Source organism: Myiozetetes cayanensis, unplaced genomic scaffold (assembly GCF_022539395.1).
Source record: "Myiozetetes cayanensis isolate MyiCay16 unplaced genomic scaffold, myiCay2020 scf9, whole genome shotgun sequence".
Taxonomy (NCBI): domain Eukaryota; kingdom Metazoa; phylum Chordata; class Aves; order Passeriformes; family Tyrannidae; genus Myiozetetes; species Myiozetetes cayanensis.
The window spans coordinates 4,630,413-4,774,591 of record NW_026088185.1 but is presented as its reverse complement, the minus strand read 5'-3'; the positions used below and the strand labels follow the sequence as shown (position 1 = coordinate 4,774,591).

Genomic DNA, 144,179 nt, shown 5'->3' with positions numbered 1-144,179 from the left:
TAATTCTGAATATATTTCCCTATTACCCCATTACTTCCAAATTCACTATTTGAGTGATCTCAGCAGGCAGCCATCTTTTATAAGTCATTTCTATTACCTAGTCTGGTTCATTCTAATTCAAACATCTCAGTACATATTCCAAAATCTTTCAGCTTCTTCTGGACACATTCCCTGTGGATAAAGCCTGGAAACCTCTCGGAATAAACACAAGCAATGTGCAGGCAGGTATCGACATGGTTAGATGGACAAGAGGGAACAGAAAATATGGGAAATATTCAAGCAGAGGTGGGGAGGAGAGGGGGTTGAAACCATGTTTGAATATTCAGAATTTCACTGAGATTTGACACGCCTAAACATATAATTCCATAGCTCTTGGGAAAACCATAGCCTTTACAGAAGTACTTTTTCTCTCTGCAGTACAGTGATACAACTTACTCTTTATTTAAGCACCAGGACAGTAGACTGAGCACAGATGGAATCATAGTCTAGAAGATGGACAAAACCCGCTCTGCTTTACAAATATCATGTTACTCATGTCTTTAGGATAAGCAGGTGGGAAACTGGGTGGAAATACATGAAACCAGCCTGAAAAACATAACCTCAGGAACCTCTCTGGAAACATTTGCTCTCTCTGCTTGAACATGAGCAACACACCAAGAAACCATCAAGAAACAATGCTGGATTTAACTCTGCCTTCAGGTCAGCTCCAGAAATAGAGAAGCATCAAGGAGCTTCTGGACATGCAAATATGATGGAGGAGCATTAAAATCCCTAAACTTGAAAGGATATTTGGTTCACTGATTAATGGTAAACATACAAAAATTACTTTCTTCTAACCATGACTTGCAGTCCAGTAGTTTTCCTGGCCAAGAGCACCAGAGGAACACAAGAGCCCTGTGGTTGGAAGGCTTCACATGAGTGTTTTGCTGCAACTCACAGAACTAAGCAACATAGCAGCAAAGCCAGGGATAAGTTCTTCAGGATTTCATCACCCTTTACTTGAAACTTTTTAATGAAAAGCTGAAATATGAGAAAATCTTTACTGCTGAATTTGCTTAACCAGAGTCCCCTGCTATTTTCAATCATACCCACAGCTTTTTTTTTTTTTTCCTAGAAGAGGATAGCGTATTTGACATAAATGTTTAACAAAAAACATCCATGTAAATATGGAGACTGGTAATTTTGAGCCTCCTCTCTATTGAACCAACCAAAGTGCAACAAACTCCTGGATGGCTCACTGTTCTCTGCTGGAGAAGGAAGCACAGGAAAACCCTTCTACTCTGTAACTTTATGCCACCATTGCAGGTTGAAGCACTGCAGATTGAAGCACCCTGGGTGAAGAGTACAAAGTGGAGACAAAGCACTGTGTACATTTGGGATGATTTCCTCTCCTTCACCCAGAGAATAAAGGGTGACTGAGTCAGGACCATTATCCCACAGGGATCATATATGTTCTCTGATTTTCTTGTACCTTTTTCATGCTGTATCCTGCACAGAGAAAGCTAATTTTTTCTTTCCTGGATTTTGAGTTTCTCTTGCCCTGAGTTTGATTAGAGAACACAGCCAACGCTACTCAAGAACTGAAGAGTTCTTCCTCCCTTCCTTTAGTTTATTCCTTGTTTGTTTCTTTTCCAAATGTAACTGTTTAAAAAAATTTTTCACTTTCCTGTGGCAAACAAAAATCAGCCTTTTTGGTGAATCCCCATCTGGAGAAGGCTTGCTCATATACCATCTAGAGGCATGCAAGACACAGCAAGCCATAAAAGCTGTAGATTGTCATGGAATTTCAGTCAAGTTGACACCTTTTTTTGAGAATCCCCTCCCATTCCAATAAAAGTTCATATAATTTATTCAAGTTCACATGGAAAAGATTCTCTATCCCACATATAAATGGACTTGGCTGCAAGAGATGATTGCCAGCTTGCAGCCAGATCTGAACAGAGACACAAGGCTAAAACTTGAAGCTCAGTACATCTTCAGTACCATCTCTTATCTATATCACAGGGTGCATGATTAGATGACAGATCTTGATCTTCACATAACAGGAGTCAGGTGTATTTTTAATTTATTTCCCATACAGTGCATTGCTTTTCTAGTCTTCGTTACTTAAGTTTTAATTAATTTTGTCCATAATTCCCTTCTAAACAATCTATCTTGTAACTGATTTGCATATGGAAGAAGCCGAGGAGCAACTGAGAGATTTGTCACTCTCATTTTGCACCCACTTGCTTACACCTAACAGGGTGCTCCTTTCTCATGCACATGCTCTCGCATCTCTTTCAGTTATAGGCAGTCCCCTTCAAAATGTCATCTCTAAGTAGCCTTCCAGAGAGAAGTGAGCTGGGTTTTCTCCCCTGATATCTTTTCCAAAGCTCTATGTGTGCATGGAGTGAAAAGAGTGGCTCACCAATTGCACAGGAGAGATGGAGGGTAAGGGCTTTCTTTCCTGGGTGGAAATGCATTTGTTTGGTGTCAGAACCCCTGTGCTGGAATGGTCAGTCTGAGCCCCAGCATGGAATATGATTCAAGATTCCTCCCAGACTAAAGGTGCCAGCACAGGAAATTCTATGTGTGCATGGAGTACCAAAAGTGGCTCACCAATTGCCCAGGAGAGATGGAGGGTAAGGGCTTTCTTTCCTGGGTGGAACTGCATGTTTGGTATCAGAACCCCTGCGCTTTAAGTGTCCCTTCAGATACTGTAAGAATTCTTTAGGATGCTCTTCCCCCACTATTATCATCTATTTTCTGCATCCCTTATTCCCTGTGTTGGGTTTCAGTGGCATTCCCCAGAAAACATTTCTTTTCCGAATTATAATATTTACATAAAGCTGCATCTGTGGGAAAATTTACACAAATGGCAAAGATCACAAAAGAGGTGGTACTTACAAGATATATAGATCTTGAGATACTCCAGTAAAAAGGGACACATTTCACTGACAATTACATAATTTCTTACAGTTGTTGAGTTCAATTAGCTCACAGTCATGGCTATAAATGATGCACTGATCTCGGTTCTGGATCTGTGGACAGCTAATGAGTAGGAAGTCCTTAACTGAGGTTTTGGCTGCATCACAAAATATTCTTTTTTATAAATCAGAAATGGTAGCAAAGGTGTGAGAAATTTTTTGGCTGGTTTTGCTTAACCTGGTACTGCTCACACTCACAGTGACCATGATCCTGGACAGTGTAACCTCACGTAACATCTTGTTCCATCAGTCCCACCAGAAAATATGTTGATCCACTTCTTTACCAAATCATAGGCTCGGAGCATCACTTAGTATACAGTCAGAATTACTCAGTCCTCAAAAAAACAAACAAACAAACAAAAAACAATGAAAAGTCTTCAGGCAAGTAAAGAGCATTGAGTCCTATGACAAAGCAGGTTGTGTTTCTTAATCACTAACTGCTGCCTGCAAGAGCAGTATTTTTTTTTCCAGCCAGCAAATGTTCAGCTGACAGAATAGCAATGCTTTCTCATCACCTGCAGAGAGACAGGCACTACTCAAAGCAGTGAGAGCAAATCCTTTGCCCATGTCCTAAAGTACTGAGAAGAGAAAAGCAAGTCCCCAAAATCCCACTTGATTTTCAGATACGCGCAGCTCACCTTGTTCTGCAGTCTGGCCTTCTCCTCTCCACTTCTGCCTGATCTGCTGTGTAATTTGCTTCAGTGATAAAACAAACACTTGATAGATACAACTCCACATGATAGATGGCATTCAAGACACTCATTTACAAATGCTCACATTTTTAAAGATGAAATTTCCTGGTCCAAGATGGAAACCCAGGTGGAGCCTTATAATAAACATCAAACCAGTAACTCTGGAGTGTTCCCAATTAAGGTCAGTCCCCCACTGCTCTTCTGGGCTGCTCTGCCAACCTCATATCAACCAAACTATTGGTGTGAACAAGCTGGATTGGAGCATTTTGGAGAAGTACATCCTTCTCTCCCAGGCAGGGTTTAGAAATGTAAACCATGTAGGAGGATCTATGCTTCAGGCTGGCTCCTCTAAACAGAACAATTTCTAATTAATTTTTTTTAATACTGCCATGGGCTGCTCTTAAATTGAGTGCATTATTGGAGGTAAAACACCACCAAGATTCTCAGACTGTGGGTTTAAACAGATACTCCACTAACAGTGAAGAGACAGAGGCAAAATGGTAAAAAGGACAAATGACCAAATGACCTTTATTGCAGTGTAAGCTAGCTTATTATCAGTAAAGCATGGAATGTGTGGAATTTGGGGGGATTCTTAGGGAGTCTATCATGCAAGGGAATATCTAAACATGGGTATGGGAGATGAAAGGCAGGGAATAGCTCTAAATTCTACTAACAGGGCTAGTGAGCTTAGGGTTTACAATTGCAGATAAGGGCAGGGTCTAACAGTAATCGAAACTACACATTACATACAAAGTAGGGTATTTCTCCAACAACAATGATACTAAATTGAATAACACTTTTATAACATGAAAAGTTGTTTCTGAGGTAGGAAGTCATCTGTTGTTCAGTAGTGTAGCTGTATTCCAAAACTGTCTTTCCTCAGTTCTCTTTTTCTTCAGAGATTTTTCTCCGCCATGAATATGTTTCTTGTGGGGAACTTCCAACAGCTCCCTCTTCTTTGTTTTTTATGACCGAAAAAACTTGAGAGTTATTATTAGTAACACATTTCTGAATGTACCAGGAGATACAAGGGAAACATATAAGAATTGAGAATGCAGTAAGGAAAAAAACAACAACTCCAATAATCAGTTTGTTAGCCCAACTTGGTATGGATGGCAAGTGTAGCCAGTCAAAAAGACTCTCAATCCCTCTACCTCAGTTAACAGTTATATTGTTAACTAAATTTTTTATGGTATCTATGCTTTTGTGAATCTATTGGGATTGGTCAGAGAAATTTAGACAACAAAGGTCCTTGAATTCTTTGCATCCGTGGCCATGTGCCAGGAGCAAAAAGTCTATGGCAGCCCGGTTCTGGAGGCTCACCTGTTTGATGTTTTGTGAATCTTCCAGAAGGCCCTCTAGAGCTGTGGTCATGGCCTTTGCTTCTTTAGCGAGCCAGCAGGTGATATGGCCCAACTGTGTGAGAGCTCGAGCAGTTTCTACTCCTGCAAATGGAAAACTCATCCAGAATCTCTGTGTTCTGGCATTCAGATTAATGGTGGGATCACAATCAGGGGTGACATGAATTTTGAGGGTACCATCAGGGTTAAATTCTAATGGTTTCACGATTCTTGTATCTCTTTTAGTTCGAATTGAAGTCATTGGGATGTTAAGGGATTTGATTTTTGCTGGATTGAACAGAGACAACTTGACAATTGTGCAAGGACCTCCTACTGGGTAAACTGGAACACCTTGCCATGTTCTATCCCCACAAATGAGGAAGAATCCTTTTGGTAATGTATTGGTGTTGAAAACCGTTCTGTTTGCATTTTTTGGGGGGTGGTGTTTTGATACATTGCTGAATTTGGGGATACTACATTCTCTTTTACTTGCAGGGTAGTGAAATTTTTAAAATGAATGCAAGCTGAGGCAACAGCAGAACCTAAAAGATCAAGCTCTTGGGGATTTGATTCTAGAGGTGCAAAACGTGAAACTGATTGTGAAAGTGCTGTAGGAGAGAGAGGAATTTGTGTGGGTAGCCAAGAGGCTCTTAGGAATTCATTCCACAAAGTATCCTCTTGGACTGGAATACCCACCCGGCATGTTTTGAAAGGGTGACTTACGGAGCTGAGGGACAGACACATGGTGTCAGTGCCTGTGGCCTTGGCCAGCGTAACCTACACATTCTCTCTCGGTTGGTCGAACCATGGTGGAATAGGAAACTGTGAGGTGTTCACAAACACCTGGAGGAAGATGAGGATCAGTAGAGGATTCATTCTTGTTTCAGGTACGGTTTGATTCGACAAGCTGGAACCCACTTCAGACCAGTGTCTGCTAAAATACAAGCATGACCTCTCCCTCATGTTATTAGAGGAAAGGGTCCTGACCATCGGTCACTAAGTAAGCCTTTGTACAGGATTAAGGCCTTTCGAGATGGAACTGAACTCCCTTCTGCAAAATGGAAGGAGGCAGGTGGTTTTCCACCTTGTAGATTATTCAGAAGCTGAACACATACATGACTTTCTGAAGTCGCTTGCTTGGTGACAAGTTGGCACTCACTTTCTTTTGCCTCTCCAACATGGATTTGATAGTGCAGTGAGCCTGCTCCGCTATGTCCTGTCCAGTTGGAGAGTGAGGGATGCCAGTTCGATGTTCCACGCCCCACAATGCCAAGAACTCCTGTGTGCCCTTTGCCACATATGAGGGTCCATTATCAGCTATTATCTGTTTGGGAACTCCCATATAGGCAAAGGCAGCAAGAAGGTGTCTTTGGACATGACGACTTTTCTCTCCAGCATGTGCAGTGGCACAATGTAGCCCGAGAAGGTGTCAATGGACACAAGAATGCATTTGAGTTTCCCAAAGTAGCCAATGTGTGTTATATCCGTCTGCCAGATCTGCAATGGTAGCAAGCCCCTGGGGTTAGTCGCCTGTGGTGGCAACGGCGTAACAAGCTGACAGTCTGGACAGGCAGAGATTATATCTCTGGATTGTTTTTGAGTCAAATTATATTGCTTTTGCAGGGCTTTTGCACTCTGGTGGAAAAAATCATGAGACAATTTAGCTTGCTCTAGGCATTGTGGAACAACAACCGATCCTGCTAGGATGTCTGCCTGATGATTTCCCTCAATCACTGGGCCAGGGAGTGTGGTATGGGAGCGGATATGAATGATAAAGAAAGGAAAATCTTGGTGATTAACCACATAAAGTAATTTTTTAAATAATTAAAAGAGTTGCTCATTTTGAATACCTTTTAAATAAGAATTTTCACAGTGTTGGACAATCCCAACAATGAATGCCAAATCTGAAATTATATTCAGGTTTTCTGAAAACAAAGAAAGAGCTTTAACAACTGCTGATAGTTCTACCACATGAGGTGAACCTGGGACAAAATGAATGTCCTGCTTCCACTGCTCACCCTCTTTCCAGACCACCACAGCATTTCCTATGGTTCCTGAGCTGTTTGTAAAAACAGTTTGGACATTTAATAAAGCATTTGGAGACCAGTTTGATTTGTAACAAATGGGAATTGTGCCAATGTTTTGAATGAATTTGCATGGTGGGTAGTGAATTTGGATAATGTCCATGAAGTCTGCCACTGCGACTTGGAAATCTAGGCTGACTATCATCATCTGTTCTAGGAGCTGAGAAGTTACAGGCAAATAGATTTCTGAAGGATCGGCTCCTGAGAGTTCCCAGCACCTGGTCCTTCCTTTGAAACACAATTTGGCAAAGAGTTCAGGTAGAGAGGTTAGTGTTTTTGTGAACTGATGGGGAAGAAAAATCCACTCCCACAGACACAGCTTACTTTTGCTGGCATACAACTGGCTCAGCAGTGCAAAAGGTTGAGAGGGTCCTCTCACCATGACTAGAACTGGGTCCTCATGTTCCAGTCTCCTATTAACCTGTAAGGAAGAAATCTTATTAGTTAAAACTTGTAGTGCTGTTTGAGCTTCAGAAGTCAAACACCAGGCAGATGTCAATTCTGGTTCTCCTTTTAGTAGCTGGAAGAGAGGGTGCAAATCATCAGTTGAGAAACCCACCACAGGATGTAACCAATTCAGAGTACCCAGAATTTTCTGAAGCTCGTTTAAAGTGGAAACCTGTAGTGGAATAGTGACTTTCTGTGGAGTAATCTCGAGTGATCTGGAGATCTGCCACCCTAAGCATTTCCAGGGAGCAGATGTTTGAATTTTCTCTGGAGAGACTGTAAGGTTGTTTGCTTTCAAGGTGGAAAGAACTGCTGAGACTACATGCTGCAGGTCTTCTGAGGGTGCAGAAAGCAATATGTCATCCATATAGTGAAGACAGCTTGCCTGTGGAAACTGCTTCCTAATTGGAGACAGGATGGTTGATATTACAGCCTGGCAAATTGTTGGGCTGTTTTTCATCCCCTGCAGAAGATTTGCCCATTCATACGTTCTCAGAGGTTTCTCTAAATTGGGTGATGGTAAAGAGAAAAGCAAATTTCTCCCGGTCAGCAGGATGTAGGGGAATGTTGAAAAAACAGTCCTGAATATCTATGATGGTGATGGGCCAATGCTGTGGAACCATCATAGGACTTGGCATGCCTGGTTGTAGAGCTCCCATAGGCTTAATGACTTTATTAATTTTCCTCAGATCATGCAAAAGTCTCCATTTCCCTGAAGCTCTTTTAATGCAAAATATTGGTGAATTCCAGGGGCTATTTGATGGAACTATATGACCCATTTGTAACTGTTCTGCTACAAGATGTTCCAATGCAGCGAGTTTTTCCCCTCTGACTGGCCACTGATCAAACCAGTTCGGGGAGATGGAGACCCAATCTAGGCAGATTGTTGGTGAAGCTCTAGTGGCCATCATGACAAATTTGATGACAGAATAACACCCCACTGGTTGAGCATGTCCCTTCCCCAGAGGGTTGAAGGGACTTTTAGGATGGTAGGGTCTAATGGAGGCAACTTGATTGTCCGTGTTAGCAATTTGGACAAAGTGACTGCTTTGAGATGGAGTTCTATTGCCACCAACCCCTGTTACCTCTGTGTGGGAGGTTTCTGTGGGCCATGTATGTGGCCAATCCTTAGTAGCTGTGATCATCACATCAGCTCCTGTATCTATTAAGCCTTGTATTGCTGTCTGCTGTCCTGTCATGTGAGAAGAGACTTGGTAAGTTAGTAAGGGTGTCTCTGTAGAAATTAGCTGTGTCCAGTTCACCATGAGCTGAGTGTTTGTGTTGTTCTCTGGGAGATGGTTTTCCAGGTGTCTTACTGGTTGAAGTTGAGCAAGAGGATAGTCCTGTAACAATTCAACTGGAGGAGACAAAACTTGGACAGTTAACATTAAATCCCCTTTGTCAATTTTTGAAACAACATTGGGTTGTGTTAGGATTCCTCTATTTTTGTTCTCTAAATGTGAGGTTAATAGAAATGTTTCATTTTCTGTTATCTTTTGGTCAGGTACAACTAAGATTTGATGAGGTAAGTATTTGGTTACAATTTCATTTCTGAGGGAAATTATATTTTAGAAAAAAAAAATCACATAAATCTTTTCAAATAAGGAAAGATATACTGAGGAATCAGGATGGGATTATGTCTCCTGGCCATTCCTTCCATCCGGATGAATAACCTTCCCCACATGAGCAGTGAAAAGTCAATTCATTATTCTAAATGAATGGTCCCAGCTGACTCTGTTGAGCCTTGAAAAAACCCCTGAGGGCTGGACCTGATGGTGAAGGCTGCCCTGGATACAGTGTTTGGACAAAGCAAGGACCAGAACCTCAGCCTCAGTCTTTTTCCATTTTAATATATTGCACCTTTGTTTGCTAATGGAAAAAGGTGTGAACATAAAGACTGGCAATAATGAGAGGTGAAATTTTTAACCCAGCCTTGTAGTTCATTCCATGTAAACAAAACCAAACCTAACATTTAACTAATGACTCTGGTATGATCTTCTCCAAGAGGTCAACTCCAGAAGCATAAGGAGATGTTGAAGAGAAGGCTAAAGCTGACAAAAAGGTACAAGTGAACACGAGTATTCAGAAGAATCACACTATGTGACCAAGCTGTATGTGTCATAGCAGGGTTGAAACCAAAAAGACATAAATTGTAATTTGTGTTACATAATAAGCTTAAGTGATCAGTAAAGAACTGGAATAATTTTTTATAGGATTTACAGGCAAACAATAGAAGATGAAACACAAGTGTGTCATGCTGAGGTGAACCCTTCATTTTTGCAAACAGCTTGACAGTGGCATGCAGGAGTATTTTACCAGCTCTATCATTTGTTTCATGGTTACCTCTGTCACCTTATATTAAGAAAACCAAGGCAAGGTTATATTTTGTTTCTGCTTTTGTGATTTTCCTTTCCCATTAGCTTCTGAGCCAAAAGACCTAAGGTACTTGGGGGTATTTGGTGTCAGCTGGCGAACTCTTAAGATAACTGCTGCTGTTAAGTGCAGAAAATCGGAACCCTTTTCTACGCTCTCAGTCCTACCCAAGCTCTTACTGATTTCTTCAAAGTAAACTTAGCCCAAGACTAAAATCTAGACATAGCACATGTTTATTACCAGGGATGCCATCAGATTATCTTAAAAAGGATCATACCCGTCATTCACAAGATGTCCATATTGCTATCTACTTCATCCAGTGCAAAACTACTCATCAAACTGCATCATCTCTAGCCCAAAGACCAGCAGGAAATGAAGGTAACAAGCAGCAATAACAAAAGCTGACCTTCCTAGAAAAGCATGGCACTTCTTTCACACCAATCAGCATATGGTGCAGAAAACCTATCTGACCCTGCTCACTTGGTCAGATCTGCCCAGAGAACGACAGACCAAATCCTATCTCTTAGAAAAGGATATTGATCAACGCATTAAAAAAGCATCACACCTTCTAAAATCATGAAAATCTAGAACAGTTCGAACCTCCTCACTAATGATTATAGGAGTTTTAATCACTTTCATTTTGAAATTCAAATCCGATGTAGCACTTGAGCACCTGTAATTACCTTTATGAAAGTGAAAATTTCCATCGGGTTAGGGCACTTTCCATACATCAGACAGAAAAATTACAAGATTCAAGGACCAAAACTTAAAAATTAACCAACTCTGATTCAAAATAAGATTCACATTTCCAGTGATGAAGACAATTAATTACAGGAACATAGGAAGCTGAAGGATTCACCTCTTCTGTAAGTGAAGACTGAATGACTTTCCCGAGGGTTTACTGTAGCTCACACATAGGACAGGAGCAAAATAGAAGTTATGAAATGAAATTTTTCACTTTGTGTTATACATGATGACTGAACAATTGCAATGACATCCTGCCTTTACTGTTAACAAAATTCGCAGTTGTTGTCATAAACAGTCCACATTTGGATGCTTCATCATAGAATAAACTTTGAAGGAGGAAGTGATAGTGTTGAACTCTAGAGCTCAACTGAAATCATCAGTGCATGACATACAGCTGGTATTAAAATTAAGTTGTTAAATTGGTATGCAAATATCATACTATTCAAGATTCAAAAAGCAGCCAGGAGGACAGGAACCAAAATAACAAAAGGTATGAGCTCTAATTGTACCACTAGGCATCCTTTATGTCTCTAATAAAGTACTGGAGCTTAGTTACTGCTGAGAGGAGGAAAAGCTGATAGTACTCTGGCTGATGTTGCAGTACAAAGGGACAGAGAATTGTCATCTGCAGATAAAAGAGACATAAGCTCTAATAACACATGCTTAAAAAAAAAAAAAACCCCCTCCTAATAGCCTGAAGGCATCTTAAGTAAAATGTCTGAGAATGAAAGCTGATCTGTTTAATTAATGCTGAGCTCTAATCATTAACACCAATTACATAACAAGAACTATCCAGGATTCATGCACTAGGAAATTAGATACAGTAGACAAAACAATCATTTAAAGTGCTAAACATATTTGTTTCTGGAACGGGGTCTGGTACATTTCGGCTTTTGTAAATGCAGGATTATATCCTTCAACTGTGGCACAGATGAACCATCTGGGCTGGCAGTTTTTGTGATGTGGGACTTCCAATATGATCTGTGATGTTCACTGCTGTGGTTTGCTTCTATGCTTCTATGAAGCAGCAATGAGGAGGCATCACATGAAGACAGGAAGGAACAAGTCCAGAATACATGGAGACACACACTTCAAATATTGCAGAAGACTAAAGATACTATAATACACAGAGATTCCAAAAGTGATGAAATAGCAGCATCATGAATGCAAAAGGAGATGTAATACCTCTGAGTTGGAAATTGGAGCTGTAAATGACAGAAAACAGCATGAAGACTGAGGAAGTAGGGAATGATTGCCTTGTTCATCAGGTCTTACCCATTCCTATTGTCTCATGCTGGTTGTGGCTGTGACTCCTTTCAAGGTCATCCTTTCTCTTGGAGATTTTGAGATTGGACCTGTCTTTTTTTTCTTTTTCCTCTATTAAGAACATATGCTGACCTCCGTGTGTGTGTACTCTGTATATGGGCCATTAGTTGAACAAAAGAATCGGCCCCAGTCCACTAATGGCCAAGATTAGTTTCCTTGACAACGAAGGGGGAGGAGTTGGCTGGTGTGTGACTGGAAGGGGGTGGAGGCTGGGGGGAGAGCGCAGTCTCTCTACCCTGAGGGGAGCCTGCTGCGGGCTGCAGACACTGCCGGGTTTCTTTGTTTTTTTTCCTGTCAGAGGGGAGATTTTGCTGCTGCTCTTGGCTCAGCTGTGGCTGGCTGCAGGCCCTGTTTACAACGGACCCTAATCAGCTGAAGTTTGTGAGTTTTCTTCCATTGGGAGAACTTTCTGTTTTATTGCTGTTGTTTTTCCTTCCCCTTCTTTCCCTCCCCCCCCCCCCACCTGGTGGTAGCCAAGGATCCAACAGCGCCGCCTGGTGACGGGCACTGGACATTACAAGTTCTGCTCCTCCAGTGATCCAACAGCGCCACCTGGTGAATGGTACAGGACATTACAAATTTTGCATTTCCAGTGACCCGATGGCGTCCCCTGCTGACTGTGGTTGGAACTGCATCAAAGGGTGCAAAAATCGAACTGTTTAATCTTCCTTTTGCCGGTTTATCGGTTTTGTTCTTGAAGAGGATTATTGGTGGGTATAGGAGTATTGCTTAGTTATTTTACTTGTGTTTTTTTTCATATTCCTGTTAATACACACATACCTTTTAATAAAGGGCTGTTATTTTCCCTTTTCCATAATTTGTTTTCCTTCAATCAGAGCCTCTTAATTTTGGATTTATAATTGCTTAGAAAGAGAAGTTTGGGTCTTTTCCTCCTAATCCATCCTCAGCAAAAGACCCTTGTCTCACTTAAACTGGGACAGACCTCTATAGTGAACACTAATGGGGCTCACTATAAAACTTTCAAACAGCCAACATGGTTACTCCGTGGATTTATATAATTTTATGTCAAATGGCAAACACTGGGGCTATTTGCCTTGTCAGTGGCACTCTTCCACCTTAAGCACACCTTGGGCCCTTTGCACTCTGCTGATGCAAAGCTGACAGATGCTTTTCAGATGTAAAAGGCAACCCTTGCCTCAACAGCTGCAGCAGCTTTGCTCTCCTTGTAGGACTGGAACTGCTGACTACCTGCAGCTAAAATCACACCTCTCCCTTGCACAACATAATTTCTGGGGTCCTGCAATCTTGGCTTCTGTAGCTGCTCTTAAAAGGTTCCAAATATCTGCAGTGCACCCTTGCTGTCCCCTCTGCTCCAAACACCCTCTTCCCCATGTACTATTCTTCCTCCTGTAAGTCTGACAGAACAGACTCAGCCATCCAAAACCAAACAACCCAAATAGATCATTTTTTTTGGCTGACTCAGATCTCTGCACTGTGCAAAGCTATACCTCCTTCTGACTGGTGGTCCCCAGGCATCAAACTTCAGCAATGTTGTGATGGTTTGGACTTGGCTCCCTGCCAAATGCCAAAACTCACAATAACCTCTTCCCCCTCCCTTCTTCCCTTAAGGCAAAGGAAAAAACCCTATAAAAATTGCAGAACCCAAAATCAAGCTAATTATATAAAATTATATATATTTTTATGTATATGACAGTTATATACAATTAAGATGCTATGTACACAGAGAAGGGAATTCAAACACCCCCCAAAGGGAAAGGGGAAAAGGGACAAAAAGTGACACAGAATAGATATCCACAGTCAAACCTAAGAATTAGCAAAATAACTAGCAAAACAAATCCCACCACGTCCCTCAGAAAAGCAAGATTGGTAGACATGGTCAGCACTCTCCAATCTCCCACGTGTCAGGCCAGCGGTCACTGCAGGCCTCAGCCTGTAGATAAGTGAGACCAACGCAAGGACACACTGCCCTGAACCTCGCTGGAAGAGAAGAGAGCGAGGTCTCTAATCTCTAACTTATTTATAGTCTGGTTTATGTAAAATTGTATGGAATACTGGGTACATGGCCACTTCCTTGGTTACGAGCTGGTTACCAGGAAGGCCTAGACCAAAACCATCGCAAATGTCTTTGAGAGATACAATAGCTGATGTTATCAAGAAACTGCTAAGCTGCTGTGGCTGACACACTGTCCACAAAGCAGTCACTTTCACCAACCTAAAACACCACCCTGTATCAGCTTGCTCACTCCCTTCACAGCTGTTAAAGATGCTCACTCAGTTTAGGTCATTTTGCCAGAATTGTCTCAGCTCACTACGTAAGGTAGAAGCTCTTCGTCTCCCTCCCTCTCTGATTATATTTCCTCTACCTCCTCCCTTCCTCCAAAAACGATTTGAGCAGAATTTTGCTCAGTCCATCTCTTCCCTTCTGTTCCTGCTCCCTGTTTGCAGCACAAAAGCTTTCCTTTGTCAGATTTGTTGGCCTGTGACTGACAAGCAATTACAATAAGTAATTTCATTTCAGTAGAAGATAATAAAATGTGATACCACAACTACCCCCAAAGCCTTCAAAGTATTCATGTTCGCTCAAATAACCTGGTGAGATGCTGTTAATCTTGACAGAGGCTGCCCAGCAGGTGCTGTGTAGCTGAGTCTTCATATTCTTTCACTGATGATCCTTCCGCAGGGAAAACTCCAAGCTGTTAAAATGCAATGGCCTTGCTCTATTTTTTAATTATATTTAGTTTATCAGAGGCACAATCAGATGCATAACTAGTCCTGGAGCCTACCCTACCTTACCAAGAGGGAAACGGAGGTCTGACTCATTTAGGCTCTCACCATCTTGGAATTGTGGAGCAGTTTCTCCCCGGAAGACAGAGGCATTGAAGGAAACACGCAGCGGAGGGGAAGTTCTCTCATTTTCAAAAGCACATGATTTTTAACAGATTTTCCCTCCCCTGCCCAGGGACAAATTGCCTTTGCTTTCAGATATTCCTCCTAAAACCAAGATGTGCCAAGGGAAGTTTCCTGCCTATTTGCCATTTGAAATTCAGTCTGTCTGTCCCCTCAGAACCAAAGTACAAATGAGTTGTTTAAGGGTGAGGGGAGAGATACACTTGGTGACAAAGAATTATAGGCCTCCCCTTTAGACTGTAACTGCAGAATAACCCTTTACCAGCATTTCAGAAAAAAACATTAACTTCTCTTGAAACTCCTGAGTGTACAAGAGGAAGAGGAGGGAGATAGGAGATTACAGTAGAAAGCAGAATTTGCACCAAAAGCACATCCATTTCCCAACGGTAAAATGGTAATGCTCATTCCTCTTTGAATTCCTGGGTATTTCTCAGGACGTACATCAGCTCAGTGTAGATCCAACCTGTGGCCTCCTGCTCCTGAGCAATCCCACCCTGCTACAAGAGCAAAGACAAAATCATCCCCTCAGCCCTCATCCTGCCACTGCTGCACAGGGGATGATTAAACATATAGGACCTGCTGAGTCCAGAGAGGAGCTCGTAACTGGGGCATGGCAATCTGAACTGTGCCCTTCACACAGATGAGCCTGAACCCCCTGATCTATGCAGAGAGGGCAGCAGAGAGAGAGGAGCAGGGTCCAGTCAGACAGGTTTCCATGACATCAGTGGCACTTTTTGTGACAACCCTGTTTTCAAAACTTCTGTAACCACAAATACACAATAATGGAGGTGAGAGGGCAGAGACCTCTCTTGGAAAGGGCTAGTTCAGGAACTGAAGTGTGAGGATGCTCCTCTTAAAAAGATAAAGCAAGAGGAGCTGCTCCTAGCCAAGGGCAAAAGAATTAAAATAGTGCTGCTAGAATTTCCATGTCCACTTGAGAAGCCAGAGTCTAGCTACAAGATAAACTGGAGGGCCAAGAGGTTCTTCATTAAAATCCACCTGGCTGTTGTTCAGTGGCATCTCGTTCACGTTAAGAATCATAGAATCATAGACTGGGTTGGAAGAGACTCCAAGATCATCAAGTCCAACCCTTGATCCAACCCCACTGTGATTACTAGATCATGGCACTCATGTGCCACATCCAGCCTCATCTTAAAAACCTCCAGGGACGGTGAATCCACCACCTCTCTGGGCAGGCCATTCCAATGCCTGGTCACTCTCTCTGTAAAGAACTTCTTTCTAATATCCAACCTAAACCTCCCCTGGAAGAGCTTAAGCCCATGCCCTCTTGTCCTATTGCTGATTGCCTGGGAGAAGAGACTGACCCCCACCTGGCTACAACCTCCTCTCAGGTAGTTGTAGAGAGTGATGAGGTCACCCCTGAGCCTCCTCTTCTCCAGATTAAATAATCCCAGCTCCCTCAGCCTCTCCTCACAGGACTTGTGCTCAAGTCCCTTTACCAGTCTGCTTCCTCTTCTCTGGACCTGCTCCAGCACCTCAATATCTTTCCTGAACTGAGGGGCCCAGAACTGAACAATAATTCATCCCTTTCATCATCCTGGCTGGGTGGTCTATAAGAGACTCTCATTAGGATGTCAGCCTTGTTGGCCTTCCCTCTGATTCTGGTCCACAAACACTCAACCTTATCGTTGGTGACCTCAAGTTCTACAGAGTCAAGAGACTCTCTCACATATAGAGCCACCCCTCCACCTCTCCTACCCTGCCTATCCTTCCTGAAGAGCTTGTAGCCATCCATGGCAGCACTCCAGTCATGTGAGTCATCCCACCACATTTCTGGGATAGCAACTATGTCATAGCTTTCCTGTTGCACGATGGCTTCCGGCTCCTCCTGTTTGTTGCCCATACTGTGTGCATTAGTGTACATGCACTTCACCTGGGCTGCTGATTTTACTCTTAACTCAGGCTTTTCTTCCCTGGGCTTCTCTTTGGAGAGCCTGGATTCAATCCCTTCCCCCTTCAAACCTAGTTTTAAAGCCCTCCTGATGAGCCCCGCTAACTTATGGGCTACAGTCCTTTTGCCCACCCTAGATATATAAGGCCCATCTGATTTAAGAAGACTGAGTACTATGGAGTTTGCTCCATGGTCAAAAAACCCAAAATTTTGGTGGTGGCACCAATCCTTAAGCCACCTATTGATAAGGTAGGCTTTCCTACTCTTCTCCTCATTCATCTCCTCATTCATTCCAGCAAGTACAGGAACTGAGGCAAATACTACCTGTGTGCCTGTCCCATGAACTGATCTACCCAGTGCCTTGAAATCCTTTTGGATTGCCCTGGCACTTCTTCTATTAATATCATCACTGTTGGCCTGGATTACCAACAGTGGATAGTAATCTGAGGTCCGAATTAGCTCAGGAAGTCTCCTACCAATGTCCCTCACCCTGGCTCCAGGAAGGCAGCAAACCTCCCTGTGGGATGGGTCTGGTCTACATATAGGGCCCTCAGTTCCCTTCAAAAAGGAGTTACCTACTACAACTACCTTTCTTTTTCTTCTTATAGCTGTAGTTGTAACCCATCTGGTAGACAGGGTGCAACCTGCAGACAGATCTTCCTCTTGTCTGACCTCTACTTGACTTTCTGAGTCTAGGGCCTCGCATCTGTTCTTCAAGGGCACCCAGCGAGGTGATGGGGGTCGAGAGGGTGATCTTTTACACCTCCAAACAGGGACCTGTTTCCATTCCCCCCCATTCACTCCGTTTGCTCCATCTGCCTGACGGCAGGAGGGGCAGTGTGTCACTGTCTCCTGCTGGACTTCCTTGGGGGTCGAAAGGGTGCGACTCCACCAGTCTATTTCCCTTTCACTTGGCCTAATGCTTCTCAGCTTCTCTACCTCTTCCTTGAGCTCTGCTACCGTGCACAGCAAATCATTCACCTCCTCGCATTGCACACAAGTCCCTCTCACAATGTCCTCTGGCACTGCTGCCAGGGTCAAACAGTCTGCGCAGCCAGAGATCTGAACGGCTGCATCCTTGGAGGATTCTGTCTGTGTCAATACACTCCCAGTGGTAACAGTAGCGATGGCTTTCATTTTTTTAGAAACCATTACCGGCTTTAGTTGAAAAACAAAAAACAAACAACAAACAAACAACCTCCAAAACAAACAAAAATACAACAAACAAACAAACAAACAAACAAAGCTTACGTGAGAGACCTAGGAGGTAGCTGTGCTCTGCCTGTTCACCCTGTCTGTGTGAACTGCCATGCCACACCCCTGTTTGCCCACTCCTGTTCCCCACACTCCCTGGAGACGTTTATATAGCCCTCTCCAGCACCAGCTAACGAGCCTGTCCCACACCTCTCTCACCTGAGTTGGTTCCCGAGGAGTGGCCAAGCCTGGGCAGGAATCCACAGTTAAAACCACAACTGTAATTAAACTGTTTCCAAGCTCTTGAGAAGTAATTGAAATGCTTAGAAATGTTCTGAAGAAATTAAAGAAATAACTATGATGACTGTCTCTTATCTTGCAAAAATAATCTGCAAAACTCTATCCACCAACAGGTGGGTTCCAGGCTAAGACTTGTGATATGAGCTCCTCAGAGAGGAAGTTCTTCATGGCTCAGATCTCACAACGTTCCAAGCCAAGAGGTGGGAAAGGTATGAACATCATTTCAATCTTCTGTTCTTCAACCAATATACATCCAGACCCCACTGAATTTGAACTCAGTATTCATGGTGGAGAACAGTCCTCTGAAACACACTGTGTGCTTGTCTCAGAGAGTTAATTCCTCTGCCCTCCTGTCGGAGGTGGGCCAACAGAAGCCTACAGAGAATGGAGAAAGATGCAAAGGGGCTGCGAAGAAGTCTCAGAGGAAGAAGTTTATCTGGAAGTTCTTTAACAACTGCAGCTGCGAAAAGTTGCCTGAGACCCCGCTACAAGGCGCAGCCTCACAAACTTCTGTAGAACTCCCCTGTCTGTACCCCAGACCACTCCTTCCTTTCCTCCCCAACTCTCCCTTCCCCCTGTATGGCCGGACATATCCCCTGCGGCCAATCCCTCCATTTCTCTCATCACTGACCCTCAGGATTTGATGTTCCTAGCAAGAATCCCACCTTTGTTCCCGATCCTTCCATATTCCCCTGTATATAAACTGACATCTTGTTTTAATAAACGCCATTTTGGGTCATCCGTGTGTGACTGTCTCCTAACAAAGTGTGCCAGCGAGGGTCTCTTCTCGGGGCACAACCACCCCTTCCCCCCCCGCCCATGATACCCTCCTGTAATTTCTTTACAGCAAATGATGCCTTAGAAGAGAGAGTAATATAAATGCTCAAGGTAGCTGAGCTGTGTTCTTCCCCAAACATTGTTCAAATCAAAAGTACAAGATGTTCCTGGTATTGCCTGGAAATCTATTTATGTTACATCCTTAGATATACTTCCCTTTATTCCAGAGGATCTTCTTGAGTTTGCATAGTGAAAATGGAAAAAAATAAAAAGAAATTCTGTATGTCCTTAATATTGAGAAGATGAAAAATAAATAACCTTCAGCTTTCTGTCCTCCAAGAAGAGAGGTGATGTAAGAGCAAGCTAAGTGCAGCTGACTTACCTGGGTCCAAACCAATGAGAGAGCCTCTTGCATAAAATAAAAAGGTCAAGAGTATAAAGATGTGATCCCGATGGGGAAGAGAGCCAAGAAAACAGTTTGCTATTTATATAGCTGATTAAATAAAATATAATGAGGGCTAGCTTGGTCCCTTTCCCAGAGTTCATAAATCCACACAAGGAATCTCCTCTGGGAGCTGTGTAGCCTGATGCATGCCTTATTTAAATCAGGCCATTTAAACAGCTGACATTTTTAGTGTCAGCTTCTGTTTGTTCATACTCTCCCAGCTCTCTCTGAATTAACCTTTCCGGCTGCTGCCTGCCCACTTCCTTCATGTCTTCCCCACCTTTAGACTTAGCAGGAATCAAATTAGATAAACCAGAACTACAACAGAATGAGAAGTTCCGGGAAAGCCTTTTCTGTGATTTAATTCCCAGGTCCTGCCTGCAGAGCAGCAGCCTGCCTCACATGGTCTAGAAAGGTTGAGAGAGCCTAGCTCCCTAGAGTTTGGAAATCCCAAACTGCAGAGGACAAAGCTGCTTTAAGGGAAGCATTGCACAGAGCTAATCCAATCTAAGTATTTTCCCTGTTGTCATCAAGCTCTCCAGTACACCAAAGACTCATTTTGCATAACTCCAGCAGGCTGATGTGCTCTCTGCTAGGCTGGTACCAATAACCACTGCTCTGCTAAGACTGAAAAACAGATTTTTAGCAGCAAATTTAATCACTTAGGCACAACATCCCGCTAACCTGTTTCACACCTTTCAGACAGGTGGCTTATATTATATTAGTCCATTCCTCAGGAAGATTTGCCTTCCCATGTCAGCATCAGCCATATGGACATGTGGTCCACATGGTGTGGAGCACAGGGAATCCTTCATTTATAAAAAAAAAAAACAAAACACATCAGAAAAGAACCTGTAGACACATAACTACAAATGCCAAGAGGAAAAAGTTGGTGAAGAGAGGGATGGAGAAGCTGTAACTGTATTTCTCCCTGCTTAAAAAGGCTCACTAATGTCTGACTCAAAAAACCTAACGAGAGTCTTTGCACTGTCTATAGCAAGCTTTGAATCAGAATTTCTTTTGGGAAGAAGGGGGAGAATTGCAGTGATCAAGAGCTTTCTCTGAAGTGAAACAATGACTCAAACACAAGAGCTAGAGGTGATGATGAAAGGACAAATTATGATGCACTGCTCAGGGAGACATATACATGTACCCTGCGCAATGTGTTGTGAAGAAGGCACCTTCCTTCCAGGTTGTTTGGGTGTTTTTGTTTTATTCTGATTCCTTTTCAAAGGTTCATTTGCAGGAGAGTAATACAAATTCAGAAAACAACATCTTAGCTGTGTTTGTGGAAAATTTGTCCACCCAGTAAGTCCAAAAGCTAGTCAAACATCACCTCCTAGTTATTTACAATGTTGCAAATATTGACTAAAATATATATATTCATACTGATTTTAGTCTGAATTGATGCTCTGCATATTCTGCACACTGGTCTGCTTTTACACTTTTCAGAGGAACACGATGTCAATCACTTTGAGAGTGAGCACAGTCCTAAACAAACAAACCAATTCTAACAGTGTCAAATGAGGCTGATGGAGAGAAGTTTGTGAGTTCTGTATCAGAGACCCTGGGAAACGTCTCAGGAGTCTTTATTACCCCCATTACAACAGCACAGATGGATCTGTGAGATGGAAGGTCTTGAACAAAATGCACATAAATATTGTGGAGCTGTCCGAGGTCATGGAATAACTCACGGCAGCCTTACCAGACCTGCTGGGTTTACTGTATATTTCTCCATCCCTTCTATATGAAATTCCTTTGAATTGTATACATTGAAGGTCAGGACTAGAATGCCTACATAAAAACTGACCCTCCTGGCTCTAAGTTTTGCATTCACTTAAGTCTTCCTTTCAGACATTTATGGCCCCCACTGGAAAGACCAGAAGAAACTTCTTGAAGATTTCAGCCCATTAGTTTAAAGGTAAAGGGTAAGATGAATGGAAACTCCCTTTCAGTGTCTAACTAGGGGGCCTCATGATCTGTGAGCAGGCCACATCGTTTGCCAATATTATTTGCCACTCCATCCTTCTGCAACAAAAAGGTGGACTTCATCCTTCAACACCAAGAGCGTGGAGAATAGCAGGACTGCCTCTCATTTACAACCTTTTAGCTGCCTGCCCTACTTCTCACCCCACAAAGTTCTCTTCTACTACTGACCCGGCAAAGCCTGCCCTGAGCACTGCATAGTTATAATGCTGATCTCACAAGTCTCAGCACTCAGGGCTGCTAGAGGAAGACTGTGGGATTCAGAAGGAAATTCTGCTCAGAGAAAGAGATGGACTTACCTCTGCTTGAGGGCATGGAAGGCACATCGTCATGTCTGAGTAGCTCAACACACCATGCTGTGATATAAATCCTCTTACTCACCCCCACCCAGGATCAGAAACTCCAGACATGAGCACTGGCAGAAAAGGAATTAAGTAGTGCATAGAAGTTAACTGATCAACTATTTAGAAAGCTTAAACTCTTTAAAGGGATAAAAACACATGTACTTTCATTGCTATCATGATGCTGTTACTGTTTCATGTCTGCAACACTCCAAGTCCGCATGGGCCCATTTTGATATGTTTTTCAAATGTGTCACAATAAGCAACATTTTCTCTATGATTACCCTCCTCTATGCTCCTACTTCTCTTTTTGCTGTCTTCTCTGCCCTGTTATACTTTATAAGGGAAGGATTTTCCTGAAACCCTTATCCAGAGCCAATAACCTAGCGATTTGAATGTTCTTAAGAATACTTACCTCCTCCAGGGTTGCAGGAGATTCTGATTTTACTAAGGGACAGGGGCTATACTGAACATGCACAAAACAAAATAGTCTATTCAAGACCACACTGATTTTCCTCAATTTCCATGCTCCCCTTCTCCAGTATGTTTCATTTTTCCTGGCATCCTGTGGTACTAGAAGGAAGGAAGCTGGTATGAGAAGCATGAAAGCACAGTATTACCCACCTTAAGTTCAAGTGAAGCCTTTGCCAGGCTCTCACTCTCACTGCAGGGCAGTTACAACTCTGCAACTTGCCCATTTCAGAAAGGACTGGCAGGTTACAAACCCACTCAAAACACCTGACAACAGTCTGAGCCACTTTCCAGTGTCTGACAGAGAAAGAAATCAAGACATATTGCTTTCACCTTCCCTCCTTGAGATGGAGGTAACCCCATCTCTGTCTCTCTCCCTACCCCAAGAAATGACATTTCCAAACCCAGGCAATGACAGGCTATAAATGCAGATTCAGTACCTTTTGGGATATATCTTGACTTACACATCAGCATAATGGTATTCCTCCTCTCAGGAAAAAATTCTGATAGCCAGATCAATCTATTCACAAAGGTGAAGAGAACTTCCTTTTAAGCCCTTTAACAAAATTATCTCAGTCATCAGAAGATCGGCAGCAGAAATTGGTTTGTGCCTTGCAAATTTGCAGAGTCTGCTTTTTTTTTTGGCATATGTGGTTTGCTTTAAACCTCACTTATATAATGCTTATTTATCACAGCCACATGAGCAAATTCATGTATATGTATTTAGTATAAAAGCATTTGAATTAATGTTCCCAGCTTGTTTACTTTGAAGGACTGAATGCCCCCTCAGGAAGATATATTGATTTTAAAGGAGGTTCTTCTCTGATGAACACTGGTTCCTGCAATATTTATGGCATCTCAAGCCTTTTCTCTCTCTACTCTTGATCTTTTGAAAACAGATCCCAAAGGAGGGTGACAGAACTCAGCAAGTGGAGGAGGAAGAAGTACAAGAAGGGTTCCTTTGCTCTCAGTACAACATCAAAATGTAAACAGGAAGGTGATCAGGGACTACAGCCGTTTCTAAATTAAGTATTTAACATGTATATTAATGAACATAAGAGGAAAAAAAAAAACATTGAGCCAACTTTACAAAGAATGCTAGGAAGGAAAAAAACCTGCACCTTTGCTCAGTTTTGAAGCTCAATTCTGCTAATTTAGGGCATATCAGCTGTGATTTTGAGGCCAGCCAAAAGAACTGATGTAAATGGATACATCAGAAAGCAAACACTTCACAGTCTAGCACTTGCCATAATTTTAATTACTCCCCATGGCCAGATTTATTATTAAAAATAAAATATTAAATACTTTTCTGGTTTCTTCAGAACTGAGTTTGCACTAAGAGATTGAGGAGTGCACACTTGAGATCCATGTGATCTTCTCCCTCCTCCTCTACCCTGAAGGGAAATTGTTGATCCTGGTTTGTGTTTTTTTCCATGGCGTAGTAAGGAACAGAAAAGGCAAAACACAAGCTAAAGGGTCTAAGGACTAGACCCAGCACTCTGAGTCTGAGTCAAAATAGGTTACTGATACACTATTTTGTCCATATTCATTTATTCTCTATAGCATTCTGCTTCCTCACCATAAACTGAGGTAATTTCTTCTCCTTTCTATCCCTGGGCTAGTTGTAAATCACCAGGAGCAGGACTCTCGGCTCCACAAGAAGTAAAGGCCAAGGCAGAATGCAAACAGTTTTGCTGATGGGTGATCCCCACTGTCTGGGGAATGTGCCCTCCATGCATGAGGCCAGAAGCTGGAGTTACATTGTAAAAGACACACTTTTCAATCAGAGGGCTTTGTTGCACCCGGCTGAAAAAGAATTTGATGGTAGATTTGAACAAAACAAATTATTCATGGGTGTAATCTGATAGAAAAAGGAAATATTCAGGGAAAAAAAATATTAAAAAAGGATTTTAAAAGTATTAGCTTCAAAACATGTCTGGGAAGTTTGATTCCTCAAAAGTGACCTGCATCTGACTCTTCCTTGCAGGAACAGAAGATGCATCAAATGGGATGTCCAAAGAGGACAGTAAGGGGACAACGGAGGTTTTGAAGATCAAGTGCAGAATAAAGATGATGACGGCTCACAGGCTCTTGTTTGCCCCTTTCCCAACCAACACCAAGGAGATATACCTGCCTGCTACATGATGAGCTACCCAAAATAAAATTCTCCCAAAAAACTTACCTAAAGAAATTAATTGACTCAAGGTACTTTGGTGGCCAACAGCAAAAACTTTTTAAAAAGCTGTTACAAAACCCATTAGACCCATTAGTGTGTGACTGCAGCTTGTGAGCACTCATAGCAATATATATCCTCAGAGCTGTCAGTTGTCTCAAGCATCCTGTGCTTACCTGCAGCTCTGCATTTCTACAGCTCCCCCCAACAACACCCGCCAAGGGGGCTGTAATACACACATCCAAATCCTCTATCTGAAATGACCCTCTCAGCTGGGCAAAATGGTCCAAGTCTGCATGGTTGCAGATTAAGGAGGGGGTGAGAAAACCCAGAAGCTGCAGGGGCAAAGCCTGATGCTTGTCCAGTTCAGCACCAGCACTCTCCCTGATTTTGACAGAGCTGGGAAAAGCTGCATTCATTTTGTTTCGATGTCAAGATGAGGAGGAGTGTTGAGATGTGCTGTCAAGATTTCTACTTGAAGAATTAAAATAGCCAATTTCAGGTTAGCTTTTTGTTTAGCTACTTGTTGCTTCTTGTCAGCAAAAGACCTCTCTGGGCTAGAACAATGCACTTCCCTGGCATAGCCATGTAGAAGACAGATATCAGAGCATTTCTCTCATCAAAATATTTGCTTTAAAGGGAGATCAGAAAACTGAAACATGCCAGATGTTCAACAGGAGAGATGGGAAAAGCAGTGTTTACCAAGTACTTCAGCATTGGAGAGATAAACAGATATTTGAGCTCATTTCACTACATACTGTTATTAGTTATATGAAATTAGACTGTCAAATACAGTTTTATAAAATGCAAGGTGAACGCAAGAGGGCAAGAAGGAGAACGAACACACAGGGGACAAATCACTGTCACTCACAAAGGAGTGCCTGGCAGACTATGAATTAAGTTCACTCCTCAGGGCAAGCCATCCCCAGCTGTTATAAATACATTTTAATGCCCCTGTCAACGTATGGCAAGAAAGAGCCAGCGTTCCCCAACACAGTGTGTCAGGTGTTCTCTGTCATTCAGGGAGCCTGAAAGAGCCACATTTAGATTGCAGTTTTGTCACTTCTCCCTCTAGCAGTGCAAAGGCAGCTTCTCTGCTGGTTGGATGGAGCAGGCAGTGATTCTGGAGCACAGCCAGGTACAGGCTGCTGCCTACTCCAACCCTCAGGGAGCAGTGATAGCTGGTCAGTAGGGTTGGTGCCCGCTGCTGCCACGTTCACCTTGGTATCATTCCTGCAAACAGGGAAAAAATTGTCCTGCAAAAACTGGACTCCATCAATCCCCCTCTAGGTGGTATTGCAAAATTGTCAATTAACAGGCTGCTTGGCTTTTCTTCAGGGGACTGACGGGGCAGGAGGACTCTGGTCACGCTTGGGTATTAGGGGAGAGCAGCCCCTCCCATCTGGCTGACAAGAGACCTTGCTCAACCTCACACTGGGAGGTCTTGCCCCCGGTAGAGCCATCTCTGAGGGGTGAGATGAGATCACACTTCAAGTCCAGAGCAGAAAGCAACAACGGTCCCAGTCCCCAGAGTATGGAGTTACCTCAATTTTCCCATTAGTCCAGGTCCTACCACCTTCCCTAAGCTGTAGCTTTGCGACAAACAACTTTGGAAGGACTGTGAGCCTGACTGAAGCCAGTTTTCTGCTAAAGATCCTGCTTTATCTTTCATTTCTGAAAAGCCCTGCAGGACTTTCTTAGAAACAAAAGCCAAGAGGGTCTTTTCCCCTTGCTATCAGACAGCTGACAGTGCTACAGTTGTCAGCCCTAAACACCATCTCCAGTAAAATCAGAACCATTGCTGGGGCTTCTGCCAGGATCCCAAATTGTCTCTGTTTGAGATGAGCAGCTCCCAGATACAGTTCCATCAACCCAAGAGGACTGCAATCACATCCCACCTTGTAAATGCACTTTTGGCTTCCTGCTGCCTTTCAATTCCCTCTAAACATGAGTTTGGTGTCAGCTACTGTGATCTCTGAGCAGGTGGGAAATAAGTGGTATTTAGCACACAGGAAACCAAGCAGATACAGCCATGAATAAGCAACACAAAGGGAAGACTCTAAAAGAGGATCTCATTTCAAATGAAAGCATTCTAATGAGACAAGTGGGCTACTGCAAGGCAGCCCATGGCCACTGCCCACCAAAGGAGCCAGGCTTACAGAACGAGACAAGTTTTATGCTTTCCCTTTGGGCTCAAGTCAATAGTTTGCTCTCTTCCTGGCATCAGGCCAGTGGAGGACACTGCACACCCCACCCTGTACCCCCTAGCTGTATCAGTGCAACAGCTTGCAAACTTTGCTTTAGCCAGAACACTAAAACAAAATCACAAAATCACCAAGCATATGAAAGTCACCAAAACCCTTCTCCACCATAGTGACTGGAGAGCATGGTCCCACAGTTACTCAGATGACAACAAGCAGCAGGTGGGAAACACCATTTTTACTGCCAGACAGAGCAGTAAGCATCTGGCACAGTCTCAGAGCCACAGCCCATTCCTTGGCAGGCTGATGTTGCCAAGGTTCCACTATGTCCCTGCTGAGGATGGTAGAAGTGTGCTTGTGTGATGATTCAGACCTGGCTCCCTGCCAAATGCCAGAACTCACAGTAACAATCCCTTCCCTCTCCCTTCTTTTCTTAGGGCAAAGGAAAAAAAAAAAAACTATAAAAATTGAAGAACCCGAAATCAAGCTAACTATATAAAAATATATATTTTACACATATTACAGTTATATACAATTAAGATGCTATGTACACAGAGAAGGGAATTCAAACACCCCCCAAAGGGAAAGGAAAGGGGAAAAAAGGGACAAAAAGGGACACAGAACAGATATCCACAATCAAACCTAAGAACTAGCAAAATAACTAGCAAAACAAATCTTACCACATCCTTCAGAAAAGCAAGATTGGTAGACATGGTCAGCACTCTCCAATCTCCCACGTGTCAGGCCAGCGGTCGCTGCAGGCCTGAACCTGTAGATAAGTGAGACCAACGCAAGGACACACTGCCCTGAACCTCGCTGGAAGAGAAGAGAGCGAGGTCTCTAATCTCCAACTTATTTATAGTCTGGTTTACGTAAAAAATCATATGGAATACTGGGTACATGGTCACTTCCTTGGTTACAAGCTGGTTACCAGGAAGGCCTAGACCAAAACCATCACAGCTTGCTCCTCTTGCATTGCTACTCTCGTTGTTTTGCTGACGTGAATATCGGACCTGGTACAAAATTGGCATCACCTGCTTCAAGCCAACAGAGAAGATCGGCAGCTACTACCAGGTATTGACCTGATCCACAGCAATGCCAGGGCTGAGGGACAGAGTCATCCTTCTGAAAGAGAAAGGCTTTGTTTCTATGATTTGTTTCTTTCTCCTTTGTTTCTAAATGGTTCTTAGTTGCCTGCAATTGTCTCATCAATAGCTCATGTCCTCTAACATGCCAAGCTACTGCAAAACATCTTGGGGAGAGATATTTCACTCAGCAGCCCTTAAAGGGAAGTGTCTGCTGTCAGGCATTTGTGCTCATCACCTGTTGATGCATGGGCCTGTCTGAGTGCAGGCTACAGTTCAGCACACAGCCTCCACAAGAGGCAGATTTTATCAGCATTACTGGTTTTGTAAAAGCTACGGGATCTCATATTTCTGGAAGCACATGCATGCCATTTACAAACTTCCAGGTAGCAGCACCACAACACAGATTACTTAATCCATCATTTCCTGGGAGCTGCTATGGCAGTGGGAGGTTTCAGCTGGCTGAGACCTGGTCATTATCTATAACAGTAGTTGCTTCAGAGAACACACCCTGCTCTCTAAACTTCCATTAGAAGCAAACTTGTATCCCCAAAACCTGAGGCCTCATCCTGTCCCATCCTTACCTATACACAGCCAAAGACTTCCATCAGAAATGCCACACGAGTATTTCCACTTACAGATACTTGAGACACAGAGATCAGTCTCAACAGTTGGCCTTATCCTCCTACATTTGGGGACACAGGACTAGGACCAAAGTAACATTGTACAAAAGAGAGTCTTCCCTGTTTTCAACCATGTGCCATTTTACTGTCATAGAAACAGAGAAACATAGAAACAAATCATTCAGGTTGCAAAAAACTTCTAAGCCCATTGAGTCCAACCAGTAGCCCACCACTAAACCATGTCCCCAAGCGCCACATCTATAGCCTGTTAAATCTTTCCCTGGATGGTGACTCCACCACCGCCCTCCGCCGCGTGTTCCAAAGCTTGATAACCCTTTCAGCGAAGAAATTTTTCCCAATATCCAATCTAAAATAGCCACCACTGATGACAGCACAACAGCCTAAATAATTTCAAATTGCATCTCCATTTGGTATGAATATTAACTAGTAGCACAATGAGAGGAAGGAAAGTGTTTTCTAGAGATATATTTTCACTTGAGAGACCTGGCCACAAGGCTGTGGAAATGTAAGATGAAGGAAGAAAGGGAGAGAGATCATTACCAGCCTGGCTTTGTCCTTATCTTTCAGCATATCAATGCAGACTTTATTGGAGTCATAATGAACATGTTCTTGGATACATGTGGTTTTCCAGCAGGCTCTGCAGCTCTTGTGTAAGACGGACAGATTCATCTCCTGGGATATAGCTCAGTCCCTGGGACATTAACAGAGTCCTTGAAAGGACTCAATTCTTTCTATTCTATTTTTGCCCCAGTGTTGAAGAATCCCCTGTGAAAATATTCCATGATTGTGTGGGAGTGGGGGGGAGGAGATCACCTTGTTTTACTTTTTAGACTGCAGCCCTTTGGAGGTGTTTAACACAACCCAGAATACGGGAATAACAGAATCAATTAGATTGGAAAAGACCTCTGAGATCGAGACCAACCTATGACCCAACAGCACCTTGTCAACTAGACCATGGCACTGATGCCACATCCAGTCTTCTTGAATGCCTCCAGGGATGGTGAATCCACCCACTTCCCTGGGCAGTGATTAAAATGTTTCATTACTCTCCCTATAAAAAACTTCTTCCTAATATCCAGCCTAAAACTCCCCTGGCAGAGCTTAAGATTGCCCCCTCTTGTCCTATGGCTGATGGCTTGGCAGAAGAGATTGAACCTTACCTCGCTACAACCTCCTCTCAGGTAGTTGTAGAGAGTGATGAGGTCTCCCCTGAGCCTCCTCTTTTCCAGGCTTATCATCCCCATCTCCCTCAGCCTTTCCTCATAGGACTTGTGCTCCAGTCCCTTCAACAGCTTCACTGCCCTTCTCTGGACCTGCTCCAGCACCTCAGTATCCTTCCAGAACTGGACACAGTACTCCAGGTGTGGCCTCACCAGTGCTGAGTACAGGGTGAATCACTCCCTATTAATGTATTTATAAAAACACTTTTTGTTATCCTTAACAGAAGTGGCCAGATTAAATTCAAATTGTGCTTTTGCCTCTCTGATTTTCTTTCTACATGATCTTACTACATTCCTGAACATTTCATGAATTGTCTGCCTTTTTTTTCCAAACGCGACAAATTCTCTTTTTTTTTCCCCTAATTTTCTGCAAAATCTCCCTGTTCCTCCAGGTCAGTAGTCTTCCCTACTGGCTCACCTTTCAGCACATAGGGACAGCCTGCTCCTGTACCTTCAAGATTTCTTTCTTGAAGTATGCCTATCCTTCCTGGACCCCTTTGTTTATAAGGGCTGTTTCCCAAGGTATTCTCTCAACCAGCCTCCAGAACAGGCCAATGCCTGCCCTCCCAAAGTCCAGAGCAGGGTTTCTGCTGATGCCCTTCCTTACTTCACCAAGTATTGGAAACTCTATCATGGTCACTGTATCCCAGAGAGCCTCTGACCACCACATCTCCCACCAGCCCTTCTCTGTTTGTAAACAGCAAGTCTAACAGGGCCTCAGCCCTTGTAAGTTCATTTATCTGCTGCAACAGGAAATTATCCTCCATACACTCTAGAAATCTCCTAGACTGCCTCTTCTCCACTGTGTAGAGACATCCACCAGGTTAAAGTTACCCACAAGAACAAGGGCTGGTGATTTTGAAACCTCCGCCCACTGCTTGCAGAATAATCCATCACCCTCTTTGTCCTGGTTGGGTGGTCTGTAACTCACACCAGGATGTTGGCCTTCCCCCTGATTCTGACCCATAAGCACTCAACCTTATGGACACTGACCTCAATTCCTACAGTGTCAAGAGACTCTCTAACATACACCTCCACCTTTCCTACCTCACCTATCCCTTCTGAAGAGCATATAGCTGTGCATTGCAGTATTCCAGTCATGCAAGTCATCCCACCACGTTTCCGTGATGGCAGCTACATCACTGCTCTGTGATGGCTTCCAGCTCCTCTTGCTTGTTTCCCATACTGCATGCATTACTGTACGTGCCAACAACATGCAAGCTTGCAGGCTTGGGGCTCAGGAAGACCATAACCCACTGGTTCATTTCAATGGACTCCAGTGTTTGCCTCCAGATTTCCCACTCCCTGCAAACCCTGTCACTCGAGGGCACTCTTAGGCAGCCAAATCACTGTCAGTTCTCTGGAGCAAGTCATCCCAGCCCTCCCAGTGAGATGGTACTCAGAAAAAAGGAGCTGCCAACCTAGAAGCTTCTGAGGTTTTGGGGTTTTATCACTTGTGCTGCAACACTGAAAGTCAGTTGGCTCCTGAATCTGGACACTGATGCACAAGGCTCACAATAAAAACACAAGGTTTAGTTAAGAATTGTTAGCTGAAATCACAATATTAACTCAAATGTGTTGGGCATATAACTGTGAAGGGTGAAATAATCTAAGAAAATACATTACAAGAGTTAATAGCCAAAACTCATAACAAACTCATGAAAATAAAGGAGAGTATGGTCTAAAAATACTTGCTGCTAGTACCTATAATGAAATACTGACAAGATAAAACTGAAGCTATTTTTATTAGAAAATATTACTGAGTTCTTATGAGGACAGTGTCTAGCAGCTTTAGTTAGGGCAGGACTCAGTTCACAGAAAGCATGTTACACAGGGTATATAAATCCCCGCTCCAGTATATCTCTAGAGGTACACCCTGAAGGGTTTGCCAAATCAAGCCTGTTGTTTAGTGCTGCAGAGGACCTGCTGACCAGGGGCTGTACACATTCTCTCATGCACGTGTGACAGTTTATATCAGAGCTCCTGACTCCTGAAGCACTGGCTGGTATTGCCTCTCAGTATTAAGAGACCTGGGCTGCAGTGTGTCAGACCAGGCTGGGAGTTATTGGATTAGCAAAGGTACAAAGCTGGAGGATATTAAAAGGCAAATCATAAAAAAAAAAAAAAAAAAAAAAGGATCACTTTAAAGCTTTACAATGAAAATGGGCAAATAAAAGAGGTTCAGAAGAGACTGTTGCTTTGTTCTAAACCAAGCCTGAAATTCGTTAGAATTTGTCAGGCAACTTTTGGGTCAAAGATTCAATAAATGCTGATGTAGTTGTTACAGCAGGTCTCTCATCTATTGTTCAGAACAGAAAACATAAACTTATTTACAGTTTATCTTCTCCCTTGATTTGTTTGGTTTTTTTTTTTCATTGCTTTTCTCTTTGCTTTGAACAATTAACTGATGCTATAGGTAGTGCTCTCCTGATACAGGTACCTCACAGCCAGAGTGGTGGTACTCTGAACTCTGCAAAAACAAGCCATTGAATTATATGCCACAGAGTGCTCATCAGCTCATGCCAATAAGGGGCAGTGACATGCTCAGGGGACAGGAATTGCCCTTAAACAGTCTTAACCATCTGGGAAAGGAGGGCAGGAGGTAACAGGAATGGGTGAAAATTTGCAAGAAAATAAATTTATAGCTTTCACCAGCAAGTAACATCATATCTCTAACAGCTAATGATATGCTTGCTGTTTTCTTGTGCTGGAGTTACATCTTTAGTGGGATAGGAATCGATCTCTACCACTTAGTAAGCAATATTTTTAAATTGTGAGTTCCTCTTTCTCATTTCAGAGCCAAGGTAGGTAGAAAATAGAAGCTCCAGAGCGAGATTTTTCACTCTACTCTACTCTTAGTAGCAAAATGACAGCTGATCCCTGATCTATGCCCGGCTGCTTCTGAAATACTTCAGTGCCTAAACATCTGTGCAAGATGAGGATAGGAAGGAGCATATCCAACTGCACAGCAAAGTGAAGTGCTATCTGGAAGGAATATAAATTTGGCTAAGAAGACTATTTCAGCTAACAGGGATACCACAATGACTTTCAATGATCATACAGGAAGAGTCACCCTTTAATTTCAAGGACCTGTTCAAGATGCTTCCTGGCAGCAAAGTGTATGAAACTCACTCCAGGTCAGATAATCCCCTTGCCAGGACCCAGATTTCAGAGAACCCAGATCTGCTGAGACACCCAGACCTTTGCTCATGAAGTTTGGCACACTGGGACAGAGCACAGGTACTCACTGGTCCCTGTCAGCCCTAGTCTTCCTCATGAAGTGCACTGCTCCAGAACAAGGTGACATGGGCACCACACTGGCCCTTGGCATCTGTGCACAGCCACGCGTGCCTGGGAGAGTGGAGGTGGGGAGGGAATAAAGCCACTCAGACTTTGCTGCCAATCACCTCATATCCTCAAGTGTGAGGTTTAATTGCCCATGTCATTAGCTTAGCTTGCTTCAAAAGTAGTGTTTAACAGACACCATAAAAGATTATCATACAAGCTTATTCTCTTCTGGCTAGATGGAAAAAGAAAAGGTTCTAACTGGGTAGAAATTAATAAACAAAACAGAAAACAAAACACAATACAACCATGACCTAGAAGCAAGGAGGTAAATCCAAATGCAGTCCTATGTTGGAAAAGGTGGTTTTGGAACAAAACTAATTAGTTTAAACTAACACCTTCAAATTAATGTTTGGAATAAATGTTTAAATTAATACTCAAATTCTTTTACCCCATTCTTAAATAAATTGTAAGAGTTTCAAAACAAAATATTGGTAACATAGATGAACATGTTTGCAACAAGAAACCTCTGTGGGTGTGTTCATTCTGGACAGTGCGTTTTGTGGTACCTTTAAATATGAAGAGAGCAGCTCCTTTTACTCTCCTGACTTGCACAATCCATCAGTGTCTTTGCAGCCCCAGATCCCTGTGGGTTTCTATCACAGCTCATTTCCCATGACACCAGTTACTGCTTCAAATGCACCATCAAGAATGGAAAATGAAAAAAGAGATTGGATTAGCCAGGGCTCTCATGCCAGACAAAAGAATGGGAAAGAGAAAGGGAAAACTACTAGTAAACTTCGTCCATTGCCAGGACATTTGCTGGGGAAGAGAGTACCCAAGATGTCTCTTTTTATTTCCTTGGGAAGGAGGGAGTTAAGGGGGAAGCTGAGAGCTGGTGCCAGACACCGTGTGGAAGGGGATCCCTGCTACCATCAGACTGGACTTACTTCTGCATTGCATTTCCAATGCCCCTGACATTTCCTTCCTGTGGAGACAGAACCAAACCACATGAGAAGGAGTCAAACTAAATTATGGGGTGATTTCTGAAACATGAATGCTTCACAAGACTTCAGCAGAATATCTTGATGTCTCAACCATAGAATCACAGAATCATGGAATCACAGAATTGTAGAATGGCCTGGGTTGGAAGGGATCTTAAAGACCATCTCATTACTCCATCTTTCCATGGGCAAGGACACCTTCCACTAGATCAGGTTCATCAGAGCCCCATCCAGCCTGGCCTTGAACACTGCCAGGGATGAGGAATCCACAACTTCTCTGGGCAACGTATTCCAGTGCCTCATCACCCTCACAGGGAAGAATTTTTTTGTAATATCTAATCTAAACCTACTGTTTGTCAGTTTGAATCCATTCGTCCTTGTCCAATCACTCCATGTTTTATAAAAAGTCCCCCTCCATCTTTCTTGAAGCCCCTTCGAGTACTGGAAAGCTGCAATTAGGTCACCTTGGAGCCTTTTCTTTTCCAGGTTGAACAATCCCAATTCTTTTAGCTTTTCTTCCTAATGAGAGCAAAGACTGCCTCACAACTTGTGACAGAAAACAATGAAAACTGGATATTGATCAACCATGAAACTACCCAAAGGAAAACAGAGAGAGAAGGATTTGGAGAAGAGTCCTCAGCAGACAAATCTCAGCTGATTTATTAGAAGAAGGTGTCTCTGTCCACATGTTGAAGAGTTGCAGCAGTGCTGGAACTAGACAAGGTCCCTTCCAATCCAAACTACTCTATTACTCATGCCACGTGCTCAAAGGTGGCTTTGCTCTGAGCCACAAGCAAAAAGAAATGGAAAAACCCCCTTTAGCAGTACACAAGAGGAAAGTAAAAAAAGCAATCTGGTACATCAAGTCTGTCCCACATTATTTCAGGCAACTCCAGACATGATAGAGGTTTGGGCCTGCTTACCCATGGTCACATTAGATACCTAGAAAAGACTCCATCCCTTCCCAGCTCAGCCTTTCTAATAGGAATTTAAAGTCTACTCCCTCTGCACTATTCTTCTGTCCCTATACACAACTCCAAACTGTGAAGAAAGACATCACTTCTCTTAAACCTGTAGCCCTCAAGATGTACCAAATGATGTATCAAACAACAATAGTGACATCTTAAAATCACAACTGATTTCTGAAAGCATTGGCTCCTATGTCTGGAAGAGTTCTGAAAGTCTCCTGTTTAGAAAATTAACAGGTTTTCCTCCCTTCTGTTGATACTTGTGACAGAACAAACTCAAGATCTCAATTACTCTGTATATGGTTTGCTAATCCCCTCTGATACACCGGGTTATGGTCACTGTGAAACCAGGAACTAGATGATTGAAACTAGGAAACTGGCACTAGGTGAAACACGAACCTCTGGCTATTTGGGATTATGGACTCTAAAGCAGAACCTGAATTATTTTTCTATTGCATTTATCCACAAATCCATACAATCTTTTTATTCTTACTTCAAAAACACTTAAGCAATGTGCTTCAGAGAACTTACACTCACTGTTACAGCTGAGGCCACAGGTCACTGTGGCTGAAGCTGTAGATATCAAAACTCCAAGAGTGGAGTCAATAGACTGTGGACACGGACAACTCAGCAGATCTGTGCCTCCTAGTAGGAGACCTTCCCTTTCGTGAATTCCTCCTTTGCAGTCACTTTACATGGTGGTGGTGAGTTCACAGATGTTAGTGAACACAAGAGCAATATCTTTGTATTTTCCATGCTGATGTTTTCCACACTGATATTTTCCCTGGTGGGAGCAACTGTGCTACAACAGCAGCTACAGGGGAACAGTAGTTTCTCCACAGTCCCAGTATCCTGGTTTCATGTGGGCAGAAAGCACTTAATGTCCATCAGTAGAAGAGCTATTTGCAGATGGGAACAAAAGGGCAACAGCCCAGGTCCTGCAAGACAAGGACTCTCATCCAGAAACTTTCACAGCATGTCAGTGAGAAAGAAAGGGAACATCTAATGAAGAGACTCAAACTGTTCCACACAGGAGATGTCTCTGCTACCTCCTTACCATGAAATATATGGCTATAAGGGAGCACAAGTAAGAAACTACATGGTACCTAAGTCTTGACACGAAAAGACAAGAAGAGGAGTCTCCATCTCAAGCTGAGGGGAAGTGAAGAGTGAGAGGAAATGTTCTGGCTTAATGTTTTCATCTGTTTACATCTACCCCCATCAGTCAAGACCTTCTGAAGATGCTGTTTTTCTGGGAAGACTGTACTTTTCAGACTAAGACCACAATAAAAAGCCCATGCTGTAATTCTCACATCACCCATCCCCAATGCCTGTTCACAGTTAAGACATGTGCCACAGGTCCTGCACCTGAAGAGCCTTCCCCCTCCACAGTTTTAATTTTACAGAAGCAAGAACCAGCAACAGGTAGATAAGCACTTCATTTCATGGCATAGGTAAGAACTTAAAGTAACCAGACCAGTTTTCCCATTAAATGCATATTGCCCCTATGAGGCTAAAAGGAAGACCTGGGTCTGAATGTATTGTTGACAGGAATCCATTTGCAGAGGCATCAATTATTATGACTGCAATAAATCGTTTACAAAGTGCTGTAAATTCCAAAGTTGAACTAACACAAGGCTTCATCATTACCCATTTCTCTTATAGCTGGGCAGGGAAAAAGTGCCTATCTTAAAAAGGATTGATTGGAGTTTTGTACTCAGGGAACTGAACTCTAAAAAGGGCTAAACTTTGTAAAATGAAGGGTAAATCAAGGTTAAATTCAGGCAGTTCCAGGGCTGCAGTGTTAACTGGCAGCAACACCTGCAGTTGGCAATTTACAGCTGGCTTGGGAATGCCCCCCCACTGGAGGGGAGGTCAGACACACCTTTCTGTCATAGACATATGTGTACAGAAGAGGTTCTGACACCTCTGGAGATGATCAGGAAATGGTCCATGACATCTTCTGCCTGGCCCTGGAGTGTCACTGTGCTGACCAGTGCCTACACTCAAATCACCCGGGTAGGGACACCTCCAGCCAGTGGGAGTTCATCCACCAATATCAGGACTCAGAATTTCTCATTACATCTTTTCCGAAACAAAACTTGGGACAGATCCTGTGAATGATGCTGAGTGAAGGTTTCACAGGCACTCATTAAGTCACCTGCTAAACAGGGGTGAGCATCTACCCCAGGTGCTGTGAGCTATGCAGTGAAATGCTGCAGCCAGCTAACATGAGGGCAGATCCTGCTCAGACTATCTGAGTGTTCCTCAGCTGAAGTCTGATCCAACTGGTGGGATCCACTGCATTGAACAAGCTTTGCAGACTCTGAGAGCTTTTACAGCTCAGTCATTACTTTGTGGATCCCTTCTTTACAAATAAATAAAGTAATAAATAGATGGCACTGGCACAAGAGAGCAGCAAAATCAGTCCACCTGCTTAAATCATTTGCTGTTTGGGATTTATTTTCTCTGCTGGAATATTACTTTGAGTCCCATGGTTCACTTCCCTTCTTTTTCAGGACCAAAAACCTGTTACGGTTTTTTCTGAGAGTCTGAGCGCTGCTGAGTCCTTTGTCTGAGCCAGAAACTATTAGTCATTTGGGACTAATTTCTGTCAGAGTTTTATTCACTGCAAGACCCACAGAGGGATTTGGAGCTTTGCAGCAAGTCACAAAAAGCCTCACCGATTGTTTAGCCAAACCCAGGGCTCTCTGTCCCCCACTCACATCAGACTAGAATGACCCAAGTAAGATGAAAGGTGACGTGACTCTGCAGTGGATCCAGCCTCTGTCAGAGAGATTGGAGCCTGACCTCCAGGTTTGAGAGGCCATTTTGGCCCAAGAAGGAACCCTGGGCTTAATTTCTCTTCACAGGGGCATCACTGTCAATGATGCAAAAGAGCAGAATCAGGCCCTTTGGAAACAATGAAAGCTCTGATCCAAAGTCACAGGACTTGGAACTGACACTTGATCCCTGAGCCAGCAGTGATTTTCCCATACAGACACCTTGAAAACATCCCCAGTGTGCTGGCAGGGATCTGGAGAAACATGCCGATATATTCTGCAATATGCCACATATCGTGTTTCTGTGCAATTTAAATGGATCAGCCAACAAAAAAATAAAACATTTCACATCAAAATTCACTGTTAACAGTTTGCAAATGTCCTGACGTAGCATAATGCAGTCGATGGGTGATTCATTTTCCACAGTTTTGGGGTACATTTATCTAGCTGTTTTATTTCCCAAGTATTGTAGGCAGTAATGGTTTTCTTTGGGGTCCAGGCATGACATGTAGCCCAACACATTGCTGGCCCCCAACCCACCCATTAGGCTTAGTATGAGTTTATTACAGATAATGGACTGCTGGGAAAGAAATGTGAGGAAGAGTAATGGAAGGGCAGCCTCTCGTGATGAACAATGGCTTCTGAAGACATCAAGAGTTGATTCCCTTTCTCCCACTCATTGCATCATGAGAAACCTCTGCCATGGATTACTTCCATGTTGTACATATGGTCCCCTGGCAAAACTGTGATCCACCAGCCTGAGTCACAGAGCCCCAGTCTGTCGATGTGCTTCCAGCTAAAATGAGCAAGCTATGCTCTCCCAGCACAGACAACACACACTGCCTGCAAAGGGGCTGGAGTTTTCCCCACAAAGGACAACAAATAATGCTATTCCCACTAGGAAAACACAGAAGGATAACTAACTTTCTGTCTGATTCACATGAAGGCATTTGAAAGACATTTCGGTTTCCCCCATTTTCCTTCTGTTCTGCTTGCATCTGATAGCACGTCTTTGCATTTTGCCAGCAGGTTTCCTTACTAGGATATTTCTAAGCTGTGATACTTGATTATTTGTGAAAGGAAAAAACTGCACAAAATTTGCCTTGCTTCCCTTGGGTTGCAGCAGCAGCAGTTGTGGGAGTATTTCACCTCCCTTCTGAAGCCATAAAATCTGCAGCCTAATTCTGCCTAACTATCAATTTCAGACTCTCCGCTTCAAATGTATTAAAAGAAGCAATATTTTTATAAAACATTGTGAAAATATGTTCCCTGTACTGAGCCTTCTGGCAGATGCCTAAACATACAAGAACCTCAAAAGCTTGCTGAAAGCTTTTTAAAATCTGGCTCTGTTTTCCCAAACTGCACAGTTTTTCATCTACCCATAAGAAGTCCTCTTGCCAAATACCTACTCTTCCCTAGCCCCACCTGGCACAGGATGAGGAAATGGAGAGACAGAACATCAGCATCCTGGCTGGAGAAAAGGAGATCACTTAGCATCTCTGATCTTGTTCCCCTCTTCCTGAGATCACCCGGTGTCACAGAGCTCAGGGAAGCCTCTAGGAAAGCAGTAAACAAGGACATTCTTACCCCTTTCCCTGAGAGATTCAGGATAAACACAGAGTCACCCAAATTACTCACACAAAGACCTTGAGAAAGAGGTAGGCTTCACCCAGCACATACATTAACTTTGGGGTCCATACCTGTAGAAAGTAGCTGCCAGCTGCACCGTGCTCAGCACCACTCCTCACTCCAGCAGCCATGAAGGTACATTTTGGGAACCCAGCGCTTCCAAATACCTCAGAATTTAGCAGAATTTTGCCAATTCTTATAATGTAAACCACTGTCAGTGTGTTTGCCTACACAACTTGCTACTACCTGCCAGCTGGGGACAAAGCTCTTGGCTATCACTTGTGCAAACCTCTCCCCTGCCCTCCAGCACTCCCCTGCCCTGAATCCTCAGGCTGCCTGCATCTGGAGCAGCTTAAATGGACTACAATCATCTTACAAGTAAACAATGCACACCTATAGCAAGAGTGAGCCCATGGTCCATGTAATTATTTGCAGACAACACTCCACTGGGCAAGATTTGGGGTACATTTGCTGTTTGCAATCCTATCTAAACACAAACCTCATTTTCCACAAACTCTGAAAACATTTCAATTCAAGCTTGTGAAAAAGTCTAAGAGTACAGAAAAGTTCTTCTCTCCAGCTCAGTCAGTGGGAACCCCTACAGCAGAAAGAAGTAAGCCAAAGCTCTTTCCCATGGATTGAGAATTTTCCAATTCAAGCTATTGTGGCTCCCATCCACCTGCACTACTACAACAGCAGAGCCATGTTTGGCTGTGTGGCAAATTCAAATGGAGTTGGCAGAAACGGGGAAAGAGATATAATTGTGTTTCTCCAGGGAAAGTGGTCATTAGGAGGGTATTATCCGGACAGCAGTTACATAAACCGTGGCTGAATGGGCTCTATTTACAACAAGGGAAATTGCCAGAAAGTGATCAGAACATATGCGGTCTGATAAAGAGGATGCACTTGAGCAACATGAAAAGCCAATAATCTGTGAGTAAGTAGCTGTTTGATAGGTAGGAATTTTAAGCAGAGATAGTGCTGGGGGAGTGATTTCAAACCTAATCAAAACATCAGTTTCAAAATTTCTCAGCAGTCCCAAGCCTTGTTTAAATACACCCCATGAGCCAGGTTCAGACATGATGCAGACTTTCTGCAAACCCAGTGTTTACATCCCCTGCCCTTTGGCATGAAACCTCTTCACAGACACAAAGTCCTGTCCTCACACTTTTGCTATCGAGGAGGTCATACACAGGTAAAGAAGGAGTCAGTACAATTAATCCAATGTCAACTGTGACATCTCTATAACGACTTTTAATAGCCCTCAGACTCACTCTCTTAATATCCCTTCTACACTTGCAGACACAAAGCTCTGGATCAGCCATAGTCCAATCCCACTTTCACATCTTGCTGAAAAAGACTGTGTGAATTACACAGAGATAAGACACAGGAGGTTTTACCCTCGACACCTGCCTTCACTGCACATTGCCCAGCATACATCCAAGAGCAGCATTTTCCCCTGAGATAACACTTCCAAGAATAAGGCATGGTAATTTTTAGCATGATCTTTGTACATTTGTAGGCATAGGTTGGTACATAAAAATCCTGGTCTACCAGGGTGTTGGAAGTACCCTGCGAGAGGTGTATTTATGGTGGAGAAAAACTTCTGAAGAAAAGGAGAACTGAAAGAAGACAGCTTTGGAATGCAGCTAAACACCTGGACGACAGATAACTTCCTACCTCAGAGATTGCTTTTCATGTTATAAAAGTGTTATGTTTATTCAATTTCTTAACAATGTTGTTAGAAAAAATCTTACTCTATATGTAATCTGCAGTTTCAATTATTGTTAGCCCTGTCCCTATTCGTTGATTGTAAGCCCTCTGCTTATTGACCCCTGATAGTTAAAATTTATAGCTTTTCCCCTACTTTCTATCTCCTTTTACCCATATTTGGATATGTTTAGCTCAATTTCTCCATTTATATAAATTCTCTTGCATGAAACTCCCTTAATTCCTCCCAAATTCTACACATTCCATGCTCTACCACATAAAAGCTAGCTCACCCTGCAATAAAAGGTTTGTCTGTTTTGTCTTTGTGCATTCCTGTGCAAAGTGGACACAGGGTCTTAACATTTAGGAGGTGTCACAGCTTTTGCCTCTGATACCAGAGGAGCTTAATTTAGCTTAACAGGTTTAAGACTTCACAGGGAGAATTCTCTAAGGATCTCAATTAGCTCTGTGGAAAATACACAGGTTCCTGCTACTAGATTCTTCATGAACTATATAGCACCAAACCACCACAGCCATGTGTTCCTCATACCAGAGCACAACCTTCTCAAGTGAAAGAATCAGCTCCCAAAGAGTTTTTGCCATCATTTGTAACTAATGTAAGAACATAAAACGGCTGCATCTCCAATTGTTTTCAGCTCATCACAATCCAGCACTGCACAACTGTTGTGAATTTATAATGCAGTGGATTTCTGTTTCATAAACATGTTCCAAGTCTCCTTGAATATGTATGAACTTGTGGTTACCATCTGATTGACACTCCTTCTCTCTTTCCCATACAGGTCTTTACAGAGCTTTCTAACTTACTCCTCATATGAAAACTAACTCTTGATCAGCCTTGTTGCCTTTTCCTGAGCCTCTTTCCATTCTACTACATGCTTTATCAGATGTAGAAATGGAAAGAGCTGAGGGATTCAAGGTGTGGGCCATCCATGGATTTATTCAGCACTGAGAGATGTCCCTTACTGTTCTTCTACTCCCACCAGTATTTTGGGGTTTCTGCTAAGCATTGGGCTGAAATTTTCATGAGACTTTCCACTGCAGCCCTCATCTCTCTCTTCATCAGTAACAGCCAACTCAAAGCCCACTATTTTACATAAGATCTTGGGTTTCTTTTTTCTTAATGGCATTATGTTGCACTGTGTTGTAGCTACACTTTATGCTCACTCATCTGTCCTGGAGATGTTCACAGGCTTCAGCCTCTACTCTAAATAACTCTGTACCATCAGAATAGAGGCAGGCCCTTACAAAGATCTGTATCCTCCAGAGATGTACATTTCAGATAAGCAAGATGTGGAAGAGTTTCTTTCTCTCCACAAGATGTGTAAGTTCTAGACAGCAAAAATTAGGCAGGATGAATGCCACTGTGGAAGCCTAATCCCTGAGTCCATGAAAGTAGTCATAATAAAGCTCCTATGAGCCCTTCTATACAATCAGACAGAAAAGTGGGTCTGCAATTCCTGGCAGAACCAGATTAGCATTAGAATTAGTATTGAAGGAGGATTCCCTTGTTGGCAAGAGTGCTCAGAACCATCAAAAGCAGGACAGCATCCTCTGCAGACACAGCTATTTACCTGACACTGGCTCAATGACTACAGAACTTGCACTTCTGCACCAAAGGTATACACCTTCTGGAGGTTTAGTCTCAGTCTTTTCCTACCCTTAAATTTAAGCCTCACATATAAGGTCTAAGAAACCTCTTCCTTGAAGATCACTAGCCATATATCCCCTTTCCATGTTGCCCACCTGCAATACTACACATAGCATATGGAGCGAGATGGAGCTGTATTTGCATGTCTCGTTCCTTCATCCTGATTAGCCCTACATCTTCCAATGCAGCTACAGCTCTTTTAAATAATTTTGCAGCACTTGAAAGTTTCTCTTCTATTATCTTTGGGATGACAGCTCCAATTCGTCGCAGCTGGAACTGTTTCTCCTTCTCCCTCTCTTCTGTGTCGGCCTCAGGGCTGGGCCTACCCCTCCAGGGCTAAGACCAGAGGCTGGGGGTTACCCAGGCCCTATGGAGTCTTCCATGGACTGCAAGGGGACACTTGCCTACCATAGATCTTAATCACAGGATCACAGGCATAATGGTTTTGAGTCCACTCCTGTTTCTTGTGGGATCCTTCCTCACAAGAAACAGTCCTTGATGGACCTCTCTAGTGTGAGTCCACCTTCGGGCAACAGTTCTTCCATTCCCTGCTGTCCCTCAGGGTCACAAATTCAGCTGCACCAGCCTGGATCCCTCACTGGGATCACAAGATCCTACCCAGGCCAACTTGCTCAGCATAGGTCTCTCCTCTCCATGGGCCACAGGTCTCCATCAGAACTCTGTTTCATCTTAGGCCTCCCATGGACTCACATTTTCTTCATGCGCTCTGTTCAGCGTGGGCTCCTTCATGAGCTGCAGAGGGGGGTTTCCGCTCTCCAACGATCTTCTACAGGTGGCAAGGGTTTTTAGTTATTAGTCTCTTCCCTGATGAAGAAAGAGAAAGAGAGCGGGGGGAGAAGCAGCCCCCCTTTGAGCTTCTCCTCTCTCCTCCGGCTGCCAGCTTTGACCTTGGAGGCTGCGCTGTATCTGCTTGGAATTCCTTGTGCAGTATTTCTCGTACAGGCAGTCTTCCTTTAGAGGTTTTTTTGCCTCCACTCTTACATGTCTTGGTCAGGGGGCTTCAGTGCCACACCTGCCCCTGGCCCTGGGCCAGGGGAGGAGGGAGGTCTGGCCCCACTTAGGGCTTCTAATTTTATCTGTGCAACAACCTTCTCTTCTGTTTTCTTAAATATGTAATTGGCAGAGGCATTACTAAAACTTTTGATTGGCTTTTTCTCCGGAAATCCACCTGGAAGAACTCTTTTCAGCCCCAGGAGGGCTAGTTTGGCAAACCCACGACACAGACCTAACCCTAATTTCCCTGCTTGTTATTCTCCTTCTCTGTTCAGCTGGAAAAAATGAACACTCCACTCCCTGAACTGAAGAGAGTGCTCAACTGATTTCTGAGGAATGCTGAGAAGATAAGCCACAAATCTATTTGATCCTTTAATATCTGAGGAAATAATCCTCTAGGATCTCCATAACCCCAAAGAAATTAATGGAAAGTCTCCCAAGAGGATTAAGGCCTCAAGTTAAAAACTCCATCCCCATCATGGATATTCACAGATTTATTCATACAGCACTCTAAACAGAACAGGGCATACCTGCTTTTTCCTCTGGTCAGGGAGGGACTGAGATAACAGGCAAGGTTTGAATCTGAACAAGACCCCTGAAATGGCCACTGGTGCAAAGTATGATTTACAAAAACATGCAGCTACAGAACTTCCCCCAGTCTGCATCTTTATGTATTTAATTTCCTAAGAAATCCGGTCCTAGGTGACTACTGCTCTGAATGCTACGTGCTTTCCACAGTCCCTTTCCCTGTTTAGCTGTCAGGACCACAGGACCACCACAGCTAAGGCACCATACAGATGCCTGGGGCACACCAGAGCCCACGGCAAGCTCACAAGGATGGGGCTTGCCCACAGAACAATTATTAATAAAGATAAGGCATAAAAAGTAAAGAAAACCGTATGACCCTGACAACCTAGGTTGGATTTGCAGGATTTCCCATGAAGGTGGAGGGCAAAAAGAAAGCCCAGTGAAAAAAAAGAAGTCAGTTAAAAACCTCTCTGCTTGTAAGCAGAGCGCATTTTTCACTCTGTGACTGAAGGCCAATAAACAGAGAGCCAGAGACAATAAGCACAAAGCTGTTTTCACAGGGTCTCTTCTCAGGTTAAACCCAATTTCCCACTAGCTTGTCATTACTTTGATAAGTAACTAAGCAGCATTCCCAGGAAGCGCAGCATTATTACTGGAAGCATGCCAGAAAATAGCTCCAACCTGGAAGATGGCAGTTTCAGAGCAGTAAATTGCACCATAACTCCACACAAAGAAAACCATGTCAGAGCTTGGTGGTGCTAGAATGGGACTCAAACACCCCAAGTTTAAGTCTTGACTCTGCAAGGGGCTTGTTCTGTGAGAGGGGATGGGGAGGTTGTCCAGCCCTTTCCATCCTTTCCCTATACCTACCACAGACACGAGGAAGAAAAAGGAGAAGCTGTTTTCTTACTGGGCTGCTTTCATACCCCAATGGCCTGAGATGTTCCAAGGAGATCTGTGGAAACATCCACAAATCAGCACTATCAATCTGCTTTGAATAAGCCAGAAGGGACTCAGTGAGGCCAGTGCTGTAACAATTCAGAGAACCTGCTGCCAAGCTAGCTGCTCACTATTTGGCTATGAATCTGGACCTGCCATATGCATACACTATGTTTTCCAGCTTTCTACCCTTTATTTTGTAATTCCAGAATGATTGTAAACACTGGTAATAAGAATGGCTAATAAAGTACAGTTTATTAGTCAACCTTGTACAGTATTTTTACAACCTTTTCCACTCATCACTGAGAAAAATAAATCCTTTGCAGCTAGCTGTGCTGGAGCTGGCATTGCTGCCAGCCTCCCCTGGTCTCACCTGTAACGAGGTGAGTAATTAAAGTCCTTACAGGAACACCAGGGTTTCTTATTGCCTGCCACAATCACATCCTCTGCTCTCTGACTGACTCAGAGAGGAACTGCCACAAATATTGTTTCCAAAATAGATCAGCACTGAAACTTGCTTTTGCCACAGTAAATGATGGAAAAATTTAGGAGCTCAGCTGCTTGGCAGTCCTTGTTTCCTGTCCCAGGATGCCAAGGAAAAATCCAGTGGCCCCTCAGAAGTCTGGTGGATCTAAATCCCTGGTCAGGCCTGTGGAAAAGCTGCCTGTGAATCACTGTAGTTAAAATGGTAACAAGCAAATATCTGGAAGTAGGTAGCATTGGGGAAGCCTTCTTTCCATAAAGTTCTGAGGAATAAATTATTCTGGACTAAGCAAACTCTAAATATTTTGGTTTTATTTATGCCATGATCTTGCTTGTTCTCAGCCACTGACTGGGCTGAGCCACAAAATAGGAACATTGTAAAAAGCTTAAACCAGTGATTCAGAGGAGAGGATTTCCCTTAGTGGAAAACCCATGCATAGGCATCTTTAGAACAAGATGCTGTTTTGTAGCTGTCCTAGTTAGAGCAGCCTGGACCAGTTCATCACTGTATGGGTGTAACCCAACCTGTGTATTCTAAACTCTCTGTCATTTCCCAGAAACTGTTAACAACAGACCATTTGCAGCAGCTGCCCAGAGCACACCTGACCCCTCAGGCTATAAGCTGGGTCTTCAGAGGCCTGTGAGATAGGAGGATGTTCCTGTTCTCACATCCATGACTCACAATCACCCACTGTGGAACTCCCTGCCCTGGGGGAGGTGCTGGGCATTCCTGCCTGAACCTGAGTGTATAGAATCTTGGGGGCTTGGGACTTCTGGTACCACTTGTGGGATCCAGTGGAGGACCAGAACGTCGACCAGACTGCGACTACCACTGTCGACCGGACTGCAACCATCACTTGCACCAACAGGTTCTTCCTCTCCTTTTTTTTTGAACTCAGGGGGCCCACGTGGGGCTCAGCACAGGGGCCAACGAATACCATTCTGCTCATGCCCAAGGGTGCCGGGTTGTACATCTGGTTTTTTGTGGGTTAAAAACAATTGTTCATCTGTATAATTGTATTTATTGTATTATTTTTATTAAATTGTAATTCTGACTTATAATCTCTTTTGAGCTGGGTTAATTTCTCCTGCTGGTTTGCCTTTAAACCAGCACAATAGCAAAGTCTGTTTTATAAAGGTACTTGGTGAAGTCAATTATCATGACATATGGAGTTACTCTCCACGAGGTAAACATAAAAACAAATGCTTGGCAGTAAACATAAACCTCCCAAGTTTTCCTCCTCTTTCTGTCCTTTTATTCAGTTTTTTATTGTCACATTCAGAAGTATAAATTGGTAATTTATTGAAAAAAATAATGGTAACATTTACCAAAGTGGCACTATTCACTATCCACTTTACTGCGAAGAGTCTGGTTTTAGGAGCTTCTTTCTTTACGTTTTTTAACACAAGTATAAACAAATATAATCCTGAAAAGATGACTAAAATTATTTTCCCTCTTTACTCACTTTGCTTAAAAAAAGAAACACCTAAATAAAACCATGGAAAGGAATAAAGTTTCTCTGTGCAAATACTTTTCCCTATCAAGTTCCCAATGTGGCCAGCCAGCACTGCAGCCTGGAGGAGATACCACAGGCAAAGAGATGTGCCCAGGGCACCTCAGAACCAGCCAGCAAAAAACTCAACAGCTTCAGCCTGGGATCCTTATGCAGAGTAACAAAAATCCCTTTGACTCCAGGTACTAATTCAGACCATTGACCTGCTTGAGGCAGCTAAATCATACAAAAGATTACTCCTTGTACTGCCACGAAGATTACCAGGGGACCCTTAATGCTGGGTGCACAGACTCCGAACAGTTCATCACTCCTTCAGATAATGCCAGTAGTCCTTAGCACCCAGCGAGGTTTGCAGGGAAGGTGAAGCACTATCAGTGGCACAATTTACATACCTGAAAAAGAGAAACAATCCTTCCCCAGGGTGTAAAGTGACCCATGTGCTTACAGGCCATGTGAGAAAACCACTGAGCAGCAGCTCTGGTCAGACAGTCCAGGTGAGCTGGTTGTCCTGTTTCCCCCAAGTGTTGCCTTTCAGAGGAGTGTAACATGAGTCCTAGAGGAGGAGCTACAGGTTGTCATCCTCTCCAGCTTGGATCACAGAGATTTGTGGTGCTCCTAATTACAAAATGCTATAAATACAGATTCTACCACACAAGCTTTCAAGATTCACTACAAAGCAAAACCTCTTCACCTTCTTGAGTCTCTTCCTTATCCAAGTGCCTATAAAACAGACTAGCTGTTGAACTGAGCAACTGAGGGCACTCCTGATTCCACTAACACATTTTAATAAAACCCATTTTATTAATAATTTCACATATGTAAAGTAATTCAGCTGGACTGGAGACTCATCACATAAATAATTTGTGACTAAACTTCTTACAATGTAAGTCTTCCATTTGTACAGGGCAAATGATTCCTATCTTCTGTTATGTCCCGAAGCTGAATAGACAGTGATAACTTTCCATGGGACAGATAATTAATTAAATCCATTCAATTCCAGAAGCTATCATAACTCAGAGGGAGGAAGCCTTCGTCTGCTAAACTCTCAAGGTTTGTAATGAAGTGTCCAATACCCTATATAATTTATAGCGTGACAAGTGTATGAAAATTGTATCGTATTTTTTTCTGTAAGAGGAACATCCTGCATTGAGATAAAAATTTCCTTATTATAAATACATCCTCTGAAGCACTCTAACCCTCTAAAAATAAAGACTAAGACTGAAGTCACACTGTATTTAGCACTATTTTATACAGTTCTTACGCAATCCCATTCACCAGATGCTTTACACAGTACCTTTGAAGGACTCTGGCATCCTTAAAGTCATCCTCTCACCAGTGGACAACTACACACCAGTAATCGGGCTGGTTTGGATTATGTTCTCTGCATAAGAGGATTTTATAGAGCTGGCCATTGCTATGGGTTAATATCAGAGATGAAAGGCTAAATACCTCCACTGTGGATGGCATGGAAGGGCTGCGGGATTTGTGTCAGGCAAACATCATGAGGCAACGAGCCCTCCTCTTTAGCTGAGACCCAGGAGCACCGCTGCTGAGCACAGCATGCAGTTTCTGCAAGCTGTTATGATGGCAAGAAAGGCCCTTGGAGAACACAATTGTGAAAGGGGGGTATGATACTGCAGGTCCAAAGCAAGGGCTTTTTCTTGGGCAACAGCAAGAGATGTCTATAGACAGAGAATGAGATGTGGCTGGTCTTCAATAAGGTGTACTCTGGCTCTTTAGGAAGTCTGTAGGACTTCCAAGTGACACCCAGTGTCCAAATCAAGCTTAATCTAAGTCACAACTCTAATAACTGGAAGGTCAAACTCAAGCCAAGCAAATTGGTGAGGAAAGCATCTTCAGCCAGCATAATAGCACGTAGAGACAACTACCATTATTTCTTATAATACTTGAGTGAATCTTTAACACCTCCTCCTCTCTACACAGGATGAGGTTAGCCCCAGAAAACAAATTTTTCTAAAAATTATATGCAGCACTCAGCCTTAATGCATGTGTTTGAAAATCTATCCAGTGTGGAAGGGGTTTTCTCTAGCTTCACAATATTTCTGTTTTAACACTGGGAGAAGCCATTCTGTTGAGTTCATCCTATTCTGCTGAAGATGATATATTGAATCAACTCCTGTCACTTTTCAATAATTCCTTAGTGTGAACAGCCTTTGCAATGGACTTCCTCTGGCAAGGAATGTAACAGAAAGGAATTGTGGGAAACAAAGGAATTCTGCCAAAAAGCCACTCCATTTTAAAACAGCTAATGAGCACCAGAGCTCATTATGGAAGTCCACCACAGAAGTAATTAATCATGGAAGTCATCATGTCAGTAATTAATTCTAATCACTCCTGAAACAATAACATTTAATTATGGGTTCTTTGAAAACTAAAACCCCAACAATTATTGTCAATAGGCTTTTCTTGATGGCAGAGAGTGAACAGAGTTTGTTAAGGTTGGTTTTCCTGCAGTTAAGTTTTTAAAATACAACCAGCTTTTAGTTAAGGATGCCTAGGTTTGCATTAATACATAAACCAGAGCTATTGTGTAAAGTTTAGATTCCACAGGACAGAAATGCAATCTTTGAGGAACTCTTGGACATTTTTCTACATAAGTCCTCTCTGCTGAGATCTCAGATCTTTATTTCTGTTCAGAGGTACTTTCACCTCAGAACAGTTGGATGTCTCCAGCTTAATTTCAGGAACATTCTTGGTAGTAAGAACAGAAATTGCAAGCGGCCCTTTTGTCAGGCACTCATTTATGCTCTGCAGGTGAGCTCTAGTTGAGGAGTAACAGTGGTGGTAACCCAGACCCAAGCAGGTGACTCCTGCTCTGTGTCAACATGGCTGTGGCCTACTGTTGGAGGTGGGAATTACGAGAATTGTGAATATTGGAAAAAGAATGTTGAGCATGGACTGTCTCGTAAAGAAGAAGACATCTTTAAAGTGATCATGGACTGTTTGAGAGTGGGATTTGTGGATTTTATACTGTGTTTCTTGTTTTATTGTATTGTTGCTGGTTTATTGTTCCCCTGTCTTTTATGAAATCCCTTTTTTCCCTCATACCCGTGAACCCTGTTTTCTCATTGGTTGTTATTTGGTGCATTCCCTATAAGGTTATTCCATCCCCATAGTATGCATGTTCTGCCCATGCTCCTCCCCTATTTCTAGTCAGTTCTCTCCCTGCCCTTTATAAGGTGGGAGCCATGTTGAGTTAGTTAGCTGAATAAAGGCTCTTTTGAGTTAGTTAGCTGAATAAAGGCTCTCCTTCTCACCACCACTCTGAGTGTTTCTGGCCGCACTTTCCTCACCTCCAACAGCCTACGTTCACCCTCTTCCTCCCTCAGATGCTGCTGCAATTCCAAACCGAAACTGAACTACCCTGCCTCCAGTCCAGCAGCACTTCTCACCCAGCCTGAGCTGCATGAGGAGAGGATGAGGATGGAGAAGGACCATCAGGTAAATTCTGGTTTAAGCTACAGAACATGACTGCTCTTACACTTGAAATAGCTTCCAGCCCTTTCAAAATGTAACAAGCTCTGAGGCTCTCCTGTCTACCAGTAATTACTGAAAAGCATTTCCTGGCAAATATGAGCTAACAAATTTGGAATTTAGTGACTTAAATGTCAATCCATCTTTCCCTGTACTCTCTCTGTGTCCTTTGGGGCCTTGTGCCCAAGTGTCTCTGAGTCTGCATTTTCTCTGTGTTCAGATGGGGAACGGCACTGCTGTGCTTTATATTACTGATGTCCATCACAACACAGGCACATCCCTCCTCCCCTCCACCATCACAGGACTTTGCTTACCTGTGCAAAGCTCTAACAGCCACGTTTTGTTGTCCATTTGAAAACTGCAAAGGAGATACTCCTCAAGACGCACTACTGCTGAGGCACGAGGTGTTTGGACATCCAAATGAGCTATAAATGACAGAGTATTACCAAAACCTTCATTTCAGGATCAACAGCTCAGGCTAAGCTGCAAAATAGAGAAATACTGATACTTTTATAGGTGTTGGAAGAGCACTACAAAAGATTTCAATGCCCGTTTTAGGATATACGAAGGATATACTGCTGGCAGTAAGAACACTCTATTTATATGTTTTCAGATGGCCATATCAGTGCATTCAAAATTTGACTAAAGGCTCAAGTTTGACCCTCGACAAAGATCACATTTTGATGGCTTCACCTCCACTGTTCTGTCTCCCATGAATCCTGAAAGGCAGCAAACACTTCAGCAATGCTTAGTCAGAACACAGCCCACTTTTCTGAGTTGTTCCCAGTGCTTCTGTCAGAAGGGAATGGGTTGTAATACCTCTCAAAGACAGTGAACAGCAGAGGACTGCTTTAAGCTATAATGAGGTCTCATTACTACATGAGATCTTGAAGAGCTTGGCAGCATTTAGTAATGCCCAGGAAGTCAGAAAAAAAGAACAAGATTGTCTAGAGCTGGAAGAGCAAATGTTTTCCTGAAAAGGTACCTGATTTTCCATATCAATATCTTGGGCTATCATTTACAACAGAGACTAAAAGCAGTGTAAAATCAAGCACAACAGCATTATGCTGGCTTTGCTCTGGCATAAGCAGCTCCAAAGAAACTACCAAAAGCCCATATACAGCAGAAACTTTACGGTATAGGAGTAAAAAATTGACCATTAATAAGAAGAAACTTTCCCTGGGAAATTGAATTATGACAGAACTACAAACTCTGGACACTCTCTGAAGATCCTTGCAAAACAGCTGCACTTTGCTACTTTTGGACAGTATCTTAGACAAGATTATGGTAATCTCAAAGCACTAGCATTACTCCCTAGAAATTATTCATCTTTTCCCCAAAGTACATTATCATAAAGCTTGAACATAATTTGCAACAAATGCTTTTGTCTCTCAGTTTCATTTTTAAAAACTTCCATGAATTAAAAGGGTTTATCTTAACTGGTATTATTAACCTGCATAACTGAATATATTTTAATTAGAAGAATGAGTGAGATAGCCTATCGAGCTAATGACAAAATATCACATTCTCCATTTAATTAGGACACATTAAAAGGTTCATATTTAAATTCTCTTCAATGTAAGAGTGAAACAAATGTTACAGCATGACTAGATTATACAGTGTTAGACACTGAGATGCAGAAAGAATCAAAACAGAAGGTCTGGGAACTGTTTGGCAGTTAACTTGTAGCAGAGCAGATTTCAATGTCCTGCAGATGGCTAATGCAGCAGTGTTCACATGGCAGGGCAGCACCTCCTGTCCTTGCAGGGATGGCAGCAGCACTGGTTATGTGATGAAAGGTTCCCAAGTCCGGGCTGTTCTGACCATGGTTTGTAGTGTTATAAACACTATAAACAGAAGGAGCCAGGGGTCCTCTCTCACTTACCACCTCATTTTGGTTGTTGCATGAACCCACCCTCCTGCTGGTGGTTGTTGGCATCGCATTGGGATAGAGGCAGCAGGCATGCATCAAACTCTTGGTACTGCACATGTTGCAGTTGTGGGGTTTAGCACAGTGCTAACTTCCAATCCCTTCCCTACTTTTATGGATCACTCTATTACAAAGATATAGAGGTGCTGTCCTCCCGGATGCCTCTGATGCAAGCACAGAGAGCCAAAGCACAAATAAGCCTTTAAACCTTAAGAGTCCAAAATATATTTGGTATGTGAGGGAAGGAAAAAAAAAAAGATGCCTTACAGAGTGGTAGTGACATCCAGTTCAGGAAAACCCAGCACCCTGCAGGCCAAGCAAGACTCATTTCTCTGCTCACTGCCAAGAGCTCTTTCAGGTTATGGAGTCTTTCCTACTTGGCTACTTCCTAGGACTTTAACAAACGTGATTTTGATGGATTCAGATGGTCTTATAGAAAAGAGGTTTCTTAAAGCTTTTCCACTTACATAAAGTGTATGCTTTCATCTTGCTGTGTTCTAAGAGCTCTACCAGGAATGCAAAAACTGGTAGCACTAAGTTGTCCTTTCTCTTACATTCTTTTCTTCTTGCTTTCAACATGCCAAACTATCCCAGCTTTGCTACTAATCTCTGCAGGGGTTGGCTACCTGAGCAATCCCCAGGTGATACAAAAGGTGTTAACTCCAGAACAGTAAATCCAGGAAGGTAACCAACTGGAGAAAGTGCCTGACTTCGCTATTCAACAGCATCTCCTGGGAAATCACGTCTCCAGAGCTTCCCAGCATTCAGCACACTAGGAGAACTATAGCTCCAGAGAGTAGCTCAGCAGACTGGCTACTGAGAAAAAAAAAAAAAAAAAAAATCTCTGTTACTAAAAATTAGTTCCCTTCATATTTCATCATGGCTCTTTGTCACCATTTCTTGTGCTTATCTCAAAAGTTGCACTTTGTACTGTCTTTATTTATTTCTTTTATCAACCCTCTTTTAAGGCAGTAAAAAAGAGTAAAATTATTTGACTGCTCATAGATTAGCAAATTTCTTGTTCTGAACAGCCACCTCTTTCATCTGTCATTGTCACCTTCTCCAAGATAATTAAGACAAAGATTTATACATTTATAAAGCACAATCTGTTGAAAGCAGAGATGAGCTTGACACAAAAGATACTAACTGTAACTTTTTTTTAGCTCTGCATGGATCCCAATAGCTGTAGATACTTATAAATCTTTTCCTATAGTGCCAGCACAAAAAAGAAAAGCATATCAAGAAATAAATTCAACCAGCATCAGTGTATGCCCGAGGTAAGCTGGAGCATGATTTCTTGACTCCTTCTGACCATGACAGGAGTTGCAATTTCATCTTGTATCTGTCAGAGTAAAAAGAATTCTTTTTCTTCAGCAGGGAATGGGAGGAGACACCAAAAGAAGATGCAAGGCAAGGGATGGCATTTGTATAGATAGCTCTAAGTGCTGGAAGAACATTAGTGTCACCTGCTTCAGAGGAGGGGGAAAGGGGCCCAGGATTTAGCACCTGCAGCAAAACATTAACACTACTGCATAATTACAAAGTACTCAGTATGTATTCAGCCCTGGTGTGTTTTTCTACTGAATCGCACTCCAACTGTATGAGAGCCTGTGGACACCAAAGGAGCTGTGGATTAAGTTTCTGCAGGTGCTGCAGTAACTAGAATATATAGATACATTTTATAAATACATTCTATAGCTACACCCACACTAACTGGCAGAAGTACTGTTGAAGAAAGTTGAATTAAAAGAAGCAAACGTTTTTCCCATTTTTCCAAAACTGAGAGCCCCTTCTTTGAAGTTCCCATCTCTTCAATGTTTGTTAGTCTGCTGCTCTGTCACCTGGCTCCTCACATTTCACATGTCCCTCCTGGGGGATCAGGGCTTCTCCCTTCTCTTGAGTACAACAGCTGAAGAGAAAGAGCATTTCAACTGTCCTGCTGCTCTTTTTCCACCACCTCCTCGCCTCTGAGGTAGTCGGCAGCTCCGCACTAAGTGATGCAGTTACTGTCAGATATCAGAATGATGGTTTCCTAACAGACTAGTGTTCATTAATGCTTTAAAAAAAAAGAAGGGCAGAATCAAGGCTACGCAGAATTTAAGAAGGAGTAGCTGTCACAATCCAGGCATTTATTTCATTTTCAACTCATAAGAGAAGTGACAAAATAGAAACATAAGAACAAGAGAATGCAGATGTTTTAAGATGTCGCTTTGTGCACCAATAGAGGTAAAAGCAGGGTGGGTGGATGTAAATGACACCAGTTGCTAATGGGATTTTTGCCACTGAAAGAATATGGCAAGGTGCCTGTAGGGTGCTGCTTCATTAACCACCATTAGTTTTCCATTTCACAACTGAATGGGTGAACAGTTGATGCCTTTGGGCTCCTCCAAAGTTTTGGTTTGTTTGAGGGTTTTCTTTTGCTGTTGTGGGGTTTTTTAATAACATCTCTATTCTAAAGGTGCAAAGCTCTCCCTTCGTAGAGCAGGCACGTGTGTTCATCACAAAAGTTAGTATTGAAGAAATACTGTGACAAGAGCACTTGGGACGTCAACCAGATCAGAAATAAAATCTGTCTTAAAATCTGGTCTTGGCAGTTAGCACCAATGGTGCAGAGAGTCCCATGGTACCTAAAGGCATCACGGCCTCTGCCCACTCTTTTGCATGTACCAATAACAGCTCTCATGAAATTTTACATCCTTCCTGAAATCTTGCAGCATTAATTTAAGAAACACGAGACTATCATCTCTTCACCCTTATTCTGTTTCCACACTCTAAGCTTCTTGGGGCCCATGTGCCAAATGGGTGTCTGCTCCACAGACAGCATTTGCAGGTGCTGCCAGAGCTGAAAAAGCAGCAGAGAAGGTGGGAAGGAAAGTGAAGGGGTCACTTAACTGGGAGAGGTAAAGCACTGCAACACTTCATTTTAAAAGGATTTGATTTTAATGCCCACAGTTATGGCATAAAATGTTAGACAACGACACCCAAAAGTCTTTGGGGAGTTCTCCACTTTTGAAGCCAGACACAAAGCTGAGAGAGAGTCTTTATCATACAGGGACAGACACTTGAATTCACAGTGTTGACAAAGAATTTCGAAAATAATATTGATAGTACTCTGAAGGTCTGAGCAGAACTTGGAAGCAATTCCAGGGCACATACACGCAGCTTTCTTCTCCCATCAAATATGCATGCTGAAAAAGATGATTCTTCAGGGTTAAAAATCAAACAAAAAGCAGCTGCACCATGCTTGTCTGCTGTTGCAGGGAATTGTGAGGAATTTGTGTTTATCTGTCTTAAGGAGCTCTGGTCATACTCAACACCGTGACAGACAGCTATGGTGCCATCAGGTGGATCAAGGAGGATTTTATTTTTACAGTCACAAAATCCTCAATAAGCAGCAATGGAAAGAGAAAGCTCCATGTGTTCCTATGGGAGTTCAGGGCCAGATTCTAGTAGTCCAGCATGCAAATAGCTTGGAGTATGGATCCAAGGAAGGCATTTCTAAGGAGAAGGCTTGCTTATGAAAAGAAGGAACAACTCCTGTGTAGGATAAATTGTGTTTCTTTTCATCCTCTCTGCTATGGTGGTGTCTGGATCTACCCATCTAGGAAGAAACAGACTAGGGAGAGGATGGCTTTCCAGTGGGCAGGCAGAAGTATTGGCTAGAGAATTAATTTGTGTGAGCTGCAAAAGCAATTGGTGCAGATGCTACAAAATGCATGCAAAGATGGCTAGTTGGATGATCTGAGATCCCCTCTCTTTTGTGGTGCCAAAAGCAGTAAGCTTGCAGGTTGGAGAGAGTTCTTCTATGAAGTGTTTCCATTATCAAACTGTCTGTAGTGGAAGAGACTCCTGAAGTCCAACTTCCCAGAGTATTTGACAGCTTCAGCAAAAAGCTTTGTCACCTGCCAATACAAAGCAGAGGAGGACTGAGCATTGCAAAGCCTTCTGCAGAAGGGTTAGTGATAGAGCAGGCTCCACACTTCTACTCTGTCACCCTGAAATTACCCTGTGTAGGTCTAGTCCTTGAGTCCATCCAAATCCATACCAATTGTGCACAGGTGCTGCCTACAGCCCTCTGGAACCTGCCTGTCCAGCTGGAGAGACACAGATGTGCTGGGCTTCCTTGGCAAGACAGCTCTGTCCCATGAGAGCTGTTGTTTCTCCATACTGCCCAAACCTAAAGAGAACCAGGGTAGCTTTCCTCTCTCCAACTCAGAGACTATAACTCTGCCATCAAAACAGTTCAGTGAAATGCATCAAGCAGGTGCAGTAATAAATTTTGGATGGGGATCCCTGTTCTGGTCGTCAGAGTGTGTTTTGCTAGTAGGCAAAGAATGCATCTTCAATTCCCCATTCCTTCTAATGATGTCTGACATTATCCTGTCTATGAACTTACAGTCTAGCACTCTCTGCTCTCCACTCACTCCAATCACAGCAGAAGATTTTGCACAGCTGGACACCAGTTCAAGTCACTGGGTTTCATGTCAGCACCCACCAACACCAATGGGAGTTTGGCTGCTGTGTTTCATGAGAGCCAGATGAGGCTCTGTGACAGTGGAAGCCACTGGCAAAGAAAGGCAAGGTACTACGGGCAGCAGGAGTCCCACTTTGCATTACCAAATATCTCTTCCCCTGTCAGTATGTGAAAGAGGTTTGTCAGGAACTACAAACATGTAATGACCAGCAACTGGGGACCACAACAGGACAGGCAGCAATTCCACTTGGATGACACTTTGGAACTGGACTGTCCCAAGGATCATTTAAGAAAGCCCAGCAACATCTGCTGTAAGGTTTAAGGACCATACTGGAAAAACATCTCACTATAAAGCTGTTCCCATGCATAATTCAAACATGTTACAGGCAATCCTGTGGGAGAGGTTTGCTCTGAAGTGAAAATGATGCAGCAAAAAATTCAGTTGCAGTACAGGACTTTTTGTTTGTTTGTTTTGTTTTGTTTTTGTTTTACTTGGAGCAATGTTATTTTGTATAGTAGCAAAAAGAAAACCATTAAAACCAATGTGTTGTCATGATTTTCAGATACATTATTTGTCAGATAATGAGGGTACAGACATTCTGGAATCTATGGTCACAAGTGCTTGCAAGCTGTGAAGGCTCTTATGTCTAAGAGGAGAAAGAACAACATAGGAAGTACCTGGAAGTTAGTGAGAAGAGCAATCCCGCTGTCAATAGCCATCCTCCGAATCACATAATTATCATGGACAAACTTGGTGTTGCTGTTGGGCAGGTTAATCACCAGATCTATTTTCCCATCCCTCATCAGCCTAAAGAGACAATGCACAAGACAGTATCACAGTGTGTCCTGCCTAATACTCTGATGAATAGCACAGGCATGGAGATAAACAACACTGAAAAACTTCATTTCAGTTTAGTCTTCACCCCAAAAAACAAGGTGTTAAGGCACTAAGCTGTCACAAAGGAATTTCGGCTTTATTTCTGTTCTAATCAGCAATGCAAAGTAATATTCAGCCTTCATACAGCCCAACACAACTCTGTTACACAGCATGTTAAAGGCATGACTGACTGTTATTAAAGGCTAAATATTCATATTCCACATATCCTTGCATGAAAGTGTAACATGGAGCAATACCTCCAAGCCATATTAAATAGGACTATTCAATGAGATGTTCATTAATCAAGCTGAAACCTCCCTGCTGGGGCAATTCCAGACAGAATCAGGGAAACCAAAACTTTTGGATTCAATCTGAAGTCCCATTGATCTCAACAGGACCAGCAATTTGCCCCTTGTATTTGCTGTGCTGGCTCTTAACACAATTTTGATGAGGTGAGTCTTCCTCTTACCTCCTGACTGGAGGGAGGCTCGGGCTCTGGCTTTCCTGCGATGGCCACGCCACAGGGCTCGCTGGGATACCATTAACATTGAGCCAATATGAGGTTGCTTCTGTGGCATAAAGCTGTGAAGGAGAAAAAAAAAAAGATCATTTACTGTGTGCTTCTTCATACCAAATCTTTTCATTTAACTCCTGTGATCTGACCCAACACACAGCCTTGGCTGTCAGAGCTGATTTTGGAGGGAATTTTTCATAACAAAGGTGTCTCTCCATACAGTACAGAATGACTCTCCCAGATTTCTGTTACCTGGGATTTCCTGATGGATGATAGTCAATGAATGGGAGTAATACATCCAGAAGTAGTGAAGTGACTTAGGAAAAATTAAATCCCTCTGACTTTCAATAGGGTTTAAGTTCAATCACTTATGATTTTTTTTGCCACCTTTTTTTTTTTTTTTTATGCCTAGCACTAAGCTTTGAAATGCAGAACTGTAAAAGCTCTCACCAGTCTTCTGTGGCTGTGTTGGTAGTTGCCTTTCCATACAGACACGGATGCCAAAGGATGCAGAAGAGTTACAAGAGGGATATAAACACCACAGAGTTCGTATCTCTGCAGCTTGCGAATATCACTGAAAACTTTTTATAGTAGCACTATAAAAATCTTCTCCATACAAAAGGTTTTCCCTTCCTTATTTCCTGCCACACATGGCATCCTGTTACCATTTTTGTATCTTGGAGAACTTAGAGGAGTTTATAATGTCCATCCTGGCTGCATGCTGATAGCAGAGCCAGAGTTGTTCCTGCCCTCACAACAGTCCCATTATAATTAAGCAATCATGAGAACTTTTAGTTGGGTGATACCTGCTGACTTCATGGATCACTTAGCTTAAAATCCCTGTTTTACCTTGAAAATATCCTTTTTTCTCTGTATCCAAAGAAACTCCAACTTGTTCCTGCAGCAGGCTGAGGACATTTCAGATTTTGAAAGCTCTCTAGCTTTAAAAAACTGAAACCACCTACCTTGAAGCCCTCCTCATGCAGCAGTTCTGCTATGCTGAGAAACCTGGGGCGGAAGGACTTCTGAAAAAGGAAATTTTTTAGATGAAGCATCAAGACTAGGATTTAGAAACAGTGGTTTGCTGGGCAAATCAAAGATACTCGAGACTGTGCTAAGAGGCAAATACACCTTTCTGTGCTGAGAGAATGTGTGTGGGTGCACAGAAATTTCTGCATGTGCACATACAGAGCCATTCCCAAGACAAATGTCTGGATCCTGCAGCCCAGGTCACTCCCAGCTAAGATATATTTTGTTACAACACCAGGGTAAATTTTCTCATACTAAGTTTGACTGCAACTACAGAAGATTTACTATTGCATATTTAATATCTAGGCAACTGCCTTCTCAAATACACTAACTAGAGTCTCCTCTGCTCTTAATTAAATATCTTTTCAATCACTGCTCAAACATTTGGCTTTCTCTTCTGGCAGCTAACATATATGGATGGGCTTTGGTCTACTTTTGGATGCTCTGTTTGCACATTGACATGGATAGGAGTCTGTGTATGTGTGAGTTCACTTTTAATTGCCACAGGCATATGGAAATGGAAGACACAAAACCACTCGGGAGACTGGGACACTGTGTTCCCAAAAGGACCTGAATGCCCAGATACGTGGGGCACCTTTGAAAGGCTCTCTCACAATGCAGACCCACATCCAACACAATTTAGAAAGATAAGACAACCTCCTGTAGATACCTGCACTTGAACAAGCCGTTTTAGAGCAAAAGGTGAGGGAAAATTTGATGCTAGCATAAGTATCTTTGGGATGTTGAAGGTATGGCAATGCGAAGATCAGACGCAACACGTGCCCTTCTCACTGCCAAGGCAAGCCAAACCTTGCTTTTAACCTTAGCCTAGCCTGGCCATTTGCAAGTAATATTATTGCAAGCTCCCTTGTCCCTGCTGGAGCTACTGATAGCTTAACCTCTATGGGTGAGAGAGCAATAATCTGAAGGGTGAACAATTTTCTATGAAGAAAGGGAGTAAACAGGGTTTTTTTCCAAGCACTCTGGAAAGAACCTCATTCTGAAAGCCATCTCATTCTGTACATTAACTAGAAGATATAAATAGACAATGTGACAGGGTTGGCAGCTTCCCAGTTAGAAAGAAGGGTTCTGCCTTCTGGTGAGGAGAGTTGGCTTTCACAACAGTATTATAAACTTCTATCAAATATGTACTGAACACTTGTGATACATAAAACAGCCTCTCCATGAAAAGAAATTACAGCTGTCAGCTTGCATTGGAGCAGCCTTAGATTTACAAGCTAGCTGAAATAACCTGTGTAAGAAACCATTAGTTACTAAACGTGAAAAGCACAAGCAGATTTATTTAGTGGAAGATATTTATTGTAGGAGAATTGTATTCTTTTTCCTTTATCGAAAAAGTTCCATTTCTCATAACCCCTCTCATGTTTGAAAGGAAGCCTTGCTATTTTTAAAGGGCTACATCCTCACTTCAATCAGTACATCTACACCAGTTCTCACTGAGATCCAGCACAATATGAAGCCATCTCATCTCCTGTGATAATCTTGAATTCTGCATCCAAATCCACTGTGGAGGACACAAAAATTCTGGTACGTGAGGAATTAAGGCTGAAGGTTACCTTGAAACAACAGACTTTGAGGGCTGGGATTTAAAACTAAAATACTTTATCAATGCTTTCCGCATCTCATGGTCACCAGCACAGATGCAAGACAGATGCACTCCATCCCAGAGATATCACTGAATAGCCCAATCAGGAAGGAAAAAAAATTAGCTTTTCAACTCCTCTTGTATAAAACATAAATTATTTAATGACAGAGTCAGGTTTCAGCATCATAGATTTTTCCAGATTGTGAAGAGAAAAGAGGTCAGATTATCAGATTGCATAAACCAGCACAGATCCATTTGTCTAACAAGGAAGCCGTACTCAATCTACCCTGGAAGAACATCAGGCCTCTAAAATCCCAGGGATCTTCAACCTGGGCAGTGTCAGAGAGTGCTCACAGCTGAAGGACAACCCAGCAGGCTTGTGGTCCCACCTGACTGCACAACCTACCTTGTGCTGTCCCTCAGATATCAAGGAACACTCACCTGTCTGACCTTGAGAATGATTTCTGGGTTACCCACACCTTTGCATTGCCACTTGAACGGCAAGCTGTAAGCACACCAACTTGGAAGCCCCTCAGCAAGGCTGGGCTCATTACCTGGCCATACTGGGACCAGTTTGGACTGCAGGTCACAGCACAGCCATTTGACTCTTGATTTGCAAAACACCACAGAGAGAAACATTTGCAAGAAAATCAAGTACTCCCTTTCTACTCCTGTTAATTACGTCCATTTGACTTTTACCTTCAGGAAGGCAGCATCCTCTCACCTCACAATACTAATAGCAATGGCATAAAGGTGCAGCATACCAAATAACCAAAATATGAGCCTAGACACTTATGAAGGAAGAAGAACACAAGACAATGTGCCTTCTTATTTCTCTCTCTGCAAGAGCTAAAAGTTCAGTTTAAAAATCAGTGCAAGCTGCTAGTCACGAAAGCAATGAAGCCTCTGAAAGTGCTTTGAGTTAACCATCCACTGCAGAAGAACCACAGCACCTTCTCAGAGACAACCAAGGGGGCTTGTATATGTGCTCCTGACAAGCATCAACCCCAGAGCAGCAGAACAGCTGGGAGAAACCATCCTGTGACGTTCCGGCGTTCACAGCCCGCCCGATGCCTCCCTATTCCTTGTGTTTCTTGTTTCTCCAGTGAGGGACTCCCCTTTCCTCCAGCTAAATACACAGGGAAGACCGCTTACAGTCCATATGTCAGGTCTAGGTCAGCATGTCAACCTTCTCTTCTCACAGGGCTTTATTTCCCCTCAGTTTCAAAGCAGACCATTGAAAAGTAGGTAGGTGACAAACTATGGAGTGGGGAGTGACAAATACCTGGTTCTCAGCAGTAATTTTGCACTTTTTGATTTGGAGTTTGATTATATAAGAAATATGCTGAGATGCAGAGAGACCTTTAAGCGATTGATCTGTTATTTTCAAGTTTCTTTCACAAGAAAATGAATAGTAAACACTCATTAAAAAAAGACAGAATCCTGTTACTTTTAAAAGGTTTGTGGAGTTGAGCTTTTAGCTTTCTCTCTTCTTTTCCCTTCTCTTTTTTCTTAACATCTTTGTGTAAAGAACATTTGGCTCAGTTTAACAGCTACTGACACAAAACTTACATAAAGGCTTTCTATAGGTAAAATTACTTTTTGCTGCCTGTTCTCCTTTAGCTGCTATCAGGAAAATAGGCTTATATTTTAAACATTTTCTTCTCCTGGCTTTGCTTTTCTCCCTTTTAAAAATGCTGGGGTTTAAATCTGCAGGTGATTAGATATACAGTAGACACACAGTATCAACTGCCCAGAGTTTCATACCTAATTTTAAACTTTATCTAGGCAGCAAGCAAAGACTTTTCTGCTAATTAAAGGTAACAAAGCAACAGCTTCCATCCACAGATGCGTGTATATGTGACACTTATGGACTCAGTGGTAGTCTGTGTTACCAGAAATCGTGTTCCTTTCTGGCCACTTTTCACACACTTCCTTCATATTCTCTGCTTTCTCTGCTGGCACAAACAGCCAAAGACACTTTTCACTGTCTGACAGGAAAAGTCGTCTATTCTGTGTTTTTGTTTTATCAGTTTTATGCAATCACGTAGGGGATAAGCTTATTAGAAACACAACGTGGAAATGGCAGGAGGTGATCAGCTGGTTTTATGGGGCCCAAGAACTTTCTAGTTGCAGTGGAAGTGTCTGAATTCTTGAGGAACACACATACATCCCAAAGTTTGCAAGTGTTTCTGACTTCAGCCCCTCTTGCAGTTGATAGCTATTCCTTGATAAAGAGCCAAGGCTTTTTGCTTTTCTGCCTAGCCCCCTGTTTGTCCTGAAACACACACCCTCCTTACTGATCCAGGCCTGTGAATGGGGTAGTGCTGTTACCAATGCAAACCTACCAGGAACTCCCTCACGTAACAGCACTTTGTAAAAGCCATTGCACTGGACAACATTCCCGTAATGACATCATTTAAACTTTCTGTCACATAGAGCATCTTTCAGGGATGGTGACAGCAAGAGATGAAATGCTGAAGTCCAAGCTCTAGTCTGGCATGGAGTCACTGAACCTGCAGAGTATGTGTCTGAAAGGCAGTCCCTAAGAGGAGAGCTCTGGCAAGGTGTAGAAGCCAGAAACACCACTACACAAATATAGCGTTGGCTCTTCCTTCCTGAGCTACTCCTCGCTGACAGGAGCTGCAGGGTAGGGAACAAAATTGGCTGTGCAGCATCATCAAAAAGGGTGAGGAACAATGGCAGGAGAAGTGGGCTGCAGGGTGAAGACTGTTGTCCTTTAACCCCTGACCCCACTGTACTCGATTATATTCCCATCATGACTCCAACGAGGAGAGGAATGTGCCACACCTGTGGAGGCCTGATGGCCCGACAGCACTGAATTACTTCAGTAACTAGCCCACAACACCCCAAAAACATCACATTTTCTGCACTGTCAATGATGCTACAGCTCTGCCTGGAATGAAACATACACCCAAGAGGAAAGCTTAGCAGGTCCAGCTTTGCAGCATGGAAGCTGCCTCACTGTTTGGGAGATTGGAGGGGAACTGGCTTCAAAAGGGCAAGAGGCAATGCACAGATGTAGAGGGTTTATATGATTATATGGTGAAAGTACCATTGCCAGGACTCCCATCTGGGAGGGGGCATAGAGTGAGCTCTGTGAGATTCTGTGGGTTCCAGCTGGGATGTTTCTCTGAACTGCCTGTCTGTGGTTTTGTTCCATAGAAAGGTGGCTTCTAGCTCTCTGATCCTAGGTCTCTGCTTCCAGCAAACTTCTGCAGCTCCTAGTAGAAACTATTAGGAGACAGAGGGAAACCAATCAGGCCAGCTGTACTGAATCCAATAAAGATCTCTCCAGAGCGTTTGTTCCTCATTGTCTGGCTCTACTTCAGTATGAATTGGCAGAGAAACACATTTAAGCCATAAAGCCACATGAATGAAAACAAGGCAAGAGCTACCAAGTTTCTCTGTGTCAATCCTTTTTCAGCTTTGATTTTTAGGACTCACCTGGATTCCAATCAAAATCCCTTCCTTAGGAAATGTAAACCCTGTGGCAAGCATAGCCTTCTGGAAGGCAGAGTACACGTTCTCCCCGAAGCATGCAACCTGGGGAAAGGCACAAAGGCGGCAACATGAGGGGAAAACCCCAAAACAACCCAAAAACCATTGTTTTAACAAGAAACAGGAATGAAATCTTTAAACAGGCTTTTTTGGTTCTGCTTAAAGAAGTCAGACTGCATTTGCATGGACCCTGAAGGCATGGGGAGGGTGGGAATAAATCAGAAAATCATTGTAGACAAATCTCATCATTTTAATGAAGCAATAATGAAGGAATAAGCAACACTTTAGTTTCAAACAGCACACTGAGGAGTAACAACAACTGATTCTGCTGAGCTATTGGAATGCTGTACACAGCCTGTGCTCTAACGTTAGGGAGTGCACTGCAAATTGTTTATCATTATACAAAGCTTCAACACCAGCGAGGGTTCTGCACGCAGCAAGTTCCTCTGTCTGTGCTGCAAACCAAGGTAAGGCAGTGCTTGTGCTCTCCTGTGCTCCTGGCATTTCTTGGGAAGGAAAAACATGGTATATAAAGATGCTTATCCATTAAAAGTCCACAGATGTACAAAATTCAAGTAAACTTTTAGTATTTACTTAGGAAAAAAACCAAAGCAATCATGCCAATTCATAAGAATTTATTTTATATAAAAAAACTTGAGGGGAAAACCAGTAAGAATCATTTAGCAGTTCTCCAGCATTTGGAATTCTGGTGACAAAAAGAGGAATGCATGAGATTTTGTGAAAGTTAAAAAAAGCAGGAAAAACCCACAACAACAAACAAACAAACAAACAAACAAAATCAACCCTCACTTTTCCTGGCCAGCTCCACACTTTTTGAAAAACAGTCAGAAGCAGAAACTGTCCCAGATTTTTCTCTTTGAAACAACAAATCCATTGACATACACAGATGGGATAAAGGGGCTGACTGAGAACTGCTTTCCCATTTTCCTCTTATGGTCCTTCCCATTTCAGAGCTAGCCCTCAGATTCATGGCCTCACTGTTACCATGGTGAGCAGAAACCATTATTTCATGAAAGAAGAACAAATGATGATTTGCCAGATCTTCTGAAGTGAAAAAGAACAACTAAAATCCCGGAAGGAAAAGGATAAAAAAAAGTCATGATAACTAATATCCCAGCTTTCCTTTAAAACTCATCCTTGAATGTTCACACTATATCTATATGCTGTGTATATCCTGGACTTCTTAGGGTGACGGACAACTCCATGTCTTGTAGGCTTGGAACAGGGATTTCCAGCCTGCCAGGAGAGGCAGGTCATTATGGCATGGTCAAAACAGCCACAATACTCAAAGAGACAGGGATAACAAATTCAAGCCCAGATCAAGCTATGTGTGTGAGAAATGTCTTTGAGGAATAATTGAGCGTTTTACCCAAAGCAAGCTATTACACTTACTTCACTCATAAGAAAGACTTTCATAACTGTCACACTTTATGGCATTTGTGAATATGGATCTTTCCAATTCATAAAGGTTAATAATCCCTCCTTTATCCCCATGGTAATCTCTAACTCTGTATAGAGTTGGTTTTTTTGTGAGGGAGGGGGCAGGGGAGATTGTGCATTCAATTGTGTTCTGAAAATGAGGAAGTCACGGAAGCCACTTGACTTATTAACTTCATTGAAAGGAAATTTTCTGCAATACTGATTTCCCACACATTACAAAGAGTAAAATACAGTAATTCTGGAGAAATGTAGGAGACCTAAGGCTGTTCTCTGCTTGCATTTGGGTAGCATGCTTTTTTATATTACAGCAGTAAATATTTCCTAATGAAAACAGCTCCTATAGACACACCCAAGCCCACATCCAGTAAAGTAGCCCAGACTCTGCCACCTGCCTAGCTATGGTAGTGCAGTATTAAGCCTAATCTAATTGTCTCAGTATTTAATCACAGAATAAATTCTGGCCCAGAATAAGTTTCTGCTACTGCAACTCTTTCTAGAAGTAACAAAGTAAGTTTAGAGATCGCTTGAGTGTATCTAAAGAAGCCCTTGATAGCTCAGCAATAATTCATAAAGCAACCTCTTTGTTCTAAGCGAATAAACGTCTCTTCAGGTGATCTAGATGGAATCCTGTAGCCCCAGTGTGAGGGTGATGAGCCTAGGCAGAAAATGAACAGCCCTGTGCCCTTACAATGTGCCATGTGTACACTGAGAGAGGTTTCAGAAGTGCCTCGCAGCCTGGCTATAGCAAGAGTGGGTAAAGCTGCCCAGTCTCTTCATCCTACCAACAGTCATTACTGCAGCCAAAACATTTTATTCACTCTTTTTCGATTTTTGCACCTTGGGGCACGCCTTGATGGTTACTAGGCAACAAGAAAATACCACACATATTTTCTGCCCTTAATTAACTGTTCCAAGACCAACCACTCATGACCTGGAGTCTCAACATCACTATTCTAGCACATGTTCATGGGGGGATTGGAAGCTGTAAGGACTTGTCTGTCCAGAAGCAGATGATTCATAAAACAGACTGATGCAGGGAGAACCTCCTAGAACCCAACAGCTCTCAGATAAACTCATTGCAGGCTGTCACACCAACTAGGTCCAACTCAGGGAGCTGACATGCAGCTAAAGAGGGACATCCAGTGGCTGAATAAACTGAGTTTTCCAAGACGTTTTTCACAGCTAAGGAAGATGTTTTCAATTTTCTGAAGAAGCTACAGATGCTATACTGATTCAGGCAGAAATAAGATCACTTTCTAAGATTCATGATGTTTAAAGTTAACTTGGTTTAAGAAAAAAAAAGATACCTCCCCAGTAGAGGCCATTTCACATCGGAGAACAGGGTCAGCATCTCTCAGCCGGGACCATGAGAACACTGGGGCCTGAAGAAAGAAAGAGGAAGGAAAAAAACCCAAATCAACAGATCATTTAAAAAAATATAAAAATTCCAGCTACACTTGGAAGTGCCAGAAAGAGACATTAATTTATCCAAAAAAGCAGTCGTCAAGGCTGATAAGCAAAGGAGTACTTGGTAAATTAGTTCTCTCAGCACCCTAATGATGGACTGGAACAAACAAATATGTGTTTCACCAATAAATCAATTATCTAACTCTTGCAGTCATGCTCACATTCCAGTGGTAGATTTTCAGTCAGTGGTAACCCAATATCAGTTTCATTTTAAGGACACATTTTAAAACAGAAAGTCTAGGAAACATCTAATTCATGGAATAAGGAGAGATGGTATATAAATCCAATGGGTTTTTCTGAGAAAACTGTTCTTCATGAAATTTTTCATTCACAAAAATAAAACTATTCCACAAGAAAACATTCTTCTGGTGTAAACCAGATGAAAATTTGCAAATTATTCTCATGTTTTCCTTCTTCTCCCCAAAATACCCACTCATAATCTTTTGTATGAAAATATTAAATTATTATTATTATCTGAGGACTTAGGTCATTGCAGCCTCTGAGTTCTCTTGTCTAATTTGATCTTAAAATAACAAAAAAAGGAAGGAGGAAAAGAAACTGTTAATAAAAAATGACTACATGTGACAACCAAGGAACAAATTTCCTGCTACGGAATCATTTTCTATAGGTTTCTCCACATCTTAAACGCCATCTTCACGGCATTCTCATGAAGACAGGATTCTTGTTGCTTAAGAAAGAATCTATTTTTAAATCCACAGACATAATTCTGTTCCTAGAAGTCTCTGATGATAACACTGCAGACAGGACAGATTCTGTTTCATGGCACCTAACAATGACCAGCCAAAATGCAACAGCACAACTTCACAAGGTTTCTCAAAAAATGTCCTCTGTTTTTGTGACTTTTAAATCAGTTTTGTTTCTACTGTAAGTAAAGAGAAAATTTTTACAGGGGCCAACTCCAGAGTCTCAAGCTGGGATGTGGCAGTCGAGGTGGATTATTTTAATGCACATATTGTCTTGAATAGTAACAAACAGCTAAGTCTTCTACTATCTCCCTAACTTTTGTCTGCCATTAACATAAAAATGCATCCACAGGAACAGACTCTGACACTAAATTCCATTTAAAACTTAGTCAGTCATGCTCTATCCAGGATTTAATCTTGGTCAGGCCATGATACTTGCATCAGTCTACAAGCAAACATGTTAAGACAGTCTTGCAGTCACTAAAGCTGAAACAATGAGACTCAAATCCACAAAGGAGGATGTGGAAGAGGAAGAGAATTTCATACTCTCTTTTCAGAGCATTTAAGACCTGCTGGAAAAACAAGATCCTGTCTCTATGCAAATATTCCTAGCAATAAGTTGCGAGATGATAGAAAATATGACGCACGAATAACGACAAAGAGGTGAAACTGGAATATTTTTCAAAGTTTAGCATTTCCAAAGGTAAGTTCTTATATTTGACAAATCCACACAGAACACAAAGAGTATAAAAGGCTTTGTGGGAAGTTTTGAGGAATATAGTTGGTTTTTCCACTCTGTAGCCAGCACTCCCAGGAGAGAAAAAACTCTTGACAGTTTAGCTAACAACAGTGTAGAAGACCTAGGTCTAAATAACAGAAATTTAAAAAAATAAATAAGACTCACAAAAGCAAAACAAAAATCTCAAGTTCAAATTTCAGATCATGCCTATCTGTGGCATCAAAATAAAATGTAAAGCCACTTCTACACTGGTTTCAAATAACCTGGCCTGGCTTGGGTCACAGATTTGGCTTGCATGTTAATAAATCTGAACATTTTATTAGTAGGAAGATATTAGGTGTTTTCTGCTTCCTTGGTTTTCACTTGATATGGAAGCTATTAAAGCTTGAAAGTTTCAGTATAAACAATTCTCATTATTCTTTGGATTTTCTGCAATACTGTCCTGGATTTTTATGATCAGGAACTTCAATTAATTTTTTTTCTTCCACTAAGCATTCAAAAATACCAACAGTAAACTTTGGTATCTTGTGTGCTATATAAGCTTAGTAATTATGAAGAGTAAAACCTTGGCCTTACTGAAATAAAAGGATCCAAGATTTCCACATCTATTTTAACTGGTGCTGTATAAAAAGGGGATTACAAGTCCCAAATCCTCATGATGAAATCTGGGGGGCACTCACAACACAAGATTGTACATGTCCACACATATGTTAGATAGTTTTTTGGTGTTCTTTTAGAAAGCATACCTTAATCCCAACATACTGGGATGGAATAATGGGATGTTCCAGTGTGGGGAGCGATGATTCATCAACCTCTTTTCCAATCATCACTTTAGTGGCCACATCAATGAAGTCCACACCCAGAGTCTTCGATACAAAGGGGAAGGAACGTGAAGCCCTCAAATTGCACTCTATCACCTGATGGGATTAAAAAAAAGAGAAATAGCAGGGTCAGGCACTGTGCAGTGAAGAAACAGACTGATTCATATTTCCAGAAATCAGTCCTTAGTCCTCTTGGCAGTGATGAGCTTCAGATTGCCAAATACAAGACAGAGAAATTGTGTTCAATATTAAAAGACCAATGAGGGGTGGGGAGTGGCCAGCCTGAGATACAAGTAGCCTGATGTTGTTTAACTGAGGATCTTCTCTATTGACTGAATATTAGAACTGAGGGCAAGCTAGAGTTCACTCAGAAAACATGCTATGCTGTACCCTAAGTTAATGTGCAATAGGCATGGAAACTTATGCACAGGCATTAGGTACAACCTCTGGAAGCCCAACCTGTTCTTTTTCCATGGTAGTGGCACTTCCTGAAAGGCTGGACTATCTTATTGACTTCCCTTATCCACACCTGGAAGTCATTCAGTGACCCAAGAAAGTAACAAAGAAGTTCTGCATCCTGCTGAGAAGCTACCTTGGAGATGATTAGCAGAAGAGGAATCACTGTAATTGAGGGCTAAGGGGAGCGAAGGGGGGCAAGAATAGTAAGTTAAGGTAGAATTGAAAAGGGGGGGCTGTGCAGAGAAAAGACAAGCACAGATGAGAGAAAGCAAGGAACGAAAAACTCCAGTCTGTCCCTGTGGGGTGCTTAACTAGTAATAAGCACCATGAACAAACCATACTAATAGGCCTTAGCCTGTCTTAGCAAGAGGCCTGCTTGCAGGTTGCGGGAAAAGTACTGGCATTGATATCAGGCTGCAAGAATGTAAACTATTGAGATAATAAGGAGGAGTTTTTGGAGAAAGACAATAATGATTTCACAGCACGTGCACAGCTGCTCGTACCCAATGATAAGGGGATTAGGGATACACGTTTGCCTTGTGATTTACAACATTTAACCAATGGTTTGAAGGTGTTCATGCGCTGCAGGGCTCTGAGGGTATTTAAGAGCCCAGGTTACGTAAATAAAGTAGAACATTTGCTTAAACCATATTGGTTTGTGTGCGTTTGTTCACCGTGAGCTCTTCCACCCAGATGTCCCTCTGTGCAGTGTCTGAATAACCATGCATGATACAGAAAAAAAGGGAACAACAATAAGTACATTTTACTCAACTAATAGCCCAATACCAGTAATGCATCTCTTCTGTTCTACATCAGGTTTTCTTCCTAGTCACTATTTCCTCAGTCGTACTCTGCTCTCATTCCTCTGACCTCCTTCCATTAGCAACAGAAAGCCATCTGTTACCCACAAAGGGTTAAACATCCACTGTACTTCTGTTACTAATAGCTACTAGGACTATTCAGATAACCATCTTAATGGATTATATTAAAGGCTTAAACATTGTCTTGCTCTCTTTCCAATCCCTTGGAAGGCTTAATTTAACACCAAAATAGCTAAAGATGAGAGAGGATATCAGAGATCTAAAAGCCATGATATTCAGTTTATAGGATGAGGCACAGGTCTCAGTGCTGTCCATCCTATTCCAAACTGATAATTTTGGGAAGGAGCGCAGCCCACACCGAAACAAAGCTAGTGCTGGCAGACAGGCAACAAGACTCAGTGAACCCTGAATGAAAAGGCAGAGGAGGATGCTCTCTCCCACAGAGACAGGGAGAGCTGTGTGATTAGGGGTGGCACACGTGAGCCCACATGATCAGACAAGGCAGGTCAGTTGCCACAGCTACTACTGCCACAGAGTTTCCTCAGCAGGGATGCAGGAACCATGCACCTAAGGAGAGCCTGAATTCCTGCCACGGTCACAAGAGCTCTTACCAGCACCTCGTTGCCTCGCACCAAGAACTGGATGTTGAACGGACCAGAGATGGTAAAGGCATTTGCAATTTTTTTTGTAGCAGACTTTACCTATAAAACACAAATAAATAAAGTGTAAATGTCTGTATATAAAATAAGTAAGTCCCACAGAATAGACAGCATCATGGCAATTTGTCAGTACAAGTGTTGAATAACTTTGCTTCAGGAGACAACTATTTTCAGAAGCAAGGCCTTGGACATTCTTGGAAACAGAGCTGGAGCACAGATCAGTGCATGACAGACTTTGCTGGCTTCCAAGCAAACCCTTAACAGGATGACATCACAGGTGATGGCATATTTTATTTAAAAATTGCATTTTGACAACTAACTTTGTATCATCAGGTTTATTCTTGAAAGGGAAAAAAGTCAAGACTAGGTGAGGTTAATTCATCCTGATATTATGTTTGGAAAAGCAGGCAGCTAGAAAGTCTTACACCTGACAAAATCATTTAAGGATTGTGGGAGAGAAGGAAGTAGAAAGTGAGCCATGGCATATGTATGAATTAGACAATCCTCTACTGCTATGAAAACTGGTTCTAAACCAAGGAAACAAAACAATCCAGTGGGTCTAAGAGCATGTACACTTACTGCTAAAATCAATGAGATACAATTCAAATGATGCTATGCACAGCACAGCCAGTCACAGGGGCACTGTGACATCCTTCACTTGCATATATCACACTGGCCTTCAGAAAAAAACATTAATGATTTGATTGCTCCATTGCTGATTGAAGGAAAGCAGATTCAAACTCTTATTTCCTTTTCTCTTTTCAGTGCTAGTGCAACACCTACCTTCTCCAAGGCTCCCTGGCTAATGGTCTGTGCGGGCAACATGAGGGTGGCATCTCCAGAGTGAACACCTGCATCCTCCACATGCTCCGAAATAGCGTGTGAAATAACCTGCATACAGTAACAAGACAGCAGTTGGTCATCTCCCCTCTCTCATCGATTGTTCCTTCATCCTCACCACAGTCTACCTGAACAGCTGTATCCAAAAGAGGATATAGATGGGGAGGGGGGGGAAAAGTGAATTTTCCAAGATTTGGAGGAGAATAAGCCTGAAGCCAGACACAAAGCATATGAACAAGGAGAGCATGTCAGTGTGTTTCATAGCATGGTTAAACAAATCGTGAACATGACAAAACCCACCATAGCTTGGACATGCAAAGGCTTCCTCTCTCTAACACACAAGGACTCAGAAGGTAAAAGTTAATTACACTTTAAACCAGCTCTTTAAGTTCTGCTGGCCAGAGCACAAAAAAGCTGTCATTCCCCACCAGAAAGAAGAACAAACTAACATCATCGGTATATTATTTTTTGCCCACTCTCATGGTGTTTTTATCACAGAGAAAAGCAAATGGAAGAAATACAGGCCTAAGGACTTAAACTGAATGAACTGCATCAAAGCACACTACCCGATACCAAAAAAAGTGATTGTGTCTGCTGGTTAAAAATTAGCATTGAAAATAGAGTATTTCTGTTAATTGTTAAGTTTGTGGGTTTTTTTGTGAGAACTGTCTTTGCTGAGTAATGAAATGCAAGGTGAAGTTGTAATAATAAAATAACTATGGCAATTACATAACACACGCTGATACAGTTCTGATGAAAGTAATTCCTGAAGTCAGTGATTCGCAAATGCAGTAAAAATTATATTCTAAAGGTCTCATTTACATGGATAAGCAATGCTTAAAAAAATAACTGTTCAAGCATAATGATTTTGAACCTAAAATGAATTCTTCTTGTTTCTCTACCCTTCACAGTATAAATCCATGGCTGTACAGTAAATCATTCAAACCACACATTTTTGCAAATCTTCAATCCTGAAAAACAAGTTTACAATTAAAGAAAAGCAAAGTACTTACTCTTCCTGCCTTAGCTACAGCATCCATTTCCACCTCACGGGCATTTTCAATAAATTTAGTGAGTACCACAGGGTGATCCTGTCATCAAGACAAGGAAAAAGTAATAAAGTTTTTATTTGAGAGTATCTGGAGACCATCCAGGCCCCTTGGGAAGCAGAATCCCAAAAGACCAATCTATCAATATCTTTATTTCCACAGACGAGTTAATTTTGAAAGAATATAATGGGTGAAAACATGGCATGATTTCCCCAAAACCACTGATGCGAAAGTTTGAGTTCTCCATAATGACATCTTGAAATCTGGGGCAAAACCACAGCAGGCTTTTACGTGAGATCATGGCAAAGTAAGATAGTGAGACGTGCATGGATCCAATGACCTCTGATCCTGTCTCTCAAGGATGATCCTTACCTCCAAAATCTTCCATTTTTCCTCCCTTTGAGCCTCCCAGACACCTCACTGAACATCCTGCTTCACAAAGTAACTAATCCTTGGCATATTTAATGACTTTGTAGAGTGGTTGTTTGCTACTTTAGTCATGTATTTTAGGTAACTGATCCATTCCTTTCTAATTTCTCTGCCTGGTTTCCTAAGTCTCCCAGGGAGAGGTTGCCAGTAATTATAGCTGGACAGGAACAACCTGTCCCTGTCTCTCAATACCTGGTACAGATTTTTTTCCTTCTTCTTCCTCCTACCTGTGTCTGGGATGTAACCCCACACTTCCCATTCCCCTCTAATACTTCCTCCTCCCAGACACCTGCTCCAAAAAAATCTAATCTTCATTCTTCTCGGCCAGCATTGTGTCTCAGCATTTTACCTGTCCCATCCACTATTAACTACCTGTTATTTATTAGAGAATAAAATGAAATATATGACAGTCTGTGCATGCTCAAAAGGCTTCTCTTGAAAAAATATCAAGCAACTCCAAAAGTTACAAGACACAAGCAACTCTGAAAGTTGGAAGACACAATTCCTTCCATTTATCAGTGTAAGGGTAAATTCACAGGCAAGGACACTGTTTCATAAATTTAGTGGCTTGTGTCCTGTACCTTTCTGTCTTGCTGCAGTTTTTCACCGGAAGGTTTTATATGTGCACACAACCTTGTTTATTTCAACCTGTCTCAACTCACACAAGAAGTTTGGTACGTTATTGACAACATAAATGCCATAATGGAACAACACCAGAACAGCAAAGTAGTTAAAACAACAGAACAACACTGGTCAGGCCCTTTACCTGGAGATTCTCTGCTGGACAGAGCAGAATTAGGTAAGGGTTTGTAACCAGAAAATTGTAGCCTGTGTCCCACAAAGATGATCACAACTAATACTGGTAGCTTCTGTGGAACCACTCACTGACCACAAAGCCTCAACAAGGCTGAAAAACCCTTCCTAATTTAGAAGTAGAACACGTTATTTTCGTTCTGGTTTGCTTTTTGCTACCTTAACTTCAACTATACCATAACTTTTGGTAATACACAATATTGGATGGAGGAAGAAGTCTTTCCTTGGCAGTCTGACTACACCAGCAAAAAATTAGCATCTAAATCTAGTTTTACAGATCAGAACCATAGCAGAACCAGATGAAAATCAGAATCAGAGCACCCAAAAATTCATGGTGGGCAACTGGTCATGTTTGCAGCATGTGGCAGTGCCTTATTTGTGAAGCAGAACTGGACATCCTAAGGATTCCATAGGAACACCCTGTATTTCCCCTAAGAATACATCACATATTGCCAAGACTCTATAAGTGCAACTCCCACCAGTGATGAGACCTCTCAGCAATGAAGGACAGCATTGTCCAATTCAGGTCACTCAAGTTGTGACAACTTAAGGTGACCAATTGGCACTTTCCTGGCTTCAGGCTCCTACAGGGCATCCATTGCCATCATAAAGCCACCCAGCAGCATGACAAAGTGATTTGTCCCACTGAATGGGGCTTAAGGCTCTTGTCTGGGCTGCTTCTGTGAGTGTAAACACAAAGCAGAGTACTTCAGATGAAGTACAGAGAGAAGTTAGTCATTCTGGGAGGCTGAGCACTGCTAAGAACCTGGCACACTAGCACAGTCTGACCCTGTAGTCTTCTGAGAATTAGTTAAATAATTCGTTCTGATGAAAGTAACAGTGGTAATTTCCCTCTAAAACTTGTTCAAAGACTATAGTAAGAGGTTTCCTTGCCTCCACACTAATCTATCTATCAGGATATTATTACTTTGCAAGGTATCTCCCTTTCATTCTTTCTATACCATTTCTTGTTGAAAAGCTAAACTTCCATCATTTGCCTCATATACTTAAAAACTGAATGGGTTTGTTCTTGTTCAAGCTTTAATCACCTGTTTAACCAGCAGTAATGTATCTGGCTTCCACAGCCAGTTGTGTTTTCAGAGTTCCTCTCTGACTTATTTTTTACTCCAAGACTCCTGTGACAGCAGTGTTTATGGTTCTGATCAGTGACCATTCAAAAAAAAGAAAGAAAAAAAAAACCTCAGAAGAAATACCAAGATGAAGTTTTTAAGTTGTTCAAAGGAGACAGACAAAACAATTCAGAAACACGCTACCATGTAGGCATCCCATGTCAGTAAGGATGCTTGCACAGGATCCTATGCTAGGGAGCCTGTTAGGGAACAAACTGAGGAGTCAAACTACACTTTCAGGGGCTCCTCCCCCAACAAAGAAGGGAAAGAGTAAGGAAGATACTATAAAGAAACAAAGAGATGGAAAACACAGTAAAGAAGAAACAAGTAGAGCAAACACAAAAAGAAAAAGCAGTGGCAGCACGAAGACCGGTACCTGAGAGACTCTGCTGGCTTCTGCTAACAACTTCTTCATTTCCTCCTCAGTGAATACCACATTCATTGCAGACCCACTGTGAGACCAGAGAAGAAAACAAATCAGGTCAGCTTCCACTGTGACCAGTGTCAGGCACCACAGCACAGGATTGCCAATCAGAGACTAGCCAAGGAAGCTCCTGACTCAAGCTACTTACTCCATCTTGATTGAAAGAGAGGCAGAGATGGTACCTAATGACCCTCCATTATACTTCCCAGAGAAGACAGGAGACCTCAGAACCATAATGGAGAATCAAGTGAAGAACCGTGGTTGAGTAGCCTTAGCACTGCTGACAAATCCCCTTCCTGAGTCAAGCCTTTGAACCTTCCCCTTAGCTGAGGGAGATGGCTGAGCCAGACAGCTCCATTAAGGTCCAGACTTTCTCCATGGGGCAGGTTAGCTGTGAGATCAGGTAAAAAAGAAACTTTTTTCACTTTAGCCCAATTTCTCCTCAGTGACAGATGAAATGAGGAATGCACAGGTCACTGGTGATGGCTGTGACAAGGTAAATCCAGACAAAAACCAGGCTGTTCTTTCCTGGCCATTTCACTGTATTCCTCCCCTAAGGTCTTATTCCTTAAGGGAGAGGCACAGTAGATGCAGACACTGTAATCTGGTATCTACATTTGAGATGTAGCTCTCAGTAGCATCTGAAAGGGGGATCTGGGAGAACATGGGTCCAGAGTCAGTGATTCAGGTGCCTTCTAAAGACAACAATCTTATAAAAAAGATGTTACGTTGGCCATTTCTACCACTGGTGCACAGCTTTCCCTTTGCTTTGATGGGCACCACACAGAGGCTGCAGGGAAAAGTGGAACAAGGACATCTCCCACAAAATCAGTCACTTTACCCTAAGATAAATAGAAACAAGTACCTTAGTGATTATATTTACTGGACTACCTCTTCAGTTGATGTAAATCAAGAGAGTTCAATTAAATCTATGGACCTTATGTCAGTAACACTGCTGGGGATGTGACCTGGTGCACACAGTACATAACTGCTGGGGAAATGCATTTGGTCTTCCAAGGAAACTGGCAAATATTAAAGGTCATATCTGCTCAAAGGATAAAGAAGTCTAGCTGTGGACCCATTGCTGCTCTACAAACAGAGGACAAACAGAACACAGGCTTTTCACTCTCTGGTTCCTCAAGTTTTACATCCTCTAATTTTATCTTTCTCCCTGAATTCCTTCTAACCTGGACAGACACCCTTTAGCAAATATTAACATGGAAAGGGTCTATAATGGATTTAATACAGATGGAAACAATAGCTAAAATAAGTGTTCCGTAAAAATCTGTAGAGTTACATTAGGAGCAGTTTTTAACTTATACTCCTGACCTGAGGTCTGTTTTCTAACTTTCCTTGCAACCCTACTGCAAGCTTTAGAAACCAGATAGAAAAGTCACATTCAGTAGTCTCTTCTAAAGAATATTTCCTTGAGGTTTGGAGATACAAGAAATCCTTCTCCTTTCCTTCTTTTTAAATAAAAAGTGTGTTTGCCCCTCCTCCCCCCAAAAAATTGATATTGTACCTCTTCATTTTGATATGTGTGTCTTTTTCATATGGAAAAGGATCCAGTGTTCAATTTATTTTCACTTGTAAATTGTGCCCAGCAAACTGCCTCCCTGTGCTGTCATCCAGCTATGAAGAAACTCCTCGAAGACTGAACATGCAGAACGTGTGAGTTTGCTTTGTGTACACACTGGTGTAACTTCCTCAAAAAGTCTAACTGTTAGAAATGTGAGGCTCCACACAACGTCTGTTTAATGATGTAGGAGTTGATACATTCCCAGAAGGATTTGTAACGGAGTGTTAGAACTCGGTTTTTGCTAGGAAGGTTTTCTGCCTAAATGTTAACTCTTTCTCAAAGGCAGTTTCAACGCTTTCCTCCCCTCCTCTGCATAGCAAGAGTTCTCAACCTTGCTCTCTGGCACGTGAGAAAACAGAGAGAGCCTTAACAGACACATACCAAGGCCTTGGGAAGGTTAGGGAGAAACAGAGAGGACAAAAAGGGCCCTGACGGGACAGGAGCTGGCCTTTTCCCCTGAATGCCCGATGCATGCAGCATCTCAAAAAAGTGGTCCTTGCTTCTGAAATAAACCTTTTTTTTAATCCTTCCACTGCCTTGGCACTCTTAGGAAGAATATATGTGTATGTTTACCTCACAATAAGAAGCAGTTGCCACCACGTAGGGACATAAAACATGCCTGCAAGTGGAGAAGCTTGGCAGATAAGAAGCACTGCCATTTTCTGAAAACAGATGCCAATCCCAGTAAATGGCCTCAGTATGTTCCCTTCTGGTTTTCCTGGTGGCAAACAATCTTCTGATTTAACTGTACAGGTAACAGTCTCAGGAACCTTAAAAATTATATATCCCAGATGGTTCGTGGGTTTGACCTTAAGATATGAAAAAGGTAATACAGCTAAACAGACCTTCTTATGATTATGATACACCTTTGATCTATGCCTGATGGACTTAAGGGATCCGTTGGCTTACTTTATTGATTGTCGCATGGGCAGCTTTATGCCATGTACACCTAGCACAGAGCTTTCCACACACCCCTGAGATTACTCACCCTTGTCTCAAAGAGGCCTTTGGAGTTCATACCCTACCCTGCTGAGCTCTGATGGCTGAGCCTTACCTCAGAACATAGGAGGGCCTCAGCAAACACGGGTAATTTACTGAGCTTGCAAATTCAACTGCGTCTCTCTAAAGAAAGGGAGGAAAAACACGCTGTGAGCAAGAAAATATTGTAAAGTCATACCAAAATTTCAACACTAACTGCATTTGCACTGTATTAGCCAGTAAGATGGTGGGGGAAGAAGTCAGGGACTGTGGCCTGGTTCCAGAGTTGGTACCTTCAGACCTTCCCTGTCCATAGAGCTTCACCAGGAAAAAAAAGCAGTCCCAAGACACCTCTATTCCTTTGCAAACTCCACTTGCTAGAGCAGTTCTCAAGGCCAGCAGGATAGATTAGACTAGCCTGACAGTAGTGCTGACTTCTGCTGGGTATATACCCCAGGTTGTGTAAAGGTGATTTAAAGACACTTCCCTTCCAGTCTCCATCCACTCTGAGCGCTGCTGCAGCATTGCTTTACAGGGACCAAAAAGTTCTTCGACACTGGCAGTAAAAAACTGTTAAATAACTCTGGAATCTTGAAATGCATCAGTGAGTCAGTCCCTCCCGAGCAAATGCAGATACCAAACCCCAGCTTCTTCATCATTTCCCAGACGCACATACCAACTTACCAGTGTGCTGACCGCCTTCCAGGGAGCCTGGGCCACATGCAGCTCATCCAGAACAGCTGAGAATATGGAGCGATCTTCTGCCTGGTCAATCTGCAGAGGATTTGTGCCAAGGATCTTCACTCCACTCTGGTGAAGCGGCACTGCCAAATTATTGGGAATCTGCCCTCCTACAGAAATAATGCAGCCACTGCATCCCTGTCAGCAGACAGAAAGGAGCACGGTCATGTCCAAGTTAAATAGTAAGAGCTGTTACAAACAGGAATCCAGTACTTAGATCATGTGTCTTGTCAGATTGCTGTGAATAAAGACAGAGCATAGGGACAACAAGAAGGAAGAGGGCTGGAGCACCTCTCCCACAAAGACAGGCTGGGAGAGCTGGGGTTGTTCAGCCTCGAGAAGAGAAGATCCAGGGAGACCTTACTGCGACCACCAGTACTTAAAGGGAACTTATAAGAAAAAGGTAGAATGACTTTTTACATGGGCAGATAGATAGGACAAGGGGGAATGGTTTTAAACCATTAAAGGAGAGGAGAGTTGCAAGATAGTAACCTCCAGAAGTGAGGCAACAGCAAACAACTGGAATTTATGGGCTTTTTTTCTGCCAGCACTGCTATTTACTAAGCAAACCACCTTTCCTAGCCCCAGACGCCAATCTCTGAGGAGTGTAACAAAGCTAAGCAGAGTTTAGTTCAACAGAGCCCAACACATCAGACAGTATGTGAGGGTGGATTACTCTGGACACACTTAGCCCTTTATTTTAATCCATGCTCCTCATTTCTGACTAGCTCCTCATTTCTGGTAGTGCCCTTGACAGTAACCAGTATTTCAGCAAACTGTCATATGTTCTCACTTCCACACAGGTTATTTGTAAGCACTTTAATTCCAGAGGCAGCTGAGGTGGAGCAAGTGGCACAGCATCCTCCAGACACGTTGGGCATTCCATGTCTGTCACTGGGCAGCCATCACATTTTAAGTGAGGAAATAATAAAGAGTAAATAACAACACAACTGAGCTTGCTGGCAAACACAGATCCTCCTTCAGATGCAAATATGGACTTCTTTTTTTCCATAGAACTCCTAATGCTTTCAAGTACAGTATAGTCAGGTGTGAAAATTTACAATAGCAAAAAAAGGCCTTAGAGTACCTGCAACAACTATGAGGATATGAATTGTGTTTAGACTGTGTAATAATTGAGGGTAATTAAATAATGGGCACCTTACTGCTAAATTAAAGGTGGCAAAACTTTGCCCAAAGGAGAATCTGGCCCACAGTACAGCTGCTGTGAAGGCTCTTTTGAACCAAATGTGTTTTACAGTTTTACCCACTTCTAACAAATGAAGAACATAAATCAAGTGATCCACAGTTTGGCTCTACAAGAGAGAGGAACGATGTTCTTTCAATTAATAAGTGTGTTTTTCCTGAAGGAGGGCAGCCCTACTGGCCTTCCTGGAAGAGGAACCCCTTCATCAGGGATTTAAAAAGATTTGGAGTGACAAGTCTGTAAGCTGAGAGCAGGATGGACTACAAGTGAATGCAAAAAAATAGATGATAATGCTAGGACAAGCCCCACTTAACTCTGATGTAGTTAATTTCCTACCATAATAAAAATCTACTAAAAAAAGGCTGGCAGTTAAATGGCACTTTTTATCACAAAGTCTACAAGATTATTATTTGCTTAGGAGGCTAATACACAATGTTGGAGATGGTTTTTTTTCCTCTTCCCCATGCAGTCATCCCCCACTGCTGGGATGACATGCTGCTGCTGGCCAACAGCAACCATCTGAGAGAGCTCAGGACAGGCAGTGAAAAATGCCTCATTAGTAGAGGGTGGAGCAAGAACAGAGGCTGTTTTGTGCCCACACAGGGCTGTCTCATGACATTAGAGATCAGCATCTCCAACTTGTAAAAGAAATCTGTTTCTTAATGCTTCCAGACCCACCCAAAACAGACTAATTCACCCTAGTCCCTGGGCCTCTTAACATCCCACATGGATGAGAACCAGACAGAGAATAAGCAAACTCCTTCTTGCAGCTTGGAGGGGTTCCTGTAGGATAACAAGTTGGCCTACTTTTGCTACCAAGGTAACCAACATCTTAATCTATCCTCAGCATGTTTGAAATGTGAATGTCCCAGCTAACAGCTTCTCCTCAGCTGCTGCTTATTTCTTCCTTTAAAACAATACTAGTTACTGAGCCTCTAAAATTCAAAGGCTGCCTACATCAAAGTTGGGATGGCATTATGGACTCTAGCCCTAAGGAGACAGAGGAGATGGCTTATTCAAGCAGATAGCAAAGAATCATAGACTTATTTTTACTCAAAAAGAACCATAAATTGAACCTAGCTGCTGCTCACTTCTTCTTTTACAATTCTGCTGCTGTTTCCCAAAAGATTTTCCTGCCCAAAGAGCAGCCACTGTCCTGCCAGGGAACAGGACTGCTCCACTGAGAATGTGGGCAGACAGAAAGAGAAGCCACTGCATACCACTCTATCATCAGACATATTTTAATTATAAAGAAATTGAATAACATCCTTGCCATTAGATATCTTTAAAATATATGCAATACATAATCTAGTGAAAGAAGCCTAGAGGGAATTATTATTTCCTTTATGACAAAAATCACTCTTTTTATTACTACACTGGTTTTATGTCATTAGTAATAGAGTTGGGTTTTCTTTTTCCCTGAGTTTGAAAACAAATTAGACCATTAAAATTGTACCTAAGAGCCTCCTTTAGTTTCATGAATTGTTTCAGGATTATTTTAGAAACTGAAAAAGAATCGGTAGAGGCCCTCAAGCAGGTAGATATTAAAACTAAGAGGGAACATCTCCGGAAACAAAAAGCCAATAAATCTGAAGGAAGGGATTTTATTTTTTTTTAAATTATTGTCCTCACAGACTACCACCTAACTGCATGTTGACAGTAAATTAAACTCTGCTCCAATGCACAGCTCAGTCTCTGGTGAGTCAGAGCAGATGTGAATGTCAATTAGAGGTAAAAGAGGACACAAAAGAGAGAAAGGAGGGACAGCTGAGCACATCCCTGTGTGAAGCTGTGAGCATCTCTTGGTAGGCAGGTTCAAGCTGCCTCAGTTTTGCTGGTAACCTTGCTTCTCAATGCAGCCTCATTTGTCTAATCACTAAAACTGGGACAGTCAGTGCACCTATTTGTTTGAGCTTAACAGTTACCCAAATTTTGTTGCTAATCCTAACTACATTTAGGGAGCTGATGAATCATCTCTACTGAGGGCACAGGGGTGTGCCCAGTGTTTGCTGAGGGTTTTACCTACAGTCTGCCAGCAATCCAGGACTTTTCAAAGTATTTGCCACAGTTCATTGCCTCATAAGAGGCCAATGAGCAGGAGAGGTTAAACGAACAGTCTGAAATCATGGCACTATTCATGCTTTGCATATGAAGCTGGGAGAGACGGCTGTCTTGCAGGATTGGTGAAGGATCTCAGAATCAGATTAATTTTAACTTGATAGTTTCTTTAGAGACTGACTTCCAACTGCATTTGCCTGAGGAATTATTTTGTTAACAGGATATTAGCATTCGGCTCACTCATTTTTTTAAAAAGAAATGACATATAACAAATAATACAACTTAGACTACATTGTGCTGGAGGTCTGGGCTCTGTCCCTAGGTCTGCCCATGGCCTTTTGCATGACTCTGTGCAGGCTAATCTATTCCTCAGACTCAGTTTCCCTACTTCTAAATTAGACATAATGACACCATTTCTTTTAGTTGCTACTGAAGAAAAGTGTTCTAAAACAGCTGAGTATTTACTACTCATCTTGGGAATTATTAAACAGCACAACCCTGATTTTGGATGTTTAGGCTCAAATACTGATGACTTTAACACTCTCAGAGCAAACATCAAACAAGTTGTTTTCATACCCAAGCCACAGTAGCAAAAACCTCTGCAAACACTTTTACCATCTCTCTTATCCCCCTTTTTATTCTCACCACCTCAGTTCCTGCTGTCTTTTCCCTACCCTCTCTCCTCTCACAATCACTTTTTGGTTTACTTCACAAGCAGGACAGGCTAAAAGCATGTCCAGAAGCATAAGCACAGTCCAGTTTACGAGCATGGCTGGTTGAGCTGGGGAAATTGCCAACAGTGTCCTACCCCTTTAGGTCTGGGTACCACAGAATGCTGCTATTAGACCTTGAGATCTGCACCACCTCCCATCAAACTTGCCAACCTTGCCGTGACAAGCAGGATAATGCAAGTTTCAGTATATATGCATTATTCTTTTCACACATTTTTCTCACCCAACCTGCTAATTACTAGCACTCCGTGTTGAAATGAGCCGTTGCTGCCTCATCACCTGTATCTACCTTCTCTTTGATCCTGCAGTAATTAGATGCTGTGTTTCATCAGTGGAACTTGTCTGACAAACTGTCACACCAGTTTGCTCCACGCCCCAAGCTCAGAAGTTCAGTTCTGTTAAGTAAATAAGAGTTCAATGCTTTTAGAGCTGAGCCTCATGCATAATCCTAAAGCATTAAAAAAATCAGCCTTTGAGTCCAGAGAGCCTGCCCTAAATCTATGTTTTCCAACAGTAATCTGTTTTCACAAAAATTTATAGAAGAGGTAAAACAACATGTACAAATAGGAAAGCATGAACACACAATCTAAAAATGCTCCTAGCCAGTATTTTGCAAATGGCTGAAGAACAGAACCTCGAGTCTGAGATTTGAGTTCTGATTAGAAACCAATATTTTCCATATTAGGGCCAACTGTTTATATTATATATACTTTAAGTACCAAATTTGTCTGAGACTCTTCTCCATCTCTTAGATTAGCACTTCTGAACACTTGAAAATCCCTAAGATAGCAGTACAATCTTTGGATTAGCTGCAACATGTTTTGGTTTGATGGCAATTCCAATGCCCCTTCCTGATCTTCCTGCCTGTATGCCAGACCACATCCACAACACTGCCACTGTACTGCAAGGCCAAGACTGCAAGGACTTCAAGTCAAGGGTATGCCTAACTACTAAAGCACAGCACCACAAGGATAGAACAATTTGTGCAATAAATGACTGCAGCAAATTAAATCTGCATGCAAATACTGCACAATATGGCATCTTGCAAAATAATTTAACATTTATCTGGCATTCCTTACTGAGCAGTCTGCTAGGAACATTAACAGTGTGTAAAATGCAACAATGGGATCCAAACCAAAGAGCTTTCAGGAGCAAGTTCTCTCCCCTTGTCACCAGCTGCTCTGCCAGAGCTAGCTAGCGACAAGAAATTTGAAAAGTTTAGGTTGCTTCATGGCTTTTTATAGACCTTCTGTTTTTCTTTACCTCATATTGGTAGATGTCCAAGATCCTTTCCAGTGACAGCTCCTCAAAGTACAGTCTGTCACACTCATCAAAATCTGTGCTTACTGTCTCCGGGTTGCAATTCACGACGACGGTCCTGTTGCCAAGCCGACGCAGCGTGCGGATACTGGAAACAGCACACCAATCAAACTCCACGCTGCTGCCTGACAGGAGACAGAAAAGTGGGCAAGGAAACAAAGGATGCAGGGAAGAAAACATAAAGAGAAGTTCTCAGCACTAAAGGGGAAAAAAAAGGAAAAATGGGAAATAAACAGGGGAAAAAATAGGGGGGAAAAAACTGGGGGGAAAAAATGGGGGGAAATGGGGGAAAAACAGGGGAAAAACGGGGAAAAAAACTGGGGTAGAAAAAGGGGAAAATAAAGGGGAAAAAAGGGCAAAACCGGAAAAAGTGAAAAAAGGGGAAAAAAAGGAAAAAAAAAAAGGGAAAAAGCATTTTTTACAGATGTAGTGTAAAGAACAGAAGACTAAAGTGGTTTTTACCTTCCAGAAGAACAGAGTATGGCTAAAGCAACAACAGAAAAATTACAGCACAATGGCTTTGACTTTCCTGTGCACTGACTCTAGGTAAGGTAGGTTGGTAGAACAACACCTCCAGAGCAACTCTGCGATTCTTTTACTTTAGTTTAAAGCCACAGTGACCACTGACAGCACTGTGGGGCAGCATGTCCTACCGTCCTGAACCCTGACTAAGCCACCTCACTGTGGTGACCTCGAAAGGCAAGAGGCTCAAAGGGAATCACCCGGTGCATGGGCGAGCACCAGGACTTAGTGATTAAACTTGGGCAGGTGCAGCACTTGTGACTAGGGCAATGCTGTGGCTTCAGGGAACACTGGAATCAAGACTTGTGTGAACAGCTGCTACCCTATAAATTTCTACGTTCAAACATCTAAGAGGGGTAACATAAACAAAGAACAATGCATATTAAAGAACAGCATTAAATGGTTACGTTTAGTGTCTACAAGAAAACTCTGGCCTCATCATGCTGCATTCACAGGCATTACATGATCATTAACCGCTGATATTCTTTTTATATATAATTGTGTCACAACATACATTGGAAATTCAGGCTGTGTGTTTAATTGCTGCCTCCACTACCTAGTCATAAAAGAGACGACTGGCACAGGTCACTCACTCACAGGTACACAAGTTGTTTCCATACTTCTGGCAAACAAGAACCTCAAAACATGTCTAAGCCTCAGCTAAAGCCCCACAGAAAAGAGAGAAAATAAAATCTGAAACTGGATGTTTCCCAGAAGGGACACTGGATGCTTGTACACTTTTTGTATTCCCCTTCCATTACTCAGGTACTTTTATATGCATAGGAAACCTCAACTTTGGAACACAATGGTCATCTGCAGGCCCCATCTGACTGCTTCAGATACAGCCTGGGAAAACAGCTGAACACCTCTACATGTATTCCAAGCACATCCAGTGATGGTCATGTCCAAACATGGGAAAAGGGAAGACAGGAAATAAATAGTACTACTAGTAATGATTGTTGTAACATAAACAGACACTGCTCCTCAGAAGATAATGACTACATCAAAACAGGTATGTTTTTGAACTCACTTTCAGGTTTCAATCACATTAAAATGTGTACACCTTAAAATCTACAGAGCACTCTACTGATCCAGGCAGGTAATGGAATATATTTATACTGCTTTCAGGGCTGATTCACACAAACAAATCCCCTCTCAGGACAGTTGATCCCTTCCTTCCTGGCAGCAGGTGAAGAGCAAGGATCACTCTTGAATACCTGAGCAACACCTCATGGAGCACAGGTCACTTACTGCAGCTCAGGCTCTCTGGGAGCGAGAAGCTTCACACGTGAAGGAAAGGTGAAAGACTGAAGTTCAAGAGTGTGTAATTGCACTGATTCACATTATGTTTCTATCTGGCATATCAGTTAACAAGAAACCTCAAAACAATACACTTCAGTTTGGACAATTTTCTTTTTAAACACAGAACACAGCATGAGTTGAAATGGCTTCACATTTCCCCTAAATATTTTTATTTTGCAAAAGTGTAAACATATTCAAGATTTTCCTGCAATATATTTCAGGATATTTTAAAATAAGATACATAACACTGGGGTTTTTTTAATCTAAAACTCAGTTTTCACAAAGGAAATAGAAATAATGTCACATGTTTAACTTCCATCCAAATCATTTAGCCCTTTCTGACCTGGCAGGGAGCAGTAAGTTGATCCCACTGAATGCTGATTACAATTCTGAGAGCATAGAGGAGGAGCACTCTGCTCACTTGCCTTAAAAGGATAACCAGAGAGGAAAAAAAAAAAAGAAATCAACTTGGCTATTGCACCTAGGAAAAAGTCATTTAGAGGCACAAGTAATGGCTTCCTTTAGCAGTCTCTATTTAATTGCAACTTCTTTCAATGAGGGTGTTGATCTAACTAAAGCTACAGAGCAGGTGAGACCAAAACCAGATCTGCATGGCTAATCTAAACAATGAGGTGGTCATTGCACAATGGATTCACATACATTCAATTTAATTATGAAAGAACACTAACATCTTTTTCATCTCTTTTATAACCATGCCACACAGCACATTGACTGAAGGAAGCATTCACGAAAAATAAGCATAATCATGAAGTGTTCCTTCTGATTTCACTCCTCTCAACATTCATGCTGGAAACTGAGTTCAAGAAGACATGTCCTACAAACAGCAACAGGAGTGCAGCACGTGACCTCTCCATCCAAGCAAAACAAATGGATGGAGTTTTCAATTTCAGCTTTCAAAACCCATCACCACTTCTTGCAAGATGCAGAGCAGAAATACTTCTGAATAACAAGCAATTTTTTCCTTGTCAATAATTGCAAGCTATTTGGAGGGATCCATTAATAGAAAAAGTGAAAGTCATCATATATAGAAGCCAGCAGTCTGTCTACTCAGTACTCACAGCCATGAAGAAACTCTTATGCTGTATAATGATCTGAGTGGGTTGAAAAAACAGCATACAGAGAATTGCTTATACAAAAGCAGCTGAAGAGAACAAAATATTTTCAGAGACACCTATACTTGCAGCTGTAAAATGCATAGTGTGTAACACCATCATGAGAGGGCAGTAAACACGTAAGATAGGTGTGGGAGCAACAAACTCCTCCTGATACAAGGTATCAGGTTCTTAAGACCTTAACATGAAAAAAATAAGACTAAAAAATTCCACAGAACTTTGTAGAAATTATAACTAAGTATTATGTGAAAAGTATATAAAATTTTCCTGGTTTTTCCAGGGTGTGAAATGAAGTCCCCAAGCAAGTATAAAAGGCAAACCTTGTGTTAGGAATTGATGTCCTGAGCACTGTATTCTGGAGGGTTTTGTCACCATATGAGAAGAGGAACAAATGAACCACAAGAATATCTGAAGAAGGCTTGAGGGTTCGAGGAGAACAGAGGAGTTGGAAGAAAGATTTACCTATGTGATACGGTCCACAGCCCAACACCATCACTTCACAGTCATCAAATTTTACATCATGTTCCTGAGACGGGAGAGCAAAAAGGCATTAGGATATGTGCTCCACAGCACCTTAACTCTGTGCTTTTCAGAATAAACAGTTTCTGTTGCTCAGCTCATATCCAACAGTCTGATCCTTTAGGGCTCAAGTCTGATCTCATTTACTGCAGTGTAAATCAAGTGCAACTCTCCTGGAATTAGTGGTGCTGCACCCAAACCAAAGAAGACACAGCACCTCTGATTTGGCTGTTGGAGCAGCCATAAGGAGCTGTGAACATTCACACAAAAATGAATGCTGGGATGAGATTAGTGAAACATGAGCTGAGCATTCCCAGCACCTACCTGTGCACGTACAGGTGATACATGACAGGATCTTAACAACACAGGGCATTAATGCCAAATACAGCGGAACGGGATTTGAGCAAGAGGAATTTCCAGGCCTTCTGTAAGGGGATTATATGTAACACCATCCAAAGTAATTGCTACAGAGACTGAGACATTTGCAAGATCTCCAGAAATAATGTGGCATAGAGAGATCAAACCAGACAGCAGTGAGACTTGTTTCTCAAGGTGCCTACCTGCCCATTGTATGTGATGTAGAGGTAATTAGTCACTGCTGGGTATTCTGCTGCCAGTGTGTCAATCTGTACAGGGAAGAAGACAAGGGATTGTGACTTGGCCAATGCATGATCCCTCCTACATGCAGGTGTTTTGGGTTTTTTCTTTTCCCTCTTTCACTTTTCTGCTCCTATTTCTGTCCTATTGTTTTCCTCTCATAAGAAGGTGATCTGAACTGTTCTGTGCAGCATATGCCTGACCTTCCCCCCAGACCCTGCAGTTCAGTCAACATGACACTCTACCATCCCTTACTAAGCTGTAGTGTCAGCTCTGCACCTCTTCAGTAAAACACCTACACAGCCCAGGAACTTTCCCTACTCACCAAGGCCCTCGTTCTCTACTTTGTTTGGCAGCATTAGTTACACAGATCTCCATTTCTTCAGCTCTCTTGCCCCTTTTAGTAGGGCCATCTGGAATCTTCACACCCCACTCTTGATTCCATCTTACTCCCACACTGAATACAAACATGCACACAGTATCACTTTGAGATGGTGCTGAGTAGCAGCACCGTTACTACATATTTATGTTGCAGTATAACTTGTGCTTTGATAATTAAATGGCACACAAATCAAGAGTGATTTTCAACCACCCCTTATATGTAATTTTCAACGATTTCTAACATGGTTAGTCGCCAGGGAACCTAGAACAATTTTCCTACTAGGCTGTTCACAGACTATTTGTGTCAGCTACTCATTGCATGTTATACATCATATACATCCAGGACACCAGCAAGTGCTGAAGTTCCCTGAATGAACAACTGAAAATTTTCTACACAGAATACTGAATGGGAAACAATATTAAAGCAGTCCAGACACGAATTTTACACACTATACCATTTAAAAACCTGTCCAACCTTCAAGCAGTTTCAGGAATCCTCAGTGGCTGTCCCAGTTCTTGAGAATAATGGAGAATGTGACCTTATGTCATTAGCACCTTGTTAAGTGTCTGGTGCTCATTACCGTAGCTAATACTGTGACGTACTTCATGGAACAAGAAGAAACATATGCTTTGAAGGCACACATGCAGACACAAGCAGAATGAACTTATTAAGGGTACCTTGGCACACAAATCAATCCAGCACTGAAGTGCCATATGCAGCTGAGAGAACTCAATGCAAGACCAGGCACGTTTCTGTGGCCAGGTGAGCCACAGAAGAAAAACAGCAGCTGGGAAACAGAAGGAGATTTGGCACCTGGAATTGGGCCTGAGGATACAGACAAGTTCTTTCAGAAACTTTCAGTAGTTTGGGTTGGTTTTTTTTCCCCCATTAAGGACAGAAAACCAGCTGGTGGCAGTTTAATACCAACATACCCTTAAATGCAGCAGCAGAACACCTAGTGACCCTGCAACGAATACCAGATCAGCTCATTAGGCTCATGCTATCACAATGAATAGAAAATGAACCCATAACAGTAGCAGAGTTCAATTACAGCCTATAAAAAGTTATTACCAAAGAGAAGACATAGTATGCTTTTTGTGGTCACACTATGGTGGGCCAACATTCTCAGCCTTTCCCTGAAGCCCCATAGCTGTGTTTCCCCCTCAGCCATGCAAAATAGAAACAAGAATATTCTGAGTCTCTTTGGGAATGTTCATGGCCTTACACTGATGCCTGCAGTGCAGAAGGAACAGCTACATGGGTGAAGTGTGTTATCCTCTTAGTCAACACCAAAACTCCTGTGGGTGTTAACAGTGCCAGGAGTTTCTAAAGACACGGAGGTCTCCTGCTCCTTGCACTCTTGGAAGCCCCCCCCAGGACCACACACGTACCTGTTTCACCCAAGGCACTATATTCTTCCTCAGTCTGAGCTGACGGCACTGGGCTTCAGTCAACCTCAGACACTTCCCGATTTGTTTGTCAGAGAACCCCATCTGTTTGGCTCTTCTCAGTGTCTCTTCTGGAACTGTTTCACTGAGATTAAATAAGAAAAACAACTCTGCATGAGGCTTTACAGGAATACCTGTAAGATACATTAGTGCTTGTGTCCTCTATACTGCACAGAGTTGCTATAGGATCATGCACATGAAGGCAAGAAAAGGGAGAAGACTCATACATAAAAGACCTTTTTTGCACTGGGCACCCACCACAAACACCCATGAGGTCAAGTCTTTCTTTTCCTGCATTTTTGAGGCAGGAATGAGTGACTCACGATGATGTCCATCATACCCCAGGCAGCACTCTACATCAGGCTAGTACAAGTTCACCATATGCACAACAATCATATGGTCATTTACCACGTCAGCCTCCACAGAGGACCTGTAGTGATTCCTTTCTTGGATTCATTATCCCTACAACTACATGCTCAAACTTCAATTTAATATCTTCCTTACATTCCTCCTCCCAGTCTATATTTTAAAATATAGGCCTCACCACACTGGGCTGGATCAATCCTAACGTATGTCTTGCCTCTCGTTGCAGCTGCCCATTCCACACAAAGGCATAACAATCCTGAAGCTCTGGGACAAGCCATTCAGAGGCATAACTGTGACCCAACCCTGCTAAGCTGGGAGACAACTGGTCTCAAAACACTACAATTTGTCCCAAACAAGTCTTTCTGTTGTTGAGAATGCTCTGCCTTACTTCAGAAACGGCCAGTCTTCGGAAAAAGCTTCTGACTTCAGAGATCCATAGTAGAAATGATCTTCAGAGGCTCGCACACAAGGTGAGTTTTTCCTTCTGACAGTCTCAATATATCTTTTTCCCTATCATTATTGCTGCTTCTCACATGAGGAAAACGGAGAGGGGGGATAGACTGGGTAAAGTAGGGACACCTTTTATGATTTCACATTTGCAACCAGCGTCTCTCAATACTTCCACACCTTGTTTTCCTGGTTTTGCTTTTCACGAGTCCTAGTTTTTATTGTTAATTTCAAACACATTGCTTTCCCCCTGCCACCTCTGCAGATCAACAGCTCCCCATCCATTCTGCTCTTGATTTTTTTCATCTTCTCCATTCTCACTTTATTCTCTCCACTCTTTTCTTTCCTACTCTTTGTTCCACTTTGTTTTGACTCCACCAACAGCCCCTATAGTTTCTGCCTGCCTTCGTTTCTAAGCTACCTTTTCCAAGCTTAGCTTTTGCAAAAACATAAAAAGCCTATATATTTTTATATCAGCACAGTCTGCTTTTCATCTTCATTGCCAGGAGCATCCTTGCCTACCCAATAAATCAATATTTTATGAACAAGCAAGCTCTGAATCAGGAAAAAGGAAATTACTAACAAACAAGCAATTTTCCTAAATCAGAGCTTTGAATTATGTCCTTTGCTTGACAGTATTTTTAAATAGACAGTATTATTTTATTTGAGTGGCATAAGAGGGGTAAGACAGCTTTACTGGAATGTGTCAGGAAGCTGAAGCATGAAAGAATGTCATTGAATTGTACTTTCCACTCTGGCTTAGGCACAGAGAAGCTCTGCTGCTCTGGGTGAAGTCAGGCTAGTGTTAAACAGGTGAGAATCACACAAGTGCCAAAACAGCTATTCTGAGAGCAGAACTGGGGACCAGAAACTTTGGGACTCAAATCCCTGGGTAGGTGGGGTTTGTTCTAGGAATTCCCCAATGCCACCTCTCCTAGCCCTTTAATATGAGAACAGAGCAGTCCACCTGTCAGCAGTAGCACAGCAGAAAGACAGTGAGGATTTGCAAGAAGGAAACAGTCACTGTAACTTCTACCCTCCACACTGTCTCCCAAAATGCTCACTGTAACTCCCATCCTCCACACTGTGTCCCAGCCTGGCACCACAACCAGCTTGTGCTGCCCTCAGAGAACTCCAGGCATGAGTACCACTACACTCTGGATCTTCTCCAGAACCCTTAACCATATCAACCTTCTAACTCCAGCAAATCCTCCTCTTTGTTAGAGTCAGAAAGAAAGTTGGGGAAGGGAAGTGTTCAAGGTTGGGTTGAACAGGGCTATGAGTATCCTGGTCTAATGGAAAGTGTCCCTGCCACAGCAGGGGCTTGGAACTAGATGATCTTTAAGGTACCCTCCAACCCAAATCATTCTATGTACAGTCCTTCCTAAACCAGCAGGTTGAGCTCTCCAGGTTTTGGATGTCCCAAAGTAAGACCCACTTTGTGGCACTACAGTACATTAAAGACTGTGGTTCCCAGGCACTAACACCACCACAAATTCCTCTGCCTCTCCTCAGCCCTTTCTGCTTTCTGATCTCAGGAGGTAGGACTTTTTACATAAACCATGAACACCAGAAATGAATGCATGGACGGGTCTTTACAGGAGCAAACAAAGCAAAATCCACCAATTCTCTGGCAAAACTGATGCTAGCCATCACTGGCTATGAAGGACACAACCACATCAGATTTCTCTCCTAGACTCAGCATTCCCTAAGTAAAAGTGAGCAGACCTGATGACCCTAAGAAAATGAGCCTGTTTCAGTCGTGTTTACTCCCTTGCCCTCCCTCCCTTCTGCCTCAGAACACACATAGCTGCCTGTCATTTGATTACTGACAGACACAGAAAATTGCCTTCATTTGCAGTTTGTTTCCACTCCATTTTTTGTATCTCAATATAGCAATATCATTCAATGTCACCCCCCCCAGCAGGGTGGTGAAAAAAAGCAGTGATAATTTTGCGACATGATTCATTTGCCTTGGGCTAGCATCTTTAATTAGGTTAGGACACTTACTAATCCATGCAGACAGGTAAGTGTTTTTGTACAGGACAACCAGCATGCAAAAGAAAAGCCAAGTCCCAAAGAGGGAAATGGAACTGTGCATTTATTTCCATGCATTTTTTCCCTCTGCTACTCTCAGTGCACGATAGGAGCCAGCAGAATCACTCCATCATGTTTAAAGGGAATTGGATCAGAGAATTGCAAATCCTTAACACTGACTGGCATGGAAATCACGATGCCTCTCTGCATGTATTGGACATACATGTCCATAAGAGAATAATTTCTACTTACTAATAACGGTAACTTTTAGCATTTATATCTCAGTTTTCATGGAAATAATAGAAGCAAACATGCAAATGGTACAGTAGTGTGATGCTCATCTTGCAGATAGCAAGCAGAGGTTCAGGGGTGTCTATTTTTAAGATCCAGCATTCCCACTGCCTTTGCTCAAGGAAAGACCTTGAGACTTGCTGGAGACACTAAAGCCAGCAAGAGGCAAAATCAGGCTGATGTCTTCGAATGTTTGAGTGCATATAACCTCGAGGTCACCAGAAATCCAGAGCCAAAAAGAGAAGACAATTGTCATTTCTGGCTATTCCCAAACACATGAACCAGTCCTATGTCACTGCTTCCCACCTGCCCTTGGGACAACATTTACTTTCCCAACACAGAGCAAAAAGTCTTCCAAAGATTAAACTCCCTCACTGATTTAGGAGCAATCTGAAACAAGGGAAGATTAAGTGGCCATGATTTCAGATATCTATAATGCTTCTTTTTCCAAACATTTGCCTTTCAAAATGAAAGTCAGGGGTTTCAGAGCCTCAAAACCAGATGATTAGATTTTAGCACACTGCCATAATCATTCTAGCTGTTCACTTCCTCAGAAAGCTGAAGTCCTTGCACATTTTGCAGTTTATAAACAATACAAACCTTTCCCCAACCTTGCTTGTGACTCCATTTCAGCTTCCAGTGTTGATTTGTTGTTGCTTTTAGTTTAGAATTCTACCCTGTCATCTTTGGAACTCCATCCAGTCACTTCTTCAACAATAAACAATAAAAGGAAATTGAATAAATTCCCCTTAATTAGGAAATTTTCACCTGGCACAGAGGACCTGGGAAATCTACTAACTGACTGTAGGAATGCTGGCAGCACTGCAATTATCAGGAGAGCCTGTTCTCTTCAGCACAGCCCTCTCTTCCACTTGACCAGCTTTCAGCTGATCCACCAGTTCAGGAGTAATAATAAATAAACATGCCAGCAGAAAGTCCCTGCTTGATATGGGAAGAAACACTTTTTCTTGTCTCTCAAATCAGGCTCCGCTTCATTTTCTGTCTGTTGCCAAGTTTATGCCCATCCACATATTACTTAGGCTGATGTGAATGGGTCTTGATCAAAAGGACCAGGAACACTTTGTGAGCAGAGACCAAAGCCTGAGCTGGGGGCATTTGGGACACAGTTACTGTGTCAGTTAACAACTGTCCTGTAAGCCCACACGCTCACCTTGTAGGTCACCTCTGCTTCATCTCAGCAGCTACACAGGAGGCTTGGATATGCACAGAGAAGCTGCAAAGATGAGCAAGCTCCAGCTTAGTCCACCTCTCTTGAACTCAGCTACTCTGCAGTCTGTAGGGATTTAAACCCAGACAAAAATTTAAACCCAGTTTCACTGTGGCAAGCAAAGTGGGCCAAAAGCAAGAAGTACTGGAAGCAAAATGCCTTATGCCCAATGCTGAGAAAGCTCTTTGTTTCTCAGTAGTCATAGGCCTGGAGGGTTTCAAAAGCCTGCTAGATTTCAGTCTGGATTATGTACAGAGACATACTATTTTTCCTTTCCTTACTGTCCTGCTCTGCTGCAAGGTTCCTAGTGCTTCCTTGATTACTCCTGATATTTTACACAATTTTGAACATGCTACAATTAAAATAATGAGATCAGTGTAAGAATTCTCTCCCCGCTTCTCTTCTCAAGGAGACAGATTGATACCAGTTTTCCCCTCCTGAGAAAGTCATGAGATGACTGATAAAGAGCTGTCAAAGGAGCTTTCAGGGAAGCAGGAGCAGTAAACCAACAAATCTCACTCACTGAACAACTGCCACTCCAGCATCTGAACCTTTAACATTCTGCTCCCCTGGCTAATAAATCCCATTCTGGACATCTTGATTTAAGTAACATGAACCTCACACTGTGCCCTAAGACCTGAATGACTCACTCAGAGGATTAAGTGATGCACTGAAGCAACAGCTCACACCAAAACATAGTCAAGGAATGGGTCACAGATGCTTATTCAAAACCTATTTTCTACCCCTGGTAAAAGAGAGCTTTTAGGTCTTTGCTGGGAGGCCACGGTACAGACTTCCCTGCTTCTGGTATTGTACATACTGAGATTCCCCAGTGGCTTTTTCTGGCAATGCTTGTATATCCTCTGTATCAAGGAAAATATGCATACTGTGTTTTCACAAATGTACAGATGCTTTGAAGGAAAATACCACTGTGAAATTATTACCGATGGCTCTGAAAGAAAGCATCTTGAGTCAGATCCATACAAAGCACAACCAACGGTGCTTGTATTACATTCTCCTCAGGTACTGCATTCCTAACATGTTTCTAGTCTTCCCTGCCCCACAGTTCACCAAAAGTAATCTTTCCAGTTAGCTAGAAACAAGCACTACAAATATGTCAGTGACAGCTCCTCATACAGCACAGCCTCACTTGGCATCACTGGACCTGCTCTGCTTGATGCCCACACAAGACCTGCCTGACAGCTCTGACTTGTCCCAAAAGCACACAGGTCAGCAAAAACACTGCTGAGAAGAGCAGGGATGCAGCAACCTCTGTGGAAGAGCACAGCCTATTGATGGCCTGTCTGAGCTTCTCTCCCTGCATGGCTTCCCAGCTCACCCGCTGGTGCAGCACCCGTGTTTCTGTGGCTACTCCACCAGAGTCACATTTTGAAATCCGAGTCATGCTTCCAGCAAGCAGCTTTCCAAGCACACATGGACCCAAGGACATGAGATCCAAAAAGGAATTTGCAATAAATGCCTTCTCCCGGGGGCCACTTAGCAGAGCGCCCAGCTACAAATGCTGGACTGAAGTGAGTTTTCACCTTTCCACTTTTGTCTGCTTTCCCTCTATTAACCTGTGTCTCTTTAAGAACAACAAGACCAATACTCAGGACTGCATTTACTCCTCTCAAGCAAGCCACAGGCCAGGAGGTGTTTGCACTCAACACCCATAGAGCAAGGACATAGTCTCCTCAAAAACAAAGTTCCAAATATAAAATTATCAAAACATGACTGGTGCCATCATTTCTCATTGTTAGTAGGTTGGCTACTTCAGTATCCACCAAAAGGATGATCTGCTGTTTTTATTAAGGTTAGTTTGAAGAGTTGAGATTTAAGGCGACAGAGTGCAATTCACTGCACTGCCAGACTGTCTTTGAGATTTTGGGCAAGCTCACCATCTCTGGGCTTAGCTCCTCAAAACAGGGGTTTATCATGCTCCTCTTTCTTACTTGAATTTTACTTCACAGCCTTTTATCAATATTGAAATTTGATAGTCAACCAGACTTTTATGCCCACTTAGGCCTAAGTGATGATTTCACCATAGCTGCCTATCTTTTTACCTCTAATTTTTATGGTGTTTGTCATACATTCTCCTTGCATACAGCCATAGTTCTCAGAGACCACAAAATCAGGAACAGATGAAAATAACCATGGTCACATGCAAACAAACCTTTACTGCAAATGGTCAAAGAACATTTGCAAAGATGCAAATTCTAAGAGAGGCTTTCCCTTGCACCCAGGCCACCAGTATCTTGAGTCAAGTACGTCCCAGATGTTACTGACTTTCAACTGTGCTCCTGGGCATGATTACATTACTGGACCCTGTTTCAAATCTGACTCACTCTGGACTGGGTCCATAAACTCTGGCCCTAAAGTCTCATCTCGCTCCTCACTGTCTCAGACATGGTCTGTAAAATTTCCATCTCCTTCATGAGCTGTCAGTGTGATGAACAGCTGTGGGATCACTGCAGGGCCCTTGCCCCCAGTTTTTGCTCATAGGACTGGTAAGGCCAAACCTAGGGAAAGAATTTCCTGATAATAGCACATCCTATTGCACTACTGCTGCTCCCTACACCGTCACTGATTCATGGACTGACTGCATAGGATGGTGCTTGCTCCTTCCATGTGTGTATGTGCACATGGTTTTATTTGTGTGTGTGCATGTGTGTGGTGGGGCAGGCTGTAGTTAAGATTACATCTAGATATAAAGGTAACTGGTCAAACAATGTAGGTTTCCACTTATAATGAAAAATACATAAGTCACAGGAGAAACAGCAGAGGTACATCTTTGACATGCCTGTGATACTGATATTCTCACAAGCACTCGCCAAATGGTTTTCTTTTCCCATTCCAACACAGGCCATTTGATTTCTTGCAGCCCCATCACATGACCTGAAACAACTCCTTCTCCATCCTAGCGGGCCCAGAGGCAGTTATATGGAAACACTGCTGCAACGTGTCAAAGCTATAGTCTCACCAGCACCAAGACTAAATGGGGCAGAGTGTCCTCCCCAGTCCCTACTGTCTCTGCAAATGGCTGGCCTTGCCACTACACCACAAAGAATGGACATTTATCAACCAGAAAGTTTCTCCCCCCTTACGTTATCCCAGACAATCTTTCTCACATCTAAACAGATTCCTTGCATATATCAGTGAGGCCTTTTGCTCACCTCTGAATTGCTGCACAGGGTGAGGATGCAAGGCAGCATGTGGTGTGTGAAAGCTCCTCGCTGAACTGTTCACAAAGGCCTCCACCTGCCTCTGATCCCCCTTCCCCAACTGTCTGTCATACCCACTTGTTCTAGCTCTAAATTTCCCCTTGGCAGAGACCATCTCCTTATTATCAGCCTCTGCAACTGGGCCCAAATCAAGACTCTTGGCAGAAACATTACTACAAATGCATCCAAAACTTCACTGCAAAAGTACCCCCAACCTCATCCAGAGACAAAAAAAGAAGGGACAGATTTGTCAGAACAGCCTGTAACCAGCAACAGTGCGCAGGAACAGGACTATTTCTGGTTCTGATAACTATATTTCAACAACAGAAAGATTCAAAGCAATGACGGTGTCACAGTTCATTCTTTTCAACTGGAAATTATCCTGTAGCACAGGTAAAACTCATGCCAGGCATTCTGGGAACTGGAAACAGCTGGCTGCAGGAAGAGCACATGTGTGCCAAGTCTCATTTGCATCACTCAGTTAGCTTTCCCTTGCCTATTGCAGAGATATGTTTCCTGATGTGGCTCACTGGACTAGTCTCTTAGTTAAGGTCACAAGTGTTTTTCCCTGGCTCTTTGCCTTTGTGCCAATGTGCCTTCAATGTAATGCAGCCACACAGTCCATTCACTCCCTCCAGTGCAGGCTGGGAGGTAAGACAGTTTCCTTGGAAAGGTGTGAGTAATGGTAGTGGATGATCTGCCTGGTGAGTGAATGAGAGATAATTTATATGTTCATCTTGAAGAAGAGAAGGCTTTGGGGTGACCTAATTGCAGCCTTCCAGTACCTGAAGGGAGCCTACAAGAAAGATGGAAAGGAACTATTTACAAGGGCATGTAGTGATGGGACAAGGGGAAATGGCTTCAAATTGACAAACAGCATGTTTAGATGAGATATTAGAAAAATATTCTTACTGTGAGGTGTGTGAGGCACTGGAACAGGTTGCCTAGAGAGGCTGCAGCCTCCCCATCCCAGAAGGTGTTCAGGGCCAACTTAGATGGAGCTCTGAGCAACCTGGTCTACTGGCTGGTGTCTCTGCCCATGGCAGAGGATTGGAACTATTTCATCTTTAAGGTCCCTTCAAACCCAAACCATTCAATGATTCTATTGATACCACTGGCAATCTGAGTTGAACTGCATGAATCCACCTCCAAGGGACACAACACTGGTTGTGTCTGATACAAATTCAAGGTTGGATACTGCCTAAGGACTCTCTTTAGCAGCCTGCCAGTACAGACTGCTACCTAGGTCATCAGAAAGAGGAAAAACTATGGGAGGTGGTACCAGCTACTGATCATAGTGCTGGCTGTATAATCACCTGCCACCCAATGCAGAGAAAGGGAAGGTAACCTCAGGGACATAGGACAGTTTGGCAAGATTAGCTTCTGGGGAGCGATGCTGGATTTAGCATCAGGCCAGCCTCTGGGGTCCTAAGTGCCTCATCCCAGAGCACGCCACTCCAACAGTGAGGGATTTAAACTGATTCTCGATATGTCGTTTTGCTTCCTCAGGAGCTGCACGTATATATTTAAGGGGCTACAGACAAATGCAATGCAACACAGATGTTAGAGGGCAAAAACCTGTGCAGTCAAACAAAAGATTTCTGCAAAAAAAAAAATCAAGCTACTCCTTCTCTTCAGCATCTCCCTCCACGTTTATTTTTGTTTAGCTCCAGATCCAGCTTGTTCCAGGGAGCAAGGGAGAGCAAGGGCTGCTGAATTAAAACTGTGCAGCTGGTCAAAATGCAGAGGATGGCAGGTGAACTAATGAACTCGCTGTGGTGTGCTCCCAGCGCCATCACGTGGTGAGACGTGTGAGTACAATGGGTACCAGAGGCAGAGAAGCCAGCGACACACAGCCAATAACTCAGCAAGAAGGCTCTTCCAGCCTTGTAAACCACGAAGGGAAAGCTCAAGTCAGCAAGAAGCTGAACTGAAATACAGCGCAGTGCTTTAATTTACTGCTATCTTTCCTGTTTGCTCTTTTATGTGGTCATTTTTCTTGAAGAAAGAAGATTTATATTTAAATACATCCAGAAGTACAGATGTTTGAAAGTGCGGTACAAAAGCAACATGTACTATATGATCACAGCAAGGCAGAAAAGCTTAAAAATCAATAGGCCAGACTGGAAATAAAAATGCAGGGTTATGTGGCCCCCCGGGTGCAATAAGTCAGGACAAGTCCTGTGGTGAGTTTGAAGGCTAACTCTGTCCTAGGAACATGAGTGCAGCATACTGTTGCTCCTTGCAGGCCATCCACATTCCCAGCCTTAGCCTCAGAGATACAGTGACTATTTTCCAAAATAAGCTGGAACTTCCATAAGCCTGAGAACAGTCAAGATGCCCAAGTACATAACAGACCTATTTTACAAAAAAGAGCGTGTTCAGAAATTTCTGCTGACTGTGTGAGGCAGTAAACTGGGTTTTAAGACACCACTGCTTACTCCAAGCACTGGATTGACTGCATCTGTGCTTACCACAGGTTTTCCAGCAGAAGGATTCCCTGAAGGACTATTGTGTTCTAGGACAAGGCTGTTGGCTTTTTTTACCTGTTCACTTCCTTCAGGATCTTCTCCATGTTCACAATGTTGTGCATCTTATAGAGGAACCACTTGTCAATGGCCGTGAGTTTGTGAATGACATCCATGGGGACTTTGTTATCCAAGGCCTGCCAAAAACAGGACAGCACCAAAAGCCCCTTTAGCACATGCTGCACAAATACAGACTAAGCCTGTAAATAGGTAGCAGCAACTATATAGCATAAAGAACAAAAGGTTCAGTAGATTAAGCTGTACAAATCAAAAGGTTCATCTCCCCCACGACCCCGTCTCCAGCAGCAACAGAAACTGTGTTCCTCAAGCAGTGTAGGGAGGCACCACCCACTTATGTTTAAGTGAGAGAGAGGTAATTTGCTTTTTACAGAGCCAGTACAAGACAAACCGATGGCAATAAGGCTGGGTGGCCACTGAGTACGTGCCTTAGTCAACTACAGGGAGGCACATTCAGACTGCAGCACCGACTTCTCATCTGCACCTTTTACCATTCAGGTTGCCTTAAATCATAGGCCCACCACCAACCTCCTCCCATCTGGAAATGTTAACCAGGAATGTCCAGATTTCTCAGCTGTGAAGGAACCCTTTGCTTCAGAAAATAAATCTTAATCTACCCCTGAAATACAAGGCTGAATCAAAGCATGTGACCTCTGAAGCAAGGGAAAGTCTGGACCCAGGTGGTGCTTCCCAGCTACAGCATAACTGTAGCTTGTCTCACTCTACCTCAAGTTAATGTTAAGATCATTCAAATTTCCCTACGTTATCTTCCTGGGGTTATTGAAGGGGTTTTTTTAAACCAATCATTTGCGGCCATAGGGAAAAAAGGAACCCCACAGAGGTATTATTTATGAGACAATGAATTACAAAACACCATAATATTTACTAAAAAAACCCAAACAAAACAAAATACCACAGAGGAATATGCTGGAGAGCCCTTTAGTATAATATATCTGGTGTACAGTTACAACTCTCCTGATAAAACAACTATAATCAACCATAATGATAATGCCGGCACGATATCTTTGCTGAGCTGAAGTAACCAGGCTCATTAATTGTTACCACACTTAATTGTTTTCTTGCAGGGCAGCATCACTGGAACAAAGACAGAGAAATTGCCACTGAAGAAAACTCCAGCGTTAATCTAGGCATGAGCCTGGCCCTCTACACCCCAGCATTATTGCTCCCAGTTGCCAAGCTTGGGCACAATGTTCTACTGTCACCACACAGTCAAAAGCAGTGGTGAAAACCTCTAATGCATACTTTGCTCCTTTAGAGTAACCAGTCACACAGAGAGCCTTCAGCTGGCACTTGGCACCCAACAGCCATTGCTCTTTCCAATGCCTGCAACGAGAAGCCTGAGGCCCTTTCAGCAATCCCAGAGCACTGGCAATAGCAAAGCTGGGCTTCTCACTCATTCCTGGGTACAATACTAGTATGAGGCAACTGGTAAGGGCTCCTTCCCCTCCTGATTACCTCGTGCTTGGAGGGTGAGGTCACACTGCCACATCAGTGTGATGTGAACAGGTCTTTTTTCTGTCTATCTGTTTTCACAAAACACATGCAGACTTGCACATCTTGAGGACCTCCAAACTTCGGTCAGTGGTCCCTGAGCCACACATACACACACAGGTAGTATGACCACATACTTAGTTTGCTTAGGCCACTTTATTTAAAAGTCTTAGGGATCTCCAAAGGTAACTGAAAAAAAAAAATTCCTTCCTTCCACTTGTTAATCAGAGGAGGGACAGAGAAAATATTGACCCCTGTGGCATGAATCTGGAGACTGGAAGGGAAGAATGAGTTTGCAGACATTTCTTCATCCCAAATCAGCACACTACAGGGGCAAATCAGGTTTCCAGGCAGAAAATCCATGTAGGATTTGATCAGAGCCCTGGACAGCACTCTGATAACTTTATTGTATTCAAATCTACATGAAGGAGTACAACTTAAATGTACCATGGAAGCACGAGACTAATTCTATACAATCTTAAGAGGTGCAGGAGAGACCTGACACAACCTGAGCATCCCTGCTCAGCAGGCTGTTCCATCCTTGCAGCCCTTGGCCACTCCAGCCAAGGAGCAAGTTTCATCTATGTCAGCCTCTCTCAAGGTGCCTTCTTTTACATGACTACAGGGAGCCCCACCACAACAGCAACAGCTCTGAATGGCAGCTGAACTCCCCTCCCTTGCATCTGAATAGTTACTGTTGTCATCATCCAACAGACAAGGGAGAGGTAATAAGTAAAAAGCCTTGGAGAGCCAACTACTGGGGTTTGGGAGGGAGGAGAAGATATACAGGACAAGGGCTTCCTCCTTTACCAAATAAAGCTGATGGCTAACAGGAGAATAACTGTTGGCTTTTAAAAGTCAGCAAGCTGGAAAGGAATTTTTGGGCAAGCAGCCCCAACAGCCAGAAGCATCTCTTGCTTGTACAGCTTGCCTCAGTTACTAATGGGGATGAATTAGTGCATTGGGGTGGGCAGAGGCAGCTCTTTAGAGAGAGGGATTAAGACTTTGATGTTGCTTTTGACAACAGCTCCCAGTGAAAATGTCAGCAGCTGGGAACACCCTGTGTTCAGTAGGACCCAAACTCCCTTTCATCTCCCCCCATCTCCTGTGTTGACATGGGGCTAAGCCACTCAGAGAGACAAGCAGCAAGATTTTTCTCTCAGTCTCGAGAAAAAGCTATAATAAAGACCAAACACAGCTGCTGAAAGATGAGGACACACACTTCCCTGGCTTGAAAAGCAGGAGTCAATAGCTGGACAAGCCACACATTCATAGAACATCTTGTGCTTTTTGTTCAGGCCGTTTATAAGAGGAACAGCTACGTGAAAACCCAGTAAACACCGCACAGCCTCAGCCGGTCACCCTTATGGGGAGAAGTAATGAGATGTATCTACACATGAGCACAAAGACCTTCCACATTCCACCACACAAACTTAGGGGCAGAAAAAAGAGTAATTTGCAGGGAAAGTTTGCTATCTTAAAAAGCACAAACCAAAAGAAGCTGAGCTCTCCTCTCCGTAGAGGGTATGGACAGATTGGACAAGTTAGCTGCAGCAAAACCAAATGTGAAGTCACACCTACCTTCTAACGTGACTAATCCCACATTTACCATCTGATATATACAGGCAAACACTGAGGAGACAAGGGAAGAAATAATTTCACACCCTAGGTTCCCTTACAATAGCACTCCCCATTACCCAGACACCTTGAGGGCTGAAGTGATTTGACCTGTGTGACAGGAGAGAGGTTATAAGAATGCTACGGGAAGTTAAGCCTGTTTCAAAGAACAGAGGATTTATTGTCTGTGAAATTAAACATAGAGTTGTGTAGTTTTTTAGTTTCAAGCCCATACCAGTGCAACCACTGCAAATAGACAGTGCTCTCCCAGACTGCAGCTCGCTATTCTTTATCATCCTTTGTTTCAGTTCTCAAAAAGATCTTCATTTATTCCTTTGAAATCTGCAAAATTGGCTGGTTTTGACTGGCACTTACACTAGTCTAAACCAGGGCTGAACATTAGCCAATGTCTATCCAACGAATATAATATCAGAGGAAAGGAAAGTGATCCAGGTCTCCACCAGTGCTCAGTTACAAACTGAAGTATCAGGAGACAGGAATGCACCTGAATGCAATGAGCGTTGGCTAAGACCGTGCCACCAAAAGACAAACACATTACCCGAACACGGAAGATGAAGGAAGCATCAGCAAGGACCATATACAGGGATGGAATGCCAGTGTGCTTGGTAGAGGGAAGCAAGGGGATGAAGAAAACTCTGTGACCTCAGTTGACCCAATCTTGTAGCTATAATTCAAGGGACAAAGGTCAAGGCCTTTTTATCTTTTGTTACCTTGGCTATTGCATATATTCGAGTGCTGGATGGCCCAGAAAGCTCCTTCTGGAGATCTACAATGGCTGGCCAGTCTTTATTCATAGGCAGACGCGAAGTGAAGCCATCTACTGAGGGGTGGCACATTCTCAGGGCCTTTTGAAAGCTCTCTTCAAAAGTGCGTCCAATAGCCATGACCTGCAATGGAGAGCACTTCCACATTAGCTACGGTGAGCTATGCCCTCAGTAACAGAGGAGTGCAAGTTGAAACCATGAAGACACACATATGGAAAGATGACAGACTTTGGACTCCTCCATAGGATAGTCCTGATGGTTTAAGATAGATGCAGCTGACTGAGCTTTGGGAGTCCCACTTCTAGGTCTGACTGTGCCCACATTATCAGTGGGGAGTTCCAGAGAAAATACTCCTTTCTGCTTCTGTCTCCCTGTCTGTGAAATACAGGAAGCCACTGCTCTTCCCTGTAAACTGCTTTGAAGCACTTTGGTAGAGAGAGCCATTATCTAGCAGCATGGGTATAGTAATGCAGAATGATATTTCTCTTTAACAACCTGTTAGAGATAGAAACTTACTGTGGGAATTTTAAGGTTCAGGAGAAATCTGCTCCTCTTGCTTCAAATTACATTTAACAGTAACTCTACCCTGTGTGGGCTCTCTTAAAGGATTACTCCTCCTTGGCATAGCAGCACTGGGGTTTCCCTCCTTCAGTCTTGACATCACATCTAATAAGAAAACAAGCCTTTCTCTCTGGAAATCTGCAAGGTAACAGAACCCTTTCTCAAATGCCTACATTTTTATTTCCCAGTGCAGTGCAACCCTAACAGCATAAAAATCGTCTCAAACACAATGCTGAAAAATGTCAAAAGAAAAAATACAATCATTGTTTTCTCTCTTCTCACAGCTCCAGGACCACTGCCCAGCAAAGCAGAGCTCAGGAAAAGCCAGGCCAGGCCATACTGTCCAGTTTATAAAAGTGCAGTAGGTGCTGTGATCTGGCTTCAAGTCCAGGCATGGGGAGATGACTGTGCTCGACTAATAGAGACACAGTGGCAAGAAACTCTTTGCCTCAAGGACTCCCCCTCCTGCTGACAGATTCTGCAGACTAACCTTTCTGCTCAATACCTCCACCGGCTGCAAAATGCATCCCTCAAGCTTCTCCATCCCTGCATCAGTTCACCCTGCACTGTTACAACACTGACTCTTCCTAGACCTCCCTTCTGCCTTTACCCAGCATCCTGCCTGGAGAAGGACACAGGTTCAGGCAGTTCTGTGACATATGAGCACTGGAAGGACTTGACACTTCCTCCTGCAAATGTGCACGGCCAGCAAGTGTTTACAGCTCATTATGCACAAGGCAAATGTACTTGGGAACCCCAGCTCTACAAAACAGTCCCAAAACCCCTAGGCAGAGAGGTTTAATATCAGGAAGCATCGACTCACTGAAAACAAACAAACAAAACCAAAACAACCTCATTGCCATAAAAAGCCAAAACTGCTAATGAAAATCAAATTCTAAATAATTCTTCCAGTTATGATAAAGGCTTGTTGTCTCATGACAACAATGATGGTAGGAAGGTCTTATATGTCAACATAATTTAATAAAATAGCTACTTAAAAAGCACTAGGAAAGAAAGGCAACTGAAAAAATCCACAATTTATTATTTTGCTTTGGTAGCTGATAGGTAATTAACTAATTAAGTGGGTAATTTACCCATTTTGCTTCATTTCCCTCCTCTTAAACTTTGGTCTGAAAATGCTGTAATTGTACAGACACCTTAAATTCTGATGTAGAGACTTAATCACTAAGAGAAGTCAAAACTTCAGAGCAAGATTACAGGTTCTGTCTGGATTTCAAGAGCAGAAGTAGGCTGAGATCTGGCATATGGTTTTAACACAGAGGACAAATAACTTGGGAACAACTGAGAGCTGTGGCTCATGGGCATCACTGAAAATCCAGACTACAACTCGTGAAGTTTTACTCTAATTAACCACCACTACAGAACCTCAAATTAAAAAATTACTCTGAGAGTCCTGGAGTAAGTGTTAAGAATGAAATCAACATCAGGTAATCTATAGTGATCTCTTCCCTTAGGAGTCAAACCATTTATGAATCCACACTGTGATAACCAAGATTACACAGTCCTAACTCACTTCAATTAATTATAACACTAGATAAAAATTATTTGAGCTGAATAAATACCCTCAAATTCATTAGGTCCTTGAAGATAGATATTCTGAGGGTTTCCAAGAAAGAGAAATTTGGCTTTCCCAAATGGTGAAATGAAAGGGAAAGGGAGAGTCTTGCACTCACCTCTCCCACACTCTTCATGGAGCTCCCAATGCGGTTGGATACATGCTGGAAACGGTCCAAATCCCAGCGGGGTATTTTGGTAACAATGTAATCAAGGCTGGGCTCAAAGCAGGCAGAGGTTTTTCCTGTCACAACGTTCTTGATTTCTGGCAAGGGAATCCCCAGGGCAATTTTGGCAGCAATGAAGGCTAATGGATACCTGCAATATAGGAGAAGTAGAGAACAGAAGAGTAGGAAGTACTTTGCTTTTGCAAATCCCAGGAGTGGATCGAATTAAACCGATGTGATTATCCCTCCTCAATACAATGGAAGGTTCCTGTGCTCATCCAGCCTCCTACCTCAACACATTGCGGATTCACCTCCTTAGATCTAGGCCTTGCTTTGTTCATCCACAGAGACACGACTTTCAGTATCTGCCACACCCCAAGAAGCCCACACTAACAGACACCTTTTGCTGCAAGTCCCTCATCTGAAAAGGAAACAATCAAACACCCACTGCCCAACGTCATGGCTTATCTCAGGCCTGCTGTGGCTCTTCAACCACCACAAGGGTCACTGAGAACTGCAAATTGGAGATTAATTTGTGCCTCTCAACAGTATCTGCAAAGTGCAATTAAGAAGCCAATTTTTAAACATCCTGTTCAGCCCATGCTTATCTTGATTAGTTTATGATTAGCCAACAAAACAAAGACAGCCAGCAGTGCCATTTGCATCAATCTGACACACAGCTCGTCAGTAACTGTCCTCTGAGTTCCAGAGATGATTTGCAGCCAACATATGGATACAGTGTACGTGCTTTGTAGGGACAGCTACTAGGTTCCCACCACACACCTTCTGGGAGTTTTTCCATTTGTAGCAAAAAGCGTCAGCAGGGTGGAATAGACCTGGAGAGCTCACTAAGCCATCTCCCAGTAGGACTGGCTCTCTAAGGGTCAATCCTAGCCAATTTCAGTCTTCTTTTATGAAAATTTAGCCTCCATGCTTTAACTGCATGGAGAGCAGATGCAGGAATTCTTCTTCCTTGTAGTTGTCACACATTTAAATAAGACATGAATTAAAAGCATTATTGAAATTCCCTCTTTTTCTTCTGCTCCCTTCATTTTTATTTATTCATTTGTTTTTCTGTAGCACGTGGGGTTTTTAAAATAATCTTACCCTGTCGCCTTGGAGGCCAAAGCTGAACTTCTCGAGAGCCTGGCATTAACTTCAATAATGTAGTACTCCAGGGAAGTTGGATGCAGAGCAAACTGGATATTACACTCTCCCACAATACCCAAATGTCGGACAACTTTGATGGCACGATCCCTCAGCATCTGAAACTCCTCATTAGTGAGTGTCTGGCTTGGAGCCACCACAACAGAATCTCCTGTTTGTCAAAAAGGCGGAAGTGAAGGAAAATGAGAAGCAGCTCAGCAGCAGTAAATCCTGACCTCACAGGTCACTGTCTGCCAACCCACTACTAGAAATGAGGTGGGTTTAGCTTAAAAATAACTGTTTCACACCCTAGCTAGCTTTATCCAAGACCACAAGGGTATTTATAGAGCTCACTTCATTAATCACAGAACTGTGTCAATAACAGCAGGCAGAAGGGCACTGCATAAAAAGTGTTAATGAGCCATTTCTAGTGCCCAAGCCTACCTGTGTGCACTCCCATAGCATCAATGTTTTCCATATTGCAGACAGCAATACAGTTATCAGCAGCATCTCTCACAATTTCATACTCTATCTCCTTCCAGCCAACAACTGACTTTTCCACCAGAATTTGGTTAGTCATTGCAAATGCCTGGGAACAGGTCAGGGAAAATAAACAGTAAGAAAAAAAAAAAGCCACTATCACCACAAGAAAACCACAAAAATCACCAACAAAGCAAAACAAACAACAACAAAACAAACAAAGACTTCCCCCCCCAATAAAACACCAAACCCCTTATTGGAATATATTCCATATTTAAGACTTTTGTGACTTATGTCCAGATACCCCAGACCAATCAGAAAATTGAAAGATGTAAAGCTCATACCATTGATAACAAGCATTTTATATTTCTCTCATTGTTTATTTTTAATTGTTTCAGCTTCATTTGAAAGGCACAGAAAACAGTTATGTGATAGGATGGAAGAAAAAAAGGTAGGGCACGTGTGCTTGCAGTGGCATATAAATAACAAATAGGAATGTAAAAACATTTAATGCTTCAATCATGCAACAGACACATCCTTTTATGTGGGCAGGCCCAAGGACTTCAGTAGGAGAACACTGCAGAAATGACGGAGTAATGGGGACTGAGGGTGCCAGCAAACACTACACCATTAATAGCACTAATAATGCTGCTTATCATTGGCACACTCACCAGAGGCAAGGGTCGTGATTTATTCTTAAACTAATCTTGAAAGCACTCCTCAGCACATGAGTCAAAAATGAAAAGTATAGTTTGTTGGTAAATGAGCATAATCTAGGTGAATAATTGGCCTTAATATTAGAAGATAGAAAATATTAATCAATTTGCATTTAAAATCCTACAAAGTAATGGGCACACTATCAATCTATCCTGTAAAACAGTCCTCACTGCTCCTGTGTCTGTCTTTTCTCACTCAATGAGTGGGCTCAGGAGACATGAACTAAAGGCCAGGTTACCTGAACTAGCTGTGTTCAGTTATCTGAACTATGAACAATTCAGAATCCAGTGCCTGAAAAGCCAGTTCACTGAATTACTACAGATCATCTTCATAACGGAAAAAGAACAGAGTTTCTGCTGGGTTGTGAAAACGAGCATCCAAATTTAAGTTAATTCAACTAAAGTCAAATTGGCTTTCACTGTAAATTTTGAAACACTGATACTGAACTGGGAGGTGCTGTTCACTCTCTGATGGACAGGAGGCCTTGCAGAGGGATCCAGATCAACTGGAGCACTAGGCTATGATTAATGGGATGACATTTAACGTGTAGAAGTGCCAGATTTTGCACCTAGGATGAAGTAAGCCCAGCACAAGCATAAACTGGGAGAGGAGTGGCTGAGGAGCAGCCCTGCAGACAGGAATCTGGGGGCATTGGTAGGCAGCAGGCTCGCCTTTTTAAAAATACCACCAAGACGTGCAGATTAAAACCAGGTTTTCCTACTGAACAACCAGGGGGCTTCCTACCGAAAAGTGTTTTTATGTAAACCTTTCAGACAGCTGCACTCCCAGGGTTTTGGGGTGAATTTTTGCTTTCTCTAAACAAAGCCCATGCTTGAGCCTGGGCAAGCAAAACATTTCCAACTCCCCGTCAATCTGTAAGACGGGGTTTTACTGCACCCACCACCTCCTCCCACGTCTGCCAGCCCTGATCCCCGAGCCCCTCACAGCTGACCCAGCCCTAGCAGTGTTTGTTCACCACAGAGTACACGAGACCCAAAGCCTGTTTGCATGACAGTAGGGTTGGGGGACACAGAAAAGTCATTTTCACATCAGCAGCATTTCTTTTGGGAAACACAAGACAGATTAAGAGGTTCAGCAAACCAGGAAAAGGCAAAGACAATAACTTTAGAGCCCCGTGGACAGTTTTATTTCCCAAAATTCTGCATTTTTGCCAAGGAAGAAAGCTTTTGATTTGTTTTCCCCAGTTATCTGTTTACTTTTCACAGAAAATTTTTAAACAACAATCCTGGACTTCCTACAGAAAAAGAGCTGTCCTCATAGCCAGAGATAGCCACTAAATGTCAAATTACAGTGTCATCCTGTTAAATCTCTACATGAGATTTTAACCTAGTAAAAATACCATATTTAGACAGAAACACATCAGAGGCCTGAGGCTCCCAGCTCTCCTGTCCCTGAGACTACATTATTATTCAGCATTTCAAATGTTTCAACCTCCTTGACCTCATTCATGTGCCATTTACTCACGAAAGGAGGTGAATATAGGCCAGTATGTTTCATTTCAGACCAAAACTGCTGGAAAAACTTGCTCAAATTATGACTGTTTGTCATGAATTTAACAGGTCTGTCATTTAGCCATTTCCAAGTCAGCAGGAATTATGAAAAGTGGGCAGTAGAAGGAATCAGGGTAACGTTTTACAGATAAGGTGAAAGGTAGGGTATGTACAATTCCAGTGCCTGTGACTATTAGAAGAGCACCTAAGAAAATCAGATGTTCAGTTCTATTTCCAGAGCCCGCAATTCCAGACATACCTTTGTACCAAGGTCCAGCAAACTTTCCTTATCGTGACATATGCCTGACCCCAAACCACCAAGGGCATAGGCAGAACGTATCATGACTGGGAAACAAATGTTTTCAGCTGCCTTCAGAGCCTCTTCAACCTTAAAGGAGAGGGGAATGCATTTCACAGAGAGATAAAAATTCAGACAAATAAAGTCTTCAACTCTGCTTCCACAGTTACCTGGAAATCCCATCAATAAGACACTAAACTGTCCGAAGGTAAAATGAAAATAATAACAGTTGGCTTTGTAATGTTGCAGGAAACTGCACTCAGGGAGGTAACTTCTGTCTTTAGCTATGTGTGGACTTCGTTGCCAACCTTCCATGAACATTTTCACTTTCCTTACCAGGTCTGTCTCCAGAGACTTCAGCATGAAATAACCCCTCCAACACACAGCCTGGTTTAAGACTTGTTTGGTTTTCTCCAAACACAAACAGAGTTTCCATGAATTAATTTTTTATTTTCATACTCCCATCCTCAAGAAATATTTCAGTACTGCTGATTTTGAGGACCTAAACACCAAAGTCTAAACCCGTGACATCTTACTTTTGTGCTGCAGCACAGGAGTCACTTCGACCAAATTTATTTTTCTTGTCAATAAGTAAATTAGCTCAGGCTTTCCAAGTGCTTAACTGCATTATCACTGATTTTAAATCAGTGACTCAGGATCAATTCCTGAGGAGTGATGATGCAAGCACTCAGTATCCATAGCTGCATCCAGCTTTCACTCAACAAAACTAGAAATACTTCTACTAACTCAAATAGATAACAGTAATAGTAATCATATCTTCAAAATTATCTGATTTACCGATTCCACTGCAAAGCTAGGAGCAATCTTTTCATTTAGCTCAGTCAGTTTATCACAAAAGAGCTTTCTATCCTCTGTAGCCATGATGGATTCAACTGATGTACCTAGAACCTTCACACCATACTGCTGCAGGACTCCTTGCTTGAAGAGTTCCACTCCTGCAGAGTAAACAAGGACACAGTTTTGAGGATTGATAGTAGATGAAGAATCATAAAACCATTAGAATCGCAGAATGGAAGGGACCTTAAAACTCATCTCATTTCAATCCCTTGCCATGGGCAGGGACTCCTTTCCCTAGACCAGGTTGCTTCAAGCCCTGTCCAGCCTGACCTTGAACACTTCCAGGGATGGGGCATCCACAGCCTCTCTGGGCAACGTCTGCCAGGGCCTCACCACCCTCACAGTAAAGAATCCAGAAAGGTTGGAAAACTTAGACAGAAGAAAGTATTCAAGAGATATCTGACTAGCTGACAACTTGCCTGGCCTCATCAACAGCTAACTTTATTATTCGTTTTCAGTATTAGATCTCAGAATCATAACATGAAATTTTTTGTCCTCAAATCAATGAGGGATATTAGTACAGGGTATTAGTACAGTTACTGCTTGGCCATCATCTGCAACACAGAGCAAAGCTGCACAGATGAATACTGGTCCAAGAAGATAAATGAAGGTAAATTTTCTTTTTGATCTCTGCTTCAGGGTGGTTTGAATATCCCAAATCTAACTACCGTAACTAAGAATTAAGGTGAAAAGCAGGAGATATTAATTATTTTTAAGTATCAAATCCAACACTTAGATGGTATGTTCACAGCTCAGCAGTGACTCACTCTCCCCAGGTCTCTGCCTGTATCCCTCAGTAACCCAGGCAATGCATAAGGCATGTCTTGCATGCCTGCATAAATAAACTCTGCTGAACATGTGGTGGGATCATAGAATCATAAAGGTTGGGAAAGCCCTCTAAGATCATCGAATCCAACCATTAACCCAGTACCCCCATGTTCACCACTACACCATGTCCCCAGGTGCCACATCCACACGCCTTTTGAACACTTTCAGTTTGTTCCAATGCCTGATCAGCCTTTTAGTGAAGAAATTTTTCCTAATATCCAGTCTAAACCTCCCCTGATGTGACTGGAAGCCATTTCCTCTGGTCCTGTTCTTTATTACTTTACTTGTTATTTGGCAAAAATTATGAGTCTGCCTGCAAGGAGTGGCAAGGCACCTGTATCCCACTCACCACAGTTGAGAGCAGTCTGGCCACCCATGCCCAGAATTATTCCATCAGGACGCTCAGCCTTGATGACCTCTATGACAAACTGTGGAGTGATGGGGAGGAAGTAGACAGCATCAGCCTGCTTTAAGCCGTTCTCATTGGTCTGCACTGAAGCAATATTAGGATTCATGAGGACAATTTTCACATTTTCTTCCTGAAAAATTAAAATTTGCATTAAAAGTAGGCATAAAGAAGCTAACAGCAGCAGCGAGAGATGGGGTTCCACAAGCAGTTTACCAACAGCAGAATTAAAAAGTCTCGTTCCTTACATCCCAGCCCATAAGAGATTTCTGGTCTCTTGTACGAGGCTGAACTAATGCCAGTTCTTTACTTTTGTGCCTCTGCCTCTTTGTGAATCTTGAGGGGATGGACATTCCCACTCAATTCAGAAATTTGGTCAGAATTGTTTACCACATCTAGGAGTTACACAGAGGAGACAGGAACAAAGTCCAACATAATCACATCTGTCTTCAGATGTCAGAAGTGCCAGAGCAAAAAATTTAATCAAAAGGCAATCTTATCTTGCCAAGCAGTAGGTCTTTGATCATGGGAAACCAGGTAGCTCTCAGATTTTTTGTACAAACTGCTAACAGTAACAAAAACACATTTTTGCTTTGTCATTCTATAAAGATGCTTTAATTTTCCTGGTGTTAGGACTTTAAAAATCTTGTCCCATAACTTTTTTATTTGATATTTCACATATCAAAAGACAAGCTCTGCCTCTATATGCAAGACAAAGGTTAGCAAAAACTTTACACTGCTTTTTCTCTGTCACAGATAAGAAATTGAGATGGAGTGATAATGAAGAGTACCTGTTTCCTGCTATACCAGTGGGACTTTTGCCACTCTTTTTGCTACAGACAGAAGTTCACTACAGTTTGCTCATTAATAGAAAAATCAGAGTCAGAGATCTTTATCAACTCCTTGTAAGGCAATAAACTTCTACAAACAAATCCCTTGCCAACAATGTTATTTATAGATGCAAAATACATTTCAAGAGAAAGATTTGCTATACAGAAGTTGTGGAGGTTAAGAAACAATGGAGACTCCCATTAAAAACAGGAATAGTGACAATATTTTTAAAAGAGTAGAAAGAAACAGGAATAAAGCCGGTAGGTTAAGTCAGCCATCCCTTGAGCAAATGCTATCGGAAGTGTTGCCAGGACCAGTATAGAAATTGCTGTCTTCCCCCAGAACACAGGAAGCATGAAAATGCCCTAGGACTTCTCTGTGTTTGTTCAAAATTTGTGACTGATGGTCGCATTGGTTTGGGGGAACAAAGAAATAGCTCACCTGGAGCAGTGGGATTCTCACTCTGAGCTCAGTTCAGGTGCTGGATAACATTTCTTCTCCTTCCTTTGCTAAACTTAAAATACTGCCTTAAAGACTGGTTGTAAATTTCTGCTGACCTTTTTTTCCTGTGAGAAATTGTGGGGTTTTTTTCACTGAAGTATGCTTTCCTTGGAACACGTGGAACAGGGAAGGGAAAGAAGATATAAAATCCTTATGGAAAATGTTTCAGATTTAGACAAATGATTCCAAACGAGGTAGTCTTCACAGCAGTGGTGGGGAAAAAAGGTATCACATCCTCTAGCCCAATTGTTTGGGATGTGGGATTTTACTGCACCTGTAGTTTGCCCTTGCAATCCTTTGCTTCAACTTCTGCCTTTTTACTTCTGCTCTGAAACTGCCACACCTTTACAAGCTCTTCTCCTTCTTCACATGAGGTTAGACATGAACTGGGGGGGCCCAGGTAACTCTTACATTACCAGTAGTAACCCCTATCCTTCTACACCTTCTCCTAGCATGAGCTTTTGCCCTAGTATCCTTTCTAGGACCTAATCTGGAAACAAAACTTGACATACAAGACCTTTAAAAAGTTCATCCTATTCAAAATAAATACCACTTAGAAAATCTGCCTTGATAAAGAGTTTAAAATCTTTTGTATAGCAGCAGCCAAGCCTTCAGCTGTTGGTAGTTGACTACCACTGCACCAGGACAGACTCATCCTGGTAAGACCTGAAACCCAATCAAGTTATCATGAAAGATCAACTGCTGAAGCCAGGGTGCTGTCTTGGTGTTAATTATGCTAAAACTATCCTGGTTCAACAGACTTTGAATACACACTCTGCTTTTTGAAGTCTGATTTGACAGATAAGCTGATAGCTGGCCTGTAAATGTGTGACTAGCAGTCAATCACTTTATACTATAAAAGTCCAGTCCCCTCTCATGCAGTCAGGTTCTACTGACATAACCCTTCTTGGGGTGTGTGTGTGGAGGTTCCTCCCTTGGCCAGGGACACCCATCAAGGACACCCTCTGAGGATGAGAGAAAGAGATCTCCCCACGAGCATTAGTATGGGTGAGCTACATCAAACCTTTACCTAATAATTATTTCTTTTTGCTAGCTTTAATATAACTGCTTCAATAATTGCTTTGTTACAGTGCACTATACTACTTTATGCTATATTATACTCTACTAGTAGATTTTTAGGGTTTAGATTGTGGAGTAAATAATTCTGATTAAGATCTTTCATCTGTTCACCTGTTTGTTCATTTGTCATAATAAATAATTCATTTATATAAATATATCTGTTTTGCCATCATTAAAACCTGCAGGACAAAGTGGTTTAATCATACCTCTACATTTCCTTTAAATTTAAACTGTTAACACAGTCCAAGGCTAAGACAGAATTCAGCTGAATCTAAACCCTTCTCTGAGAAGGAGTTTAGAAAGAAAGGGAGTCCTTTCTGCACCTCAGGACTCAACAGCAGGGCTTGTAGCTGACCATGTCCCTCCTCTTCATCTCCATTTACTTTGAGAAGCCTGGAGTGACCAGGCACACATCACAAACTGCTCAAAGACTGCAATAGAAACCTCAAGAACATCTCTCTTTCGTAGGTAATTCTGAGTGGTTAACTCACTTCACTTCTGCAACAAGTTCACCAACAAAAAATGGCTAAATTTCCCTACAGTCATTTATCCTCACCAGCTTCCCAGTCCCATTGATGCCACAGCTGGAAGATCAGTTTAGCTATGAGAAGGGAAAGTAGGTTACATGAGGTTAGTATTTTCAGAGTATCTCCTCACCTTCATGGCTTTTACAGCCTGGGATCCAGAGTAATCAAATTCTCCTGCCTGACCAATTGACAGACCCCCGGATCCTAGAATGAGAACTTTGGAGACCTACAAGTGTCAAAACAGCATGAAAAAAAGTCAGCCCTATCATAGTGGATGTTGAAATGAACAGAGACCGTGCAGCAATGAACAGTCTCAAAATACAGAACACAAGTCCTAAAAAGAGAAAAAAAAGCCACTTTCAAAACCAGTGCACTTTCACTTCTAAGAGTATTTCTACTGGCCTTCTCTAATATATCTCTTGTCAGAGAAACACATGACTCATGCACAGGGCATACAATAAACATGTTAATTGTATCGTGTGCTTACAGATAACCACTCCTCACTTTGGCTGCCCACAAAGTCCAGCTGCCTTCTAAGATAGCAAAACTGTATGAAACCCAGCCCACGCTTGGAATTTCAGACTTATTTCCTTAGCAACCAAGCATCAACATTCTGCTACAGGCACAAAATCTCACAGCCAGATTATCCCAGGGCAGCTCATTATATTGCTATGAGAGTACCTTTCTTGGAGAAATGCAAAGAAAAATCCATGCAACATCACAACTTGAAAACTTTCTTTGAGAAAAGGGACTTAATAACACACGAGAGGCCTGATGACTGTGAGACCAGCAGCTGTGAGGACTTTTATAAGGGAAGCCTCCTCTGACCTTCATGACCAGTTTTCTGTGCCATTTTGTGCTGTGGGTTCAGTAGGAATTAACTAGGTCCCAGCCTCACCTACAGGTATGAGAAAAAAGTATCTGTATACTGACCTCTACTCTGGAAGCAGTCACTCCAGCCTTGGGCAGAACCGAGGAAATGGTACTGCCTTTCCCACTCTTAACCAGGGAAATAAAAGAATCAAAAAGGAACTAGGAAAAATGAACACATGTATTTAACCACCAAAGTGTAACTAAATAAATACCAAGCAAAGAAGGAAAAAACAGGCCATTTGTGAGCTCAAACAACCAGCTCTGCTCTGCTGCCTTCAGCAGGTAGATTTACACCATCTGAGAAGAGGAAATCATTATTTGAAAATTTTTAACAACTTTGACATCTCTGACAAAGCTGCATTCAAGAAAGGAATAATCAGGAAGAAAACACACATCAATCACGTCTGTGTCTTTTGCTTCTATGTGGCTGGCAGTGCAATGAGTGAACATGCATTAAAAGCTAAAACACAGGAAGAGCATACACTAGACTAGCTCAGGGAACCATCTGGAATGGCACCTGCTACAGAGCAGGGACCTGAACTGGGATATCTAAACGTCAGTTGTGCTAAATCAGTGTTGTCCTTCCAGAGGAGGTCCCAGAGCAGCTGTCAGAAGGGCATTCTCCAGCCAGGGCAGGCAAGGCAAGGCAAGGCAAGGCAGGCAGCTACACACAGTGGGGCAGGCTTCCCACCTGACCCCACATCTGCAGAGCTTTTGCCACACAGCCCCTGAGAGAGGCTGTTGGGAATTACTCATGGAAGGAGTATGGATGGGTCCTGCAAGCCTATCAGGATAGGCACTGTGTTATCAAACCCATCCCAGCAGAGCGAGTGCACAGACTCGGAAAAGACACACAGCTGAGGGTTGTTTTGAGTTCTCTGAGATTCACTAGTCAATCATATTGCTACGAAACTTCTTGATATCAAGAGATTTATTTGCAGGTTTAATCAACATCATCAAATTAAGATTTAAATAAGCACTTCTATGTATTCTTCCATCTTCCTCTCTCAGGAAATGCTAAATAGCTTATTTATGTTCAGACATGCCTCCTCTGCCTTCCACATCCCCTGATGCTGCTTAGTCATACTCTGTGACTACACAACCAGTTGTTACAGACTTTGCGTGAAGTCACAGATTGGGGATTAAAATTTCATTTCACTTAGGAGAACCAGCGTGAGGAAGTGTGAATCTATTTACATAATTCTACAGTAATTATAAAATTTGAAAGTGGAACCAAAATGTATTAGAAAGTTAATGATTTTATTACAAAGCATCTGGCTAGTATTTTTTCTGTTAAGATAAAATGCTATTCCTTTCTCAATCTCTTTAGCAAGAGATTTGAGCCTGATCCTGCAGAGGCTTAAGCACTTCAGTAACTTCCAACACAGATATAATCCCACCAGGACCCAATGCATACACACAATATGAATGGAATCACTGATCCAAGGCACACAGAAGTGAATAGATGCCTTGCTGCTGACTGTAATTAGCAGCACATCAAGCTAAGCAGACACAAGCCTATGCATGATTGGGCCCTCTGTTAGGATCCTGACATTTCCAAAACCAAGACGTAGAACCATCACCAACATAAAGACTTCTCACCATAGCTGGTACATACCTGCACTCCTCAGACCATCTGAAAGCAAGCCCAGATCAGCCCTCATACATTACCTCTGTGTCCCTCGGTCCAGGATTTGCATCTGGATAGAACTGTGCTGTGAAAATTGGTCTGGTCTCATGCATGATTCCCTGCAGGAATAAAAGTGATTCTCTTAGACATCTCTCGACAAGCAAACAAGCCAGCAGAAAGCCACCCATTATCTCTGTAAGCACCGAAGGCCAAAGGACTTCAGGATGTTTGCAGAGGCTGTCAAATTTACACCCCTTTCATTCACAATCTTCAAACCATGTCTCATCCAATAAGCCCCCGAGCCTCTTGCTCTGCTGCTAATGCTCAGCTGTGCATGGACAAGGGGCAGAGTGGAGATATCACTTTCACTGCAACAGCAAACACTGCTCATCTGGAAGAACTTAACAGAGCAGATACACCGGTCTCCCTCCAGAGTCAGTCTTGGACTAGGCAGAGAAGAAAAGCTGGCAAGAAAAGATCGCTTGGAACAAGGCTGTTAAGGAATGAAGGGTTTTATCATCCCAATTTGATTGGTTCTATCACAATAGAAATGGTTTTTGATCGGAGCCTTGATCCATAACTCACTTTAAGTGCTGATACAGGGGCTTGATCTCTGCCCTGGGTTGGGCAGAGTGATGAAGGGGGACTACTGCTATGGACAAACAGTAGCTATGAAGGACCTGAAATGAGAGGGGGCTCCATTTTCAAATTACTAAGGAAATTACAAGTTTTAGCTTAGATAAAAACTGTATCTTAATCAACTAAGGAATTTGCTTTTTGGCATAGTATTTTCATTTAGGACTACAAATAGTTTCAGGATGTAGAAGGTAGATGAAACATGGGAACAAACAGAGAGTGAACCGTTAAGTACACCTCTGAGAAATTAGCTTAAATGCTTCAAGAAACTTAATCAATAAGAGATTGTTTTGCTAAGAAGTAAATTCAGTTAAAGATTGTTTAAGTTAATGGGAAATTCTAGTTATCTTCCAATCAATGAAGAATATATGTGTCCTAGTAGGTACTAGAACAATTAGTTTAGGTGTTAGGGGTCAACTGGATCAATCACAGGTGCTAGGAGACCTGCCAAGTGGAAAGAAGACATGACTGCCCCCCCAAAAGAAACAAACACATTTGCTCTACAAATGAACTCCAGGATGATATTTGATCTCCAAATTATGACATAATCTCAAGGTTGGACTTATGGGAAGGAGTTTCGATGAATACTGTATTTATACCCAAAATTGGTACTGATTCTTCAGTTCATGTATGGCAAATCAATTCCCCAAGAGGACCCAGCTGGCATATTAAAGAGATGTCTGATCCAATGATTTCTGGTTGCTGGGTTTAGTTATTTTGTTTCAGACCTAAACTGAGTTTGGAGACAGTGTATGTAGTTTTACTTGGAGCCAGGAAAAAATTATTTCCTGTTTGAGAGGCCTGATAGCACCAAGAAGCTCCTATAAGGTCCACTCTATAGATGTCATTGCTCATGACCCCCAACTCCAGATAGAGGTAGAGAAGTCTCTCAGGACGAAATCCAGGGAAAAATAATCTGCTACCCTTAGGATTGAACAAAGGAGTCCCAAAAGCTCATGTAGGGCCACAGTGCCATTCAGAGCTGCAGGGTGGGATGCTGGCATAGGACAGGAATGAGAGATGAGCTACCGACCACAGCTGATCCATTATGGTGTGAGTTTCTGCCCTCAGATTAAAGAATTCCATCAGTCTGTGACATTTTTCCTGAATGCTTACATTCCTTCTAGTTCCATACAAATATCGTTTAAAAAATTAGCTCCATGGCTTGTCTGTGTTTGGAAACCTGTGTTAGCCCTGTCCAGCTGTGATGGGTCAGGTCAGCCACAAGAAATGCTTTTTCTTTTTCAAACTGAGGAATGGAACAGACTGCACGTGACAGCCTATCCAACCCTGATCCTCTTTGTGCACCCCATGCCAAACCAACGCAGTCCTTTGTCTATCTACAGAGGTTTAGGAGACTGTTGCTGCTCACAGAAATGGTTTACTGGCTCACATAAAGGAATGTCACACTACTAGATCCATAAGACTCATGTCCAACCCTACCACCTTTGTCTCCAAACTCCAGCTAAACCAAACGTGGAAGGCTTGGGAATTAAAGGGTTCAGTTTGTTAACACAGCTAAAATAAACCCATTTCAGAAATCGAGCCAAACAGCTGTAATTTTTTTATATTAATATTTTGTTTGATAACATACATCTCTGTTTAGATACATCTGTAAGGATAAAGAAAACAACAACTGACAAACAAAACTTATTCTAAAATCATCAGCTGGGTAGCTCAGAACAGAACTGTTCGATCTGCCAGACTTGATGTGGGGCATTTATACAAAACAAGAGAGAAAGGCATATTCCTATGGGAGAAACTAATTTGAAAATACCTTCTTTTTAATGATCTCCTGATAATTAACAAGCTTTCACTAACTTGCACACCACTGGGCCTCATGGAAAAGATTTAAAATGAGCAATTACAAAGCCTGAGATCTGTCTCAGACATGGATGTCACTTGACATTGGACTTCTACTTTAGATCCTGTAAGCTGCTCTCTAAAGGCAGTCTCTCTTCTTCATGGCTTTAGTTGTTGAAATTCTATTTACAATAAAAAGCCAAATTAGACTACAATATTTTTCTTTCCTGTGCTCGGCAACACAGAACCAGCACAACAAAACGGTGGCACAGGCCTGCAGTGGTGTGGCACAAGCCCTGAGGCAATGGTAACTGAGTGAGCACCACCAATGGTAGGGAAATTAATAAGGCAGCTGTTAAAGAGCAATCCTAAAGTCACTGTGACAATCCTACGCTTTGGGCTGCTACAGCAAACAGTGGTAAAGGCTAACCCATTGTGGGTTTTAAGGCAAGCTCCAAGTAAAGTAGATGGTCAGATCACCAAGTTCAGCCCTGATAACTAATTGGAATCTGACAGCAAGCTTCCAGGAGGTGAAATAAAGCCAGAGAGTCTTTGCTCTCTAAAGGTTTCCTTGTGCAGGTATCTGGAATAAAGCACGAGCTCACCACAGTCGTTTGGTCGTTGGCATTCACAAAGAGAGGCTTCCAGCCAGATGAGAGGGTAGAGCTGTCAATGGCATAGCCGTGGTTCTGAGCAGTGATGACAGCCTGTCCAGTCACTGCATTTAGGACAGGCTGGTTCTGGCCCCTGGAAGAAAAAAGAATCAGAGAACAGAAGTTCCAGATGTGTCCAAGTGCCACAGTTAGGAGGAGCTGGTAACTATGAGGACACACACAGCAGTTCAACTGTAGCTGTTCAATACTGGCAGCCGTTTTGAAAACAATAAAACCTAGGAGAAACTTTGCTATCCTTCAGTTTGATGGGAATCAATTACATCAAACACTTTCAAAACTCCCTTAAAAACAGTAGTGCATGACATGGCAGTTTAAATTAAAGGCAAGGAGAATGGCTGGGATGAAGAAGTTACTGACACGCTGCTGTTAAGGCAGTTCAGCAGTAAAGCACTGCTGCTGTGTGGCCTCTCACAATGCTGAAGTGGTCTGTCTAGGCCCTGGAAAGCAGAAGAGCTAGCACACCTGTTGGCCATCTGCATCTTGTAGGAAGTAGCTCCAGCTGCTATTCCAGTGATTAGATGCCCCATGCTAATTCCAAACAGGGGCTCTGGGCGATCGCTTTCCAGAACCTAAAATGAAAAGGTTTTCAAGAGATATTGGAGTGTCTCTGTTCAGCAATTCCAGCAAAAACTATGCTAGTTCCCTCACAGACTTGGCAACAGCCTAGGAAGGAGAGTTCCCTCCTCTTCCCTGCTTCAGAAGGAAGCATCAGAGCACAGCTTGATGTCAGACTAGTCGAGGGGAATAAGCAATGACACTCTGCATTACAGCCATTTAGTGTGCAGCATTATTCTAAGTGGGAGCCCTGAATTCAGTGCCGTTCTTTCCTAATGTCCCAGAGGTCCTGAAAGAGCACGGTGTACTTTAAGGCACCAGTAAATGTCTATATAGCCTTGTTGTAACTACTGGGCTGGAGACAACTCCCAGTGGGCCAACACAAGGAAAATTCCAGGCAGCTGAAATGACTGAACAATATTTGGCCCATAACGCAATAATACAACCAACTGTTTGGGTTTCAGGCACTTGAAGAAAAATGGCAAATTAACAAGTATAATCAGCCTATGGCTTTTACATTGTACCTTTCTGACATTCTGAATCACCTCCTGGGCTTTCATGGGATCCCCTGGTCCTCCAGAAATTATAAGTCCATCGTAATCCATGCTAGTGAAGTCATGGTCCCACGGAACTAAATATACTTCTGCACCTCGCTAAAAAATGAACAAACAAGCAAACAAAAAACCACAGAAAACCCTCGAGGGAACAAGAAATGAAGGCAGGAGGGAAACAAATGAATTTGTGTCAGGAGGTTGTTCCTCCCTCATGTCCCAAAGACTGAGTCTGGATTTCAGTGTATGTACATATGTAAAATATGCTCACTTTTACACAGTGCATTCATTCTGACTGCTAAATTAGGGCTTCACAGCTCTGTTCTATGACATGCCAGAAATAGTCCTACACATCAAAAATAAGACAAATATCCACACAAATTAAAAAACAGACTGAAGGACACTGTCTTCAGTCTGCCTGTGTGGCTAAAGCAGCAAGGACTGCTACAACACTGTGTTATAAACAGAAAAAGATTTTCACAGAGTCCTATAGTCAAAGAACAACTGAGGATGGTGGAACCTCAGGAGGTCTGCTCAATGTAGAGATAACTTCAACTTTAGGGCAGGTTGCTGAGGGCTGGGGTCAGCTCTGCTTTTAATATCTTCAAGGATGGACATTCCACAATTTCCCTGGGCCTGTTTCAGCTATTCACCATGTTCACTGAACCTTTTTTCCCCCATTTGTTTATTTTCTACAGAATTGGGTTGACCTTCCGTGCTAGTTCTTTAGAGAAGCTGTGCCTCATCTTTTGACAACTCATCTTCCAAGGAGTTCTTCTCACAGCTGAGAGGCTGCTGCACAGGTCCTATTCTTTACCCCCTCAATACAGTGTATCAAGTTCAGAAAACACTTCCTAGTCCACAAAAGTCATCCTAAAAAATGTACATGATTTTAGGAAGGCAACTGCTACTTGAATGGATGTGTGAAGGTGGAAGGAAGGCTAGTGAGTATAGGCGAGGCTCTTGTCAAAGCAAAACGAGAGATAAGAAGGGACATCAAGCACTGACTTACCTTCACTAGCAGACGGATAATGTTGTGCTTCAACCCACAGTCGACAGCTACAATTTTAATTGGATTCCCTCTGCCATAAACTTTGACTTCCTATAAAAAGACAGACCATGCTGTTAATGACAGATGACGCCCTATCTCCAAAATACAGGGAAGATGGGCAGCAGAATAACTCCACACCAACATGCAGCAACTGGTACTAATCAATTTACATAGAAATCTCCAGGAACAGTGCAGACATCAGTGATTCCTTCATTTTTCTGTGGAAGTAGAAGTTATAATGCTCTTTTTTTAATATACTGTTGATTACAGCAGTGATGCAATTTCTAAGCAATCACTTGTCCCCACCTCTTTAGCAGTGGAGCAGAAAGCCAGTTCTCACAGACTATTGCAGCCCAAGAGAAACACAACAGATACTTGATGAGAGATTTTCAGCTGAAGTTCAGTTGTCCAGCTGATGCCAGCAGAGCAAGGCTGCTTTGCGCCATCACAGTAAACACCACCACAACCCTCCTGTCCCAGTAAGACCAAAGCATAGCACAGCTGGAGATACCCTGTGAGTGACCTTCAGCACATCACGGCAGGACAGACCAGGCCAAGCACATCACTGAACATGGCCTGTGTTCATGTGGACCTGACGGTTTTATCTCACTACTTCTCCTCCTCTTCCAGCTGCAGTTCCTTTACCCATTCCACAAAGTAAATTGTCACCAGTCCCAAATCTTGACCATGGTGCTTCTGTACACCCAGATATCTCTTGGTCACAGCCAGAACAGAGTAGAGTGAAGTCAAACCACTGTATGTTATATATGCCTTGGTACTGCAACATGCAGACACACTGTCAGACAGTTGTAGTACTGATGTAACGTTATTTATGGACAGCTGCTTTCTGAAGCTTGCTGTATTATTTTACTTGTTAAATGACTGCAGGTAGCACCAGGCTGGGAAGTTATTCATCAATAAGATAAGGCTGCCTTCTTCCCCCTAAAACAAACTGTGTGCTTACCTTCAGTTATGCTCAGCTTCTGAGAGCTGATATTGATAAATGTACTTTGCCCTAAGTGGCTTTTTTCATGGCCATCATGGGAAAAAAGTCTTTTCTTTTCTTTTCTTTTTTTTTTCCCGAGAAACTGCCTTTTAGTCAGCTTCCCTGGTATTCATAGTTCACAGCTGGGCCCTCTTATGAAAAGATTCTAAAATCCATGTTCAATATGGCTGGTGCAGGGTGACAAACTGAATCTTTCCATAGGAGAATTACGACCAGCCAAGGAAAGACATCCCCTCAACAGGAAACTCAAGATGAAGTTTGTTAGCAGAATATTACAACTCCTCCCTCTGCGTTATCCTAACTCACTTTTTGTTTGAACATTTATCTCTGCAGAGACTGAGATGCAGAGACTTTTAGGGTGCAAGAGCATGGCCTGTGTGAGGACAGCTGTCCAAAGAAGCTGCTGCCAGGAGATTGAAGATAAGACCGAGGGGAGGAGATCACAGCCCACAAACCGTTAGATTTGTGAGGCTCTAGGGGCAAAGTCTTGGGTGTGAGATGCTTGTTTAGGTGCATTTTTTTGGGTGGCTATAACAGCTAAATACCTGTTTTCCTTTGCAATACCTTTATATTGGTATGTTACTATAGTGATAAAAACCAAAACGGCTACATAACTGTTTCCTTTGCAACCAAATCATTCTAAAATAAACCATATATATATATATGTAAAACCTGATCATTTAGTATAATTTATTTTAATGCACTTCAAGGGATTTAATAATAAAACAGAAGTTTCTGCTGCCTGACAGGGTGGGTTTTAACAGGTGCCTGATATCAAATGATGGTATCTTCACAGTCATTCATACACAAGTGGATTCTGGTTCCACAGTCCATGGTAGAACTCTATCACTGCACAGGAATTATGTGGGTCTTCTACCTGCTGTCCTTCAGGCTTCTGGAAGGTGGGTTTCAAAAGTCTCAAAAAGATTAAGGTGCTCAGTTCTCACAACAACTTAGTGTCATGTGTCAGAGACCTTTAAGAAAAACTCACCCTCTTTTTCAAAAGGGGCTTTTGAAGACCCCTCATTTTGTCACAACATTCAGACTTAAAAATCTACAAAACATTATGAAGCAAAGATTGCCTTCAAAGGTTGTCCCTGGCTGTTCTCATAGCCAAAGGGAGCTGTGGGGAAAAAACTACTTTGAGGTACTTCCTCTCACTCTTAAAACTCCTCCCTGCCCAGGTAATTAGCTGTGATTTGTTACATTTCCTTCAGCAGCAGGACTAATTTTAGGTGTTGCTGCCTCCACAACTGTTCCCACACTTGTTGCACTCTGTACTGCACAGACCTAACTTGACCCCTACATCTGGCTAAGAGTATGTGTAGACAGAAACCAGACTGGGAGCTGGATCAGAGAAATGTTAAAATATATTCCCCCTAATATATTCCCCTAAAATATATTCCCCCTAAAAGTAGAGCCCTGATACTACAGAAGAATTTCTCACCTTTGTAGAAACTTCTGCAATTAAGTTTTGTTTATTTGGGTCTGCAAACTCCACAGGTTGACCTTCAAATTCAATCTTCCCAAGTACTGTGCCCTGTGGAAATACACCAGAAAAAAACAAAGAATGAGCAAAAGAGAAGCTGTGAACACTCGGACAACGTGCTGACAGGCACAGCAACTGGAACAGGTGTTTAAAGATAATTTCTTGGCAGCTTATAATCACTTTTAGCACCTTCAGAAGTTTATGAGCTTTCCTTGGTACGAAAAAATCTGTTTATAAGCCTTCATTCAGGGGAGAGGCATCATCAGCAGTAAAATTTAACAGGCAGTCTGGCAAGCTGTGTAGTAACATGAAACTGAGTTGCCTTCAGATCTCAAAACTGTTGTGTAGATCAGGGAGTAACCTAATAAGCTGTTTGAAGCTTTTTGGTTTTGGAAACCCATAAGCCCACCTCGTGTAGATAACTAAGAGGTAGCAGAGCTGGTGTAAGGCAATGCTAATGTAGGAGGCAGGTCAGCACAGCTGTCTTCTGAATAAGCTGTTAAAAATAAAAATCACCTCCAGCAAGCTCTATACTCTGTACTGCTGTTACCCCCTGACAGAAGCTGGGACACTCTTGCTCTGCTACCAGCATATCTTTCTCCACCTTCTGCTCATTAGAGTTCTCAGTGGAAAAGAAATCCTTGCTTTTGCTTTGCCCCACACCTGGAGTAAGTGCGATTCATCTAGGGATAACCTCTTCTGCGTATGGGGGCTGGGTGTGCAGTACAGAACTTTTCAAGGGTGGAAGGGGAAAGTAAAACACAGGAGTCACTGTTTTGTTGTAACTTCTATCAAAAACCACTTGCATGTCCAAATATGTTAAACTCAGCTCACTCTGTGGATATCACACTAACACGCACACTGGGATTGCTCACTGGGTTTAGTAATTCTCCTATGAGATACTTCCCTGGTTTGCCATACCTGAGGTATGCTAGGGTATACCATTTTCCTAGGGCAAGAAAGAGCCAACATCTTGCACTGCCAAGCACACTGCTAAGGGTAAGTTTCAAGGAGCGAGTTTTGCTCTTAACAGTGGCTGACATCTTCTGTCTCCCTGAGTAGCACCTTACACCAAAAGCTGCTCCAAGCTCCGCACAGACCAGAGCTGAAAATGTCATTGTCTTCAACAAGTCATGTTCTTGGGAACCACAGTGCTGAGCAGCGCTAGAGAGCCGTGGTGCTTGAGAGCCATGTTGCTGAGTGCCACCATTCTATTTTAATAAACACTGTTGACAAAGCTCTAAAGCCCTTGCTCTCTGACAGGAGCTGGGTCTTACTTTGCTCCTAGATTATTCAGCCAAATGGTGCCCTGCACCTTTAGCCCACTTTAACAAGTCATCGCTCATTTCTGCATTTACCATAATAAAGCCCTGTTCTCATCCCCAATTTAGAAATGGAATTAAATACTAAGTGTTTTTTTCAGCCTGAGAAGGTCAGGTGAAAAGGTGACTATGCACTATTTAAAAGCCATACACCAACACCACTCAGAGTCACAGTATGGTATTACTACCATACACTGCTAAGTTACAGGATAAACATTGCAAGTGTATTTACTTTGGATAAAAGGAATACTGATCTAGTATGTCTTAAGAAAGTACAGTACTTTCTTAAGTAATTTTCTATTTATTTTCTATTGTATTAAATTGCACATGTGTGCTATCTGTAAGGGTTGGACAATGCCGAACCTTGCCATAAGAATTAATTTCTACAAATATTCCTCTATTCAAGCTGGGTCATTCCTATGGAAATGAAAGGGGATGTGGGGTTGGACTGCAGGCTGCAAATTGATCACCTAAAGAAAAGAGCAGCTTCAAATAATCAATTAGAAAAGAAAAGCCTCCAAGGCACATTTAATTCAGACTGATTTTGATCACTGTTTCAGCCAGTGTGAAGTGTGCTTTCACATTAACCTCCATTCCACAACATAATCCTGCTCAGGTCCTTCAATCATCAGCTCTTGGAAGCCAAAGAAACGTAATGACCATTAAAAATAATAGCAAGATTCAGCCTAAGGAAACCAGACCAAGTTAGGAATCCAGCTTAGATTATTGTAGGCATTCCTTTGACTCAGAGGAGCAGCAGAATTTCCACTGACCAAAGGTGGCATCATCTGTGAACTAAAATCCATAATACCTCATAATACTTCCATCTGTGAACCATAATCCATAACACCAGAGAGCTGTTGCTCTCTCTGACTGCTACTGAGTTAACGTGTAGTTGATATTACTACCTGTTGTGTCTGACACTTCCAGAGGCCTTTCATTTACACCAGCTTGAGCTGGCTCACTTATGTAGGACAGGAAACCCAGAGCAGAGCCAAGGAGAGATGGCTCCTTGGGATCAGAACATTGCCCAGCATTACAGAAGACACAGAGCCTTTGGAAGAGCACATGGATCTGAGCAGCATCTGAAGTCAAGGCAGCCCAGTGGTACCGTTGCTGCCCCAGGTTTGCTCCACCATTAGAAAAAGGGCCCAGCATTAGCCAGGTCAATGCAGCTGGATCAAGGGAAGCAGATCATACCTTGTCACGAATTAATTTGGACAGCATTCTAGTATCAATCCCATACAGTGCAGGCACCTGAAGAAAACACAAGGCTAAGTTAGAAAACAAGCAGCTAAGACAGAGCAAGAGAGCAGCCAGATCACTTTCACGAGAAGAACATGTCACAGGATCATAAAATGATTTGGATTGGAAGAGACCTTAAATATCATCTTGTTCCAACCCCCTGCCATGGGGACACCTTCCACCAGACCAGGCTGCTCAGAGCTCCATCCAGCCTGGCCTTGTTTAAGGAGCTCTGGCTCTTGACAGCAGTATTACCAAGGCTGCCTCACTTCTAGTGCTTCACTTCTCCTCCCTATTCCCATTCATAAAGAGCTTAGTTGTTAAAATCTTGTTTCTGCCCTGAAAAGCACAAAAATCAAAAGCTCATGTGTAGTTACCTCTTGCTTACCTGTTCTTCTTCCAACCACTCTCCCAGGCTCCTAGCAGCCTGCCAGTGGCTGTACTCTTTGCTGTAGTCCAGCACCAGCAAACCTGAAACCTGTAGATAGAAGAAACACCATTTTGCACTGAAGGATCACTTTGTAGTGACCCTGTACCTTCAATTTTCACAATTTATTTACCATAAACCCTGTCACAGACACACTTCACACTCTGTCATGATTGTACCTGGGCCTTTTTACCTAGCAAATTCATAGAAGAATGTGGTTTCCAGGTAACCAAAGCAGCAAATTGCACAGAACTGAGAAAACACTTCTTGTTAGGATAAAAAATGGAAATTTAAGATAAGACAAAATGTTTTGATTCATTTTTTTGTAAGAAAGCTTTTCACTTTCAAGTGACATTTCATTTCAAAAGACAGCTCCATTTTCCAGTGGAGTTAGATAGTGTATAAAACAGTCATTTCACCTCAGAACAGATAAAGCATTTCACTGGTTCTGCAGCTACACACAGGTTTGTTTCATTTTTCAGTACTGCCACTGGTGCTAGGACACAGTCCTACTCCTAACCAACATCCCCTGTCACCACAGTGTAAATTCTGGTTTCTTCTTCACACAACTGTCACCTCCCCTGCTTGTGGTAGCACAGGCACACAGGGTCTTAGCCCACTGAAACTTCTGGTGTTTGGTCTCTCTTGGCTACCAGTCCTGTGCAAACACTGACAAATATATGAGGCAGAGAGGAAGGTGAGAAAAATGTCAGTTCACAAAAACTGTAGCATGTCTATCACTGATAGGAAATACTGAGCTTTCAGAAGGCACATGTCCTGGCACAAAAACCGACATAGAGTATCTTTTGCCACCATTCCTCCAAAGGACAGTATCTAGAAGAAAAAGAAAGCTTGAGGATCACTGATTCCTTTGACTTCTAACACACAGTCAGGCTGCTGGTGCCACTCTTTGATAAGCTCTGCGTCTCCAGCTGTTACCTTGATCCCATCAGACTCCAGAAACCTCCTGAGGCCAATTTCATCCAAAGTAGCTGTATCAGGCACTCCACCATTCCCAACTATGGGGTTAGCCAGGGTAAGAATCTGTCCTTTGTAGCTGGGATCTGTCAAGGCTTCGGTGTATCTAGATGAAGAAACAATAGAAGAAAAGTACATTGGTCTGGAGTCAAAAGGAAGACAAAAGAGCCAGTGAAAACAAGACAGGTCTGAATTCCCATATGACAAAAGAACAGAAATAGTATTCATGTGAAGGCACTCTCAGAATAAAAGCAAACACATCTGTGAACATGCCCTGACTTTCCCATTTGTGGTTAAATATTTGACACTGAGAAGAAGGAAAGGCTTCGGCTTCTCACATTTCATTTAAGAAAAGCACAGGAGCTATCAGGAAACTCAGACTCCTTGTGATTTAACATGAGGTAAGCATCTACACAGAGGGCAGAGAGATCACAGGACTGCACAGCATATCACTGGACTCTCAGATAACAGCTTGGACTTGACTATTCCCTGGGCACACCGTGTGGGCAGTGCTTTGTCATTGCTGCACCCTTCCCTCCTTTCAGTGTAAAAGCTTTCTCCTCTGCGTACCAATAGAAGGCTCGAACTGAAAAGCCAGCAGACATCAGAGCTGTCTGCCCAGGCTTGGTCCCTTGCCCTCTCTGGAGCTTGCAGGTCTTGAGATGTTCAGAGCTGTAACTGCTTTTTTTTGTGGGGGAGCATGCAGACAAATCCTTGTGATTCCTCGCTACTACTCTGTATTCTTCTGTCCTACCTGCTCTGTCAACAAAAACCCTGCCCCAGTCCCACTTCTGCAGTTTCTCCAGGCAGAGGCCAGGCCTCTCTTACAGGTGATTTCCAGGTTCCCACCCACAGAACATCACAAGTTTCACCTGACAAGGCTACTAAGTGCTTAGAAGCTGATTTGTGTATCCCTGAAGAAGGCAAGTTGAAGACAGTGCTTTGGGATTCAGCATTCCACCCTGGTCACAAGGCCCCAGTGCATGTCCTACCTTCAGCCCAGGTAGACCCCCTAGGGAAAACAAATTTATCCAAGTCCCTGCCTGAATGTCCTCCTCAGCAAGGAGAGATCTAAAAGCACATTGGAATATTTTGCTGTAGAAAAGGCCAAACCTAGGATTCTGCTAATTATCAACTCTGGATCTAGTAGATCCAGTCTCATTTTTAACCTCAAATTGGGGGACTGGGTAAATGTGGTCTATATGCTCCTGTTCTTCAGCTTCAAATTAAAACACAGATCTTCACTTTCTCTCTTGTACTGTACCATATTTTGCAGCAATCCATTAATAAATTGCTGTCTTTCAACCCAAAAGCAGCTGTAATTTAGCAACAGATCAAGTTATCCACACAAATAGTGAGCCAAATGCATAAGGACGATTCAGGATGAATTTACCCTATGCAAAATATAATTTATTACTGTCATCATTGTTTAAACAATACATAATTGGCAACTCCAGCCATCTATCAGACATCACCAAGTCACAAGAGACATTTTTATGGAACACATGACTTACTGCCAAAAGATTAATTGTCAGACATTGGGAAACTCTTCACAAAAACCAGAATGGTTGCTGGCAGATATAAACACAGCACACCAGCCAGTTCTGAGAAATAACAGGTCAAATGAACAATGGCCATGAAATATTTTCAGGTAAGCCTCTCCTGCTGTTCAAATCTATACTTGCTGCTCCAGGTAAACAACCACAGAAAGTGCAGTGTGATCACAGAACTGCAGTAAGTACCAGGCACATGGCATGTACATGCTCTCTCCTTCTGAGCCAACCGATCATGCTGCCAGAAGATTCTTTGTTACTGACCAAGGTAATGTAATTAATCCTTGCATGTCACTTGCAATCAGCAAACGAGGACAGAGAGCCACCGGCTCTGGGTGGGGTGTGCAGGCAGGACCCGACACTGAGATGCAATGCCCTTTAAGCTCTGTGTGGAGCACAGAGAGGTGGATGCAAACATGAGCTCCAAATATGCTCCAAGGTCTAATCCTTGCTGTGCCTGCCCAAAGGCCTGCCTGATTTCAGTAAATTCCTGTCAATCCATTCTCTCACTAAAATGCCATGGGAAACACAAAGAGACTTAATGGAGGCAAATGCATTTACTGAGCCGTTTCAAATATGAGAGTGTTTTATGGTTCGTAATTCTTTCTTAATGAGAAATCTCCTCTTTTCCTTTGTGTTCCTATCCTAAACAGATGGCTGAAACACTAGGTTTATTTTTTTTTTTTGAGCAAATGCTTCTGAAAAGTTTATCCTCATGCTTTTCAAAACAATACTCAACATTTCAACCCCAAAAGAGTGCTCTCTGCCCTCTATTCCAGCGTGTTATGACAACATTTCAGCCAGGTTTAGCTGCTTCAAGTCTGGGAGCTGTATGCACATAAAGTGCTTTGCCTTCCAGTTCTATGACATGAATCAGGATGTGGGAGTCCAGATGAGCAGACACAGCGCACAGCAACGTATTGATCACCCCAGGACAGCGCCCACGCTGGCCCCACTTGGCACCTAGAAACACTCACTTCACAGAAACCAGTGACGCTGAACAGCAGCCATGGCCAAATCACCCCTGCACTAACCTCTTGCTCCCTATCCTGACAAACTGCTACATACCCAGGCAGGCTGGAAAATGCCCCAGCCCTGGGCACCTCCTTCACACAGGCACTTAACCTCTTCCTGTGTCAGCAAGAAGAGGTAGCTGGGTTCCTCTGCACACACAGGTCTTGATCTCTCTGCTCAGGAGACGAAGGCAGAGCTATAGGCTTTCTTTCAATGGACAACAACCTGTGGACTGGTAGCAAATCTGCCACTTTTATGTTCTGCAACAGTGCTGCTCACTCTTTCATCTTCCTTTTCTCTGAATCAATCAAGGTCATGTTCTGGAGAGGGCTCTGAAGATACAACCTTGCATTTTGAGTATTCCCTCCATGCCCACCCATACGCTTCCCAGCACAGAAGAAATCTCACTTTCACAGGCATCCTCTCCAAATCACTAGAATACAAACAAACACAGCTTCTTCTTCCACAGTAACATGTGGAGAGGAAATAATTCATCAGGTCCTCCTTGACTTTTGTGATGTGACAAGATTTATTGCCCATAATCTATCACTAAGAAGAGAACTCTGGTGCCCTCCATCATTCTGATCTATATTAAACAGTGGCTTGTTGGCAGGTACATTAACATAGTAATTAGTCCTGTCAAAACACTTAAATAATTGCCTCCTAATGCAAAACTTTGCAAACTGATTCCCCTCAGTAGAAACATAACATTCTCACCAAGGAGATCATTTAAAAACTCATCCTGTGAGTACTGGTTTCTCCAAAGTAGGGAAGAACCTGGAAAACACAAGGCAGCTGAACAAAGGCTGCTATGAATGACTGTGAAAAAAGCTCAAGCACCAACAACTTCAGACCCGTCTCACCTCCCCATGGCCATGTCTGTGTCCTTATCAAAAGTCTCATTTCTTTGGGCAGATTTCCTCTGCTTAAGCAGTTCAATAAAAGCACCGGTAAGATTTGGCTGCCATCCTAAGTTAGCCACAGGCTTCCACCACTCAGGAGGACAGAGAACCATGATGGGTGTAGCGGGTTGACCTTGGCTGGACACCAGTGTCTACCCACCCTTTCCAGCCGGACAAGGGAGAGAGAAGAAGATGGAAAGCAGCTTACAGGTTGACATAAGGCAGTTTACTGAAGCAAAAGTTTGTGCACACACAAGCAAAGAGGAAAATAATAATGTTTATTCTCTATTTGCCATTAGTGAGCAGTGTCTGGCCACTTCCCAGGAAGCAGGGCCTCAGCAAGCATAGCAGTTGCTCAGCAGGCAAACATTGTAAACAATGAATGCCCCGCTTTCCTCCCCCTTTCCTCAGCTTTTATATCTGAGCTGACATCATATGGTCTGGAATACCCCTTTGGTTAGTTTGGGTCTGGCCTGGTTGTGTCCCCTCCCAGGATCTTGCCCTCGATTGAGGGGGGAGTGGGGAATGTTGAGAGGCAGTGCTGATGCTTTGCCAACACTGCAGCAGCAGTAGCCAAAAGTGTCTTGGCTGTGCTATCAACACCTTTCTAGCTACCAAGGCAAAGCACAGCACTGTGAGGCCTGCTGTGGGAAAATGAACTCCATCTCAGCCAGACCCAATACACTAGCTCAGACATGAACTCTACCCTTTAGCTGGAAAGGGTACATCCTTAGTGGTATGAGCCAACAAATGTCATAAGGGATGGGTCATACAGGTGACCAACATAGGAACCTCAGGATTTAAAAATTTTGCACTCAGAGGCCAATTTCCATTACCCAGAAGGCTGCAGATGCTTCAAACCTCTATATTTGATCTGGGCACTGGAGGGAGAACAGACCCCTTCCTCTGCTCTGACCCAGCAATGGCTGCATTTCAGTGGGAAGTGATCACATTATCACATGCGATAGTACCTCACTATCATAGTTAGTTGTGAGCCCCTGGTGGTCTAGTGGTAAAGGCGCGGCGCTATCACCGCCGAGACCCGGGTTCGATTCCCGGTCAGGGCCACTCCCGGGCAGATGGAGCTCGTTAGTCCTGTAAAGGCAACCCACCTACGTCCTGAGGACCTCGCTGCCACCGTCCAAGCTCGCTTGGCCCCGGCAGATGAACCTTAGGATTAAAGGGTGGGCTCAGTTCCGCACACTGTGTCTCACCTAAAAAATCCAATGCGCAGGCTGGAAGGTGTAAAGACCTTCCCCGGATCTTCGCTCGCGAAGACTGGCCATTATTATTATATCATAGTTAGTTAGATCAGTCTTTAAATGCCTTTATCACCACAAATGCCATGACCTAAGAGAATTGCCTGAAGCTTCTTCATTACTTATTTGTCTCTCTGTAACTCTGGACTACAATGTAGCATTATACAGAAAACTACCTGCTTGGATCAGGGCTCTGTGAGCTTGGAAAACGCAGCTCTGACACTTCAACAAGCTTGCAGAGAAGCACTGATGCTTGTATCTCATTTGCTGTTGCCTTACCCAGAGAGCCCAGTGTTGAACACGACTTCCCCTGCTGTGGAGGATGGATAGCCAAAAGAATAGCCCTTCATCTTCGTCCCATCTTCTAGCACCAAGTTCGCTGTCTGCGCCTAGAGAAAGGCACATGAAGAGACTCATATACAGGAGGAAAAGACTTGATGTTTATACAGGTAACACCTGGGACACCTGCCTTTCATGCCTCACACTGTAAGTATTCCTGCCTCTCTCTCTTTCCCAGCTGCCATCTCTTTTACCAGTCTCATGATGCCAATTTTCTTTCTAACACTTGGGAAACACTGCACTCCTAATGAGCTGGCAAACCTCACTGCAAGCAGAGCATGTGCTGCTGTTAATGTGGGATCACCCTTCCCCATCACTTTTTCGTTTCTTCCACTTCACTTTGTTCATTTTTTATATCTTACAATTAACCAACACCATAACCCTGTGACTGTTTGCTCAAGGCTTGCTGCTGAGTCTGCTGGTTCCCATCCAGCTCTGATCTTTGATAGGTGTTTAACTTCTGCTGCAACTGTACATCTGAGCTGCTAAAAATAAGTGTATGTTTAGTTGGTGTCAGACAGCAAAATTCAAAATACCACTCTATTCCACTGTAGAACACAAAACCAGAAGAACTCATGGATGAGCTGGACACTCATGGTCTCAGTTACCTCAGGGATAGGTAAAAATTGTCCTGGAACAAGCAGCCTACAGGAAACTGTATCTCTTCCAGAGAGTATTTAGCAGAACTGAGTCCCACACTAACTGTGGGATCCCTTACAGGCTTCATCAATATTTTACAGCCAAGGGAAATGGGACACAGAGTGAATTTTACAGAAGTCCTTGAGAGATTCCGTGTCACAGCTGGGTTTTTGCGCATACCAGACTAAACACACCCTCTTTGGCCTCATTTTGAAACTAAGCCTTTCTTTGACTGTCCAGGTATTGGATGAGAAATCACCTGGGAACTCCAGCTTTTATTAAAAAGTAATTGCTGCATGCACAGCAGAAATGACAGAACGAGTTGGGAGATTCCCTTAGAGGATCACTGGTGATATGCTGGGGAAGAGAAAGAATTAGCAAAGCTGGAAATAAATCTGCCAGCAAATTTTAGGGCTTGAAGGAATTTAGATGATGAACTTCAGGGCCCTGAGAAAACTTCTTCCACTTCTGGAAGGCAAGCACAGATGCCTCCTGGGCACAGAGCTGCAGCAGAGTGACCACCAGTGCAAAAACCCCAGAGGTCTGCACCACAGGAGATGTCCCAAGCGTGTCCACAGGGAGCATATCTCACCATGATTTAGCTTCATATTGGCTTTTTTTACAGAACAATTCCTCTTACTGGGATTTTTAAAGGAAGAATCAAGATCTATTTGCTGTAGAAAGGAGCAGGAGAGCTACTTTCCATTAGCTGTAAATCACATGAACAATTGCAGCAAGGAGAAATTTCATTCCCAGTATTGAACATTTTGTAACCATCATGACAAACATTCATTTAGAGCCCCTCTGCAGTTACAAATACCACACAGATCAATTACTAATGTACTGCAAAATACACTAAAAATCAACTGTACTGCCAAGTAATTGAATTCTGTGCATCTGGGATGTTTTTAGCCTTGCCATTGTTTCTTCATTAATGTCAAACATCCAGTAATTCTCCAAAAGTTTAGCCTTCATTTCCTACACCTTCCCATGCCACTGGATGGTTTAGTCAATACTACCAAAATCCCCTCCCTCCCCAGTTACAAACAGCGTTTTTGCAGCTAAATCACCCAGGTTTAGATAAAATTAAAGTGACAGGTTGGTCAGGTCCCCAGTCTCACTGCACCTGTGACTACAAAAAGCTGCCACACACTTAAAGCATTGCAAAGCATAGAAGTGGCCTGGGTGCCTCCAAATGGGCTTTGGACAGGACCTCTGTCCTGCCCTGTTAGAAGCCTGGTGAGAACTTGTAACACTCCAGTCCTGGAGCCGCAAGCTCACAGGCTCAGCCGGGAGTTTTACTTAAAAATGTATAAATATATATATATATATATATATGGTTCTTTAATACCTCAAGATAATACCTTCTGAGAAGTCCTGAAAAATGAGCGAGACCTCATTTTTCCTATGGGGCAGGTAAGCAAAACCCTAGTCCTCAGTGAACATAAATTATACTGATCAGCCCTCTAGACCACCCGGCCAGGTAATGCAGCACCCACAGCCCAACTCTCTAAATGCTCTTTCCTATCACCCTCTGAAACACCACTCCTCCAGTTGCTAATTCTATCACACTCTTCATTCAACAGGATACATGTGCAAAAGTGCCTTTTCAATGCAAAGTGCATGCTAACAGAACACTGCCAGATCTACAGAACCTATGCAGAAAGTCCCATTTGACTCCTGCACTCTGCCACGCCTGTCCACATAACATCAGCAAAGATGGTAAAATGCAACTCCTGTAACAAAGAGCAGAAGAAAGCTGAGGAAGTGAACTGAGGGGTCCCAGCCCCAGTAAATCAAGAACTGATACCCTGATGCATTCACAAAGAGATGGCTCTGAGATTAATTGAAGAGGTAGACATCAGTTTCCAATATATCAAGAACAGATGCTGTATGGATTCAATAGGATTAATCACATGATTCAAGGGATGCACGATTTTAAATAACCAGCCGATCTGTGCTCATGTGGATTGAAAGATCCACTCTGTTAGCTATCAGTCCTATAGAAGGGTGGGGTATTTCTAAAGAAAATAACATATAATAATTAACTGAAACCCTGAACTTCCACCTTTTGGTGCAATCTATTCTATAATTTCCATTCCAGACTACACAAAAAGTGTGTTTGCTTAGCTAATGAAATCATTTAGCCAAGCAACCCCCTTGCTTGGGGTTCAGACAAATCTCCTCTGGTTCATGCCCCTAGGTAAGCCCTGTTATCTGCAGCAAGCTACCTCTGCATGCCAAACACATCTATTAAACCACAGTAGTTCAGTCACTGTTACCTTGATGCTCAACAGCCTGGGACCTGTCCTTGAGAAACTCCAGTGATCAGCAGACACATTGCAAAACTTCAATTTGCCTTTCAAAGTCTTCACCACTTTGCAAGCTGTCAAAATTCTTGTCATCTTGAAATCTGCTGATGGGTAATTGAAGTTTAAAGAACACAAGAGAAAACAAAAATCTGCTTGTATGTATTTCTTCAAGATGTGGTGCTGGCAATATACTCTTGCAGATCACAAGGAAAGAGAACAGAGGCACAGCAGGCGTGCTGGATTGACTGTACAGCACTGCCCGAGACCTTCCCATTTATTGTGCCATTAGAAGTCCCAGGTGCAGCCCCACCTCTGCCCACCCCTCTTCGGAGCAGTGCTTGCTTAGGCACCCTTGCAACACTTCTCTTCAGGCTGGTCTCTGAGTGCTGTCACGGGGTTTGCAACACAAGCCAAACACTAGCTGGAAGATAGCAAATCCTTCTAGAGAAATCACCCCAAGATTACAGGAGTGACAGAGCAAGGGGGAATGGGTTCAAATTGAGTGACAGTAGGTTTAGATTAGGTATTGAGATAAAAATTCTTTCCTGTGAGGGTGATGAGGCACTAACATAGGTCGCCCAGGGCAGTTGTGGCTGCCCCATCCCTGGCAGTGTCCCAGGCTGGGTTGGACAGCGCTCTGACCAACCTGATCTAATGGAAGGTGTCTCTCCCCATAGCAGAGGGGTGGAACGAGACGATCTTCAAGGTCCGCTTCCAACCCACATCATTCTGTGACTCCTAACTGCACAGGAGCCAGGCTGTTCATGGTGTGCTTTTGAGTGCTCTCCAATGTGGGGCCTGCACGCTGGCTAGTGGCACAGCCTGTGGCTGCTACAAGCATACTTGCACTAAAGGAAGTGAAGTGGAATCAAACCATGCTGGCAGTTTCAGCACTTTAACTGCTAATTCCTAACTTCTCTCTTCCACCAACTGAGTTTCAATGCAGTTGCTCCATTTGGCTGATGGATCTAGCTAAAAGCCTACCCATTCCTTTTACCACAAGGCCATTCATGAGCACAGGGCATAAGAAATGAACAGAAAACAGGCCATGCTTTTTGACAGAGATGCAAACAGTTGCAGGTGCAAATACTGCAAAACCACATCATGAATTGTGCTCAGTGTATCAGGGATCCGCAGTACGTACACAGATCTAATGTGGCAGCTGGATATTAAGGATTAAATGCTATATGGGTGAACGACAGGCGAAAAACTACTTTCCCAAGGATGCTCCATTGACTACTGCTGTAGATTTGACCCTGCTGTCTTTCTTTTTTCCATCCATGTTTCATTGTCCAATCTGATTAGGCCCACCTCAACCATCTGACATTAGGAAGCTTATGCCTCCAGTATAAGAACCACCTGCCTTCTTAAAGCCTCGCCCACAATGAAGGAACTTCCCTGGCTGCCAAAACCAGGAGAAAACAGCTAACCTATTTGTTTCACTGCCAACATGCTAAAAAGAGGTTGACACTGTTGACACTTTAAGGCCAGAAAATATATCAGGTATTCCCTAGAGAAGCCTCTGTTCAGGAAACCCTGTCAACACACAAACAAGCTTTCTGTGGTTTGGACAAATTCTAAGTATGCTCTTCCTTTAACATAAAGGCCAGAAGAGGCAGAATCAAGAAAAAAATTGAATCAATAAGGAAAAAGAAACCAATCGCAGAATAGCAGAAAAAGAGAAGAGACCAATGGTTTTAAGGAGATACAACCACAATTCCTGAGCTTAAAATTTGCCTACCAGTACATGACTCGCAATTACACAGCCTATTCAGGAAAGAAAGTTTGGGCAGAGCCTCTGGAGAAAGGACACGTATCAGAGAGATCGAGAATGTAAAGCCATGAAGGCAGAAGATTCACTCAGACAAGCACAGTTCAAATGCTGGGAGGAAGGGAAGAAATACTTGCAACTGTGGTATCCTTATCACGTCTGAAGTGTTTAGAGAAAAGCAGAGTGCCTTTTGTTTCATATTCATTTACACCATCATATGCAGAGAGGGAGTAGGACAGGGAGAGCAAAGTGGTCATTAAAATGAGGAGCTTTTTCTTGCTGATTACAAGTGCAAAACACCAGAAACAAAATTTCATTACACAATCCCACAGTACTGTAAAAATCAAACAAAGTCAGCAGTCTGTGGCCAAATTCCCAGGGCCAAGAGATTCAAAGAAAGCTAAGTGCCTGCATTTTCAGAGGCTTAAAACAAACCACTTGATCTTCAGAAGAGAAGTGTTCAGAGCATTTGGGGTCCTGCTTTGGTACTGGCACCCCAAGATGGAAGCTCCCAAAGCCATTTGTCACAGCTGGGAAGCTCTACTGTAAAGCAACTGAGCTATGCAGGATTTTTCATTTCAAGTTGTCTGTAAACAGCACAAGATAGTTCTGTTCTTGCTTGAAAGACAAGAGATCAGGGCCAATCTTTGGGCACTTTGGGCCAGATTCACATCAGTGCAAGCCCCAAGTAACTGCTTCCAGCTCAGTGGAGTTCCAGTGGCCTAAGTCTCCCATGGTTTGGGATCAGTGTAAGAAGCAGCCTGTGTGAATTGATTGGACTCTCTTTCTTATAGCTGAGATCAAAGAATTTTCCCCCCCCCCATATGTCCTTCAGATGCTTTTGGAAATCTCTTGTGCCATCTGTCAAGCTGCATCTGATTTCTGACCACCCTGTCTTGTCTCCACTGAATCACATTTGAAAAATATTGACTGGAAAAGCAGAATAATCGAAAGTAGCAGCAAAACAGGTTCTCTGCTGCCACAGGGAAGAGACAAATATTCTCCTTCATCCATGCAGCTCACAGAAAATCCCTCAAAGTTATTTGGAAACCTCTCTTCCATTTCAAGGCAAGCTCCACTTGCTTCCCAAGAAACTTAAAAGGAAGAGTTTTGAAAGCATCTGAAAAATATTAAGATTTGCCACAACATTTTCTAATCAGGTGTTAGTTTATCAAGCAAGATCACTGGAGAGCTAGATAACAATTTATGATCACAGCTTACTAATAACAACTTTATCAGTCACCTCAGAGACTATAACTTACTTTGTTTGCAGTATGTAGTGGGGGAATAAACTGAAGTTCTCTTGTTCACATGCAGATGAACTAACAGCATCCAGACATGCCCCATCACCCGATCCTCTTGGGTTTCTGCAGGAGAGAAACCAAGCTCAGTTACACTTTCAGATCTGCTGTTCTCAGTCACTCTCAGATCAAAGTAAGCATTTCAAGCAAACCCCGCAATGTTTAGAAAACATGGTAACTGTGATTCAAAGTGAGCAAAGCTGAGAATTCCAAAACTAAGGCTGATCTTCACCTGAGTACATGGAGAGAAACTGAAAGGAGTAAGAATCAAATGCAAGTCTTACACCTCTCCTGAATTCTGTTATTTAAGCCACAGCCAGAAGATAGGGGTTTTTTCCCCACAGAGTTTGTTCTGTTTCAGAGGGGGTTAAGGCTAGAAGGGAAAACGCTATTTTAAATTTTAATGAGAGCAGTTCACAGCAGATCTTCAGATGTGGGTACTGCATTTTGTTTCAGCCTTAATAACTCGCATGATTGTGACAGGAATGATTCAATATAAACTTGGATGATTTATTTTTTTACATGGAAACAATTCCAAGTGTCAAATGCTCCTTGAAATTGACTGCTCCTTGCTGTCCTCTGTGCCCTTATGGGTGTGCTCTTGCTTGCAGCTTGTTTTCACTCCAACTCAGTGCCTTCCTGAGATGCCAACTGCCCAGTCCTCTTTGGTCCCAAGTCCTTTCTACATCTGAGACTTGGCTTTTTGCTCTCTGTTTCCTTCCACAGTTTCTCTGCATGAGTAACATCCTCCGAGCTCCTTGACATGACTCTCCAACTCACCATGCTCCTAAAAGCTGTTTTCCCATGAGCACACTTCAGAGGACAGAAGTCACTCTCCCAGTCTACAGAAGTTCAGTTTTTCCCATTCCTAGTCACTCCATTGTTTCCATTGTTCATTTCACTGACCATTTCACTTCATAGAGTTTCCAAAAACCTGCTCTTTCAGTTGCAAGTGTCTCTGAGAAAAGCCCTCCTGTTGAAGAAAACCAGCTATTGAGTAACATGGTTGAGTGAAAATTGATAGGGAGAACATCTGGAAAAACTTAACTCACAGTGTTCATAATGATGGCAAGCTCGTATCAGGTCAGTTACACGATCAGATGTTTCATTTCATTTTGGCCTTTTTCTATCTTCACACTTTTTTTTTTTTTGGTTCATCCTCTCTACTAACCAAAGACTCAGCTAAACATGGAGAAAATACAAGAACAGTTTGTTCTGCTTCCAAAGATAAAGGTGCAAAGAGTTTAACAATAGCTATAACTGGACTGTAGAAGTCAGCCTGAAAAGCAGAATTAATTCTTGTCTTTACATCTTTTCCTTTGTTTTCACATACTTTTCTATTTGATTCTTGTCCTGCAAGGACAGAGGGTGACTGCCCCTTACACTAAAAATGGCAAGAATCCTATCAAACCATAACTATTTCCTGCAGAAGGGAATAATCAATATGAAAACCAGTATGAAATCTGTATTTAACAGTACAATGAAATCTTATTCCTAAGTCCCAACCCTGCAGTCCTTGCTCACAGAAAACAAACGTTTCTGGGTGAAGGAGAACACACAGATCTGAGCCCTGAGCCAATGTAATCTAATGGAAAACACAACGTGCTTTGAATAAAATGCACAAATTTCATTTTGGTGGGCTTGAGATACAAAATTCCAAAATCCAGCCTGCTCTCCTCATGGTCTTTGGCTGACAAAAGCCCAATCCAAAGAAAACACGGATATATTCATACTTTTGGATAGAAAACACATTAACTATAACTTGAAACGTCTTCCTGAACCTGACTGAATGTCACGGTTTTGGGGAGTCCAAACAAACAAAAAACTATAAAGAAATATTTTAAAGGGAGTTGCTAAAAATCTGATTTTATTAAGTACTGCAAGTAGTTATTTGCACTACTGCAGAAATTTTTTTTAAAGAAATATATTTTTCCTCTTTTAAATTAGAATTTCCCTTCTGTTTTTCTTGTTTGTTTTCAAAATACAAACTGAAAAGCAAATTTCAATTAACACAATAAACGAAGACTTTGATTTTGATATTTTAATTGGAATGGCAAAAAGCATCAGAATCAAACTGAGATGCAGTTTCTTTTTTTTTTTTTTTTCTCCAAAAATATTAGTTCAGTCTGGCTGACAACAAAGAGCAATTCGGTTCTGCAAGGTAAATCTCTTACTCTGGAAACAGACCCTTATGCCCTATGCACAGTTTCATAAAACAAAAGAAACATTCCTCAAAACAACTAAAATATCCAGGGGTGGTGGCAAATCCCAGAGGGATACAGGATACAGAAGTGTTTACTATCAATCAACAGCCTCTGTGACAATTTCAATTAACACCCTATATGCTAGTTTTAAAAGCTAATACAGACTTTGCATCTTGTAAAGAAAAAATACTGT

At 42.6% G+C, this 144,179-nt stretch overlaps 1 protein-coding gene across 1 annotated transcript; it reads right to left on the bottom strand.

The window, feature by feature from the left end:
• Positions 1-54,683: 54,683 nt before the first annotated feature.
• CPS1 (carbamoyl-phosphate synthase 1) lies at positions 54,684-138,818 on the bottom strand. Its single transcript, XM_050340461.1, has 38 exons — positions 138,681-138,818; positions 135,700-135,809; positions 130,654-130,798; positions 129,676-129,765; positions 129,243-129,299; positions 126,679-126,771; positions 124,187-124,276; positions 123,148-123,276; positions 122,531-122,637; positions 122,000-122,141; positions 118,997-119,074; positions 117,386-117,484; positions 116,583-116,678; positions 113,457-113,646; positions 112,220-112,377; positions 111,383-111,511; positions 108,860-109,004; positions 108,377-108,587; positions 107,222-107,420; positions 104,913-105,089; positions 101,053-101,171; positions 90,860-91,001; positions 89,050-89,115; positions 88,433-88,496; positions 84,957-85,138; positions 79,644-79,838; positions 79,036-79,103; positions 76,355-76,430; positions 73,571-73,648; positions 72,501-72,608; positions 71,670-71,759; positions 69,704-69,874; positions 67,355-67,429; positions 64,533-64,631; positions 59,395-59,454; positions 58,385-58,497; positions 57,717-57,846; positions 54,684-56,466 (listed from the first exon to the last, which is right to left on the bottom strand). Exons 1-38 carry the CDS (start codon positions 138,801-138,803, stop codon positions 56,368-56,370), a joined length of 4,503 nt encoding a protein of 1,500 aa, XP_050196418.1. The 5' UTR covers positions 138,804-138,818; the 3' UTR covers positions 54,684-56,367.
• Between the last annotated feature and the right edge of the window lie 5,361 nt (positions 138,819-144,179).

What these genes read in the sequence shown, in the direction of transcription:
- CPS1 (XM_050340461.1), bottom strand. Translation starts at nt 138,803, where the DNA reads ATGACAAGAATTTTGACAGCTTGCAAAGTGGTGAAGACTTTGAAAGGC. An exon ending in CCATGAAGAGTGTGGGAGAG is followed by an intron (nt 105,090 to 107,221) that starts GTGAGTGCAAGA and finishes TCTCCATTGCAG; the next exon opens with GTCATGGCTATTGGACGCAC. An exon ending in CTGTGGACCGTATCACATAG is followed by an intron (nt 85,139 to 88,432) that starts GTAAATCTTTCT and finishes GTCTCCTGTCAG; the next exon opens with GCAGCAGCGTGGAGTTTGAT.